This window comes from Triturus cristatus, chromosome 11 (assembly GCF_964204655.1).
Source record: "Triturus cristatus chromosome 11, aTriCri1.1, whole genome shotgun sequence".
NCBI classification, from domain to species: Eukaryota; Metazoa; Chordata; class Amphibia; order Caudata; family Salamandridae; genus Triturus; species Triturus cristatus.
The window spans coordinates 147,960,381-148,094,342 of record NC_140594.1 but is presented as its reverse complement, the minus strand read 5'-3'; the positions used below and the strand labels follow the sequence as shown (position 1 = coordinate 148,094,342).

General features: G+C 44.4%; 1 protein-coding gene across 2 annotated transcripts; it reads right to left on the bottom strand.

Annotated features, from left to right (window-relative positions):
* Nucleotides 1-19,957: 19,957 nt before the first annotated feature.
* On the bottom strand, nucleotides 19,958-103,415 carry RILPL1 (Rab interacting lysosomal protein like 1). Of its 2 annotated transcripts, XM_085636187.1 has the most exons (8): nucleotides 102,849-103,392; nucleotides 68,581-68,731; nucleotides 53,199-53,317; nucleotides 50,837-51,058; nucleotides 42,873-43,042; nucleotides 34,350-34,442; nucleotides 27,992-28,079; nucleotides 19,958-23,880 (listed from the first exon to the last, which is right to left on the bottom strand). In XM_085636187.1, the coding sequence occupies exons 1-8, from the start codon at nucleotides 103,362-103,364 to the stop codon at nucleotides 23,875-23,877; spliced, it is 1,365 nt and encodes a 454-aa protein (XP_085492313.1). In that variant the 5' UTR covers nucleotides 103,365-103,392; the 3' UTR covers nucleotides 19,958-23,874. The 2 variants fall into 2 exon arrangements, with proteins under 2 accessions (XP_085492313.1, XP_085492314.1); XM_085636188.1 differs by lacking the exon at nucleotides 27,992-28,079 and having other exon boundaries at nucleotides 102,849-103,415.
* Between the last annotated feature and the right edge of the window lie 30,547 nt (nucleotides 103,416-133,962).

The window sequence follows — 133,962 nt, the reverse complement described above, 5'->3', positions numbered from 1 at the left end:
AAGCCAATCAGAAACACAACTGTGTCCTTGATCTTTGGAGAACATTGAAGTAAAAAAAAAAGGTGTCTCTTCAATTGAGTGAAAATGCGAACCTCTACGCTTCTTGGACCTACTACTATAATTTGCATTGATTTACCCATTTTCAAAAAATTAACAGGCACTCAATGATTACACCCTTAAAATCTATGTATACTGTAAAATTTCTACATCAGCAAATCTGATCTGCAAATGGAACTGTCTCCTAGTAAAGCTTCAGTTAATTGAGACAAAAGAATTTCCAATGAGGGGTAAGATACAACACACGTTGTGCATAGAGCCGTTGGTGAAGGCTTGACAATAATTAAAGCCCTGTTCCAACCATTCCAATATAGTCTGTTAAGTCTGCTTAAGGTAAGGTAATTACTTTGTGGCCTCTCTCTTCAGATGTGCAGTTTGGAGTTAGATATTTCCAGTAGGTCATTTCTAAAATAGCACTCCTTACTTTTTACTTCATGCCTTTCCTTCTATTTAGTTGGTCATACAGTGGTCTTCTATTTTAGCAGCAGATCACACTGGCCTAGAATTTCAATCTAAGAACGGTGCACGTTGCGGTCACCATAAACACCCATACCTTCTGTTAATTAGAGAGCTTTTCCCTACACACATAGTCTGGAAAATGCTTAAAGTAGTGCACCTTACTTTATAGATTGGCGTTTTTTCCAGATACCAAGCACTCTTGAGACAAGTCTCACAACATACAATATGTGACGGACAGCCAAACAACTGTTATCGAACCTCCTAGTATATCATAGTTTTCAAAAGATAACTGATCAGGACACCCACATTTTTGTGGCACGCTTCATCATTTGTGTCCTTTTTCTGTCTTTTTAGGTAGATACCATCAGAATAGACTCAACGTTTTGAGGAAGTTCAGCATAACAATGGACATGATAGTTAGAGGGTTCCAGATATACCAAAAGTACCTGGCAGGCAAAGATCTTCAAAACGAAAAAGGAGAGTTCTCTAGGGCTGATAGTAATGAGTTCTTGAACTTTACAGTCACTATCATTAAGCCGGTTGGTGAACTTGTGGGATAGCTGTTTATTGTCTTTCCAGACAAAAATGTTGCCAATACAACATTTCCACACTTTCAGTATATGGGTTTGTGGTGTTTAGAACATTCCTCATTTTTAAGTCGAGGACATAAACACCCTTGGGATGAATGTAATGCTCATGAAGTACTGTGTCTGGAGGAAAAATTCATTTTGAAACAGGAAATATTTTTTGTGAGAGCCACATATGCACGGTCAAGCACAAAATCCTTTGAAGTGAGTGTCTCACTCTAAGTTAGACAGTAATTAGTTGATAGCCGGTCTTGTGGGATACTAGCATGTAAGACTTTGACATCCATACTAATTGATACTTCTTTTGATGAATCAAACTCTATTCCTTCTAGGAAGTTAGTATGTCATTTGTATCTTTCAAGTAGGATGGCAATTACTTGAAAAGGGGGTGAAAGAACCAATCGCAAAATTTCCTAAGAGGTTCCAACTCTTATCCGATACCTGAGGCTGTGGGCTGTTCTCATGGTGGATAAGGGCACAGAGAACGGAAGAAACATGTTCACATTAGACCATGAATGTATGAAACATTTATTTCAGTGAGATCCTGCACGATTCCAGTTTTAACTGTACCTGGGGTTCCCACCTATAAAGCAATATCTTTTGGGTTTTCTCAGAGGCGTTTTTAGTATATTTTGATCCCAGCAATTATCCAATTCATTCCCATTCTGAACTCCCTCCAATGGTTATAACCATCCTGGTGGAGGAACACCAATGATGAAGCATGTCACAAAAATGTGGATGAGGTGTCCTGTTACATTATCTTTTGAAACCTACAGTATACTAGGAGTTTGGTAATAATTATTTGTTTGACTATCTGTCACCTTTCCCATGAATGTACACTTTGACCGCATCAATAACCTATTTTGATTTTCTATATATCTCATGGTAACTGCTTTTATTGACCTAAATGTCATTATGCTCCACAAAAAAAAAAAAGACTTTGATTGGAAGGCCGTGTGACAGATCACATCTCATCTCGCTCTCCTTTTGGTGTTAACACTCACGTTAATTGAAGAAAAACCAGTGATGAATTTGATATTAAGTAGGGTCTCTGTGTGCTACAGTAGGTAGTGAAATTCTCAGACTCGCTGGGACTAGTAGTCTTTTTATGCTGTTGCCATAGATGCATTCTTGTACAACTTCAGCTCACCCAGACTGTACTTTTCAATCGCTGGATGCAGTTAATCAGCTTTATATTGCGGTACAGGCATTGTTGGGGAGTATAGGTCCTGCATGCATTTCTCAAAGCTATGTTGGAATTCTAGCCAACCACTTTTCAAAGCTGCACAGTTATGAATAATTCCACCCTTATACGATTCCACTGTTATTCAAATTTTGTTTTTATTCCTTTTATGAGTGGCGTTAATTCAACTCATGAAAGTATTAAATACCTAGTTTGAATATAAGTGGAAACGTCTAAGTGCAGAATTATTCAGAGCTGAGTGATTGGCTATAATTTGAACATCGTTTGGAGACTGGCATTTTTGTGTCCTAGTACCCTGACTGTATCCATCAGTTGCACAGCACAAAGAAAGTGGTGGTAAAACATCAACATCACCTTCCTTCAAGGGCACAAGGGGAAAAGGAAGAACTTGTTCCTTATAACATTCTGGCCCAATATTGGTCCAACTGTACTTCCTCTAGTAAGAGGTACAATATATGTTAGGTGGAATAAATGTATGAAAACATCAGCTAAATGTTTATGTTTTCTCTCAGCTAGTGTTGTCCTGTTGTTCTTGCTTTTCCTCCTTAAAAGATGCTCTACTGCTAATATGAATAGAGAGAGGTACAGCAGGTACCCCTAGTTGGTGACCTTCCAACTCTTTCAAGTGTTTAAGGTAAACCTACTTTAAATAGATGCATTGGGTTTGGTGATAAATTTGCACTTGGTGTTGTTGAAAAAAATGTATTGTAACTTTTTGTATTCAGGTTGCTATTGATTTTTATAACAGACATTGATCATGGAAAGAGATCTGCAAGAGGTGTATTTATTGGTGTCTGGTTTAGGCAGTATTGTTTTAAGTCTCCTAGGACCGAGATTGTACCCTTATCCTTCACATCTGAATAAAGACAGAGATCTGTAGCTAGTAATATTTTATGCATGGGGTGAAAACATGCACCAGGGATATCCTGCTAGCTTAAATGTATCCATATTATGAATTGTTTCATTAAACAGGGCTTCTACCTTTTCTCTGTTAGGTGGTGCATATTTGCCTCATTCGATCTCCTCCATGTTCTGGGACCAGTGTTGGGCATACATTTTGTGGTATTTTTCAATGAAAAAAGTGGTTTCTTTCTGCATTCCCAACCAATTTCCCATGATTTCTCTCCAAGGTTGCCACACTTCCTTGGAGATTCACTACAGAGTACCCAAGATAATAGGTAGCCGTGCTCGTCTCCCTGTCCTTGAAGTCATGAAATGCACTTCCTGAAACTTAATTACCCCATTATTCTCAGCAGGGAAACAGCCATTGCATCCAACTATCACAACGCAAGTGCCATTACAACGCACATGCCTTTACCACATATACCTTTACAACGAATTTTGATGTAAAGGCATGAATGGTAAAGTCATATGTGTTTTACATGCAAGTGTATGTGTTTGGGTTTTTGGGTGGGAAGGGTAATTTTAGGGCTTAGGGGATTTGGGATTTTGGGTGGGAATGGTAATAGTAATTTTAGGGTTCAGGGTGGGTTTGGGATTTTGAGTGGGTAGGGTAATTTTAGGGTTCAGGATTTTGGGTGGGTAGGGTAATTGTAGGGTGGGTTTGGGATTTTGTGTGGGAAGATTAATTTTAGGGTTTAGGTTTCTGGGTGGAAAGGCTAATGTTAGGGTTCAGGGTGGGTTTGATTTTTGGATGGGAGAGCTAATTTAAGGGGGTAAAAAAATATATATACAAATGTGTGTATATAAACATATATATACCCACTCACATATATATACATTTTTTTTATTGAATTACCTACCATAAACATTTACCAAGGGTATGCCTTTACCAGGCATGCCTTTACGTTGTAAGGGCATGCCTGGTAAAGGCATATGCATGGTAAAAGTTTGCGTTTTAATGGTAGTTCGTTGGAATGGCATTTGTGTAGTAATACCAGTGCTGTAGTGTCATGCGTGGTATCAGTACGCGTTGTAAAGTCATACATTCTTCTCAGCTGCTTTATCATGTTTCACTGGAGAAGCAGTGGGTACATGCATTAGCTGTAAATTTCTTTCCTAACCTCCAGATGTTTGCCTTCTATTTCTTTCTGTTGTTGAGTGCCTTGTGTACAGGGGCAATGCATCCACCAATAACCACCATCTTCCAGGCCTTACACTCCACTCTTGCATTGCCTACAGTGTTCTGTTAACGACAAAGGTGTGAACTTGTAGTGTGGAGAGCCTGAGAAACCATTCCTGGGTTTGTAGGATGCTTCTGCCTCATTGTTAGAGTGCTAAAAACAGGCGAGTGGTCAAATTGCAATCTGTCCAAGCACTCGTCATTAATATTTCTTTACTAGGGTGCATTTTGCATGGAGGGGGTGGAAGAAATATTACCTCAGAGTGGCATTATCTGTTAACTATAAATCTTCCAGGTAATGAATAACCTTCGATTGCTTCGCCCAGGCATTTCGAAGACAAGGGTGTACGCAGTTAAGTTCTATTTATGAGGGTCTCTACCACAAATTGAAGGTCTTCAACACAAGTTTCAGTTTTGTAATGCGTAAGTAGGGTTTAAGAACTGAAAGAACTGGACTGGTCTTCCCTTTGGCAATTTATCATATGAACAGAACATTCCGGATGAGCTTCTCTACTGAGCTGGCCTTCTTCTGCATTTCCACATCCATTGGGTCGCAGACCCTGTTCTGCTTTGGGTTTGATGGACGGAGCTAGGAGGGCCTGAATTGACGAGGTGGCAAAAGGAAGTGATAACCCGAGAAGATTGCTCCCTTTGTGTGGGGCTGCTCAGTGCAGCCACTATTGCTAGAGATATCTTGGCTTCAAGGGCGCTATGGTCTGGAGTGAGTTTTTGTTTCGGTTTGTAGGACGCCGCAGTTGCAGGTTAAGTATACCATTTTCTACATGTTGTGTTATATTTCAATTCTACATTGTTTAAATTTGTTTATGGGACAATAGCATCAAAAATTCATGGAGGTGTTCTCTTAGGCATCAATTATGGCTGCAAGTCAATATTACCAGTTTGAAATACTGTCCCAGGAGATTCATTTCGTTCGACTTCCCTATTATTTAACAGAGTAGTAAAATTCCTGTGCCAGAAAATATAATACAGTCAGAATGGATTGGATTATATATACGGCCACCAGGATGACATGTCACTTTTACAAACTTATAGACTGAAAACCATATTCATCGTGAGACAATATCTTTCAGTTACAATGGTTCCTGACATAAAAAAAAATAATTAAAGATAGTTACCAGTTTATCAGTGGAGCTTTAACCAGAGTCTTTGCACAGCGTTGATGCTAGGCACTGTGACATAATTATATAATTACAAAAACAAGACACGCCAACAACCGGTTGCGGTCTACATTAAAAGGACGCTGCTAATAATCTCATGCTGGGTGTGCCAGCTGATCTCAAATATTCAAGAGCTCTGCTCCGGGTGGTGACCTGTCAATTAAAGAGCTCAAATAAGCCAGTGGTGATGCTCAAATATGCTTTGGACTGTAACGTGCCAGCAGTGCTTGCTGTTATACCAGTATGATGCTTTACTTGATAAGGGCTGCTCACTGTGCCAGGGAGCACTTCACCATAACAGGAACAGATTACTTACCTTATTGGCAGATGCCTCAATGCAGGACAACTTTCCACCAAGTTTGACACTGCCTTAATGCCAGTTTGAAGCATGCTTTCCATGTCAGTTTCCCAATTGCTCCAGTTTGTAAAGTAAACATTAATCCAGTAAAGCAGTGACCTGCCATGCCATGCAGGCAGCATCATTGTTAGAAATGGGGTTTCTGCCGGATAAGGGAGTTACACTCCTAAAACAACCCCTGCCTCACCCCCTTGGTAGCTTGGCACGAGCAGTCAGGCTTATCTTAGAGGCAGTATGTAAACCATTTGCACATAACCAAGCATAATACAGTGTAAGCACTACAAACGGACACCACACCAGTTGGTAGGCCAAGGCTGCGGTGTGGGATGAGGGCGGAGCTTCGTTTGACTTATGAGCGGCGCCCTCGAACCACAATGCAAGCAGGGGCGTCTATTTCGGCGTGGAGCGGTGATGTCAGGGAGGCCAAGGCATCCTCGTGAAGCAAGGTGGTGCGGAATTGCGGTGCCCACAGGTTGCGGTGCAAGCAGCGGCTCGGTGGCGGCGTAAACAGGCGTCAATGGTGAGACCAAGGTAGCGGTGCTCTCTGCAGTGCCAAGCGGTACAAAAGGGGTGGTGATGGACGGAGCATCAGAACCAATCAAACACTCACACCCAGTCAACAGATCTGAGTTTGATCCATCACCGTTCCGTCCATCACCACCCTTTTTGTACCGCTTTGTTCGCCACAAGTTGGCAGGGTATGCTCAGACGTGAGTCCCTTGCTCACTTTGCCACTGGATTCAAGCAAGCCTGGCTGAAGACGGCTGAAATGCCAGAAACCGGTCCTACGGAGCTTGTTTCCAGTCCAGGGAAGGCATGGCTTGGCAGTTCGGGCTGGACTGTTCCCATGAGGCACAGGGTCAGACTGATTTGCATATGGCCATGTCTGAACTGGGGTGGCAGAGTGGGCTAAAGAACGGTGATGGATCAAACCCAGATTTGTTGACTGGGTGTGAGTGTTTGATTGGTTCTGATGCTCCGTCCATCACCACCCCCTTTTGTACCGCTTTGTTCGCCACAAGTTGGCAGGGTATGCTCAGACGTGAGTCCCTTGCTCACTTTGCCACTGGATTCAAGCAAGCCTGGCTGAAGACGGCTGAAATGCCAGAAACCGGTCCTAGGAAGCTTGTTTCCAGTCCAGGGAAGGCATAGCTTGGCAGTTCGGGCTGGACTGTTCCCATGAGGCACAGTGTCAGACTGATTTGCATATGGCCATATCTGAACTGGGGTGGCAGAGTGGGCTAAAGAACGGTGATGGATCAAACGCAGATCTGTTGACTGGGTGTGAGTGTTTGATTGGTTCTGATGCTCCGTCCATCACCACCCCCTTTTGTACCGCTCTGCAGTGCCAAAGCATCGGCGTGAAGAGAGGCGGTGCCCACAGGTCACGGATCAAGTATCGGCTCAGTGGCGACATCAACAGGAGTTGTCGGTGAGGCCAAGGTTGCGCTGCAGCAGTGCTCTCTGCAGTGTCAAAGCTTTGGCGTGAAGAGAGGCAGTGCGGTGCCCACAGGTTGCGTTGCAAGCAGCGGCTCAGTGGCGGCGTCAACAGGCGTCGTTAGTGAGCCAAGGTGGCGGTGCCCTCTGCGGTGCCTTCAGGACATAGAGTCGGCAGTGTCATCGTAGACGTCGTCGAGTTGCTTTTCCTCTGTTTTGCAGCACAAAACACACAGTTCCCAGTGCTGTGGGCAGAAGATCTTAAAGTCTTTATTGTTCCTGAGACTTCGTGAACAGGGGGCAAGCTCTACCTCAAGCCCTTGGAGAGACTCACAAATTAGGTTGCAGAAAGTCCAGTCCAGGCCTTTTCCTTGCAATAGTGAAAAACTAAATTGGCTGTAATTCACTATCAGGACATGCCACACACACCAGGGCATGTCCAACCTTTCACATACCCTGCCCACAGGGGTACCTTGGGCCTACCTTAGGGGTGTCTGACATGTAAGAAAAGGGAAGGTCAGGGACTGGCCAGTGTGTGCATGGGCCTAGTCGACATGGCAGTTACAAACTGCGCGCAGACTCTGCAATGGCAGGTCAGAGGTAGCTTTTCCGGGGTACTCACATGGGTGGCACAATCCGTGCTGCAGGCCCACGAGTAGCATCTGATTCACAGGCCCTGGCACACTCAGTGCACTTTACTAGGGACTGACAAGTAAATCAAACATCCAATCATGGAAACACCAAACCAGAACACAATTTACCCAGAGAGTATATGCACTTTAGCACTGATTAGCAGTGGTAAAGTGGCCTGAGTCCTAAAACCAACACAAACAGGTCAGGAAAAAATAGGAGGAAAAAGCAAAAAGTCTGGGGATAACCCTGCAAAAAAGGCCATTTCCAACAATCACCGATACAGAAATCTGGCATTTGCAGATTGAACAGTTCCTTAGGAGAAGCATGCGCTTCCATGTAAACCCGGTCTCCCAAATGCAGAACACCTTTCCAGGAGCTCACAGAAAAAGCTCAAACATCAACAGTACGCATCCAGGCACCACAAAGGAAGCACACGTAACCAGATTAACAATGAGAATGTACACACCCACAGATACAGTGACAGGCCTACATAGATTAACCACATCTAGAGCACTACCCATCCCTCCCTGCAGAAACTTATTACAAATAGTTGCACACACAGGCAGGTATTCTCTTCCACCCTCATTCACTGGCATAGCAGTACTATGACTTGTCTTTGTAAGCAGCTGCCAAGTTCATTGAAACACCCAGCACAGTGCCCAGGGGACAGCTGGGGTTCAGTGTGGGCTCTTTAGGCTGCTGCATGACATCCCATGAGCTGTGCTGCCTGTCTGAGCACTGGACTCCCCTTGGGTTTTGGCACCCATGGTTACTGAACAGGAAGATGACACGACTAACACAAAAAGGATTTCCTGCATTGAAAAACCAGTTGGTCTCGCCTTGGCAAGTTAGTGCAGTGTTTAATTTTTAGTGCAAAATTGCAATAAAGAAAAAACCTGTCACAGCGAAAACGCAGCCGCCGTGCTTGCAATGTAAATATTTTTTTAAACAACTGCATATCGTTTTAATACAACTGGACAAGTGCTCCCCATTAGGCAGGTGTATTTAAAACAGTTATTAAAACCTTTTTTTTATTTGTAATACACAACAGGAAAACATGATTCTTGTCAGAAAGGAAACAGACTATTGGTTTTGAATTACAGTTACCCGAAGTCTGTTCAAACACACAAGGATGAATAATAAAGAAAGACGTTAAAGAATGCAAACAAAAAAAATTGTATAGAACATTAAGAGAGAAAGAGGCTGAGAAGGTATCACACACCTGCCTCTTAAGTAACTAAACAACACAATGTGGCATGGTGTCCTTATATTGGAAGCATCTGGAAGGTAATGCCATAAGCAAATCGGATGATTCAGTTGTTTTTTTTATGTAAAAAAAAATATTATGTTTGTGTGTCTCCTACTGAAGATGGCAATTCCAAGAACTGGACGAGGTGATCTCACTCCTGCAATACGACATGCTTCATCATAGGCCTGCTCGTCCCACCCTAGTTAAATGATACCACCAGGGCGGACTCAACCTCATGTTGGCCTATCCCGAGGGAGTTCTTAGACATTCATATTTTTTTCTGGAAAGCAAGCGTCCAGTTGCTAACTAAACATACCACGGGGTATACCACAAGAGTATTCTTGTGGTTCCCTGGGTATAGATACAAAGATTACCGTAAGGTAATAGCAGGGTATGCATATCTTTAGTTTCAACCGACCTGTTTCTGCCCTTTCCTAAAAGCCTAACAGGTCTTGGGCATTCATTAGGGTTAATAACTGCCTTCCTAACCCTAACAGAAAGTGAAGGTAAGAGGGGTGTTAGTAAAACCAGAGAGGAACTACATCTCTGAGGTTATACATCTGATTTAGATACTTTATTCTGGTGGCTTTTTGCCTCTTGGTCTGTTGAGGGGGGGGGGGACCTCCTGTAGTCACACATTTGTCAAGGAGTGGTGCTCTCTTGGATCCTACCCTTCCCCTTACAAACAGCCGACATTGGCCCATCAGCTCTGGCAGGGAGTGGGCACGTTGTCCCATCCTGTAGTGGGTAGAAGAAATTTTTAAGGGGAAACAGACCAATGGATGAAGAGGGCGGACCCAAATCCACTCGATGAATAAATATATGTATTCATCTATTCGATAAATATATGTATTCATCTATTCGATTAAATAAGACTGCCGTGAAAGATAAGGATGTCTTTAGGCCCAACATAAAAGGAAAAAAATGGTCCAGGGAAGTTGATTTAATGACTGATATGCACACATAGGGCTTCAACACCTCATCAGGGGTAGTAGGCACTATATAAGGAATATGCTACTTACCAGTATGCATCTGTTCTTGGCATGTAGAGCTGCAGAGCTACACACTTTTGCATAGATCGCCATCTGGTGTTGGGTCCGGATGTTTGCAGTTTGTTTTTCCTCTTGGAAAGTCTTTGGAAGTCACGAGGTCAGTGACTCCTCCTTTGGTTCGTATTGCGCATGGGCTTCGGCTCCATCCTCAGATTGTTTTTCGCCAGCAGGGAAAGATGGAGCGTAGTAATAATAGTAAAGAAACCCAAGTGTGTTGTATCTAAATAAGATAGACTGGAACGGATACAGGTAGCCGGGTGGGCGTGTGTAGATCTGCAGCTCTACATGCCAAGAACAGATGCATACTGGTAAGTAGCATATTCCGTTCGAGGCATATGAGCTGCAGATTACACACTTTTGCATAGACTATATAACAGTACCCAACCCTAGCGGCGACCACCAGTATCCGTTGCAGTGGTTTGGAACAGTGTTTTTAGTACAGCCTGGCCCACACTAGCTTGTTGCTTGGTTTGCACATCTACACAGTAATGTTTTGTGAGAGTGTGCGGTGTTGACCATGTTGCTGCTTTGCAGATGTCATCTAATGGTATGTTCCCTAGAAAAGCCATAGAAGCCCCTATCTTCCTTGTAGAGTGGGCTTTAGGGGGAACAGATAGCGTTCGTTTTGCTTTGTGGTAGCAAATCTGTATGCATTTTACAATCCACCTAGCTATCCCGGATTTAGAAATAGGGTTGCCTTTATGTGGTGGAGAGAAAGAGACAAATAGCTGTTTGGTTTTTCTAAAATGTTGTGTTTTTGGATGTAGTAAAGTAAGGCCCTTTGAACATCCAGTGTGTGTAGAGCCCTTTCCGCAACAGTTTGAGGTTGTGAGAAAAAAAACGGTAATTCTACCAATTGGTTCAGATGGAAGGGAGAAATGACTTTGGGTAGGAATTCTGGGTTGGTGCGGAGTACAACCTTGTTCTGATGCATTTGGAGAAAAGGTTTATGTATAGTTAGTGCTTGTATTTCACTAACCCTTCTAAGGGAAGTGATGGCCACTAGAAAAGCTGTTTTCCATGTGAAATTGCAGCTCACATGTATGCAATTGTTCGAAAGGCGGTCCCATTAGCCTTGTGAGAACTATATTTAAGTTCCAGACAGGTTAGGGTGGTTCTCTGGGTGGAATTACTCTTTTGAGTCCTTCCATAAAGGCTTTGATGGCAGGCACTCTGAAAAGCGATAGGTGCTGTCTGTTCTGTTAGTAAGCAGCAATTGCTGCGAGGTGTAACCGAATGGATGTATATGCTAGGTTACACCTTTGTAGATGGAGCAAGTAACATATGATGTGCTGTATGGATACATTTAGAGGGTTGATTGTGTTGTTATGGCAGTAAACAACAAATCTTTTACACTTTGCAGCGTAGCATGCCCTAGTAGTAGGGCGTTTAGCTTCTCTGATAATATTCATGCAATCAGGGGGAAGGTTAAGGTATCCGAATTCTAGGACCTCAGGAGCCAGATAGCAAGGTTGAGCTGAGCTGGGTCCGGGTGCCTGATCTCTCCATGGTTCTGGGTTAGGAGGCATGGTGAGAGGTGTAACTTTTGGTGTGGCACTACCGAGAGTTCCAGCAGTGTGGTGTACCACGGTTGTCTGGCCCATGTTGGGGCTACCAGGATGAGCGTGAGGGAATGCTCTTGTAGCTTTCGCACCACTAATGGAATTAGTGGGAGAGGTGGAAAAGCGTACGCAAATTTCTCTGACCAGTTCATCCATATCGCATTGCCTTTGGACAATGGGTGTGGATATCTGGCGGCGAAGCTTGGGCATTTTTTGTTTTCGTGGGTGGCGAAGAGGTCTATCTGAGGATGCTCCCACTTCTGAAAGAACGGGTGAAGAACCTGTGGGTGAAGTTCCCATTCATGGATCTGTTGCGTTTGTCTGCTGAGCAGATCTGCCATGGTGTTTTGGACTCCTGGGACGTGTTGGGCCAGGAGAAAGATTTTTTGCGGGATTGCCCATCTCCATATGCTCTGTGCTAGTTGAGAGAGCTGTGGAGAGTGTGTGCCCCCCTGTTTTTGAATGTAGTACATGGCAGTCATGTTGTCTGTGCGAATGAGGACTGCCTTGCCTGAAATCTGCGTCTGGAAGGATTTTAGGGCTAGAAAGATTGCCAGTAACTCCAAATGGTTGATGTGGAGTAACTTCTGTTGCGGCGTCCATGTGCCCTGCACTGTGAGATGTAACAGATGAGCTCCCCAGCCGGAGAGCGATGCGTCTGTTAGGATTATTTGTGCAACCGGGTCCAGGAACGGTCGACCTTTGGAAAGGTTTGTGGTGTTCCACCACTGCAGAGAGCGATGGGTGCGACCGTCCACCAACACCAGATCTGTCAGTTGCCCTTGGGCCTGGTTCCACTGGCGCGCTAAGCACTCTTGGAGTGGACGCATCTGGAGTCTTGCATGAGGCACTATGAAAATGCAAGAGGCCATCATCCCTATCAGTTGCATAAACACTCTTGCTGGGAGAGAGTGTTGAAGTATGAATTTTTGACGCAGAGCCTGTATGTTTGCAATCCTGGCAGGATTGGGATAGGCTATGGCTTTTGAGGTGTCTATGGTGGCACCGAGGTATTGCTTTGTGTGTGATGGTATCAGGTGGGACTTTTGGTGGTTCACCGTGAAACCTAGCTGGTGAAGTAGTTGGATTGTAGCGGCGGTGTGGTGCACACATTGGTTGTAGGACGTGGCTTTTATTAGCCAGTCGTCCAAATATGGGAAGACGTGAATGTGCCGTCTTCTGAGGTGTGCCGCCACTACTGCTAGGCACTTGGTGAATACCCTTGGTGCTGTTGTGACCCCGAACGGGAGCACCTTGAACTGGTAGTGTTGCCCGTCCACTACAAATCTGAGGTACTTTCTGTGAGCATGATGTACTGGAATGTGAAAGTATGCGTCTTTCAAGTCCAGTGTGGTGAGAAAGTCGTTCTGGGAGAGGAGCGGAAGAACCTGTTGAAGGGTTACCATGTGAAGATGGTCTGAATGTATGTATGTGTTTAGAGGTCTGAGATCTAGAATAGGTCGTAGAGTCTCGTCTCTTTTTGGAATCAGAAAGTACAGGGAGTAGACCCCTAAATTTTGCTGATTGATGGGGACTTGCTCTATGGCTTGTTTTTGCAGGAGGGAGATTACTTCCTGTTTTAATAACGTGGCATGTTCTTGTGACATTGGGCGTTGCCTGGGTGGAATGTTTGGGGGGGTAGATGTTAATTCTAGGCAGTACCCTGAATGAATAATTTGGGTCACCCATCTGTCTGAGGTGATGGTCTCCCAGACGTGAAGGAAATTTTGTAGTCTGCCCCCGATCGGAGTGGGAAGGTCTGGAGGGAGCGGGGGAAAGTCATTGGGTAGGCGGTGTGGCAGAGCGGGCGGTATTTGTTTTGCCTCTGCCTTTACTATTATTGCCTCTGTAGCCGCCTCTTTGATAACCCCTTGTGAAGGTGGACTGAGGAGGGGATTTGTCGGACGTGGATACGCTATCTGAGGAGTAGTCTCTACCCGTGCCCCGAAAGGAAGAACGGCGAAAGGAGCGCCTAGGAGTGTGTGACTGTAGGGCTTCCATGGATTTCGCCGTATCAGTGTCTTTCTTCATGTTCTCGAGGGCCTCCTCAACCTTTGGACCAAATAAATGTTGTTGATCAAATGGGTGGTTTAATATGGAGGCTTGTACCTCAGGTTTAAAACCTGAAACTCTTAGCCAGGTGTGGCGATGGAGGACGACACTGGTGTTTATGGCCCTGGAGGCTGTGTCTGCCGAATCTAGGGCACAGCGTATAGAGGTATTAGTTATGGTTTTTCACTCTTGAATCAATTCATTAGCCCCATTTTTGTATTTTTCAGGGAGATGGTGCATGATGGTTTCTAGCTCATCATAATGCGCTCTGTCGTATCTGGCCAATAGCGCTTGAGTGTTGGCGATACGCCATATATTGGCAGCTTGTGACGCCGTGCGCTTCCCTGACGCGTCTAGGAGCTTGGACTCTTTGTCAGGTGGGGGTGCTTCGCCTGACGCCTGAGAATTTGATCTCTTCCTAGCTGTAGATACCACTAAGGAATCCAGTGGTGCAGGGCCTTTAATGTAGGCAGGATCTGTGGGGGCGGCTTTATATTTTTTCTCTATACGTGGGTTTAGGACCCTAGCCGTGACTGGGTCTTTAAAAACCTCTGGTGCATGTTTGATTACCCCTTTTAGCATAGGTAGTATAGCAGTAGACCTATGTGCAGTATCAAAGGTGTCTAGGAGGAAATCTTCCTCTACTGGGTCAGTATGTAGCTCCACCCCGTGATAATGTGCCGCCCTCTGTAGTAGGTGGTGAAAACCTAACGAGTCTTCTGGTGGGGATGGCCTGGACGGATAAAGGTCATCCTGTGGGACATCTGGGATGTCTGGATTGTTATAATTATCCCATGGGTCTGGGGATCCAGTAGGGGTGAGGTCTTGTGGCACATCTGCTGGATCGTAGTAAGGGTCCTCTTGATCATCATGGTCTGGAGACGGGGTCGGAGAGCGATGAGGCAGGGGTGGAGAAGGTGGAGGTGGGGAGGGTGGAGGAGGTGGGCAAGGCACTCTGAAAGGGGAGGTAGCAGTGTCCTTCCTCTTTGGAGGTGGAGGTGGTTTGTCCAAGTGTCTCTTTTTTGAAGACAGTGTCAAATGTCCAGTTTTTGGATCCTTGGTAAGTGTCTTTTGCAGAGGATCCAGTGTGAATAGTTCTTGCGACACTGGTTGTTCGGTCGGCGCCGAGGTTTTCAGGGCCGACGGCTTTTTAGGCTTGTCTGTGCCGTGCTTTTTTGGAACCTCCGATTTTTTGTTCGGTGCCGAGAGGCTTCGGCACAGGAGTGTCGGCGCCGAAGGCCTTATGATGTTTGTCCGGCACAGAGAGGCCAGGTTTCGACACCGAGGGCTTTGGTGCTGAGCTCGGTGTGGAGGTGGAGGTGGAGGCCGATTTTTTCTTCGGTGCCGAAGGGTGTTTTTCGGCACCGCTGGTAGGCTGGCTCGAGCCCGAGCTGCCAGAAGGCTTATTAGGCTTCTTTACCGGGCCCAAAGGTGGGGTGTTAGAAGCAGTGTCCTTGGTCTTGCCTAGGCTCGAAGGCGAAGGCATGACCGAAGCTTTTTTGGGTGTCGGCGAGGGTGTGGGAGGGGGTATAGTACTCACGACCCTCTGCGCCGGGGTGATGTCCTCCACATCTGAGTCGTCGGCTTCGGAAGCACTGACGAGGTCGTCGTCATCTTCTTCGGTGTGCTGCCGTCCCAGAGCTTCGACGTCGTCCCTGAAGATGTCGACTGGAACGGAGGTCGAGGAGTGCGCCATGTTGCGTCTGGCCCTTCGATCTCGAATAGTCTTTTTCGATCTAAAAGACTTGCAGGCGGGACAGTCTCGAGCCTCGTGTTCAGGGGAGAGGCAGAGGTTGCACATCTCATGAAGATCGGTGTGGGGGAATTTAGACCCACATCGAGGGCACTTCTTGAAGGGAGTTCTTTCCATCAGCCGAGACCGGAGCCGGGATAGGCCCGAAGGCCGCCGTCGACGACTGGAATCGAAGAAGTGTCGAAGAGAAGGTGATTAAGATGATTTGTTATCTGAAGAATCTCGATGAACGAGGATTTTGCGTCGATCGTTGAACTGGAAAAGTTCGGAACCGGAGCGCGAAGTATTACATCCGAGCCCGATGGCGGAAAAAAACAATCTGAGGATGGAGCCGAAGCCCATGCGCAATACGAACCAAAGGAGGAGTCACCGACCTCGTGACTTCCAAAGACTTTCCAAGAGGAAAAACAAACTGCAAACATCCGGGCCCAACACCAGATGGCGATCTATGCAAAAGTGTGTAATCTGCAGCTCATATGCCTCGAACATACCATTACAATTACATACATTTAAGGCAGACGCACAGCAGGTTATTCTATCCTTCTCCCGTGCTGCACATAATCAAGATGTGGGCAAGCGGTAATGGCATGAGACAGGCAAGCCGGGGCTCGCTCTGCTGATCTAGCCTCATAAGAGCCCACCTACCCCTCGTCCTGCTGGTTTTTCTTTGGTATCTTGTTCGGTGATGTGGCCCAGAGCACATTCTCTGTTCCATCTCCCAGGTGCTGAGCTATTACGTGGACTGCGGTGCCAGACTTCTATGGTACTCCAGTTGCAAAGCATGTCCAGATGAGTGGTGCACCTGATGGGGGTATAGCCCCTGTGCTCTCTTAATAAGTCAGCAATTGCTAAGGTGATAGCAAGAGGTTCAAGAGTTAGATGGGCACTATAACCACTGGAAGAGATGGTTGGAGTGGAGCTAGCTGTCTTGTTAGTGTTGATGGAGCAAGGTTTCGTATAAAAGAAACTTGCTTCCTCTCAAATAACATGTAACAACGTAACCAACAAGTTTTGTAAATACTAATATCGCATTACACACAATATACTGTATCTAGGGGAAGCTTTTCTATATGAATTACTAACAAGTAACTCGAGTGTCTTAAAATGGCCGCCAAAAAGGCGGGAATTTCACTGCGCAAGCATCCACAGCATGTACGTAGTACGACATCTTCAATACTTGGGGAGAAAACTTTGCAGCTGCGCAATAGCTCTTAAAATGGCCGCTTGTAAATCACATGTTAATGCGCATGCTACAGCTTAAACTAAAACTTATAAGTTTTACTAAACGCTAATGCGAAAGATTACAATAAGTAAATGGGTATAGATTAGAGATAAGTGTTATACAGTGAAATGATTTATTTTCGCATTCTAACGTGTCTTTTTCTGACTTCATTATTAGTTCATATTTGGGCCCCGGAGGGTGACTGAAATCCCTACCCCACCTGACCAGCGCGCAGGCGCACAGAAACCTGCCGGAAACTATGATGGCACAGTTGAAACACAGCCAAGGCCACACTGGACAGAGACGCCTGAGAACTTAAGCCATTAACCCAGACAAGAGCAACAATTTTAACAAAGTGTATAAATTGTATTGATCATAATATGAAATGCGGGTGGGAATAAAGCTTTGGGAAAATAAATTAAGGGGCGGAAACATAGAACAATGGTCTTAAGAGAAATATTTCTTTTAGTATGGTGTGATGAACACCTCCTTGCCCTGTCCAATCAGAATAGGGGAAAACATAATATTGAAACATTGGGAGATGGTACACGAACACAGAATAGTATATTTGATGTAGGTTAGTTAGTTAGAAGTCTCAGACATAGCAAAGACCCTACGCAGACTGCAGACCCGACACATGCTGCCACAGACGCTGTCTCAGATCTTTTAGACTCCAGAGACCCTGCTTGAGAGAACGAGATACTGATCGAAAGCCTATCATCTAGAAGGGGAGTTGCAGAAGAACTATTCGAGGGGAGTGCGATGCAGGCGTTGCACTTAGAAGAGGTCACCTTCCTGGTCCTGAACCTGTCTTGATCTTCATCTCTCGTCCGGTTTGGGAGATCTTCACCCGACTCCTAGGCCAGGGGGTCAGTCATCGCATTATCCTAGGTAATTATAAATCTGTGTAGTATTTCCTTGTATTGCTCTCTATTTTTCTCCCTCTCCAGGTACCGTCATCGTTGATCTTTTATTTGTGACTTTGCTTTACTTGACTTTTAAATTCTTCTTGAAGGAAGGTGTTGACTGTATTTGATTTTTGACTCACAAAATGATTGATTAGATAAAGATTTTAAACTTTTCGAGTTTGTGTTTATTTCAAGGTAAAGTTAATGTCATTTCTACTTTAAACTAACTCATCTACGAGTAGAGGAAAATTATTGACAAGGAGATCGAGTTGGTAAGATTTGGTAAAGGTGAGTATCAGATTACAGGTAAATCACAAGATTGATGCCAGCGGGTTTTTACTACCTTACTTGTATGAATGTTGTGGGCCCAGGTGAGTATATGGTATGTGTGAGTAACCCGCTCCAACAGTGTGGCGTGTTTCTTTCCTTAGAACTCCTGCTCTTTATGATACGGTTTCCCACCTGGACCACCCACTCACCTGACTACTGGTCTGGTCATATTCATGAGCCCAAAGCCCCTGTTGTGACAGAAACAGGCTTTGTCAGTGCAGTTGTAGTGTGGCCTCAGGCCTGCTTGAAAAGAGAAGCTGGCTATTGCAGCTGCTGAACCACTGAATGGCTGCAGGCCATATATCCACGCGCTTCCTCTATTCAGATGCTACCATGCACTTGCAATTCCAAAAGCAATGACGCAGTACACCTCACCTATCACCATTATTAGGATCAGAAGCAAGTAAATGGAACCCTGGTGGGATGCAACATTTCTATTAGACTGGCTAAGAACTAAACCAGTACAAACAATAGGTGGTTGTCAAGGAAACGCTGAGGAATCCGATTCATGATGATACAAACCACAGGACATGCTGTTTTCAGGGTGTTGTAAATGCATAAACAGATTACTTTAAGTTTTACTTGTATTTTGTCAAGTATTCACGAGTAAACACTATATTAGAGATAGACTGCAATGTACTGTAGTGTTTTGGATTTGATGTAAGTGTGCGTACCACGTGTTGAAGGTGATACCATGGGGAATGAAAAACAGAGTACATAGAGAATGTATTGGCTGTTGTAATCTAACCACCAGAATGTAATCAGATTGTATTATTTGTTGCAATGAATTACCAGCAATCTCGCTGCAGTTTCAGATTTGTAAAGTCGTGAAGGAGAAACTGGAAACCTCTGCAAAATCTATGTGGCTTACCTGTGCTAAACAGTAATATATTTTTTTCAGTTGAGTACAAGGCAGTTTATAATATTCAAAACATGGGGCTAGAATTTGCTATACCAGAGGGTTAGAGTACATAATGTCCAAGAAGACAATAAAGGTCTGACACGGAGGCCTGACATGGACATCCAGCACACACAGTACCAGGGAAGTGAGTGAGAACATACAAGATGGAGATGCCTGGCAAGATGGCGTCGAATGGACAGCCACAAACCATCCAGGTTATATACAAAGGTGGAGAAGGTAGTTTAGTGGCATGGGGGCTCCTACTCCCTTCAGGCATTAGTAATGCGATGAGGGCTCTACATTTGCTAGCAGTGCAGTTACAAGGTATATTTCTAAGTGTATTACAGAATAAGTTCAGACGTTGACTCTCTGGTAAATCCTTCACATCGCTGTTGTGTTTGGTTAGTTGAAAGCAGTCTTAATGGAACCTTGTTTTTTGCTTTTTTTACATCTGGAAAGTCTACTGTTTGAAGAAGTTGGGTTTTTGTAATCATGGGTGGGTACTGCATGTATGTAGACAGAGGAGCTTATAACAATGGGCCAAGTCATAGACACTGTGGTCATTAGAAACATCCTCCAAGTGAGGTATGGGGGCAGATTGACTATAAGGTGGAAGTGGAAAGTACCAAGTCATCATCATACAGGTTCCTTGACATCTTGTCACCTGGAGCCAATGATACACCATTATGCTTTACAAAAGTGTTCCGTCTTTTCTGCAACACACATTTAAATGATAAAAACTCCCAGTGGTATAAAACAGAGCTGCAAATCTTTTATCAGTGTTTATGAGCACGAACAAACAGCACATTTATTTCTTAATGGACCGAAACTACACATAATTGTAACTCATTAACTAATGAAGCTAGCAGTGAAATGTATTTACCAAAAACAGCTGTAAATCTAGTAAAAAGAAGATAAATCCAAACAAAAAATTGAAATGTTCTCATTTTATTAACCAAGATGGCAGATTTCCTAATGTCAAAATTCCAAGGCACTCTCACCTTGTGCATCGGTATCTACAATATCTACATGATTTAGGCACTATAAATAACAAAGTGAGAAAAACATTCATAATCCCCTTTGGAAGATGCACTTTGTACAAGAGCTTTCGGTACACATGATGCTAATATATGGGTGAGATCAAGGAGGTCCTCACATGATGCTTTCCCTTCAGGGACATCCTACAATCTTAGATGTTCATGTACAATAGTAGGGATCTGAAACTTGTTTCTGGAGTGAAAAGTAATCCACTCTATTGGGTCTGAAGATTATAACTGTGTGTCCTCAAATGACTTGCATGGTCCAAAAATATTGCCTTCTTCTGAAAGTCTTTTCTTTGAAACAGTCCACATTTCAGAGACCATAATGCACACTGCGATCCGGAAGCCTGAATACTGATTTTCTACACCGTTTCAGAAGGTGGTGCAACTTTAGGCCCCTTGGCAAAACAATGTCGTCAAAGCGGAGTTCAAAGTTTAAGCTTGAAATCATTTATCTCCCTACCCTTTATCCCCAACCAAAAAAATAAAAGTAAACAAACCCCCAGCCAGAAGGGTTCTGATAAAAACGGACCCAAATTAGAATCTTTGGATATACGTTATTTCTGAAGCAGGCAAACTAATTGATATTGCACTAATGCGGACTTGTAGAACAAGTACTTCAACTTTTTGAACCAACTTTCAGGACACATAGGAAAAAAAAGCTCTACTGTGAACAGCAGCAAAAAAACAAAACAAAAAAAAACCAGACAATGATTCCGAGGGTGGTTGTCAAGGGACACTATATTCATTCACCTCTACTATAAAATTATGACTTTCCGCAAAGTAACTATTCGAAAAAACAACATTTTAATTTTACTTAATTCCACGAAGAACGCTCACATTTAGAGAACAGTCACCACAATGCTGAAGGGAAGAAACTTGGAAATATTTATTGCACTAAATATTGAACTTCCGGACCCATTTGCCCTGTAAATTATTTCTTCCTGTCCAGCATCTCGTAGCTCTACATATGGTCATGCTCTTTTTCTTTCCCAAACTCAGCAAATCCACTTAGCCAAAGAATAAGGAGTTCCTAAAATTTTCTTTATATGTTAAGCCATGTGAAAATCTTACGTTGTATGCAGGTTTTCTTGAGGTCTAAATCACACAGAATTTGCCTGACACACACAAATCTATAACTCTTAAAATTTCTACTACAATTTGCATATTCCGGTATTGCAAAAATTCCCAGGTTAATATAGGGAAATCCACTCGCATTGCACATTTCCTCATCAATGCCTAAAATAACCTAGTAGATTTTCTGCTGTTGGAAAATCAATATCTTTATGTTTAATTTTTAGGTACCAATGCTTCTTTTTTTTCCTCCATAGGGAAAGTATTGTGTGGATGCTTTTCACTCAACACCCAAGAAACATAAGTGCATTCTGGTATCATTCACACCCAATTTATACGTTTATGCCGTTTTTTTCTTACACTAACTTTAAGTGAGTAAATGGAGGGTGTAAACCAGTAGAAAGAGGTGAGTACATAAAGTTGTGACTTTGGGGGTGTTGACTGCCTTCGCAATGGTCAGCATCTATACCTACCCCAGGAACAACTGTGTTACAACACTACACCTAAACTTTCTGCAGAAATCTGATGTACCGGTTTATTTTACATCGTACAATTTTCCTATTGGCAGGAGTAAAAGGCCAGATTATGTGATTTAGGTTCTTTAATTCTACATAGGTTCTCGGCTTCTACACCCACATAAAATTAAAGCAGGGGTACAAAACAGGCTTGTGAATGAGTTTTACCCCACCGCCAAACTCTTACTTTAGAGAAGATGGATCAATCCACTGGAATATCTCATTTTACACTTCAATCCACCCTTCCTTAGAATGATCAGCCTAAAAGTTTTCAAATTCCAATAATTTTAGTTCTACCCCATTACAAGGGGACTTGTTTGCATTCTACAGCTGAAACAAGGTACACACCTGCTCATAGTATGGTTTATCCACATACCGATTAATTCATTCAAGTAAAGTGTAATGTCTATGAAAGTGGCAACAGAGGAGGATTCATTTAAAAAAGGTTTTCAGTGACTATCACAGCCAAACTGGAAATCAGCCTGGGTGTCAGAAGTGCACAATTGTTCTGACAAAGTTTCTTGTTCACCTAATGTTAAAAAAAACCTCAAAAGAAACACAGGAGGTCACCAAACAATTATGAATAAAACATGAAGTCATAGATTTGCAGCGGTTTACAGTAGTCTTACTCTGGCTGAAGAGGGAAGTACAGATTTCATGATGCGATACTTAACTATAAGTAAATGTTTAAGCTTGTTCATGTGCATAGTGCTTCTCCAGATTTAACACCAATCAAACAAAGCTCACACATAGAAGTAAATAAAGTTGCAATCAGTCATCTTGCGTTGAAGAAAAAAATCTGAATTACCTATGGAATTCACACCCTATTGTCAAAATATTTAAGTTTGCATGTTGCAAAATTCAAAAAGCAAAACCACTGCAATCTTACGTGTCATAAATTCAGCCCCTCACAAGTACTTGTATAGATGCAGTTGCATTTGTCAGGGAAAGAAACTGGTTGCTGTAAATATACCTGCCTAAGAAATTTGTCTTTTAACAGCTAAAAGAACCTTCTCCTTGCAGAACACTTTTATACAAAGTATCTTTTAAAAAATCCATTATGTATTACAATAGCAAAAACATTTAAGTTACTTTTAAAGTGCTTTATGCAGCTCCAAAAAGCCAAGAAAACAAAAGTCTGTTTAACCAGGAAAGAGTTTGTACTGCTTCCACGTTATATGAATGGCAGAAATTGAATCCAGGATTTCCTGGAGTCCAAACACAATTAACACGTTTTAAGAAAAGCACTATAAAAGTAGATTTTTTTTGTTGTATCATTCACTTCAAGAAAGGCATGCTTTTTCATAAAAACATGCAGGCAAATGGTTATAAAAATTCTATACTGATCTCGAAAATAGTTAATTTCCCTCATAAGACAATGTTGATGTCACACAGTACTTTTTTCCAGGTACATTCGCTCCACGCCATCTTTTGAGCACTTTCTGGGATTATGATTTTGCTTGTATGAACAAATGAACAGATTTAAAATTTGCTTCCGGGTCCTTTGCGATTCTTCCTTTCCGCTGTATCCAGACGCACAGAATTCTATTAGGCGCCATGGCTTCATTCATAGCATCGATGTCGGTTTCAAGCGCAACACTGGGAAATGGGTAAAATCATTCATTGTGCAACTTCTGGCTTGGGGCACTGGAAGATTTAAAAAGTCTCACATAAAGTACTAATCACAAACTTGCAGTTGAAAAATTAAAAGAAAATAATACACGTGCTTTTCAAGCAAAACTGCACAAGAGCTAACCTTGAGCTGGAATAGCTCATGGTTACTCTTTTCTCATTAGCACACTTTTTTTTAGTATTTTAAATAAGCCTGAATAACATAAAATTATTGCTAGGATGCCAAAGACTAATGTTAATATAAGTATATATATAAAACCGGGACTCATCCCAGTGCATCCAGGTATAAAAAAAATTATCCAGGACCTTGTTCTGTTCCTCCCATGAACATATAAGCAGCTCGTATATAAATGTCTTTTCTCTTGAAATATATAACCATTCCGCAGTGGGTTGCAAATAAAGCTATTTTCTAGTCCAAAAGCAATGAGAGTTCCAGGCAGCAACTCAAGTTACAGGTCTTGCAACGCCTCTTGCCCTTGCTCTGTGTAGTAATTTTCTCTGTTATATTCATCCCAGGCGCCAAAGGATTCTTCAAAGTGGACGTTTTTCTGAGTTGTCGATGTGCGCTTTTTATCTCGAGAGAAGAAACTAAATCTTCAAAAAAGAAATATTAGATAATTAATACACTGCACCTTGCAAGTTGTATTACAGGGTAGTATTCAAGGTGTTTGCATGTTAATACTTAAGCTGTTAATACTGACCTACAATAATATAGCATCCTCTATATCGGACTACATTATAAGGCAAGTAGATAAATACTATTCTTAACACCACCCATTCTTCCTTTCGGGGTTAAGTACAATTAATAAAGAGCGATTATAAACTTACATTACTATATAGTGGTTAAGTCGATTTTCTGGATGCAAAACGTTTGTCGTGCGGTGTATCACAAGATAATATAGTGACCCACCACCCTTTAAAGGCACAAGTCCACAACAACTACACAATACAAATTAAAATACAATGTAGGCAATGTACATGTCTTGTTAAATCTTCCACTACATCTACTGGCCCATATCAATTTCCAAAGTTGGAAAAGCTTCTCCTTTTATTTAACAATGAGCGACTGCTAGAAATGCCAGCTAATTGTTACAGGAGGGGTGCTTACTGAACGGGACTAGGAAAATATGTTTGAAACCTGCAATATTTCCTCCTTTTAGCCTCAACACTATATTAAGACACCCTAAACATTTCACTTGAAAATGCTTAGGACTTTGGAAGGCTGATGAAGAGATGGCAGGGCTATTAATCACAGTGCAGCTAACACTTAAACCATGTTATAATAAGCTCTAGATTACAACTATTCAGAATATAGTGAGCGTTTATTTTGTGAGGCAGCATTTTTTAATGATGGCTAGTGTTTTCTTCACCAGCGCCCTAAATTTGCTTCAAATTTAGGCATGAACGTCAATTCACCGAAAAGGCAGGGGTAGCGGGAGTGACATCGCACCTCATTTGACCTACACATTCACTGACACACAGATGCTTACACATTAACACACAATTACACACACTCTCCCGCAGGGTTATATTCAAGCTAAATGTACTCCACTTTTGATTACACTAACAAACAGTGAATAATATACTGTTATTCACTATTAGTGTAATTTAAAATATGGCAAAAACCAAGGAGATTGGATCCCTAACAGATGAGTCCATAAGGACGAGGTGTCCCTGTGTTTCTGGCATGGATTTTAACACCTCTGAGTCCAGGGGTTGCAATGCAGAACCAGGGGTCGCAAGGGGCAAGCTAGGGGTCACAAATGCAACCCCTAGTGACCCCCGAATGACGTCCATGAATTTAGCCAACTGGAGTTTAAGTTCAGGGGAGAGGACCCCACACTTCGGCCTTCTTCTCTCACCAACTTGCAAGGAAAGTGCAACATAGTGTGGTGGAGCCCCACCCACATTCATGAACCCAGATCCTCTAGTCTAAACAACATTGGTTTCTATATGCTGCTGGAGGATGGGTCACCATAAATTTTCTATCTCCTACACAATTCCAAATGCATTTTTCTTTTTTTTTTTTTTTTATTAACAGCATTCATATTTTCAAAACCAACAACTGTGTGACAATTAATAAAAATGCTTCTACAGGCTAGAAACTTCACCATTGGGAACCCTGCCACAGAGTTTTGGAAAATGGGCCGACGTGTAGCTCCAGTGACTGAAATGACGATGTTCTTTAGTGTGAGAGGCTTTCTGTTGAGAAGCCCCAAAACAGTCACAATCCCTGGTGCATAGTTTTGCTCTTGTGGGGCATCCTAGCTCAGAGAGATTATCTGAAGGCACGACAGGACCCAGAAGTATCCTAACTTAAACCTCCGGAGGCCAGATTCCTCTGGATTAACCTGGTCCACTCACCATCTTTGTAGTCGATCAGTAAGATTGAAGATAGCGTGCAGTCAAAAGAAACCTGGTCTTCAAGCAACAGAGAATGTGGGTGACACCTGGTGAATCAGTACAGTACTGTCCCCAATCCAGATGGGTAATAAAGGTGACAATATTCACCCTTGCATTCATCTAAGGCATGTGAGCTGCTTAAAGCCTTGAAAACAACTCTTTATTGACCCAGATTTCTTTGTATTTGTAAGGGCTGAGGTGGCAGGTCTACCACGAAGACTCATCAGACACTGCATGCCTCATATAGTTATTAGTATATCCCACGGAATGAGACTAGAACCCACAAAGACCACAGGTAGAGTGACTGTGCTATACCTCAGTGAGAGTCATGGAACGTCTTGAACAATGCCCAATCTTCAAAGCATCAGATGGCTATAAGGGCCTACGCAAATGAGAGGATAAGCTTTGTTACACTGCAGGAGGACAATTTTATGTTGGTCTAACCTACCTATTCGAAACCCATGGTCATGTAAATATGTATATTGAACCCTCTAGCCAACAATATGATTATTTCTCACCCTTTGAATGATGAATTATAGTTGGGTATAGACAAGAGCAAACATCCAACAGCCAGCTGTGACCATCTTTTATTTGCTGCCTAAATTATCTTTGCGCTCCAGAAAACCTGGTGGAGCCTTTCAAGTAAAATATTAGTGAATGGAACTGCTTTGAAGACATTGTCCAACCAACATGTGAGGTACTCCGTCACCTCAATCACCGAACATGGACAAGCCACTGCATGGCTAGAATAGGTCGGCAACAATATATTTATTACCCAACTCAGTGCCTCTTGTGAAAGTGGATGACATTCAGATGGGGGTAAAATGGTCTACACCATTTTTTTCTAATCTGCTCATTAGAGATTTATTTATTGAAAAACAAAAGCTGGATATTACATCCTAAATATTGAAATGTTGCATCAAAAGTCAATAATTTTGAGAGATTAGAATGTATGAGATGGAAAACATATCAGGGCGTTTTTCAGCATAAAACAATTTTGCACAAGTCTTTTGAATTTGGCGTATTAATGTCAAACACATGCAACGTTTTTCCTATACCATAAAAATAATACACCACATAAATAATTCTCATCGAGCTGGCACAAGTCTTATGTGTATATGCCTAAATATGATGTTCATTAATTATTCAGAGTGACCATATATATACCTTTTTACAAATCATTCCGATGTACAGCATTATAATTTATATAATGATGATCAAAGGATCTGGAGCTCTAGTTTCCTGAAATGTACATTACGTGGTTGATTTTAGACAAAAGAAAGCAATATAAGTCTTGAAGATTTTAACATGCCTCCTTCGATTGAAGCCTCTAAATTTTCCCTCCACAACCAAGGATTTGTGGAGGATCTTTTATTAAATATGAAACAAATGTTCTATAGCACAGGTGTGCCCGCTTAATTTCTGCAAAACAAATACATCTAGAACTTTAAAATAGATCTCATAATGGAAAGTACAAATAAATTACACAAATGAAAGCTAAAGGGCACCAAATTAAAAAAGGGAAGATATTTTGTTATTGTAAGGATTTGATTTTGGCCTTTTGTGTATTATATCTTTATTATCAACAACTCCTATTGGAGACGATCCATAGAATCCTACACACCACATGCGGATGCAAAGTGCGAAATAGCAAACAGTAAATGTGCACAATAACACACAATCATAGCTGGTTATGTAACTGGTTTTTGTTTTCTTGTTAGAAAATACTTAGCAAAGGCAGTAGTATTAGCTTGATTACAGATAAAAAAGTGCTTGTAAATAAAGCCGTAAAAACTCAGGGAAGAACTAACTGTCAAGGTTAATATGCCCATTGGTCATTCCGATTGACAGATGTGACCCATACTGTGATTAAAGATCCCACAGGCAGCCAATTGGAATGCAACCAACTGCAAATATTAAAGCAACAGTACTACTAGATACATTAAGAGAAACAAACTTAATATTTTCAAAATCTTACATTTTTTTTAATACATTTGTAGAATGTTTTCTCATAAAAAGGTATGCAATTTGTATTGTGCCTAGTACTCAATTTTAGCTGATGGGACACTGATGGATAGCAAGCACACAAGAAATGTCGCCCATTTGGTGAAGTTGAGTTCTGACTGAATAAAAAATCAACAGATTGTATGGAAATTTATATAGTAATCATATGGAAAATAGAAGGAAATGTTACGTGTCAAAATATTGCTTGTACTGTAGTACTGATGCTTTAATGCACAATAGAGTCATGCAAGGAACGCCAAACCTCAAAAGGCAAACTCAAAAGAAAGAAAGTGCCTACAAGGGAAACAAGTCTTCTGATTGGCTGCAGTGTGGGATCGTCTGGAATCAAACCAGCTGCTACCATGGGCATAATGGCTGTGAACATCCTGGTCAGAAAAGTACAGACACAGAAAGATAAAAGACTATAGTAAGACACAAATACATTCCACAAAAGAAACAAACAATAGGAGTAGTGGAACACACACTGTATTTCGAGTTTATTTAACAAAGAAAGGTGTGTGTACAATTGCAACACCCAAGACCACTGAAGTCTGGAGTTTACTCCCGGAGTTCTGTTACAGTCCATGGCATGTTATGTTGAATGGGGGCACTTAACACAAGGAGACCTTGACTATCAAAGGCCACTATGGGAATGGAGCCAAGTGGGCCCATCTCTATGTGGAAAGGTTGTAGGAGGCATTTAAAGCATGGATCAAATTGACGGACCTCCCCAATGGAGGAGGGAACAGCAGGCATTTAAAGTGTACATTCTCAGCTATTAATTGGATGGATAAGTCACTGTGAACTTTGCTTACGACCTACGATTTATCTTGCATCCAAGCCCCAAGTGGAAGGTGCAGAAGATCATCACATATTAAAGCGGTTCTGTAGGTAGCAACCACTAAACCACTTTGCACTTCAGAAATACTCTTTTGCATCTGTTTCAAAAAGGAATGCAACTCTATTAAAGCAGAAATTGCTGGTGGTTTAATTGAGCAGAAACACCAGCATTTGAAACAACTAGTTTGTTCAAGAAAACCAAGGGCGATCAGGGTTTGGGCAGTTGGGATGCTGGGTCCTGAAAAGAACAATACAAGAATTACCAGGAGTACAAGCCTTTAAAGTTACCCCGATCTACTTCAATGCTTCTAGCTTCCTGCAGCACCGAAACTAAAATCTATGGCTCAGTTTGTGCGGAAATATAAATTTCCGTCGGCCTTACAAGCTCTCAGCAGCAAAAGCAGTATATGTAGTTCTGATCTTCCACTTCTAATCCTTCCCTAATATCTAAAATATTGTGACTGCAAATGTCTTTTTTATCACAAACATATGATTTGACAGGAGATCTAGGCAGGCATTTTCATGCAGTAGTGCACATTCCCTCTCTGTTTATGAGACAGATTATTAAAGTATGAATTGTTATACTCACTTAACTACTGTTCTCTTGTCTTGGTCCATGAATTCTTTCACTGGGTGAAAATATTCAAGTCAAATTTCACATTTTTCCTGTCTTACTTGATTATGGCTATCATAAAGTACTTGTATTACACCAGGTGAAGGAGTCTCTGAGTGGTTATTGTGTTACTTGTACTGCAAGAACACTGACCACGGTCTTCGCAGACTCATACATTATCATCCACTCATACAGCACCAAAGGGAGGTGACCCACAGGGTCAGAATACGCCCACTGGCTTAAAAATCAAAGGTCCCCGTTAACAGTAAAATCACTGTGGTTTTTCATATAGAACGTAAACACTCGATAGCTGAACCAGTGTGCAATATCTCTCATATTGTTTGTTTAATTAATGATTTCAATACTGTTTCACTCTGCCATTAACCTTTATTCCCCTCCAACAACCCTTTGAGTTTTGAAACAATAACTAAAGATATTTTATGAACCTGATGCAAGAGACAACTCACCATCAAACGTTTATCGGAGGTACACACACAGGATGCAGCCGCAGTGAAGGATATGAAAAGCAGATGCATCACACTAATTAAATGCAGCAATAGGAATCATTGGCATAAACCAAAACAGAATATGATTTCATACCCGAAGACCGGAAAATTTTGTTTGCAATTTAGAAAGCATTTTGTCAGAGTTTCATCATCATTTTTCTCATACCTACGCACTGCATTTAATGGGCTTGTGTTGATGCTGCTTCTAACAAAACCATTTTGTTATTTTTGCTTGCTTTATTAAACTAAAAACAAGTTTTCTGCAGCTTTCAATAAATGGTTTTAAGTAGTGATTTCTTGGGGGGTATCCTAAAGCATTTAAAGTATTAAAGAAATCATGCCTATCAGCCCATCATTACAAGTAAAGGGAGCTCAGACCCCCCACCTCGAAGAAACCAAAAGGTAATACTACTGTAGTGAAATACAAGAGCTCTCCGTATAACAACCTACTCCAGCCACACTCAAAGCCAGCCCACACCCAAAACAAACTAAAGCAATATACGACCCGTACGAGCCAACTAAATCCAACACAACCCATTTCCACTCCAAACTTAGCCCCACCCAGTTGGACCTTACCCCCACAGTATGACCCAATGTGGCACAATCCAACTCAATCTGTGAGGAGTAGAGTCCTGCATACACACATTCAACTCAACCAGCCCAGAATCCAACCCAATCTGTAAACTGTGTAGAACAATCTGCCCCTGCAAGTCCAGCCCAAAAGGCTCACCAGTCCAGCCCAATTTACCCTCCAATCGTCTTTGCCCTGATCCTCTAATATCTGCCCTATTAAAACATTAAGTGTCAAACTCCAATAATACACAATCATAACTTTAGAGAATGTGTGTAGCATTGTTAGATTGGTTGTAGTGAGTACCACAGAAACCGAAGAGTCTCAAGTTCCTATCTGCAGTGTTTAAAAGTAAGTGAGCCTTAAAGCCAGCTGGGATGAATTTTTAGAGACCGCCAGAACCCTGTTACCTTAAATAAATAACTGAAATATTTCAACACTGATTACCAAATACATATCTTGACTTTGTAAGACTATATAGAATTTTACAGAAAAGTAAACTGAGTGCAAGGAGCCCTGCTTAACCCTCCCTATTAAAAAGAAAATGTAAACTGCCGTTAACATGGCTAAATAAGCAACAGCCTTGCTCAGGAGGAATTTGTCCAAGGCAGGGTACTCCAAAATCACAGAATACAGGTCAGAGGAATGGCAGAAGCAACCACAGGCAAGACTTCTCATCAAGAAGCTAGACAAGCAGTATGGGGCTGAGGAGCTGCATGCTTGCTCCATAGTAAACGTTTTTGCCAGACATGTAACACTGGATTCCCTTTCTGCCCGTTGTAGCAGAAACAGTCTGCTGGCAGTCATCTTCAACTAGTGGTTACCTGGGACTCTGTGCTTCTGCATACTCAATCAGTGGTTGCATCCTGGGAGTAGAGTTTGAGCTGTCTGGCTGTTATCCAAAACTGCAAATGCATTTTAGCAGGACTACTTGCATCATCTGTAGAGCAGCTTAATAGAAAACTGTTTTACATTAAAGGTTATGACTTGTCAGTTAGTAAAGTGCTAAATTTGGCTGAGGAGCTGAATAGGAGGTCACGGATTTTCAAGCCAAAAGACAACTTATTACAAGCCATTGAGCAGATCAGGGTCTCAGAAAATTAAAGCACAAACAAGATAATTTCTGGGGCTCTGTGAGTATTACTTTATGTTTACTCTATGTTTATAAAGGGTTTTGTTGTGATTTTTATTATTCACAGGAAAATAAACAAAATAAGCAGGCAGGGTCAGTGGGGAAAGCTAGGAATCAAAGGAACGGTAGCCAAAGCAAATATATAGAAACATGACAAACATAAACTGAACAATAAAGTGAACACAAAACCTGGTTGCCAACAGCTGAAGCACTGCCAGGGATGCTAATATCTGCATTATCGTAGAGGGCTTTGCTGTGATGATAGGACCACTTAGGACACTACTTAAAAAATACATTCTAAATTTGCATGGTTAAAGCGGAAAGCAAGGGGGGCTTCTAATCTATTAATCAAGCTATGATTGAAGTTCCTGCCTTGACACGTGTTTTGATCATGCTATATATGTACCTTAACAGTTGATGCCAGCAGAGAGGAAATGTTGTTCTTTACCGAAAATTGTTCAAGGTAAAAAATGTCCCATATTCATATTGAACTCTAGAGAAAGTAAATACTCAGCACCTGAACGAGAGATGCTCTAGCCTGCATCTGGGCTATGGAACATTTCAATAATTTTTACAGGGGGAGGGCATTAAAATAAGCTTCATCATGACCGATTCGAATTTGATCCAAATTAATCAAAAGCAATTTTGAATGTGGGGTTTAAAATGTCAGTGCTGATTGCTTTCCATCACGATCAGCTAATGTCAGAAACCGTAAAAATAAAAACAAGAAGAATGCGTGGTGGGGTGGGTGGTTTATGTGGCTAGTGTTGGCTGATTATGGGATTAAGGAAGAACCTTGGTTGGAAGGAAGGAGAAGTGATCATCCGATGGGGGAGGTGGCGAGATTTCACGAGTTTTGGCTCAAGGAAAGGTCATTGAGGTCGGAGTTACAAGCGTTTTGGAAGTTAAGGGGTGAGTTCTGAATTCAGCTTTTGTTTGTTTTGAGGGGTGACTGTTTGGTGCCTCTGGCTGTTCTGCGAAAGGCCACTGGGAGGACTGCTCCTAAGGGGCATTTAGGAGAGAGAGACTGCTAACAAGAAAAGGGGGAGTGAAAGGTTTGAGTGGCTATTTATGGATAGTGAAATTTCTATGTTTGTTACGGCTTGTAATTTGTATCAGGAGGCGAATAGGAGTTTTAACATTAAATGTTTTCATGTTAGTGTAATACAGTTCTAGAAGGACCCTGGTAGGATCTTGCTTTGGATTTTGTTAGGCCGTATGAAACTTCTGGAGGTGGTTTGAAAAAGAACATTATTGTTTTAAAGCATTTTTTTTCTAAATGTTTGGAGATGAAATGAGTGTGCCATTCGATCACAGAAAGTGTAAATAGATTTTTTGTGATTTGTTCATGAAAGGCGTTGCACCAAAGTCCATTACAATGGATAAAATAATTCAGTTTGTTTCGACTAACATGAGAGGGCTTTTGGAAGGTTTAGGAATCTGTCATAAAAGGATGGCTTTATATTCACCTTCGATGACTAGGTTAGTTGATAATTTTAATAGGGTGATTGTGGACTGCATGCAACTGGCATGGGTATTCAGGTATAATGTTGAAGCTCATTTGAAGGAGATGTGATCACATCTACGGATGTAACTGGCACACAACCCTGAAGCCGGTACCCAACCGGCATATAACTCTATGAAATAATAAACCTATTGATCTGGGAAAAGGATTTAATGTACATCACGGTTGATTCATAGGTCATCAGATAAGAAAATGTATTCCAATTTTCAACCAAATTATTATGCCTTCTGTATCTATGGACACATATAATCAAAGATTTCAAGTGTGGCATTTAATAAGATGTACGATTACAGCCAACACACATTTTGCGACACAGTCACTCCCTACAGGTCACTGAAATACTGAAGCAAACAATCCCTATCATAAGTCTAACACAGCTAGGAGATGCATCAAATGATTTCGAACTATGGTACCCTTCAATCATCAGCGAAAACGGACCAGCGAATTCAGCAACCTAAAAAACAATAATATGATTGTGTTTAAAATCATGCAGTATGCATATCCTCCAGTATGGATAAAGGACCCCAGGATAAAGGAATCAAAAGTCATTCGGAACACCAACAAAAACCTGCTCTTACAGCATACCTTCACAAAACTATCTATGGAAATACAGATAATACACCATTTGAGTTATTGTCAGAGTCCAGGTCAGAGTTTAACCCATATTGTTATCAACTACTGAAACAAACTAATTTTTACTCAGATTCGTTTGGTCAGGTGAAAAGAAAATTAAGGTGAAGTTAATGAAAAAAATGTAAAGTGAAAATTCCACAGTTTGGAAGGAGTGGTGTTTCAAAACCATTGATTATTGTTGTGGGCTCAGGCGGAGAGGTCACACTTCTGTAAAAATGAGTAACAATTCCTGGTCTTCTAAAAATAGAGTGGCAAACTATTATGGGTCTGGTCGAGTAGAGTAGAGTATTTGGGATGTGATGGGTTTGTTTCTTATGTTCCTGTTTAAAGGTGTAGTGAACACGTATTTAGAGCACCTAGTAATGAGGTTTCCGAGAAGGCAAGAAGAACTTGACATTAATGAAGTGGTGTAGGTGAGGGGAGTTAGCTGCAGAATAATCAATTTGCAAAATTTGAAGTACATGACACTATTCGGACTCCTAAGAGTGGAAATGGAAAACTTTGTGAAGGAAAAGGAGGTGCTGTTGTATCATTGCTGAGAAAGAGTTAAAGCATTTCCAAGTAAATTTACCGATTATGGCACTGTTTTTGTGTGTTTTTTTTCTAATAAGGATTTATTGTTCAAGAAAGTCACACAAGTTCATATTTGCTATCCTGATGCTCTTGGCTGGTGTTTTCCTTCTGCAAAAAAGGACATTTGTTTTAGTGTATCTTACTTACTGTATTTTGTCGTCTATATCTTATTCAGAAGTGTGTGCCTAACTCACTGAACTACCTGATTAAGTAAATAAAGGACACCACCATGAAAACAGCACATCAAGGAAATCACTACTTACAGTCGTTTAATACCGGATTCCTGTTGTGTTGGTGTTTTTGAATGAATTATGGGTGTTGGATGTATCACTTTATTTTCTTCTTCTGCTTCCTCGCTGTATTAAAGGAAAGCAAATTGTTAACATTTCCTGTTACTGCAGATCCACATATAATACAAAACATCATCAAGAAAAAACACACTTTTATTGCTTTGTTGTTCGGAGCTTCCAACTTCCTTCTTTCTCCTGCCACAACAAGACGTGTCCTCATCACAACCTGACACTGATACATTAGAGGATATTTCTGTCTTTAGTATTTTGAACCATTATCACATGACATTACTGTAGGGAAGTATTTTCTTGATGCACATGATGTGAAGTGTGAGTTGGCTGTTGATGCTTCTGCAATCTTAAGTTAGAAGTCAAGAAACTTACTTCCCCCAAAATGCCTGTGACTCAAAAGTTCACTATTTTTCAATCAAGGTATGTATGTTCTTGGTAACCGGAAATGCTGTTGAAAAAACAGTATTCTCATCAAGATAAAGTTTCTAATTCCATTCAACTGTTTAAAATGTTGTACAAAAAAGATTGAAAAAGAAAAGGGCTAGATTTCAAGGAGATTGGAGATACACATGAAGAAAGTGTGATTGGACCCGGATTCATCTAACATTCTATTTTAATGGTTAAGAGAGCATGAACTAACCAGCTGAACAACAATTATAACATTTTCAGTGCATTCAGTGAATGTTTTATAGACAATTAATTAGAGATAACTTGCTAGTGCTTCCATATCTCAATGGAAGTTTAACTGATCTATTTTGGGATTACATATAAAAGGAAAGTAAATGTTTAAAATGAACAGGTTTAAGTATTTAGGAGTTTTCTATATCACATTGTGAGTAGCTGAACAGTTCCCCTCTATTTTCCTTATACCGCGAAGTTTGTAAACAGTCTAACACAAATTTGATAAACTGAAAGTGAAACATCTGTGTGAGTATTCTATGTAAACGACTATTGCAGAAATCTCTCTAAATTCTTGGTTAGAAGATCTGGTCTTGTTTTCATCTTGATTTTCATTTTTTGCATTCTGCTTCAGCAAATCACTTATTTTTTCACATGACCCATTTCATTCTTCCTTTCTTGATTTTTAATTTTCCTTTCCCTGCTCACTACTGATCCCTCACATGTTCTCCATGTTTCTTGGTCTCTGTGTAGATAGCTCTCTCTTTTATTCTCACAATTGTTAAGACATCTATTTCTTTTCAAACTCCGTTTCTTACACATTGTCTCTTTTTTTCCTCTTCATTGAGGTTTAAAAAGTATTATGATGTTAACAAACAGCTCTTCAAAGCAGAGATAGAAGTTAAAATAGATTAGGGACCAGGGAGTTTGACTTCTGCAAATGGATACATGTTTTCAGCAGCATCATCTTACAGCCAGCTGAGGGAGCATTTCTAGCCATAAGCAAACAAGAATAAATAATATTTAATTAATTTTAATCTTGAACAGGCTCACTAACCTTAGGGATCAACAACATATTGTATACTTCTACAATAGATTTTTTTTTGTGTGCAAACTATTACAAGTAAAGATTTGCTGTTGATTAACAAATGTCATGGGCAGGATGTGGGCTTAAGTAGAATTGGATATATATAGAGGAGGAGGCTATGACTGGCAATAAGATTAGTGATCTCACTTCCCATTTCAACACTTGCTTATAACGAGATCATATGTAAACTAAACCAGTTGTTCAAAGTAGATTATGGAGTGCCAAATCTAGGTCATATTTTCTGGAGAACCACTATTTCTCTTCAGATTAATTATACAAATCTATTTTACAAGGATATTCTAAAAAATAATTAGGAACATATTCTACTACCCTTGACCAATATTGGACACATCGATATTTTAATGTTAGTACAAGCACAAAAAATTGCTAACATAACATGGCTTTTCTCATCACTGCCACTGGAAGGCATTTCCATACATTTTACACCCTCTGATGATTTATGACCTTTCTTAAGTTACTCTACGGTGGTTTGGGATACTAACCCGGGCAAGTGCCAGTGGTTAGACTATTTCCAAGCACCGTTTGTTGTGCATTATTCAAGTGTAAAGTCTCATCACATTGTTTCTTGTTCCACTAACTGCAAATAAAATAGGCTCATCCAGTCCTCCAGATACCCATACACTGATATATGTACATGTATAACTTTTATCCAGTCTTTTTAGCTCCTTCTATAAGATTTCTGGTGGACGACACACACTCACTAGGCTTACTACAGTCAGGTGCAAATCAAAAACTACACTGGTGCTTCCTACTGTCCTGCCATATTGTTTTAAAACACTTAAGTCAACAGACACAATACCAAGATCAGTCTAACGTTGCTAAATGCCCAAATTATATTTACAGAGGAATTAAATTAATCTTTTTCTCTTGACTAACGATACTTAATATTTTCTGACATTTTACACTCTTCCTGATAAACCAACTCCAACGCTGTTCTTAACCTTTCCATTTGAGTACTCCATGTTGAAAAAGCTGTACTCATTCAATTGCACCAATTTATACACCAAGACCTATTCACGTAGACTTCATTAATCAAGTACTTGTGCTCTTTCTGCTGAGCCACTCACAGTGTGATTGTTTGGCATGAACTTATGTCCCAGGGGTTGATTGTCATTACTATTGTCTGTACACTACCAATGTACACTGATCACTGTAAACTGATCCTACCTAACCAACTGTTAATAAAAAATACATTTAAAAAAAACAAAACTAAAACTTGTGTTCGATAGGTCACATCATGAGGCCATTGACTGTGTAAGTTAATTGGTGTGGGATAGTCTGGTAGTAAAACTTTCATGTTTTTCCATTAATTACACTCGCATGGCTCAGGCTTATGAGCCTACAGCTGCCAGGGTTGACCCACCTTCACAGGTTTTAAAATGCAGCTACATCTGCTAGCATCACATCTGCCAAATAGCAGTGCAGCTGGTCAGTTTTCACAATTACCTCCAGAGCAGGTTCTAGATATACATGATGCAGGAAACATGGAATGAGTGGGACCAGGATCTTGCCTAGCCCTCTTGAGCTTAGACTTCAAAGGCCCCAACTCATCACCTTTCACACTCACTAAAACCTAAGTACCTACATCCGATACTGCCCACACTGTGAGCTCTAAACTGTGTATATTTTACAAATGAATCCTTTATGCTAGAGAGCATAAAGATTACACATGAGCAATTGTAAGCATGAAAAATGACATTCATAAGTATGGAATCTTTGCTAATAATAGTCGCTCATCCAAGACTCTGAGAAGCTTCTAGTTTGACGGTGTTCCAACATTGGAAAATATTAATCACAGGTGACAACTATGATAATTTGCAACTGTGGAAAGTACATTCTAATCTGTAGATATGTATAGCTAGAGACTGCCTACTGCCAGAACACTGCTGTGACAACTTGAGTATCAGTTCCTGAGTGTCGATAACTACTAGTAAGGTGATTTAAAGGGCATCTCTGCTCATATTGCTTTTTCAGCCAGCCACGCTATCATCCACCATTTTCAATGCACATAATAATACATAGTTGTTATAATTCCCTGTGCATTTAAAAAACAGGTGTTCGAAAAGAATTTATAAATCACTGCCAACCCTTTGTTTAACATACTACTGTTGAAGAATCATGTATACAATGTAGAGTGGGTTTTAGTTCAGCCTCTTACCAATGACGGATGGCTATCTACCATATCTCTGTTCTGCTCCTTATTCGATGAGCTTCCACCCTATTCTTGCGCTTGTCCCACCCTGGTGCGTTTCTTCTCTACATCCTTTCAGGACAGATGACCTCCACTGCTAATATGAGAGGACACATTTTTGATTGCCATTCAACCTTCAATGGGACTGCACTGCTTTACTCTATCTCCTGTCCTCTCAAAGTTTTTCCCAAAAACTAAACTTTTTTTGCCATTGTTAGTGTGTCTGCCAGCTGTGCGCTACTGCAGAGTCACTTGCTTCTCTGACTGTTGCTCTCTGCCTGACACCTGTTAAAAAAAAAATGTTATTAATAATTCTATGAGTGCAACACCCATGTACAGTGCTACTAGGACACTCACTTGTTTTTTAGCGTTCATGTGCACACTTTATTTTAATTTACAGTATGAAAATGGCGGTCTGCAGTTTTGAAACAATAAATGAAATTGCAAGAATGGCAGCTGATGCGTAACCACTCATGTTCACACAGGAGGCAATCTTGAAATTCTTTTTCTTTAAGGAAACAGATGCCAGTTTGGCTGCCCATGCGTGCACATGACTAACGACTTCCATGTGGCCATCTTGAAATGATTTTTCTACATGATAAAAATCATTCCGAGATAGCCACTGATGCCTCGTGTTGCATGTGTTTGAATGCATCAAATGGCACCAGCGTCCATTTTCTATTTTTTTCTCTTAAACAATGGGAATGGAAACTAGAATTGGCAACATCAATAGCTGAGGAATCTACTTTTAAAGGCAAGGCCTTTTTATTTTGTCAGTGCTTGCTTAAACTGTACAATGAATCCCAGCCACTGCAGTCCCTGTTTACACATACATGAAAAAAGTTGGAAAATCACTAATAAGTGAGAAGGGGAGGAGAGTACATAAGCACAGAGTTCACACTATTCAGTGCAAATAAATGCAAAAAGCATTAGGGAGGAAATGTTCCTTAAAGACAACACTAGTTACGTAACATACACCCTCTACTGTTGTGTAGTTCCTAGGTGTACCCCAGGACCTGCGCGTTTTGGACGCCCTAAACTAAGGGCTTGGTGTCCAAACCTACTCCGGACACCCCCACAGGTTATGTCAGCCGATAGACCAGCTAGCTCTACAGTGCCACTACCACACCCTGCATTCTACAGCGGTGTAGGTAGTCTCTGGCAACCACTGAACATGACAACCCTGATTCTACAGGGATCGTGGAAAACAGTACAGTATGTTTCGCTCAAACACTCGTGCTCTCTTGTTCTCAGAAAATACTAAAGATCATGATTAGGACGTTTTCAATAAGTATTTATTGCTCAAGCATCAATCTTGTGTAAAACATATGTGCTGCGACAATCAGGAGACAGAAGCATATAAACAATATGGCACGTACCCATATAGTAAATAGCAGATACATTCCTACCATAGTGCTAATAAAATGAACACGAGCAGCTCAGGTAAAAACAGTACCACTTCCATATTCCTTAAATTTACGACCTAAAATAATTTGCCTAAATGTACCTATCCTAGACCTGCGAGTGTAGCATGTATGTGCATATGTGTAGGTATCTACAGCCAAGAAATCCACAGGGATGAACCAGGCCCCTCACCTGATGGTTGAGAACAAAGAACCCCGTCTCGGTCTGGAGGATGACACCCCGCAAGGGATGTCAGACTGCTGCGTGTCGAAAATTCAGCATGCAGGAACCTGTCTAAAGCAGCCTATCACCACTATGGAAATCAAAGCAGCGATTAAAGCCCTACCTCGTAATAAGTCGCCGGGTAATGATGGACTGCCCATCGACTTTTATGCAGCTTACTCCAAGATACTGGCTCCCCGATTACACGACTTGTATCGGGCAGCATTGGAGGATGGCTCCCTTCCACTCGCCACATTACAAGCGACGGTGGCTTCCCTTCCGAAACCGGGTAGGGATGGTCAAGATATGGTAAGTTACCGACTCCTCTCACTCCTTAACACGGATTATAAGATCTTGAGAAAATTGCTGGCCACCAGACTGTTGCAATATTCCCCCGACTGATACACATGGATCAGTGTGGATTTGTACCGGGCAGAAGTACAGCACTCAATATCAGAAACCTTTACCAAGTGATGTCTAACGTGCCTGCGGATGCTTCTCCACGGGGCTGCATATCCTTGGATTTACGTCAAGGATTTGACTCCCTACAATGGGATTATATGCTGAACACGTTGCCTAGATTCGGGATACCACCAGAATTCACGAACTGGGTGCGACTGTTATATGCGAATCCGACGGCACGGGCTCGCACGGGGGCCCACATTTCACAACAATACAAGGTAGCACGGGGTACTAGACAGGGCTGTCCGCTTTCGCCCTTATTATTTATTTTAGCGCTGGAGCCTCTCCTACATAAGCTTCGGGTCACAAGGGTATACACATAAACGATGAGGTGCATGTTGTATCGGCGTATGCAGACGACCTCATATCATTTTTTATAACCTGGATGGTGACTATGATCCTATTCCTGCGTTTTTTTCGAGGTTCCAAAGAATTTCGGGTCTCTCGATCAATGAGAATAAATCATATGTATATTTCTTTAATGACGTGACCAGGGCTGACCCAATTCGCTTTGGTTGCTGGACGTTCCAGACTGTGACTTTTAAATATTTGGGTGTCCAGATATACCGGGATGTGGGGAATATATTAGATGGTAACCTGACGAGCACCATTACATCGCGCCGAAAGCAAATACGGTTTTGGACTTCACTACCTCTATCGGTAGCTGGGCGTGTTGCCATCACTAAAATGGTGATGCTACAGAGACTGTTATATGATTTCGTCATCCTGCCTATTATAATTCCGCTTCAGACGTTTAAATTGTTGGACACCCTTCTTATTGAATTAATATGGGGGTCGGGACGTAGATGTATAGGACTTTCTAAACTACAGCTAGCCACAAAGCAAGGGGGAGTGGGAGTCCCGGATACGAGAGCTTATTGTTAGGCAGGTCAGCTGCAATGGTTGGCGTACTGGATCGCAGGCCACAACTTGAGAGAAATATCTATGACCCCCAGGTGTGGCAACGTGAGGCATTACACGCACTGCTGCTACCGGGCAGCAACCTGTCGTTGACGACGCCTACACTTTGGCGGACGGCTATGTTGTATTGGAAGAAGGCTACGCGCTATACTAAAAACACAACACCCTACGCACCAAACATACCCCTACTGGGATTTCCGATACCATCGGGGAGAGTGACTCTCAGACACATAGAGACATGGATAGATTCGGGAGTGTCCACACTAGGAGCGTTTTTTTACCAACGGCACGATGATGAATCATGATGCATTTGTGAGGGAGATGGGGGTGCGAACTGTTTGTTTCTGCTACACGCACACATATCTCGTTATATCCGGACGGTGTGGACCCCAGGGGGGGAGGAGCCGTCGATACATGCTTTGACACACATGCAATATTTGATGGGTAATGGTAGACACCGGATAAAATGGTTGTACCAGGGTATTCGTACACACACCTTGGCATCGCTTCAGTCAACCAGAGACAGGTGGGGCACCGATATTGGCCGTGCGCTTACAGATAAGGATTGGGAGATAATACTGGAACACCCACGTAAGGTCTCTAGGAACCCAAAGTTCAAATTTATACAGCTCATGATTGTACACCGTGCGTACTTGACCCCATACAAACTAAGCCGGATGTTCCCAGAAGTATCGGGGATTGCCCTCGCCGTTGCTCCCCGAGCGCCGGCTTATTGCATATGTTGTGGGACTGCCCGAGGTTGAATCATTATTGGTCATCAGTGCAAGAAATTGTGAATAGTATAGCGCCGATGGGGAACATTAGGTTTCTGGAATATTGTTGGGTTTAGGCCCCAAAGGGAAGAAGGGAAGCCCTGCCCGCAAATTTGCGAACCTTGCGATGATCTTAGCAAAAAGAAATATAACCATGAGGTGGAAAGCCGCTAGATCACCTCTATTATTAGATTGGTATAACAAAGTGGTCCGATGGGGCAGGGCGGAGGGTGCTGAGCTTCAACGGGAGGAGCGATTGGGGATGCAAAAGATACCTATTTCGCTTGACTGGAATGCAATGCTCGAAGAGTTCGTGGCCAAGGACTTACAAAACATAGGCTTGGAACGCATATTTTTTGGGGTAAAGGTTTAGTCATACAGCGAAGGCAGAATACAGTGTGGGACGGTCTAATTCTCTGTGTACTGCTCACGTTACGGACATAATATGTGTCGCTGTGTATTGATGTTTCATATTGTGCGGATGACCACTAGCTATATCTAATAACACAAAAATAAAAATGTTAGTTTGAGTCCGGGGAGGGGTGGGGGAGGGTTGGAGGTAGTTACGTCTTTTTTTAAAACTTTTCTGCCATGTACAACTGCAATGTTTATGCAAAGAACCTACTGACTATAAAATCTGTATCGGTATGAAAATCAATAAAAATATGTTATACACAAAAAAAAAAAAAAATGCAGGACACCTGCCTTCAGCTTGGAAGGAATTTTCCTCTAATTTGTCAGGGGAGTTAGGGTCTTTTATACTAAAGTGGTCACCCTTCTACAGTACACATCTGCCATGCCTGGGGACAATTTTATGTATGTCACGTACAGGGATTTTGATAGACTACAAGAGCATGGTGTTGAAGAGACAGGAGCAAGCTACAAGGTAAAAGGTCACCTGATTAGAATCGCAATTGTCGTGTGGATGGGACAAGGTATGTAAAAATGGGGTGTACATGATGAAACGATCCTAAAACACACAACACTACAAATGCATGCAGTACCTTTTATAATATGCTATTTCCTCCTGTAGTAAAAATACTTTGGCTTTCAGTTCATTTCTTTCGTGTAGGACATCACGAAGCTCTTGTAATGTAAATCTTGGGCGATTCGGATCCTTCAAATCCAAACTCGTATCAGATTCAATAATATATTCCTCATTGTTTGATTCTGTCTGCAAAATAAAATTAACACCACCAATAAATAGCGATTTCACATACAGTTTCCATACAGTCACATATGGTACATTTCCAAATGCCATAACCATGTTTCATGTCCCACCTTCAGCTGTAGTTCAGCATTTTTATTTGATGTATTCATTTATGGTTGTTTGTACGCTGCCGCAAGCCAGTATCATGGGGCAGCTTTAGACACAATGTGAACTTTTTTTTACACTGGCAATACATACAGCTATACATTACCCACAGATCAGGTAATTCAATGGAGTGATGGAAGGAAATGTTATCTACCCAACTTATTTCTGTGCAGAGCTCCTATAAATTACTTGAAGTTATGTTAAAATTATTTCTAAAGCTACAGACAAGAGTTTTCCAAAGGCTATCCAGGATAGCTGGATCCTTGTCATATTTTCACGGTACCCATACAAGATAGATTTAGATATACTAAAACCAAATGAAACCCATTTACGTAGTCAGTGGTTATCCTACAAACCTGGCATGGATCCAGCTCCTCAGAACAAACACTTGGCATCCATGACATGGACATTAGTTTCATGATGCTGAAGAATGAAGATGCAAGACATGAGTGAGCACTGAACAAACCTGAATAAAGCCACATTTTCAGTTGTTTTCTAAAATGAAGATTGATTTCTTTATATAGGATGAGTGGAAGCTCATTCCCTCCCTTAGCTGCCATAATAGGGACCGCTCCCTACAGGTTTTGGTACCATGAATTTGAAAGAGTAACTGAGGCTGGTACCAGTGAAATTTAATACCCCAAAAAATGTGTGGAGCCATTCAAGAATCCCTTTGAATACTGCATGTTTGACTTATATGGCCACAGCAGCTAGTGTAGCCAAAAACTAGTTAGGTCAACAATAACAAAACTGTTATTGTGGCTAGAATTTAAATACCGACTACCTCACAATTTATTGTTACTTTGGATGAGGTTTTAAATTGGAAATAGCATTATAAGTTATGACATTTTGGTGCATCCTCCTATTTTGCTTAGTAGATATTACAAATGAAAATATAACATATGTAAGCATATGTATGTCAGGACATTCTTCGTTAAAATACTACATGTATTAGGCATTTCGTCTTATCCTCACAATATGAGCACCATAATCTTTAGTTGCCTTCCTTAATACTTCAATTTAAATTCACACAATAAGACCATGTCACAGGATAGTGGGATATAAATATTAAAAATTGGTAGAAAAATCATATAACAAAGTAGAGTGTATACAACTAATCCAACAATGATCTGTTCAATAACCTTGCTCTGTTATGCATTTCTATACATTTATGAAAGTTTGGGAGGATGCAGAACACATTTAGCCATCTGCAAGGATCAAGAACTTCCAGATCACACAAATGTACGTTAAGCAAAGATGATCAAAAAGACTAATTCAATAAACCCACAACAAAAAGTAATAAAAGTAAAATTCAAAGCCTTCATTCTGAAGCCAACAATGCAACGAAGTACAAGTAAAATGTGCTAATGTTTAAATTTGTTGATGTTTTATGTTTAAATCTACAATTCAGTGACTACTTTTCACTATACCGGTTTCCATAACCTAAAGGGCCATTCAAGGCACCCTGAGTAAAACAAACTGGTGCAGTAGTACTGGGGACAAATCCGCCAGGCCACAGTAAATAAAATGGGATTATGAATTTACATGAGAAACTGCAAAGTCGCAGATTGCCATAGGTCATTTCCAGCAGCACATGGGCTGATTGGACCAAAATGTGATCCCCTAGTACCAGGATCTTGTATTGGTAAAACTTGTTACCATGTCCTTTTACCAAGTCACTCATGATTACGGCACATATTTCTTAAGTTCTACATCTCTTAAATACACTCACAGTGTCTTAAAGTTGGACATGTCCTTCCTTGTAAAAGTTGCAGTTGGCTATTCAACCTGCTATCTCATGTTTCAGTAGTACTGCCTCCCTGGCTACCATTGCTTGCACCGTATTGAGATCCAAGTTCCACTAGTGCAATGTTTTATAAATACCAGCATCATAAAGTTGTTTCTGCACCGCATGCAGATGAAAATCTCGCTAGTACTCTGAGGAGGATATACGACTTCAGCCTTGCAGCATCTTTATTGACAGAGAGTACACTTTGGTGGCCCATAAGGCCTCGTACAGGAATGCCCCAATTAGTAATATGATAACTGGCTAACCACTGGCACTCGTTGAATACATAATTAGGGAGGCAGAGACCATTCATCCCTAATACACAAGCTGCCAGTGGTCCACACGACATCTAGATTGAGATGAAATCTACAAGCATGCTTGAGAGTTGTGGTCTGTTCCAGTAACGTTGACACTTTGTTTCCATTCACCACAGCCTGCATACAGCATGGGGAAATGCAGCTGTCCACTTCAGCTCTTGGCTCACTTCACTGTGAGTGACGCAAATTTGCTCTTGCACATCTGCAAAAAAGTTCACTTCAATGTAAGGGTGGCAGGCTGCTCTCCGATTTCATTTCTTAGGTTTTTTAATTTTTGCAAAGGGACACTTTTTACTCTTTTTTTAAAAAATACATGAAAGGACACTTCAGACAATGGCATATTTCCTGTTTATTAAGTTTACACTGCCACTTGTACAGGTTTGCAGATAGCAGGTGAAAACATACCTATTTTAACTTTATGTTCCCTTTCTTTGCTAGTTTAAATGCTGGGAGAGATCAAGGGTAGAGGATGTGGCCTAACGACTAGGGTGGTCGACCTCAAGACTGGGAAACCAGGTTCGAGTCTCTGCAATGACGCTCAACATTCTGGGATTCTGGGCAAATCACGTAATCTCTCCGTGCCTAACAAAAATGAATGTGTCCTTATGTAATGCAACTGGTGCTCATGTAAAGTGCTCTGATACCCGATACTTTCGGGTCAAGTTTGCGCTATATAAAACTCCGGGGGAAAAAAGTGTTCTCCAATGTACACGTCTTTCGGATGATCTTGAAAAGTAGTCTTTGCGGTAACGAAAGTTAGCATGAATAAGTTAGCCTGAGTTTAAATCCAGAAACCAAATACTGAGATCTAATTTTAGCTCAAAATGTGCAAGTGGATAGATCAGCAGTCATTGGGGCACATGCATCAAAGTTAGGAATTGCCAGTCCTTAATTGCGATTATTAAGGAACGCTATTAAGGAGTTGCAATTACCTATGCATGTAGGTTTTGCAATGAAAATTGTGATTCCTACATATTCCTTATTAGCGAATCGTAAATTGCCATTTACTATTAAGGAATGGCTTACCATTCATTATAATGGGCCTAGCGGCCCATAGGAATGAATGGGATTGCATTTGCGAGTACACAATAGGTAGTCACAAATTGCGCATGCTATTTCAATTGTGTAAGGGGGCCAAAAGGCCACCCTGATGCATCCCCAAAATTAGGTAAGTATGCACATGTGCTCAACACACATGCCCCAAGGGCATGTGTATGCATCAAAATGCAATTAGAAAAATCCATTTTGTTGCATTTTTCAAAGGAATTGCAAATTAAAATCAACTTGAAGTTGATGGTAATTTGCGATTCCAAATTGCGACAACGCAATTTGTGAATGCATGATGCATCGCATTTAGGGAATCGCAATTTGTGATTCCCCCAACTGCATTTGCAATTAAGGGAATCTCAAAAAATTGCCATTTCCTTAATTGTGAATTGCTAAAAAAAGGTACATGCATCTGAAAATGCCATTTTGGGATCACAAACGGACGATTTTTGTGATTCGCACGGTTTGCAATCACAAAATGGTTTGATGCATATGCCCCATTGTCTCAAACATGCAAAGCTCATTCTCTTCACAAATGGCATTTTCTTTCTTAATATAATGTGTGTGCTTCTGTATTTACAGCCACAACCTACTCTTGTGCTCCGGTATACACATTTGTATCAGTCCACCAGGCAACTAATTCAGCTCAGGTTCCCCCATGTCTCCTCACCAATTCATGGCTTATCTAAAAAGCATTGGCAAATTCAATAAATGTGTGGTATTGGACGTTTCAGCCTTTTGGCTTGGTCAATGCTTGTTTTGTCTTTTTGAATTTTTAAAAAAAACATTATTGCTGGAGCAGCTGTCGGGCTCTTGTCAATCTTTAAAACAAATACACCCACCCCCTAAAAAAAAAAAGTGGGCAAAAGCAAAAATACTTGTGATCTCAAGAAGCTCACACTACCGTAGTAGTCCCTGGTACTGAAGGGAACTACTTTGTGTGTGGATGTGCTCCTGGTGAAAGGGTGTAAAAGTGTCAAGTACACTGAAGTTAGCCAATGACTGAATCGTAGAAGAAAAAAGTGACTGACACGAATACGAGTGGATGAAGAAGTCTGGCTGAAAACACCTAGGAGTATACATTTTACATGTAGAATTTTAACAAAATCAAAAGATTTTAGCTAACGCCAGACCAAAAAAGTATACAAGATGTAGAAAGGGACAAGCTACCTTATGGAAAAAGTGTGTTGGGTGGGGATTACACCATGTGAAGGACACATGTGTGATCATTTTTCATTAGACTTTTCACTCTGAAAAGACCTATAACTTAAATGTGGTCACTGACAGGAAATGACTTTCAAATAAATCCAATTAGCAGTTTCCTATAGAAACCAGGCAATAAATGAAACAGTTTATTAATAAACCAGAAACTTGACTGATGGATATTCAATAAGGAGGCTGTATGGGTCTGGTAGAAGTCCGCTAGCTACCGGAACTGCGCAACACTCCACATAGCAGAACTCTTGATAATAATACCTCAAAGTGTGGGAAAGGAATATAAGTGGAACCTTAGAAAAACTGAATTGGGTCAGTTGAATGTCTACCGGACTGATCGTCCGTAAACGCAAATGAACGTGTGCATGCAAAACAAAGGCTCCCATTAGTCAAGTTCCTCTAGATGAGAAGATAATCCTGAAAAAATAGATGCTACGGATTGTTGCAACACAGCTAGCAGACCTGTCCTTCTGTTCACCGTGGGCCTTAAACCTACAAGAAGAAACAATCTGCAACCCCCCTAACTCTTCATTACTGCCAGGGAGTGGGAGTTCGTCTTGGGCTGTTAAGCCTCTGAAACTTCAGCAGACATCTAGTAAAATCTACTTGTGCGGCCCTCCTCACCCTCAACACCAGCCAACTATGCCTTCAAGTTTGTTCACTCTTTTTTCTACACTTGTGCCAAACCTTAACATAACCACTTAAACTCAAAAATACTCATCCTACACTTTACAGAACAGCCAATCTCACAATCTATTTCAACTGTTCATTCATAATTATCTAATTTTAGCAATAGCCAATGTTTGACTTACAATGGTAAGCTGTCCAAAAACCACAATTGAAAGGTGCATATTATTATGCAAATCAACTAAGATTATTTCTTGAGGTATTACGATGATTCCACGGGGCAAAAACAACAGGGAGAAGGACTCAAGCAGGTCTACATCGGGAGAGTGCCTGTGATTGGTCGTAATACCAACACAACAGGGAAGAGAAGTAACAAGGACAGAGAATGCACCCCATTACCAGTCACTTGGTGGTAATATCTATATTCAAGACCAGAGGTTGAAAAGCGCAGATACCTTTTAGAGAAGTGGATTCAGTAAGAAGATTCTGCATCTATAACTGATGCATACACTATTGACAACATATCTAACTCTCCTGTTAGGGACCATGTGATAGGTTATTTAGACTTATTGATACCAAAACGTTGGCAAAAGGCCTAGCCAGTACTTGAAAGCCTGACAGTTAGGATGCCAGGCAGTCGGAATTGGGGCTGAGCATGGGGCACCGATATAGGGTCGGAAATAGGCTCCTCATTCGCCAATTTAAAGAAAGCACACGTGTTTTTAATGACCTTCTGCCGATCTGGGTTTTTGGGTCTGGTGGCACGGCTCGGATGGGAGTGGCATGATAAAGAAGGATAACAGGTTACACAAGAGAGCCAGTTGAGGTGACTCAAATATCCAGAATTCCATTTTAATAGCCGAAGTGCAAATAGCGATCAACATGGACTCCCTGGGATTCTTACATTCCACTGGCTATTTCCAACAGAGGTAGAATGCACACTTGATCTACAACCAATGCTGCAACAGCAAAAAAATTAAAATTGGTGTGGAACTCTCATACCACAGCTGAACCACCAATGTATATCGGCCTGTGTGATAAATATTCATCAGACAAGCTTTGAAATGTAATTGCTATGCTTTCAAGCTCAGGGGAAGTGGGGGCATGGAGGGGGTTTTAAATGTAGGAAAACAAGGATTGGCAATGCCAATAGGTCTGGCTTTAAAGGTATGCTATAGGGTACTATGATGCATTACTATTAAATATCATGGGAATAGATATGCATTTGTGTGGAAGCAAAGAACCGTAGAGTAATACGGTTATAGGTTAAAAGGTCAAGTGACAGTTCCACTGTTAAACCAGACTTAAAATTCCATGTAGGCTAATGGCTGCCCTCCTATCTGTGCTGCTGCCAGAGAAAAACAACAAACTAATCTAAACATCCAGGACACTTTCAATGTGATGTGTGTGGCCCTGGAAGTTCAAGTTTAGGGAGCTGGATAAATAAACAAAATTATCAAAGCTGAGTGGAGGGCAAGCACTTTTTTGTAGAAGCACACAACTTCTGCCCAATCAAAACATGTACTCCGCGTTACCTCATGTCTGAAACTAAATAAATTGGTTTATCAAAACATGTACTCCTGCCTCCCAACATGTGGGCACCACCAAAACCCCTCTCTATTAAAGCTCACATAACGAACTGCTTTGAAAAGACTAATATCAGAGGTGCTGTGTGGATTCTGTCACTCTGCACTAGCATTTATGAATGCAAGATGAAATTAAATTAAACAATGATCTGAACATACATTTAGGATGAAAATCAAACAAATAAGGACACACATTTCAGTAATACTTTATATAAAGAAATTTTTTTTCTTTCCTAGGGCATGATATTAAATATCCTCATAGAGTTTAGACATTTCCTGCAAAATGTATAATCAAATACAGAGGCTCTGGCACTTATTTCATCACCACAGAGACCAGGAAAAGGCAGACATTAAAAATGTAGACATCACACATGAACAAAACACAAGAATTATTAAAAGAAATTGCAATAGGCTCCCCAACTATGGCACACAATACAGAACGAAATAGTGACATTAAGAATCTCGGAGGTTGAAGAGGATTCGGAGATTAAACATATTGAAAGCATTGGATGATGCCACAAAAGTAGCTGGGGACTACTTCATGGATAAAAAGGATTAACATACACTTTTATAATTGCAGTCTTGTTCCTGAATTCATTGTTGGAGCTGATCTATAGGACATGCACTATTCACCCATCTTCCTTAATTCCTCCCATCCCTAAACCACTCTTTATTTTTCTCGGACTTTTCCTCCCTCTATCTTCTCTACTCGTCCGTTCAATTGCACCTTCCTCTCTACCCTTTCTTTCTTCCCATAACCTTCCTCTCCCTATTACAACTCCTTCTATTTCTTCGATCATCCCTCTTTCCCGGTTATACCTCCTTGTCCACTACCCAAATTATAACACATCCCTTCACACCTCCTCTTAGACTTCCTCCTTCTTGTTCACAAACTCGTTTTATGTAAGACATTGTGAAGCATTTATCGGTACCATGTAAAGTGCATCTACCTCTTTGGTGATCATGTGCTATACAAATATATGAAATAAATAAACGAATATATAAGTGAAATCAAGTAAAAACAATATTTTGCAAATGTGCTACATTTTGTCACATTGGAATCTTTTCTTACCTTCACCACCTCCCCATTTTGATTGTTCTGCTGCCCTTGTAGTTTCTCTCTTAATTTTCCAATTTCCATCCTCATTTTCCCCGACTCTTGTTCCTTAGTTTGCAGATCTGCTTCCAGTTCCACTTTCTGCTCAATCAGGGACTTCCCCTGAGCCTCTACTACATTGATTCTGTGCCGAAGGTCATGGTTGATCTTCATTAATCTGTTTTGCTGTTGTTGCAACTACTCAAAACAATAAAACATGTTTTGTCGTTTGCTGTACATTGTTGGGACAGTTTAACAAAACTAGGTAGCTGTAAGTGTACCCCATGTAATGGTTTGGAGTTCGGACTTGAATTTTAAACTATTATCTTTCTTTGACTATTTTGCAACTACTTGACTTTCACGATGATTGTAATAAATAAAATAAAATAAATTTGATACTTGTATAGCGCACTACTCACCCGCAAGGGTCTCAAGGCGCTTGTACTAATACCGCTGTGGAACCCATCCTGGCTTTCCCTGTGAGGCGTCCACTCCTGGGCACCCCCAAGGTGGAGGCCAGGCATCCTTAGCGTTGTGGGGGCCGTTGTGGAGATTAAGCAAGCTATTGCCCAGAGTTGCAGAGTGGGACTCTATGATTAGAATAGGCACCGAGGCGAGAATTATCAGGTCCGTGGAATTTTTGAGCCCAAGACCCGCCAAGGCGGGGAATTGAACCCTGGTCCCGGGCTAGACCGCTGCATCAGGGTCTGCCGCTCTAATCATTGAGCCACACTTCTCCACTGTAATACGCAATAACTATCTATTAGCTAGTAGTATTGACATCAATATGGAAATGTGTCAAAAGCAGCATGAAAGGGGACATTAGAGTGAAAACAAAGTTAGAAGATGCAAGATAATATTTAAGGCTCATCACTCATGTGCAGCAAGTTCTGATTTGCACAAAGTGGCACAAAGTAAATCTTCACCCTAAACTTTTACCTTTTGGAGTGGTGATAAATAATATTTTGCATGAACAACAATATTTACGCACAATAACATAACTTGAGCATTGTCTGCCACGCTGATCAAAGACGACAGACTGCACCCGGGCCAATTTCTACTACATCGCTCGATCCTAGCAGCCCTGAGTAACCAATGGGGTGACATGACACATAAAACTCCAACACACCTAACAATTCAATACCAGCAAGTCATAGGGCGGGGCAGGCACCTTAGAAAATGGTTTGCTGCCTCTCTCAGAAAACACACCTTAATAAAATTATCGCCCCTGAGTTGACATTGGGAAGAGGACTTACACCGTTCTTTCACAGATAAAGAGTGGACCACCACGCTGGAAAACCCTATCTATATTCCCAAGAACATGTATTTCCGCCTGATACAATAATACATCACACAGAGAGCGGATCTTACCCTGGCCAAAATTAACAAATATTTTAACCACAGAGACGCCACATGTTCACGCGGCCAACTTGCAGACGTGGACCTGCTACATATACTGTGGAACAGCCCGCTCCTCCACGGGTATTGGAGGTCTGTAACATGGAGTGCTCAGTTCGCATCGAGCGGGAGACATGTATTTTGCATCTCCATCGCAGGAGCAAAAATCAAACGGCGTCCTCCCACTTTATTGACCTGGGAATGGCAGTAGCGAAATGGCCGATCACTAAAAGGTGGAAATACCCTGAACCCCACCAGGTATTGGCCTGGAAGCACGCCCTGCAATTATGGGCTATGGCTGAGGGCATTGCACTGCACCGGGAAGATACACTAGGCCATCGCAATATTCCAATCACTGCAAGTTGGGACACGATCATGCACGATCTACAGAATGAGCACAATACTGCTGCAGACACGCTAACCCTCAATAACACTATCAGGGGAGGATCGGAGGAAGCGCACTAACTTAGACACCGCCATGGCAAAGGGACCGCTGACTGTGAAATTGACTGTGCACTACCCATCACAGTCTTAGCATCACACACTCACATGATCAAGGTAACAAGAATCACGCAAAACGGTCAAGTTCGGGATCTGGGGCCGCTCCAGTTAGACATACCACCACATGTTTATTTTGCTTTGCCCCATCCGTTACTATCCGCCCCTCTTGTTAGTAGACTAGTTCGCAGCTACCACACAGCAGAAACCTAGATGGGATGTTCCTAGAGATCACAGCCGCCGGTGACCAACATGTCTAATGCTACAAATGTGCTCAGACCGTCTATGCGCAACTACAGTTGTGCACTGTACATTTAAACAAGATGACCCAAGAAATGTGTGAATTGAAATGCGATTGTCTACTTTGTTTATGGAAATAAAAACAGATTTAAACAAAAAAAGAATATAACTTGAGATGACAAAGAGATAAAGAAATACCTACGGCCTCAATGTCCTCGTTTTTTAAGCCAAGCTCTCGATCCTTAGCTCTGATTTCGTCCCTTTGTTTGTCCACCACTTCCTTCAATTTCTTCATCACTTGCCGTTCACGCTCCGACATCCCTAGCAAAAGAGGAAATGCATCATTATGTCCTTATTCATGTTGCAGCACTGTACCGTTCCTCTTGGTGATGGATCCAGAGAAGTGCAAGACTCTGCAACACAAAGGAGGCCACAGATTGTGACCACATGGAGATAATGAACCACCAGTCTATGACCTACATTATTGAGTCAGTCTGTTAGAAAGGATGCAATAAGCACATACATTTAGAATGAGTGTACTAAACCACCGGAAACAATTGCGGAAGAGTAACATTTGGAATTCTGAAGAGGGTGCGATTCGTGAGTGCCATCCAAAACCATCTGATCCACTACACAAATGATGTAAAATTGATCCCTCTCAGGTTACACATGTTAACGAATCCAAATGAAGAAATCACTGACACAGAGGGCACTCGCCCATCACTGAATCCGAACCATAACACGATTACTTCGCTTGAAATAAAGAGTCAGACTAAAATGGAGTATTTAAAAACTTCAATATTGAACAGCCCTTTTTAAAGAAACAAATAATTCATTAGCACAAAGTAAAGGGGAAACATGTATTTTTTTTTTTAATACACTAAATACACTTTGATTCAGAACATTTTGGACTGCTGCTGACTTTCTTGCTGCAACAACTCTAACAAAGGTGCATTGAAATTGCATACACTGGACAGAAACAGTTGGTGAACAAACCACGAATGTCAGACACAATCAGTCAAGTACTAAAAGCTAAGGGGCCGATTTCGATGGCGGATGGACTTAAGTCAGTCTGCCATCTATGCTGGGAATGGGACCGCCCGCCTGTAAGGCGGCGGTCCTGCACATGGGATTACAATGCGACCGCCACTGTGGTGATCGCATTGTGCATGTTTAACATGTTAAAAATGCATGTTGTGAGTTTCCCTGCACTACGCGGTGCCTGCTGCCTGATGCAGGGAAATGTAGGTACCCCCCATAGTGCACACCCACCTCCCCCAGCACATGAAAGGCTTAGGGGGGGAACCAGCATCGTAATTTGGCGGACGGTCCCTGCTAGGCACAACCACCATTCTTACGATGGGAGAGCTCCGACGGCAGCAATCGTTACGATGCTGCAGTCGGACCAGTGGCAGACGGACTTTCCGTCCCCAACGCACATTGCCCGCCATCAGAATCTGGTGGGAGGAATTTAGCAGCATGATTGCGGTGAGTCCGCCACCAACAGGCTGCCTGGGGCGGATTCACCGCAATTGTAATCAGCCCCTAAGTAACGAAAAAAACAGGGAGTGTAAAATTAATTCCGAATGGAGGTTCCAAGTACATAAGAACAACATCTTCAAAGACACAATGCAAAAATGTTAAGAATGAATAGTAACAAAATGAACTTTGATGGGGAAAACTAGGGGAAAAGTGTCTTATGAGAATGCACAGAAATGCCTAAAGATATGTACATCACAGAAGGAGCATTTGCCAAGGTGGAATTAAAAGTCATTCCCAGTTAGACTCCGCTTAATGAAGGGTAAATATATGAAGTTATAAATAATAAAGACAGTTGCAATGTAACTTTGATTCTCCATTTTTCAAGCCATGGATTTTTGTTTAAGCTGAGGCACTCTGGGAGTCGAATTCTTGGTTTACGTACATTGAAACAAATTCTCCCTGTAAGAAACCAGAATTGGCAACACCAGTATGTCTGCCTTTAATGGGCCGACACATGTAAATATAAGCATCCTACATAAGCTCTTTTCATACATTGCATGCAGAAATGCTTTTCATCATATTAAAACCTGCCCTATTTGCTTTGTCAATGCTGGAAAAAAGGCAGCAAACAAGGGTTGCCCTCTGTATAAAACACATATATTAGACAAAGAATTTAATGCAATAAACAGTGTGAATAAACATACATTTCAAAAGTAAAATAGACCCTAATGTATTCCAATGGAAGCACTTCCTTGGAAGGTGGAATGATACACCAAAGAGCCAGTAGAATGGGGTGGTAGAGTACTACTACTCAGGGTAGAGCTTAGCCCCCTGTGTGTATTTTAAAGAACTAGTAACAATATGTCATGCAGACAGCTGTGCTGTCAAGCCAGACCTTAAAAAGGAAAATATGAGACAGGAAATGCTACCCATGGTGACATGGAGTTATACCTATTATAGATAAAGTACACCAAGGAGTGGAATAAAGGGCTAAGTGCAGTTTTGGAATAAACTCAACATGTGGCCCACATGGTATTAATGTTGGAAATGTGGGCAAAATAGCCATCAGGTCACTATAGACCAATATATGTAACATCTTTTATAGCAAACATCCTAGAGTCTGTTATTATGGAGGCTAATGCAGAAAAATAAGGTCAGATATGGAACGATTAGTACGGCACAGCAAGGATTTAATTAGAATAAGTCTTGTCAAACTCACCTGCTGAGTTTGAGGCCGTGAGCAAAAAGGTTTAGGAAACGAATTTGTTGGTGGTACACAAGAGGTTCATTATGAAAGTACACCGATGAAGTTGAGGCTGGCTTGTGCAGGCAAGCGGGCAATGGACTGCATGGCAATAGATGGGACTGACAGCAATGTCACCCTAAAGTCCTGCAATTGTACAGCTGTGCTTTTAAAACCAGTTCTTCCTAAATATAGGACAATGGCTTGCATGCATAGAATACAATTTGTATCTGCTATGCACTTTCTAGAGGTTATATGTGGAGTGGGTAGAGTTTAAAGGGCTGTAAAGAATTTGAAAAGTGTATATTAATGATAATGTGTATTGCATATGTACTTTATGTTCTTGTTTAACAGACTACCATCTTAAATAAACAATATTTTTACTACTACCAAGTTATCCATTGTCCCTTAAGCACTCTTCCAACTCAGAAAAAAGGAATATACTGGATCTAAACTTTCACACCACTAAAACTTCTTAAATTACTGGACTGACCAGGCTACATCACTATGCTGTCCGCTACCTACACTGGTATCCTACTTCAAAAAGAAAGCTAAAGTTTTGATAACGGTATACAGTAAATTGAAGAAGTTTCAACCAGAAGAATTACTTTCTGCTGTTGTTGCCAGGAGAATCATACGGTTGACATATGAAGGAACACTAAACCATTTCATCAACAAAAGCACTCAAATCTGTAGTCTCCCATCTAAAAATGATCAAGCCTAAAAACAGTAAACCCATATATTTGCAGGAAGTCCAAAAGGGGGGAGGGACCACACTGCCTGGCATACTAGCACACAGTTCTCCAAGAAATACTATGGTAAAACCAGTGCATGAAAACACTCACTTTAGTTTAAAGTGTTCACCATTGTTGGTGCAGCAAGTGCTGTGTATCTCTAGATATGTATTTTAGAATATCTGTCCTTCTTCAGCAGAGAGTAACAACTTCAATTTGGGGGTGCTGACACAAGAAGCAATCACAAAACGAGTGAGGGAGCAAACTACCTGGCATACCAGCAATTCGACCAGATACATGGTGTTGAATGCAGTGCATCATAACACTCACTTCGGTCTTTTGTATTCACCATTGTTGGTGCAGCCAGTGCTGTGTATCCCGGGACACACATTTCACAGATAATAAATCAAGGAAATACAGAAATGGCCCAGATTTCCAAGATTTGGACATAAGCTGGTAAGGCAAGACACCCTCCGATCATTTCATGATAACAACGAAAACAAAAATCCATTAATCGCTGAAGTTAATATGCAGTTGTATGTCATTGGGCTAAAGATGGTCTGCTATGTGATAAGTCCAGCAGCACCAATGGACCTGATGTGCCTGCCTAGACTGGTCACGACAAATGTAGTCGTGAATCACTCAATTTTGTGTAACATAGGATACCCATGCACACGTCAAAGATTCAGTTCTATGAGTACAGTAAGTAATGGAGAGAACACAAGTTCAAGAAACACTTCGTACATCCAAAAAAATGAATATTTCTTGATTTAATAACGTTCCGTTGCCCAGCCAACACGTGTTTCGTCTGGGTGTAAACCCACGACTTCTTCAGGGCTATCAGGACCTGGAAGACGAGTACGCCACCAGTTCAATAGGATTCCGTTGCTACTTTCGGAATCCTATTGAACTGCTGGCGTACTCGTCTTCCAGGTCCTTGTCAGAAGGGGTACTTACCCGTGGTACACGTGCATAGTCTGCATCACTCACTTGTATTCCCGCGCAGCCGGGACGGAATTAGAACCGGCGGAGAGACTGTGTACTTTATCCTGTTTCGCCTGATAGCCCTGAAGAAGTCGTGGGTTTACACCCAGACGAAACACGTGTTGGCTGGGCAACGGAACGTTATTAAATCAAGAAATATTCATTTTTTTGGACGTACGAAGTGTTTCTTGAACTTGTGTTCTCTCCATTACTTACTGTACTCACAGAACTGAATCTTTGACGTGTGCATGGGTATCCTATGTTATACTAATTGTGACCTTGGTCGACTTGGGGGGTTTAGGGTTGTTCCCCCTTACCCTCGTTGCATATTTCATTGTAGACTAATTACGTACACACTTGTGGGCCCTACTACTTACCGTATACCTGAAACCCTTCGCATGTATCTCTCACTCAATTTTGTGGTTTGGGCTTAATGCCACCTGAAAATCATTTAGTACTTTAATTTCATCCACAAACTGCAATAATTGAACGCCAACTGCTCTTTCGAAAAGTCTAAACTTTCATGGATCATTACTATGCTAAGTATTTTTTGTCCAATGAAGGTCATATCACTACATGTGTAAAGCCTTACAACCAACTCCACAGAGCTACCTACAGAGGACCCACATTCTCCACACATGTAAACTGAGGCTTATATACTAGGTTCTGCTGCCCCATTATTTTATTAAGTTATCCCTGGATAATACAGTCCGCTCTACATACCACTGAGACTAACTCATTGTTCGGCCTTTGCTTTTGTTCAGCTCTGGCTTCAGAGAGTTTTAGCTGTTGGTTTGAGACCTGTAGTTTCCAATGTTTTAACATATGCTTACAGTGGGCTTTGGGTATGACACAAGCTCATTACTGGAGCGCTCTTTTCAATCTGAGACCCCTAGCGTTGATTAGAAGGCATTTTTCCCTCTTCTTGTGTGTGCCCCACACTGCGGCATGGATGAGTTGTATGTCAAGGAAATAATTTTCTTTTGACAAGCCTGGGTCATTAGATACTTGGGCATTATTATGCCATATGGAAATAACTGTTGTTCCAAATAAGAGAGGTTGCTCATTTCTATTTACTAGAGCCTGGAATTAGCCAAGCAGGCTGAAGAGTTCTCTGGATTCACATGCTGTGCATCTATCCCACATCTAGTGACTGGGTTTGGAATCATGTTTTTTCCCTTCTGGCTTTTTTTTAGTTGCCGGCCACCTTTTATTGGTAAGTCCATCCATTCTGCGACATCAGACGGCGTCCCGGACGTTCTTGTGCATTATTGCCATCTTCAGATTCTATTTTCTTTCAGTTTTATTTTTACGTATGCTGTTCTATTCATTTCCTCGTCTTGACTCTCTGTTCTCACATTGCATTTCTCTCATTTCCGGGGAGGCAGGAGGGTCGCATGTGAATCTAGAAAACTCTTCAGGCTGCAACACTACTCCTATTGGTAAGTAACCATTTCGTTATGTACCTAGATTCTTTTTCGGAATTCACAAGCTGTGCATCTGATTACGTAGCTGTGTTTGGTTCCTTGGGCGGGATGTGTTGAAATGTGCATAAATTGGCAAACAGGGGACATAGCACTTTTTGTCCCACCTATGCTTCTTTTTTCGAATGGATGTCCACACAGTAATGTTTCATGAAGGTGTGTGAGGATGACCAGGTTGCTGCCAGATGTCGGCAAGTGGTAATTTTCCAGTAAAGCTAATGTTTCGCCCTTCTTCCTGGTTGAGTGTGCCTTGGGGTGTGATTGGTCAAGTCTTCCTCGACCTTGCATATCATTTTTTGATAGTTTACTATATCCATCGTGCAAAATTGTTCCTTTGATTATCACTATACCGCTGCTTGTCCTGGCACAGGAGACAAAGAGCTGGTTCCCTTTCAGGATAGCTTTCGTCTCCTGCAGGTATTACAAGAGTGCTCTTTGCACGTCCAAGGTATAAAATGCCCACTTGCCTTGACTCTGTGGGTTCTGAAAGAAGGCTGGCAGTTGGTTGCTCTGCTTGATGTGAAAAGTTGAGCTCACCTTTAGTAGGTACTGTCGGTTCGTTCTCAGAATAAGCTTTTGGGTTTGAAGGTTTGGTTCTAGGATTGTCAGTGATTGCAGCTTGCTGACTCTGCAGAGTGATTTGTTGGCTATTAGGAACACTGTCTTTATGGTTAAAAACCTCAATTCAGTCTAGTGCATTGGTTCAAATGGTTCTGCCAGGAGTTGCGCGAGTACTGTTTTCAGGTTCCACATGGGTGCTGGTGTTGTTCTTGGTTGTGCAACTTTCTTTGATCCTTCCAGGAATGTTTTCATTACAGGTAGTGTGACAAGACTGCTCCATGTTGTTTCTTTGGTGTAAGCAACTATGGTGGCTAGGTGGACTATTGTGTAGGTCAGGCCACTGTCTAGTAGGTGGGTATGGTATGTTAGCAATAACCCATGTTCTGTCCTGGTCTCTAGCCTTTTTTGGTCTATGCACCAGTGGATTTATCGGGTCCACTTGGCAATGCAGCACTTTCTAGTGCTCGTTTTTCTTGACTTCTTCAGAATTTCCATTGCCCTGGAGGGCCATTGGGTGGTGCCCAAACGCTAAGTATTCAAGAGGCACGCTGCTAGGTTGAGTGTGGGTGGTTCTTGGTGACACACTCCCCCGTTTTGCATAGTTAATAGGTCCTTAGTTGTTTTGATTGATATGATTTGTCCTTTGGACCTCTCTCATAGATCCGAATACCATGTCTGTCTGGCCCATTGTGGGGCGATTAGTATGAGTGACGTTCCTGGTTGTCTGGCCTTTTCCATTTCCCTTGGGAAAAGGGGAATCCGTGGAAAGGTGTAGGCAAATTTCCCTGACCAGTATATCAACAGGGTATTCCCCTCGACCGGCGGTTTGGAAACCTGAATGTGAAGTTTTGGCATTTTTAATTTTCCGGAGTTGCAAACAGGGTTAGATGTGCCATTCCCCATGGTCTGAACACGCTGTCCAGTACTTCCTGCTTTATCTCCCATTCGTAGGAGGTGTTCGCTTGCCTGTTCAGCCTGCCTGCTTCCATATTCTGTTTTCCGGGAAGGCGTATTGTTACGAGGGTGATGTTCTGTTGCCTCACCCACTTCCATATTTCCTGTGCCAACTTTGACAGTGGGAATTACTTTGCTCTCCACTGCTTGTTGAGGTAGAACATAATTGTTGTGCTGTCAGTGTAAAAAAACACTGTCTGCCCCTTCACATGCGCCTGAAAGGCCTTCAGCACTAGGAAGGCCATCTTTAATACCAGATAGTTTATGTGTTTCACGGCTTCCATAGACCTTTGATCTTCAGATTCCCCATGTCCACTCCTCAGCCCTTATAGACGCCTTAGTGATTATGGTGACCCTGTGAGTTGGTAGCTTGAAAGGTCTCCTTACACTCGCATTTGTTATGTTCCATAATTCTATCTCCTTTTGAATTCTTGATGTGACAACCATTAGATCTTCCCAGCTCCGCATGGCTTGTGACCATCCATTGCACATCCATTCCTGTATGGGTCACACATGCAGTCTTGCATGTGGTATGAGGGGAATGCATGAAGCAATCATGATCATCAGTTTCATACAGTTCTCACTGTCAGAGACCGTCCCTTCCAGAAGAGGAGAGTTTTCTCTGCTATTGTGGTCCCCCTTGTAGGGAACTGAGTATGCTTGAGCTGTCCTCGAGTCTACTGTTGCCCGCAAAAACACCTTCACCGGGAGTGGTGATGACATTTTGTGATTTATGGTAAATCCAAGTTTCTGAAGCATGTTGATGACTGTTTGCATGTCCCTGTGGCATTTCTGTTTTGAGATTGCCCAACCAACCAGTCGTCAAGGTATGGGTAGATGTGTATACCCTGTCTTCTTAGGTGTGCTGCCACCGCTGCCAGGCATTTTGTGAACACCCTTGGTCTGGATTTTTTCCCTAAAGTGTAGCACTCTGAATTAGTAGTGTACTTCGTTCATGAGGAATCGGAGGTACTTTTTGTGCATCTTTTTCATTGGTATGTGTAGGTAGACATTCTTTTGGTGTACCGTGGCCATATAGATCACTTCTTGTAACGCTGTCGTTTTGTAATGTTACGTTTGCATGAACTTGTTTTGGCACCTGAGGTCTAGAATCAGTCTCAGTGTTAAGTCTTGTTTTGGTACTAGGAAGTATGCTGAGTAGATGCTGCCACCAGTTTCCCTCCGAGGGACTCTATGAGCCGCTTTTTGATGAGTGCCTAGAACTTTTCTTGCAACTATGCACAAGTACCTGCACCCTTAATGTTTTTGTCTTTAGGGGTACATTAGGCGGTGGTTTGGTGAGTTCTATGCTGAACCCATCTTATGATGTTTAAGATTCAATTGTCTGAGGTGATTGATCTCAATCCCTTGAGGAATCATCCTATTCTCCCCTCCCCCCCCACACTGGCTTTATGTGGAGGGGTTGCATGCCATTCAAGTCACTTGCTTATACAGCCCCTTAAGGGTTGCCCACTGCCTCTGGGCTTTTCACAAAAGGGCTGCCTCACTGAGTGTTGCCAGTGCTGTTGAGCGGGTTGGTGTGCAACATATTTGATTGAAGCCCAGCTACTTGTGGTGTTGTTGGGGTAGTGAGAAACCCGTTCAGCCTGCTGGTCTTCTGTTGGAGGCTTCTGCCGTTCTGAAGGACCCTTTGAACTGTAAGCCCCCCATGGCTTTGGTCATTTCATTGTTCTGCTTGATTTGTAGGAGTGCTTCATCCACGGCAGTCCAGAAGAGAGCCTCCCTTCTACATGGCATGTTTAAGGCAGTTGCCTGCACATCAGCCTTGAAGCCGACGATCCTCAGTCATGTGTGCCTCCTCAGTGTGGTGCCCATACACATTTATCTGCTGGCAGTATCGGCTGCGTTCAGAGCAGAATTAAGGTAGGAGCTGGCGATGTTATAGCCCTCCTAGACAACTGCCTTCGATCTTTTTTGGAACTCCTCTCGAAGGTGCTGCATCAGCCTTTCCAGTTCCTCCCATTTTTGGTGGTCGTATCGGTTGAGGAGAGCGTCGAAACTCGCAAATTTCCATTGCATCGCTGCTTACCTTTCCATCTTCCTACCCACCAGGTCCATTGTCTTGCTTTCCGCTTTCCTTCTCTGGAGGTGGGCCAGTCGATGTGGGCGGGGGGGAGGAGTGTGGGGGGGGGGGGGAAAGAGTCGTCGTTCCTCTTTCTGGTCATGGTCACAATGAAGGAGTCTTCTGGTATGTACCCCTTGATGTACTGGGGGTCTTGGGTGGCAGGTTCCTTGAAAGCTTCATTGCCCTGGCCTATGCTGGTGAGCATGGGCAGGTGTAGGTTCACTGTCTCTGATGGCATCAGGGTTTTGAGGAGGAAGCAGGAGTCTGCCCTTTCTTCCTCTAGCTGGACTCCATGCGTGTCTGCCGTCCTCTTAATTTAGTTCATTGCACATGAACAGGTCATATGGGAGTGAGGGCCTTGAGGGGTAGCTGTCGACTTCTTCTCTGGGAATTCGACTTCGAGATCCTGCAACTCTCAGTTGAACCAGCCCCGTCGCTTCATCACGCTGGGATCTTCTTTGCTTTTCCTCATGTGATTCTGGCGTCAATGGTCTCTTGATGTCCGGCATGTCGTCTGTCAAGTCCCTCAGCTCCCAGAGTTTTGTTGGGATATGGAACGACTTGAGTGAGTCGTCACATTGCAGGAGCACTGCCATTTCGTACTTCAGTCTGTGTCTTTTTCTTTTGACCTCGAGAGATCGATCGGCGTTAGTTGTAGAGGAGGGCTTTCTCTTTGGGGCAATTGGCTCTGTGTTCTTTGCCTTCTTGGCCCTTTCCTTTTGCACCTCCTTTGTGCCTGCCAGCGTAGAGTTTTGTTTCGAAGGCTTCTCCTCATCTGTGTCCTTTGGTTGGGACCCGAGCCGCTCCTTGTGTCTGTGCCAACCTTTGGTCAGAGTGTTTCGACGTCAACACCGAGGTGGCCTTTGGGGTTTTTGAGGCTTTTTTATCTTCCTCTTTTAGGTGTCCCTCACAGCTACTTCCCTTTTGACACAGACAATGCTCCCTTAAACATCGGACTCTCCTCCCTATGCCAGCTAGGCTTGTTCGACTTTTCTTTGTCATTGCTGGAGAGACCCAGGTCCTTCAGGAATTTTTGTCGTTTTCGAGCCGGCCATGTACTAATGTGAGATTCTCTGCTTCAATCTGGTCTTGAAAGTCTTCGGTAAAAATTCAGCACTTCACAGTCTTTGTCATTGTGATCAGTCAGAAGCCACAGATTGCAGACCTCCTGTGGATCCCTCTGCGCAAACCTGTGTTGGCAGTTTGGGCAGAATTTAAAGGGGATGTTCTCCATATCTACCACTTTCCTCTGCTTTCTCTGGCCACGTATCCTTCAGCAAGGGGGGGTCCCCCTCCCCGTCGTGATTAAGGGAAGCTCTCCTCTCAATCCTCGATGCTGCCAGTAGCCTCCAGTAATTTTTCTCTTCTCTGCAGATCTGTTAAGAGTCTTCGGAGCTCCTCTGGTGTGCTTCCGGACTCAACGGCGGAAAAAATAATCTGAAGATGGCAGTGACACACAGGAACTTCCGGGGTCCCGCGTGACATCGCCCAAGGGATGGACTTACCACCAAACGGTGATCAAAGACACCCACAGAAAAAACAGAGGGACAAAACATGATTCCAGACAACGATAAGATGGTGAAATAGATTTACAGCATTTGAATGCAGAAAAGGATTCATTCTGCAAAATTACAATTTACCTTTTTTGTCCTTATATCGTCCTCAAGCACTCTATCAGCGAGTGGTGCCTTATGAATACCTTCTTGTAGGGAAATCTCTGCTGTGGCATTTGCCTCCTTTGAGAGCCATTAAAATTGGGATACAAGAATGACCATTTTCATTACAATCCATTATTAGCATATCTATTAGGACACAGAAAATAAGTAAAAATGAAGATCTGTGAAATTGAAGATGCATATTTATGTGGAAACCATCCCCTCTCCGTGATCTGGGCCACCGAAAACAAAGGTACACTCAACTTTTTTCTGTGGTTTCTTTCCAATTTAAAAAAAAAAAAAGACATTCAAGGGCACCTGGTTCAGTTCATTTTTCTTTGGTGTTCTGAGGCAGAAGGGGAAGTAGTGAACACTTAAGGGACCATGCGTAGTTGCAAAAGGGAAAGACATTATGTCCATTTCCAGGGACCTTTAATAATAATCTATGGTGCAGCTGCATGCTTATAGAAAGGGCATATATATGACTGTGGGAATCCCTAACAAAAACCCAAGTTACAGCAACTTGAAACAGAAAAGGATGTGCGCCCGACCCTAAGGTCCAAAAACACATTTAAATCGCTTGTAAATGAACTGTACAAACATTTCAAAAACACACCAGCAGTTAGGAAAGCACATTTGTTTGTAATTCTGAAGTGCGATGGAAAAACAATGTTAATAGGATCAAAACAAATCGGAACGCTTAGCTTAAGGATGTACAAATAATAAATATTTGCTGAAACATGATTTCTACACATTATCTTTGTACACTGTAAACTGCAAGTCAATGAGAAATGTTATGGCCAATTCAATGGAAATTGTGTATTCTGTAGTTGGCAGTGTGCTACTACATCATGCTTTAGTAATATATTTATTACAAGTGAGACACATTCCAGCCCCTCCCTGATGACAATGCTATTAGTAAATGAAGAGGCAAGTTAAGGGTCAGGTGTGGGCTAGATTATTTTTATACATTGACCAAACGTTTAGTCTAAGAAATCAAACAACAGAGTTGTTTGTACAGCATATATGCTGCACTCAGATATTTGAAGGTGCTCTCATTTGTGACAATGAAAAAAAGCCAGCTCAATGAAATTAAATATTTGCTGATTCTCTCACAATTTGAGACCAGTTTATGGTTCAAGAGCATTACTGTTTGGTTTGAGTAACTCATTGAAGTCACTAGACCTGCAGGCCTGGTAAATTTTTTAATAATCTTTCGAAACCTGTTTAGTGATTCTAAAATGTTTAACTATAATACATGATTTCTCAACAGGCGATTGTTTAAACGTGAACTATTTACGTGCACCAAACTGCCTATGATTATTTATTATCAAAGTTCCTGTCCTACTTTTCAAATATTTAATGGTATTCTAGTTTCTTCCCCCCAGTAATTAGTGTCACTCCATTGCAAATCATTTAAGAACGCAGTGGCCCAAATATGGCTACAATCTCAAGGAAGCAATAAACTTTATACGTGATCTTAGTCCTATATTGAAGTGAACAAAGCTATAGATCTAAATGACTAACTTCCTTGTATATGGTACGCACTAGCCCTAGAGTATGGCATCACGCTTACACCTTGAATTTCTTAAAAGCACAGACCCCCTCTGTGGCCAAACCTGGTAGGCATACAAACAAGCATTTACAATGCAATGGTCTCGGCATTGGTAAAGTTAGAGCTATTGGCATTGCTCATGACATTATTTTTGTTTTTAAAACATTTAAAGAAACGGCATTGTCATGAGCAATGCCAATAGCTCTAACCTTAACAATGCCGAGACCGTTGCTGGATTGGGGACTCTGTCCATTTTCACATTTCTTTTTATTATCATCTCTTATGGTAAGTGTTTCTAAACTGCGTTTGGGAGGACACTTTCTGTGCTACCGCTCCTCCTCCTTCAAGTACCCATCTCTATACAAATGCTGACACGTCACAGTCCCCCTGGACAGTGTATGTTCAGTTTTTAAGGTGGCTCACTCGGCATCCAGCCCGGAAAGCTTGAGGGATGGCCACCTTGGCCTTCACAAGGCTTCTCAATCTACTTCTCAATTAAAGGCGGGGGAACTGCTTATGTTGTTGACAGAATGAGTGAAGACGGCAGACTTCCCTGCATGCTGAGATGGTGGCTTCTTGCATCTGATGTCCGGTTTAACGCGCTGCGCCTGGCAGTCTTGTTTTAGCTGTGTTTGCGGCGTTATTTTTACTTTCTGTTTATCAAATGCTGCTGCTGATTTGTTGTGTTTCTTGAAGCTTGGAGTTATGTCCGCCATCATCAGGTCTGTTTTTCTCTCCATGAATGCATGGAGCGCGCGAGCTGAAGCTGGGTCAGTCGAATTCCGAAGCCATTGTCCCTGGTGTGAAACACGTACACCCGTAGTGCCCTGATCGACCTTGTCAGCGCTGAGCCCCAGGGCCTGTGTTGGCGCTGGCAGTGGCAGAGTCCAGATGGCATCGTTGCCACCCCGGAGGAAAGCGGGAGGACGCAGAGCTAGAAGGAGTTACTGCACATTTAGCATATATAGTTGATTGGCAGTTTTATACAGCGCCAACTCAGCCCAAGGATATTGAAGCGCTTTACATGAATGCTAAATTACATTACGCAAGGTCGGGTTATTTTAATTTAGTTTGATCTAAACCACGCGCTGGGAAGTATTGTACTGTAATGTCCTTTGTGCCCCACGCAAACACTGACTGATTTTGAAGGGAGTTTCCGTACTCCCTACCCACTACCCTCACCGGTCTCATGGGCCTTCCTCAGCAGCCACGCATCAGCCTTGTCCAGCTCGGATACAGGTGGCGCACCACCGCCTCCAGCTCCCCGAGGACCCGCCGAAGAGCTGTGCAGCTTCCCCCTGCCGCTCTGTTTAATACCCAGCCGCAGTAAATTCCCGGCCCGCAGTAAAGCCGGTCTCCACCAGCCAGAGCCCGCCATCTTTGTGCGGAAGCGGAAAGCTGCACTGCGAGCACCATAGCAACACACCTCTGAACCGGAGCACACAGAGGGCAATGCGACTGCCAGTCACTATGTACCATGTGATCACCAGGGCTCCAGTTGTCATGAAAAGAGAAGAAAGATAACAAACCTATGAATACAGTAATGCTTGCCATATGTGCAAGCGGTGAGAAAGCCTGGTTCACGATATTTCTCTTATCGTTATGGAAAGTGCCCCGGTAGCTTCTTGTGTATTTTAGAGGCTATATAAGCTGAATTAACCGCAGCGCCGGGTAGAATGTCAGCCTCTGGCACAGCACTGGGACAGGCTTATTTCTCGTGATGGAGGCTGCAGTCATACAGTTTTAGCGGCCGGCTCTCGCGGTAGTTCTGTGTGCATTCTGCGTCGGGGTTGCGTAACTTTTTTGACACGGACTCGACAAAAAATTCATTTTGGCAATTAAAAAGCTACGGAAATGTTACAACAAAAACAAGCACACCACTGCCTTTCTCCGAGGCGAAGCAGAAATGCCTCGGAGAAACGCAGCGGCGGTTTCGGATTCGGGGGAGTGTTCTCCTCTTGCCATTGGCTGGAGGAGATAATTAGAAAAGTTGGAAAAAACACGCCCCCGAATCCGAAAAGGACGGGGCCTGTTCGGAATGACTGACCTCTTCTCCAATGGCTGGCCAGCATTCAAGAGGCCAGCCAATGGAGAACAGGGGAGAAGAGGGGCGGGTTCAAGCCCCTCTTCTCCAAGTCATTATGTCTCGAGAGCGAGACTGCGCAAGCGCAGCCTTCGCTAGCCGAGACCTAAAAACTAGCACAATGGACCACAGTATTGATTAATAATCTGTAGTAGGCCCGTCATGGCTCCTTCTGCTCTAATAAGTACCTGCTTAAGATGTTCAACAAAGCTCAATTTAGTATTATAAACAATACCCAGGTATTTATAACTACTACGTCCTTAGTATCGTATTTTTATGAGCCAACTAAATTAAGGCTTTTTACCAATTCACTTACGTCACACGAGCCTTCTTTATATTGATGACTTCGGTACTGCAGCCTGCTACAGAAAAGCCCTATTTCTGACTATCAGGATTTCTAGTAACACGCATTAGCAAAGCTGATCGATCTGGCTTGCATTTTCAGTTATAGCCAGAAATAGTGGCTATGCCAGTCCTTGGTTAAAAAAACAAAAACAAAATAAGAGACTTTTTGGCTTCACAAAGGCTTGTGTTCAGTAATGCTAAGCAGTTGTCAACTTCAGTCCAAGAGTTAGTCTGTTCCAGGTCTATATTATTCATGTTACAGCACCCAGCCATGTCTAATGGCTCAGTAACTTCAGCTGCATTTACATTTTTCCATTTTCTGAAAATGGGAGCTTTAGTATAAACATGTTATATTTTTAATGTGCCTGCAACATATATTGAAAGAAAACGGTCCTGTGGGTCAAGATTCTGCATTTACCTTCATGCTTCTGAAACTCCTCTTCTGTTAGGTTGACATCCTTCACAGTAAGGTTTGTCATCAGTTGCTGGTTTTCTTGCTGGAGTTGAGAAATTTGGGTGAGAAGGTCCTGTGCCTCCCCTCGCCATACATCTTCTATAAGCTCCAGCTCCTGGAATCAATGAAAAGAGCAAAGTTCTATTAGTACATAATGGTTTACTTTATTCTATGGAGTCACAGTCTGAAACATTCAGGGCAGGCCACACCACAGGATGGAAAAAAAGCACTTTTAAGAGCCGTGCGCCTAATTCTCACCATTCCCCTATTCCGATGCACCTCTTTGAACCCTGCCTCCAAATTCTTTTATTTCATCATAGCATAACCCATATGCCTGGGATAACCTTAGTTCTAACGCAAAACTAGGCCTCTAAAGGTAGGTAGTGGGAGGGATGGAGAAATGGAACAGAGGATCAGGTCGTAAAAGAGGAAAACATGTTGTTGGTTGGAGAGGCTACCCATGTCTGATCTCTCACAGTACAGCAGTTGATACAAATATATTTAACATTCAACAACATTTATTTATTTCAGAGAGGTTGCCAAACAAAAAAGTTGCCACTTAGAAAAATAACCAATACAGCATATGCACAAAAATACAATGTTGTACCAGCACAGTCTAAATGCACAAAAATACAATATTGTACCAGCACAGTCTAAATGCATACGATACATGTCTGTAGCATAGGTCTGAACATGTTCCACTGCTTTCTGATTCAAGTGGTAAGATTACAAGTTCCTGCACGTCTTTTTCCAAGCTTCTGGATCAACTGAAACTCATCCAGCTTTGCGGCTTGGGATAATTTTTAAGGGAGAATAATTATATGTTAAACATGCCACGTATTTGGCGTTTGAAACAGTTTCCCAGCAACAGTAGTTTTACAAAACAGAAGAGGCTGGCAGCCATGAGACACTGGTGAAATTAAGTTAACTGGCATCTCCGCATGCAGTCATCAGATGAGAATACCAGTCGAAAAGCAATGCGGTGAAGCCCCAGCATGGAAGAAGGGTGTGGTGGGTAAAGTGATCATTCAACAACAAGGAGTTACAAATCTTATTTAGAAAGTGACTTTGGTGTGACGTAACAAGCATCAGGGTTGAGGTTTGCACTGCAATGTTATCCTGATCCACCTAGTATAACACTGCTAGGCCTCAGGCACGTCAAGAGGCTTACCTTTGCCGAATATCCTTTCTGAACCAAAAATTTAACTAAAATTGTTTTGAAACGGGTAGAGTCGAGCAGCCTTTAAGCTGGCATATTCTCTCTGAAGTTTCACTAAAGAACCAGGGTCTGGCCAACTAGCAGGATGCTCTGAAGGAATTTGTCTCCAGAATGTGCAAAACTGCAATAGTTTGTTCTTCAGTACCTAACAGCAGAATCTGTGCCCAGACCAGAATTCCTTAATAAAGGTGATCTTGCACCAAAGTCCTTAACCTGAGTTGGTGGACACTCCGGTGTAGGCATCTGGAAAAAACAGACAAAAGACCTACACAGAGGTATCCAGGCCCACAGAACAGGAGTGAGTGATATGCCTAAAGAAGAACACTGAATGTGTTCTTCCATCAGCATAAGTAAAATAGGAGGGTCAGATGCTGCTTAGAACAAAAGAGATGTTTAGGAACTGAAGGGTATTGAGGGCCAGACAGGACGTGATAAATTTTAGAAAAATGAGAGTCTGGCCACCTGGTTTTGTTTCCTGCTATTTATTTAGGCAGAAAGAGGACCACTAGGTTTCTATTTCGCTGGTGCTGGCTACTTTTCGCCAAATTCGCAACGTTCAACAACACTTATAAATCATAAATTGTCTGAAAGAACAATACACATAATGGTTCTCATTCAATAAGTTGAATTAGTATTAATTGATTTCTATTGTGAGTAGCCTCATGGGCATTGCTATTTCAGACAATTTATGATTTATAACAAGTGTTGTTGAACATTAATAATTTGGCGAAAAATAGCCAGGACCAGCGAAATAGAAACATAGCGGTCCTTTTTCTGCCTAAATAAATAGACAAAACCAGGTGGCCAGACTCTCATTTTTCTAAAATAGAACAAAAGAGATGGCAGGAAAAAAAAAAAAACAGGTGGACCTGGCAAGAGGTACTAGCTTTACCATCATGCATAGCCCGAGACCTAAAGAGACATCGTCCGGCAACAGAGGCAGGACAAATTGACTGAATTCCAAATTGGTGCAACTGTGTCTAAGGTTCAATGCAAACAGAGGACAGGTTGTAGAAATCAGAAAACTCCAGACCGCAGCAAATCCCAATCCCTCCATCGCATAAGGGAGACCCCCTGAAGATTCCCAACTGTCCCATTCACTTTAACGAACCAGGAATAACTACAAAAGGAAAGGACCTTGTGACTCTAGTAGAAAACTGTCAGATTGACACAAAAGAATCATGGTCACAAAAAGCAATGGCAGCAAATGCTGATGTTAGCCCCTTCAGATGAAAAGACTGAAGTCCTGGTTACAAAAGGAGATCTAGCCCTGAATGCCAACCTTTCTTCTTATAAGTCCACACTCTCTGAAAAGATAAAGGCTTCCGATAAATATTTCTCCAAGTGGAATGAACTGACAAGTTCAAAACCACAACGTCTTATAATGCAATGAAGGTACAGAAATTTAGATTTGTGTCCAAGCCCTAGAAGATAAAACACATCCAAGCAGTGAAATAGGACAATGCTGAAAATCAATTTTGAAGTACTAATACTAGGATCAGAGAAATTCTGACTGCAGTTAAAGACATGGTCATCTCATCCTATGGTCCCAATCTTTTCACCTAGATTATGGAAGATACTGATGGGTTAGAACATTTATTTGACTGTAGCTCATTTTTGGTCTCTGCTGAAACGGAGAGTATACTTTATCATTGCATATCATCACCAAGGTGCATTATTTTGTGGTCAAAGAGCATTACATGCTGAGGCTCAGTACTGCTTAGCAAACCATCTTCAAGTATTCAAAGGTCTAGCGGCCAGAGAAGCAGGCTTCTGGGTGGGTAGGGTAGCAACAAAGTAAGTAGGCTCCGGGGTGGGTGGCAGCCAGGGAAGCAGGATCCTGGGCAGGAGGCAGTCAGTACAGCAGACTTCCGGGCGGGAGACACCCAGGGAAGTAGGCACCTGGGCGGGAGGCACCCCAGGAAGCAGGCACCCGGGCGGGAAGCAGACAGGGCAGCAGGCTCCCTGGCAGCAGGCGGTCAGTGCAGCAGGCTTCGGGGCAGGAGGCAGGCAGAAAAGGCAGCTTCCCAGGCAACAAAGGAAGCCGGCTTAGGCAGGAGGCGGTCAGGAAGGCTGGGTGGGAGGTAGCAAACGAAGCGGACTTTGGGGAGATGTTACAAATGAATGTAGGTCAGTAGGGTGTCAAAAAGGAAGGGAAGGTGAGTGGCGACTGAACAGGCAGCTAAGGAAATAGTCTGGGGAGAGACCGATCCCAACCCAGGGCCTCAGGGTCATGCTGAAAGTCAACAATGTCTGGGGCCATGTGGCTCTCCCTCACGCTCCTGCATTAACTCGCAACTTCAGCCTTCCTTTTCCTCAATTCCAGACAAGGTGTATCAGGCAGTGTGGGGTCAAAATCTGTGCAAAACAGTCCCCTAAAAGGCCAGTTGCATCTTCACTGTGTGACAAACACTTTCAAGGATGAGTGGGCATAAGAATCAATGTTTCCTTCGGGTATTCTCTTCTGGGGGAGACCGTGTGGTTGATTAGCCTGCGGGAAACCCTCAACACACCCCAACCCACCCATCCACCTCAGATGTGAGCAACAAAACAGCAAGGCTCGCCTTATGCTATGACTTCAGCACACAGACAATATTGGTCATGCATGCTGCCTTGTCGCTGAAGTCCCTTGGTAAGTGGCTGAACTGATCAACATATCCTGGCTGTGACAGACAACCGTCATCTGGGGAAAGGGGGCCCATGAAGTCCATGGGGCCAGTGGGTGCTCTCCATAGGAGGGGGCAGCTGGGTCAGTGACTGCGGAAAAACTATCTTGGTGAGATGGCCCGACGCCTCTAGGTGGAGTTCAACATATAGCAGCCTAGCAACCACCTCGCGGCTTCGCCGGAAGAGGGAGGGGCCCTAGTGATGTCCTGCAAGGCCTCCTCCTCCTTCACATGGCCCTGAAAGACCCTCCCAATGAAGTTGCTCTGACTCAGTAGTTGCAGCAGTATCCCTGGTGAATCCAGACACATCAGAGCCCAAGGGTAATGCTTAGAGGTGGTCACTGTCTTGGGACTCACTGGACAGGTGGGCACCAGCTAGAGTATGCACCAATCAGAACATTGGTGAAGGGATTTTTTTCTTCTCTTCACTTTTCTTCCCTAACTGCATACAAATGCCAAAACTGGGCCCTTTTTTCCCCAGGCAATGCAGGTGTTTTTTTCCTTCTCCTGCATAGCAGGGAACTTCATTTACAAAGGCAATGTGCCTTTTAGTCATTGCAGTGCTGTTGAGTAGAGTGGTGCAGAGAGTAGAGTGGGGTGGTGTAGAGTGCAGAGTAGAGTAGCTTAGAGTGCAGTGGCATGGAGTGGTGCAGAACAGAATGCCGTGACGTGGAGTGCAGCGGCAGAGAGTAGAGTGGTGCAGAGTACAGTGCAGTGGCATAAAATCCAGGGTAGGGGGTGGGAGGGAAAACAAGCAAAATGGAAGGGTACAGGTGGGAGGGAATAGAAGCTACATGGACGGGATATGAGAGATGCACTGAAAAAACAATCACTCATATGACGTGCTTGAAAACAAAGAAAAAGTATCTGCAAAAACGGGAGCAGTGGATGGACACAAGTGCTTTGGTCCATGCTCCGGGGGAGGGCCAAACACAAGAAGAGGGCATGGCGCCCGCACGCCATGAGAAACGGGGATGAATGAAAAGAGAGCAAGGCTGAAGCCATGAAATGATAAGCTATGGGTGAGCTGTAATCCCACTGCATATAAACAAAAGTCTCACAGAGAAACTGCAAGTGCTGTTTAGGCGAAGCCTAAAAAGGGAGGCAGGAGTATAGTAGACAATCCTTGAGGTAACTTCAGATAGTCATAAGAAACTCTGCAAAAAGGTTGGTAAAAGGCATACAGGGGTAAAATTCAGGAAGAGGACTGCACGTTAATTTCCATTTATATTCCTAACAATGATTTTTAGGTCTCGCCTACGCAGCGCGCATGCGCTGCATAGGAGGACCTTTAGCCGTTGCTCTGTTCTTTTTGGAAGCACATACTTGTGCTTTGTGGCGGCATACACCTTGCGGGAGTGCGCAGCGGCACGCCACAAGCGCGAGTATGCGTTTCCAAAAAGAGCAGACTGCGTACACGCGTACGTACACACACACACACCTCCCTTCCTCCCTCCCTCCCTCCCGGGCCAGCAAACACATGATTGCAGTGCCAGCAGTGTGTCTCTCTCTCCCTCTCTCTCTCTCTCTCGCATAAATAAAATACTCTCTCTCTGGCATTATCAGTGCCACACGTCACTTTCGGTTGGGTTCTAATCATGCCGGTGGTTTCTTATTAACAACGGCACTGTAGCTTTTTTTGGGGACTAATATAAAAAATAAATTAAATTGGTGACCGCAGTCTCGCAAATTCTCAAGCGAGACTACGTCACTTGCAGACACTAATCTTCAGTTTACTTTCATTTTTACGTTACACGATGGGAGAAAGGCAGCCTAGACTCAGCTACTCTAAGTCACAGGAAAGGAGTTCGCATCCCGCAACTCATTTCACGTGGCAGTGCGAGGAGCAGGGAGGCTGCATTGTTTATTATGCTGACTGGCAGCCCCGCCATGGAGCTCTGTCTTCGCCCGATACCGGGTGATGCTTGGCTGCACATCGGTGGGAGAGCTGCCCTCGCCATGGTGCTCCACGGTGAGTGTCTGGGGCAGGGAGGCCGCACAGTTTATGCTGACATAAGGTAGACTTCACTTGGCAGCCGTCCATGGAGTTCTCTCTACACACGATACCCGGGGATACGCGGCCAGGGAGCGGGGAGAGCTGAGCTCGCCATGAAGCTCTGCAGGTTCCTGCTGCTGGGCTATTGTGGCTGCTGCCCCAGGTAAAAAAAAAAAATATTAAAAATAAAAAGAAATCGAGGCCCTTGCTATCCTCTTCCTTCTCTTCCGGTTAAAAAAAATCTTTATACTCTTTCCCACTTCCCCCTCGCCCCCCACCTGGGATTACGTACATTATTGGTTCCTGTTTTACGGCAATAGCCCTGTGCCCCTTTCTTCCAAATCGTTATCTCCACTCTTTCGCTTTTATATCTCCTCCTGCCCAAAGTCCCTTACTCCTTATTTTTCTTTGCTACAGTCCTCTCTACCCCTGCTTATAGCTCACGACCGCGCCCCCAGTATACCTTAGTACATCTACCTCAACTTCTTCCCTAGTACAACCACCGCACCCATTACCTTACTACCTCTCCTGCTGCTTAAACCCACCACCTCGAGATCTACTGTATCACTACTGTTCATGCCTGTACCCTAAAACCTTTAACCATGCCAGTACCCTGTGTCTCTGCTACAGCTTATAACCCACTGCCTCTACTCCTGCCTATACCCTTTTACCTGAAGTGCTGCTTTATACCATAGTACCTATACCCCTACTCTACTACCACTACCACTCAATACAGTACCACCTACCCCACTGCTTATATCCTAGTACCTCCGCCCCTATCTATCCACTAGTGAATATACCCTGCTCCTTTGCTGCTACCTCTGTGCTTTTGCCCTAGCGCCTCTGTCCCTACATTTAACCCTAGAACCTCTACTTGTACCCTCATACCTCTACTGTCTACTACGCCATCTATACCTATACCTCACCTTTACCAAGGTACATCTACCCACTCAAATTTCATGGTACCACTCCCCAAGTGTCCCTCTCTATTCCCAAACTCCTCTACAGCTGCTTGTTCAAAGGGCAGCAACTTTCAGATTTTAGCTGCTGGCAGAGAGCTGAAACCCTCAAGGCCTGGGTAATTGCTGAAACGCAAGGCCCAGTGAGCGAGGGCTGAGCACGCGAGAGAGAGGAGATACCAATCTGTTTTGACATCTAATAGCATTTAATATCAGTGTTTCTTGTAGCAGATTAGACCGCTCTAAAAGTACAGCATTACTAAGAAATGTATTTTTATCTATATTGGGCTTTTCCTAAAGTGGGTCACGCTGACAAGTGCTTCTGCATTTGCTCTGGCCCAATTTATCAAATGCTTAGCTACGGTAGACAAAACGTACTGTGAGTTTACAGTCCCGGAAACGCCTCCTTCCTTGCTTTAACGCACCATCAGATAAGGGTATAAGTGACCGCCACGATATGCTACATATGCGATTAAATAAATAACACAAGACTGACAAAAGGAACGTTATAAATTAACGTCAAGGTACAGGAAAAGGGAAATCCCGTATAAACATAAACCAAATCAAAGCTTGTGGAGATTGGTTAATTTCTTAATTTGTGCCACCGGCATCCCAGTGACTGAAGCAGAGCAATGAACCATCCAAAATGCCCTTCATTCTCCACTCCAGTTCTCTCTGTCAAGAGCCACGGACCTGCTTGCCCATACTATGCCCCAACTCACTTCACAGCACTACATATTCAACTGAACGTCTGCTCTCACCTACTGCTCATTTGCTGAAAGCGCTGCCCTACCCACCCCCTCTACAAGTTCTTATCTACAATCTGACCCACTCAGACTCACTCTTTAGCTTGCTCTGCCACTAGAATGCCCAGTCTGTTTACAATAAGCCAACCTTTTTCACCAATCACTTTGACTCCCCCTCAAAACTCAGTGGCCAAAACAATGCAGACACACCTATGGCTCTCTCTCCCTTAACCCCTCCAAAAATCACACCATTACTCAAACAAGCATTTGAAAAGAGAACAGCTCTGTAATGGCGGCCAGCCTTTTATCTTGGTCAGTGCTTGTTTTTTGCTTAATTTTTTCCATGTTTTCGCAAAACATTATTGCTGGGGAGTTACTGGTCCCTCACCATTATTTTTAAAAAGAAATTGCCAAAAGGTAAATAAACACGTTTTTGGACTCAAAAAGCATGCATTGTCATAGTAGTGCCAGGCACTGAAGAGAACCTCTTTGTGGGTGAATGTGCTTCTTGTGAAAGAGCAGTACGCCCCACTCACAGTGAATTTAATAATTGCTGAAGTGGACTGACCATCACCCTATGCTATCTGCTGTAGAGGGTGGAAGAAAAATGCAAATGACAACAGACCAATGGATGAAGAGGGCTGCATGAATGCGCTTGTAAAGAAGTATATATATAACAAGCATTGCCATAGCCAATAGGTCTCGCTTTTGGGACCTTGTAAGTATTTAGTTATGCAGCACAATATCCTTGGTGCAACAACATCAACTGTTGCATGGCTAAACACTTATAAGGTCCCAAAGGTTAGACCTATTGGCTATGCCAATGCTTGTTTGTTTTGTTTATCCCTTTCCAAGGATTACATCCTTCTTTGGGTGTAATCATTTGGGGCAAAGGAGGGCTGTAGTAGATCTCACTTAATAAATCAAATCCCAACCTAACTGGGCACCATAAAACTACTTCGAATGGCAATGTTAAAGACAAAGTGGTTCTTTATGATGTTAGGAGACTCTCCGCCCTGTCAAGAAAGACTTCACGCTCTATGCTCATGCAAGGAAAATTTACTCCAGACTTGGCATTTTCATGGTTTCATGGTAGCTGGCTGAAAATTCTATCTTGGCAGAAATAGGTATACAATCCTTTGCCTAACCACTCTCCAGTGATACTGCAGTATGCTGTACTGGTACTACTGTACTTATTTTTAATTAAAAATGAATTAATTGATACTGTAACAACCCCTTGTAAACCGGACAATAATTGGCCAATGCTTTCAATTAAATGTCATAGCTATGGTTAACTATGTGAGATGCTGTGAAAGCAGTAATTGGAGTGAAATTATGGCGAGGAAAAGAAACATCAAAGGATCACCCGAGACTAGATTTAGAGGCATGGATTACACCTCGGAAACTCCACCATAAGAGGTCAATGAGTGCTAGAATCGATCATTAGCTCCACACTTCGTCAGAACTTGATGTTTTGCTGGTTGAGGACACAAGGGGGCATTTGTTATATTCAAAACAATACTAACCGAGCCATTGTGATAAAGTCCGTATGTTGTTGAATGGCAAAAGGGAAAACCAAACAGAAACTACATTCAATGGCTCCAGAATTACAGAAGATCCTAGTGATTGCTAAATTGGGAAAGTTGTAAGATTTCACAAATGTATTTTCATAAGCAGAACTTCCTCTTAGACACTTTAACTCTGTTTTTCACCTCTTCAGACTCCAGACAGACGCTTGAGGCTAAAATTACTAAACGGGCAAGCTACCTTTATCTCCTCTCTTGCAATACTAAGGTTCCTGAACAGGATAAGTTTACATCCTTATTTATAACCCTTTTTCTACCTGCTCTAATATCCACACTTCATAATCAGTGTCTGGACATGAGGCTGATAGCCTTCCCAAGGCACAATTAAACTATTTCAACATTTGCCTTTCAACTATTTCAACATTTGCAAAAACAGGGAAAGACCGGTCATAATGCCCTTCTTATAGTCCTATAGCTCAGCTGCAATGTGACGCAAGAATGTACTTTTAGATTTTGGGCACTAGGCCAGAACAAGTTGTTTCACCCTTAACCGACCCCTTTCATTTAGTTTGTATTAACACCAGGCAGACTTCAGATAAAGTTAGATTAGTAAAATATATATATTTAAAGGTTACACGTACTAGATTATTGTGAAAGTCATGGTTCATTCATTGCACTTCTTTACTTGGACACAAAGAAAGCATTTGACAAACTTGACTTGGGTTACATTAAAATGATGCTGCAAAAAAAAAAAAAATCATGCTTAAAATGAACACTAAGCGTTTGAAGAAAGTAACATTACACAAGACACAGGTTACACAAGAGTGAGTGCCTGATTTGGATTGCAACAATGACATCTATCCAGTCCGACGAAATATAAATCCAATGGGACATAATGGGATTTATATTTTCATATTTAAGCAGGCCCATAATCTCCTTTGATTATATGTATAACTTTTTTTAATTCGTTTTGCAAATTAAAAAATATGATACACAGCATCAAATTGAACACCCCATTCTTTGCAGATGCCGCCATTGCTGTTGATAAGTTGTGTATTTTTGCACCAGTGCACCAGGGCTCCCATCAGTTGGATCCTAGTGAGATAATCCCCAGTTTCCTGTGATTTTTGCTCTCTTGGTCAAACAATTGGCACCAGGTCTAAGAAAAGGTTTGTCTTGACAAGGACCCCAGCATGATCGTTTGCTTGCCCTTAACAAGCATTGCCTGCCACCACAAATGACCAGCCACAGTTTTATTGGGCATCCACCAACCAAATCCATCCTATAGGAAAAAATATGCATCTTTTAAAATCAAATATATTCGATTATATATTCTGTGCTCTTTCTGCACTTTAGATTGGCTTAATATTTCAGTATTTTTTTTCCAATATACTTTTAATACACTTACAAACTAGAAAATAAACTTTATCAAGTGTAAGTACAGTGGAACGTTTTTAGAAGTGTCTAACCACTGCGTAGACTAGTGGTTTTCAGTTAAACATGCACAAACTGTTTTTTTCTTTAAATGATGTGCTCTCTTTCTGTTTGTAAGGCTCTGCCCAAAGAAATCTTACTTTATTTTACACTTGTACATTTTTGATATTCTAAAAAGTGGCTGTGTAGATTTTTTTTTTTACCAAATAATACCAGTTTCCCAGTTTTAAACACAAGTAACAATGCAATATGAAGAAATCCCCATGTTATACACAATAACTGGTTAACACAAAACCAAACGTATTGCTACCTTATCCCGCCCCCTTTGATTTTTCACCTTTATTTCAATGTCACCCATAGGTCGCCCATGATAAACCTCCTTATGGGAGATCTCCTTCCGCGGGGTATCTATGGTATGTTCTTTGATATAGCACTGAGATCAGGCAAAGAATGAATAACAAGCTGCATTAAGCTAGCTGTTAGGACATTCAAATGTCCCACGTTTTTGTCTCAATTCAAGTACATAGCACCATCCTAATGCACCGCAGCCACAGTACACTGTTGGAAAGAAGGTGTTCAGTGCAGACATTAGATCTTCCGGGTCAGGGCTCTATTATTAAGCATGCCACACTTTCGTGTGAGTGAGAGTCTGTTAAAACAAAGGGATAATGGTACCAAAGTTGGAGATAGATGTGGGAACACAAGCGCTTTCTTCTGGCATAGCCTCACAAACAGATAGCACATCATAAAAAATACATAAATAAAAACAAGCATTAAAAATGCAATAGGTCTCGCCTTTTATTAAGTTAAAGCCATTTGCTTTCCCACACAATACCATTAGCAAAGCAAATGGCTTTAACTTAATCAAAGGCGAGACCTATTGCATTTTCAATGCTTGTTTTTCCAAGCATTGGTCGTGCGCGCACACAACTCCCGCCTTCTCATGGTAAGTATATACATAACACAATTAAGTTACCACATTGAAACATGGAAAAAAAACGCTGCACTATTTCGGACTAATACATTGAAGAAATAATTAAATTTCGTGAAAGATGACCCACACACAGGCCCATATAGAGAGTTAAGGCAGATGCACACTGACACACAGACACACACAATAACAGACAACTATAAAGGCCTCTTTCCGAAGAACCGGAACCAGTCCTCATAAAATACCACACCGCTTTGAACTGTTCCAAATATTTACACACTGCACGGGCACTTATGCAAAACAAACTCAGCATCCTTTTGCAAAACAACATTAAAAGTCTATATAAACCAGGATAACTTATTGAGTAGGAATTGTATATACGTAAGTATATATTTTCCTATTTATTGTCATATAATATGTGTAGGTTTGTGCATTTCTATAATTGAAAGCACACATAGATACATGTTTTCTCGGGTGTGTATATATTTCTGTACATATCTGTCTGCGTATTGTGTCGGAGCATATACATTTGAGTAACATACAAACTGTTTTTAATATATATATATATATATATATATATATATATATATATATATATATATATATATATATATATATATATATATATATATATATATAACCTACTGGCGGTCGCCAGTAGGTAGTTATAGTTAGGACCCTGTTTCCATAGGAAAACCGCAACATTCTATTTGGAATAACTTTGGCGCCGGTCGACGAATCCTCGCGAAATTTTCAAAACTAATGGGGCGCTACGCTCCGCTCCTACCCTGAAAGTCTCGGGGGGATTCGTCGAGCGGGGGCTGAGATAAAAGGGGGGTCCCAAAATGCGTTTTCCCCATGCATTTTTCCATAGGACCTTTAGTCCAAGCTAAAGCCCGAACGGCTGAACAGAATTACTTGAAATTTGGCAGAGAGGTAGTCCTCAGGTCAAGGAAGTGCCTTTTGTAGGTTTGGTGTAAATCTGTTCAGTAGATTCTGAGAAAATAGCCTTTAAATCAATATATATATATCTGAGCCAGCTTACGGTGCGCTTACGGTGCGCTTACCGTACGCGTACGGTGACGTGCGCGAGCGCGATTCTGATTGGCTGTTAGATCTTAGTAAACATTCGAATCGGTCGAAACCAGGAAGTAGCGGCCGCCATTTTCTCTCTCGCACTCAGAGAGGGGGTTAAAAAACAAAGGCCAAAAACATGTAAAGGGGCTGTTTCGACAGCTCCTAAGCACCTAGCCATGTTGAGGGAGTCCTCAAAGATCCCCCAAGGTCAAAAACGGAATTTTAAATTTTTCGATAATTTCGCCGATCACGCTTACCGTACGCGTACGGTAAAAATTAATAAAAAAAAAAACTCCATAATCTCCCCCCCATGTGCAAATGGTGCCCGAACGGCACCATTTGTGCATGGCATATCACAATTGTTAAAAAAATTAAATATTACCTTTCACAACGAAGCGCATCATATGTCCTCCATGTGCGCACGGTGCACGAAGCGCATTGTGCCTACATGGCCCATCTAGCGTAACGTGGGCACGTGGTGCGCGTAGCGCACCGCGTGCCCACCGTGCGTGCACGGCACTAACTGCGTAAAGTGGGCGCGCGGTGCGCGAAGCGCACCGCGTGCTCACTGTGCGCGCACGGTGCGCGAAGCGCACCGTGCGCGCACAGAACGAACTGCGTTAAGTGGGCGCGCACGCCACGAATGGCGTAAAGTAACTTAGCATTTAAAAAACCGTACAAATTCACTGAAAAAACCATAGGTTTCACACACGTTATAGTTAGGAATTAGCATTTAAAAAACCTTGCAAATTCAGTGAAAAAACCATAGGTTTCACACATGTTATAGTTAGCTGGACATTTCACTCGTAAAAAACCAATGAAATTCCCCCGTTATAGTTAGTGCAGGCAACTATAACTCACGTGACCGCAATCTTCTGCTGATGCTAATACTGTATTTAGACACTTATTTGCCCATGTCTTCTTCCATTAAATTTTAGCTATACATATATTACAAATATTTTTTTTTCATAAAGACACATATGTCATCAGCAGAGGATTGCGGTCACGTGAGTTATAGTTGCCTGCACTAACTATAACGGGGGAATTTCATTGGTTTTTTACGAGTGAAATGTCCAGCTAACTATAACATGTGTGAAACCTATGGTTTTTTCACTGAATATATATATATACATACATACACATATACACAATTTATATATATACATATTTTATACATGAGATATACATTATACAACGCGTGAATTTAATCTATATACAGAGAGGGGTGTGCGCGCGCGCACACAACACTGTGTTTGCTGCTCATGACGGTTCACAGGGTCACCCTTCAAGACCCCAGTTTCCGGGTGTGGTGGGTCAGACTTCAGAACTGGTTGGGTAAGTACGGACTGGTCAATGGGACATCAAAAAAAAAAATTACACCGGTAAACCGTTGCCGGTAAAGAGGGGTAAATGTCAGAGTATGCGCCCACAGGGGCCGTGGTGCAGCGGTGGTTGCCCGTCTCCTCGGAGACGGTGGGCAGCCCCAGCTATGCAGAGCCACCGGCTGCCCCGGGCCTGATGAATGGCCCCCAGTGGCCAACGCAGAGCCGCAGTTGTTCGCATTTGTTCCTTACTAGACTCCTGGCCGAGCCCCTTTGTGCCCCGCAGTTGAAGCGCCCACGTCCACGCCCCTCGGCGCACAAAAAGGGCACTAAATTGTAGTGACAGCCGTGAAGTGTGCATTCGGCAGGGACGACGCGGTGCCCACTAGCCTGGGTCACACGGGGCGGCAGATAGCAGAGTTAACCGACTCCACCCAAGAGAGAAACTGGTGCGGCCTGGTGCTCAGAATCCCCTTCTGAATGTCCCCCGACTCCCCAAAACAAAATCCTCCCCCAACTACACTCATAGGTCAAACGTGTACCCAAAGATTGAGCGCGCTTAAAGGATCCTTAATTTATTTTACAAAAAAGACCGAGCTCGCTTTTATACATCCTTAATTTATTTTACAAACAAGCGCTCGCCATGAGGTTTTTCGTTTGTACACTTTTCTCTTTTAGAACCGTCCCAGTTGGACTGGCTCGCCTGACTTCCTTTTGTGCTAAAAGGTTTCTTATCTTGATGGGTCCATGTGTTTGGCCCCATAAAGATAAAAGACCTTTTACGCCAGCAGTAAGTCGGGGCAGCCAGTCCAACTGGGACGGCTCTAAAAGAGAAAAGTGTACGTCACTGGAAGCTCTTTTCCAATGGCTGGCCACCGTTTAGCATAAACGGTGACGTCAGCAAATGGAAAAGAGGGGCGGGGCTTAAACCCCGCTAGTGAAAGCTACCCTAACTCATTAAATCTCGCCAGTGAGACTGCGCATGTCTGCGCAGCCTACGCCAGGCGAGACCTAAAAACGATTTCTGCATGTTTAAACTGAAAACCACCAGTTTTCATGGTGGTTAGAAACTTTTTGAAACGTTTCACTAAACATCAAAGTTTAATATTCTAGTTCTTAAATATATTTATTGGGAAACATGCATGAGGTTTTGTAGAATGCTGTTCTGTTCACTATTTTACGATCGCTCATTGCTTACAACCACTTTGGGCTGTATTCAGAACTAGTTGCAAGATATTAGTCACAGTTTACGACCACTGTTTTTGGGACCGGTCTGGTCCGGCCTACGTACTAACAGGTCACTTTGCAAACTACTGATTCCTAGTGGGATGCAATTCGTCCTCCTCCTAAATATTAATGCAGTAGGTCGTAAATTGTGCCCCGCTAGGAATCAAAGACATTACAGGGGTGAGGGCTGTTGAGGGCAGCAGACCAGCATGTCTGTGATTGCTTTCAAGTAAAGCATCTTTTTTTGTTTTAATGCATCCGGTTTTTCTTAAAGGAGAAAGAAATGAGTTAAAAAAGTGAGAAGTGTAAGTTTCATTGTTTAAGAATAGGCAGTGGCCCATGGGACCACAGCCTGCTCTTAAAAAAATGTTTTTGTCAAAATTCACAAAGGGGAAGGTGCCTCTTGGAGGTGGGTAAAATGTTCATGTTTTGCACCTGGTTTTCGGTCGCAAAACATTAATACATACCAATCCAATTCAGTATTTGGAAGGGATGCCCTAAACACGCCCCTTCCAAATGCTAAATCAGTATTTGGTGGCAAACCTGAATTGCGATGCGGTAACGTGTTACCGAATCAAAATTTAGTTTTGTATATAAGAAAAAGCTTTTCTGCGGTTGCAAACGGCAAGATTCTGTGAATTGGACCCTTTGTGGTCACAAAAAGGCCCTTAATCTTTCAGAAATGTATTACTGTCAATTAAGGTTCTCTATCACAGATCTCTATGGAAGCTAAAAATTTGATTGCTTACACTTCCATGAATTGGGAATTTAAGAGTCAGGAGATATGCCAACCCCGTACGAAGGACATATAAAATGTCATGTTTGAAAGGTATCCTATTTTATTATTAGAAAGCAGATTCTAGATAAAGAGCGCGGGAAGCAGTTATTCAAGTCAGATAAGTAACAGAAATAAATGAACTCCCTTCTCAAAAAGAAATGTAGGCTAAGTGCCAGCAAAAACCCTGGTTTTATGATCCTCAACACATCACATCTAAAATTAACTTTATTCATGAACACGTATTTTGGAAATCATGGCAGGAAGTAACTCTAGACTGGAAGCCAAGGTTTAGTGTTTTTCATTCGTCTTGTCTACATTGTCAGCAGTCACACGTGGCAAGGCATGTGTTATCCAAGTGTTGTTTCGTTGGCAGGCTGGAGTGGATACCCTTTCTAGTGTACTAAAACGTGCAGTATAAAAATAGTCCCCTTAACACAGTGAAATCACGAATTTATTTTTAACATGGAACAGCCTGCTAATGAAAACATTTTATGCAATTCAGTTCTAGGTGTATAAAAAATACGTGTGAAGGGAAAGCATTTAAAGAACACAACTTAGCTTTTATTGAGAACTGTCTGGATCTAATTTATCGTTGTTGTATGTGGCTTTCATATGGAAGCCATTATCATGAAGAACCAGATCGGAATCCGGTAATTCACTGCTGTGACGTCTCAACAGTGGTTACCTACTGGTATGACGTCACACGGAGAACCGCTTGCTTCCCATTTGTTCCGTTACCTCGTCCAGGTCTCGAGCGACCCAAGTGTGGTAGCCGGAAGCAGCTGACATCATAGTATTGTGCTAAAACACTCCATACTACAACATTCCATAACTACTTTAGATATGCACTAACCAATGCAATCCCAGAGTTGTGCTAACATTTACAAACCACTCCCCCCTCAGGCTCCTAGTGTCTTATCCTGTCACCAGAAACACTTGATTCTGTAATAGGACCTTATACACGGCAACCCATTAAATATTGTTTATTGACAAAAAACCATGATTTGACACGGACACAAAATGCACACTTTTCACCAGCAACTAACAGACTCACATTTCCACCGCTCAAATTAATACATATTTCCCTATACTAACCCACCAGTAATCCTTTTTAGGTTCCGGAGTAGCAAGCTACTCGCCGAAAAGTGATTTGACGCCTCGTATGGGGTAGTAAGCGCTATATAAATACAATTTCCCTTGGTATTTTGCTTACAAGGTTTTCTGCATTAGTAGGGGTGATTTCTGTATTAGTACTTATATCTTTTTCTGTCTGGCAATCAGCTGGACCTACAATTACAAAATTATGAAATATATATATCCCAACAAACAATCTCAGTGAACACCGAGAACGCCATGTCCTTGCCGCTTACGACGGCGGTCCGTGGTGAGGGGGCGAGCCTCCAAACCAAAAATCCCATTTCTAACATATATAAAAATATCCACTCGCTGAAAATCTCCTAAGGCATCCGAAGGAAAACAGCAAACACGGACTCTCAAATACATTAGAAGCAGTAGTTGCCAATAATTTGCTAAATAAAAAATACTGCTTTTAAAGCATTTGAGAGTCCATGGTTGCTGTTTTCCTTCAGATGCCTTAGGAGATTTTCAGCGAGTGGATATATATATATATATGTTAGAAATTGGATTTTTGGTTGGCTAGGGCTTGCGCCTAAGCCAGGCAGAAACCACCACTCTAGTCAGGACAAGGGAGTTACACGCTGAAGATAACACCTGCTCACCCCCTTGGTAGCTTGGCATGAGCAGTCAGGCTTATCGTAGAGGCAATGTGTAAAGCGTTTGCGCAACACACACACACACACATCAGCAACTCACTAGGCACACCACAAAAGAAACTCCACACAAGGTTATATAAAAATAGCCTTTGTATTATCCAAATCACAGAATCATAATCACACAATTTACACTGTGCCAACGGGCACTAGGCAATATTCAAAGGGGATTATATACTTGACAGGGCCAATCAGGCCACTGTCAGAACCATCACAAGCACAAATAGTAAAAATATCACAACCAGTAACTACTGGCAAACTACTGTACTCAGCTTTATCACATTAGAATTTGAGCATAATCATTAGCATAAACACATTACACATGAACCTCATAAGCATAAACACATTATGCATAAATACCATAGGCAATCACAGTAGGCATAAACACATTATAATATACCATCATCATAAAAAATGACCCAGGCCAACTGACCTTTCTAGGGGGCCCAATGCCCTTTGTCCCAAATGTCAGGGCGTAAACTGTGGGCCTTTCAAGTAGCCCTAGGGCTGCAAAAGCAAAGTGCGCAATGCACTGGGGCAGAGGAGTGTATCTCACTCCTTCATTATCAGAAAGGAAAAATGCCCCATGTTGCAGCTGCCGCTAACTGGCGGTGCAGCTGAGGAGAAATAACCACTGGCACCAACTGTGCCTGGCAAGCCCCACTCAGGGACTCGATCAACAAAATTGCCCCCACGTTGCAGCTGCCGCTAACTGGCGGTGCAGCTGGGAAAACAGCACGGGCACTCACAGTGCCTGGGGAGCCCCCTTGTCTGGGCTGCTCCTGGTGCCCCCACTTGGCACCAACGATCCTCATGATTCAGCCCCCACTCACCAGGTTTCCTTGGCAGGCTTCAGGCACCGACAATGCGCCTCGACAGTCCCTGCTCCATCGGGACTTCTCCTGACTCCTCGTCGACCAGGAAGGACTCTGACGACAAGCACCTGGAGCCCTCGAGGCTCCAGATGGACTCCTCCCCCGTAGTTGCACTCAGCAGGGCTCTTCTTCTCTGCAATGCTGGTGCGCGGGGCTTCTCCTCCTCCATACGGGGAGGTCCCACTTACCAACCACACAACAGCTCTCTCTGGTCACGGGAGCCCCGCCTTGGACCTGACAGCCTTTTCCTGCCATCCGCCGTGCCTCACGCTGCTTCTCTCGGAGACGGGGTGGGCTCCCGCTCTCCTTAAGGCATGACGAGGCCTCGCCTCCATTCGCGCTGCCATTGGCCGGCCAACAGCGGACTTGACCTCGCTCCGCCTCACAACAGGCAGCCTGCATGGCTTCGGGGTCGGGCTGCGGCAGCGATTCCTGGCAAATGCGGGGCGGGCTCCCGCTACTAAATAAACATCCATGCGGGGTGGGCTCACGCTAAGAGCGCACCAAAATGCGGGGTAGGATTCCACTAGCAGGCATCAATGTGAGGGAATTCCCACGTCAGGATTCCCTCTAAATTTATCGCAGCCCAGCGCTGCAAATCATAACCAAATGCTCCTCTCTCGTGGAATAAAGTTGTAGCGCTCACGAGGCGCTGAGCCCCCGAAAGTCCTCAGGGCAAAGGCTAGGCCCAGGCAGGCCAGTTCACAGGGCCCTCCAGCAGGGAGGCAGTCCCTCGTGGCGGTTCCTCCTGTGGCCCAGCAGCAGCAGGTCGCCAGGAAGCACAACAAGCATTTGCAATGCAATAGATCTCGCATTTTAGAAACTTTGACCTGTAAATAACAATGTCTTTTATTGTTGGAAGTTTTTTAAACACATATATAAAAGGCATTGTCATTTACAATGCCAATGGGTCAAAATCTCGCAATTGCAGACCGATTCCATTGCAAATGCTTGTTTAAATTAGGGAGACTTGCTTGAGCTCTGACATCATATTCCATGCCTTCAAGCTGACTACAGAAAGTATCCACCCTCCTACTCCCACCATTTCAAAGTTTTAAAATTGGGAATGACAAGCGGACACTTTGATGCCGATCTTAATGCCTAAACTGGGTGTAACTAGTAAGCAGATGGGTCATATGGTTCTTTCTCAGACTATAAATCGCATTGTGGCATAAACAGAGAGCCTTACAGAGGCATCTATTGCGAAATAGAAGTCGACGGAGTGTACGTAAATGATCTTAGACTGATATTCTCCTGCTCAGGCCCAGCACTAATGTTGTTGCTATGTTCAGGAGTGCCTGCAGCTTTTCAGTAGTCTGTTTTGGTAGACCCAAGAGTAAGGAATTGTTGTTGTCGTCTCATCATGATAAAATCAGTGCCTTAATAATGTTTAACTTGGAAGAGGACGGAAGCAAAGGTAGAGTTTTCTATGTGATTCTCAGTAGTCGCATACAAGTGGCTGCTAACGTGTACATGTGGAATGAAAAAAAGGTGGAATCAAACACCAATCCTATGCATCTACTTAAATACAATTCACAGATAGTCTGACGCCTATGTATACAGATCCCCAAGATAGTTTATTAATGGCAGACAGAACAACTTGGGGATCCGTAGATACAGCATGTGACTTAGGAGTGGTGTCTGGTGTGTGCAAGGAAGTTGTTAACATTAGCATTGGAAGGAAGCATTCAGCTCTCTCAGCCTTGCAGTTGTGATGAGAATAGGAGGCGCCACAGCTTTACTGTCCCGCCACCCGCAGTTGGAGATCGCTCCAGGAGGTTTGTTGATGCTGTGAATCATGAGATGCGGATGCAGCTTGCACAAACATGTCTCCAACTTTGGAGATCCTGAGTAAAAGAGCACACATGTAGTCAAGTGGAAGTAGCATCACAGCACACCAGAATGCTTGAAGGCCGCACATGCTTTTGCAGGTCAAAGTAGAGGTGGTCGGAGACGAAGGGAACGCACCTTTGGGGACTCTTGCTTCCAAAGCATTAGTCCCTTTAGGCTTCTGGAGCTTTTCCATTGCTTACCACTCACAGGTAGACATTGAGAGAAGTTTGGAAGCCCCCCATCCTTATCAGTGATGGTCCTTGCATTGGGCTGGGCAGCAACACGTCATACCACAGTCTTTGGCAAACTCACCCCACAGCAGTATCTGAAGCAGCTTGGCCTTGAAATCTTGAGCCAAAAAAGGCAGGTTCTCGGCACACAATCTAAACCGGACCCTTCAAGCCAGAGCAACAGCATGCCTTGGACCTCGAGTTGCTCTCTGGGATGGTGCTCAGAACTCCATTGAAGTCACAAGGTAAATGCCTTCCATCTTCACGGGGCCAGTTAATATTACCAAACACCAGGAGTTCGTATGAGACCAACCAGCCACTCCGAATCAGCAGGGCCCGAAACTTAGGAGGAATCCAAACAAGGCCTGTTGCTTCAGGTACCATTCAGTACAATGGTAACAAATCCCTATTGGCCACAAAGAGTCTGCTTCCATGGTAATGGCGAGCATCAATTAATACCAGGGACCAATTGAATATTGTTAGTAACTTGGACATGCAGCGTGAGAAGCCAAGGGCATAAGAGGGACAGTGTAAGGAACCTGATGAACTGTAAGCAACTCAGTGCACAAGGACAGACAGAGAAGCTAAGTGCGTATGAGTGTACAGAATGAGAAGCTTGGTTTACACAGTGCGAAGGGATCGGGTACACGTTCATATCCATATTATGTTAGGAACTAGGGGTGCACGGAGATTGGAGTGCATGGGCATGCATAGTTAGATTAGATACGGGGACAGATAGTGTGAGGCGCCTTTGGGGGTCATGTCCATATTGGGTAGGAAGAAGCACAGGATACAAGGAGTGTGCAAGAAGCTTGGGGTGCATGGGCAGGGTTCTTGGAGATATTGTTCTTCCTACATGGGGGACTTGAGCCACTAGGGCAACTGAGGATCGTAGACAACACATAGTCTGTTAGGAGAGTGTTTACATTTTTTTTTGCCGTTTTATATGGCGGGGTATTGGAGCGCTTTACATGAGCCCCAGTTGCATTCCAGACGGGCGCATTCATTTTGGGTAGGCATGGGGAGATTAAGTGATTTGCCCAGAATCGCAGGTTGTTGAGCCGACGCGGATACTGGAGCCTCAAAGACTTCAGCAGCTCTTGCCGTTACACCACATCCTCGCGTGCAGACAGAGAGAGAATGATAGCACCTGTGCTTACTGTGTGAGTAGTTTCAGTACATTAACAGTGGGAGGAGTTTGGGTACCTATTCATAAAAGGGAGAGAAGTTCAGAGTGCCTGTGCACTCTTCCGAGTTTGGGGCACATGAACAGCAAGGATTGTTACGTGCAGCACAGCGTGCACAACATTACGCATGTACTCTTAGGTTTGCATTTGCACACTGAAGTGCAGTACAGCATGTGGCCCAACATGTTGGTCATAGCATGCTAAATATGCCCAAATCAATATCCGTCTCAAGTTATTAGAGTTCTCGGGTGCCTGTGTTCTTTATCGATCACCAGATTTTGCTCGGGGGATCCCTTCTATCTCTGTAATGAACGAGCCCAGGCTGCTGCAGTTATAGGCTGATTGTACAGGCTTTGGTGCCGTTAGCTACAAGTCTCTAATCCTGTAGTAGTTAGGATTTCCCGAGCAGGCCCGTTTCCAGAAAAGGCTGCACTCCTAGCGGCTTCACACTCTAATTACAAACCAGGGAACGTGGATTGCGCCGCGAGGTCATTGTGGTAGAAATGTGCACGTCAAAAATTGCAGCAATATTCAATGATCCCCAAGTGTCTTACGCCCTAACTAGCAGACATATGCTGGGGACCCCACCGAGTCAATACGCAGCTGCAATGCCCTTCGCAAGGGTCCCCCACAACAGCCTCCGGGCCCCCCCCAACCCCTTGCTGATCCATGAGATTGTGGCCTAAGTCGTCGGCAGCGTCACATCTAGAGAGGAGGGATGACAGCCTCCCGGTGCTTGCACACCAGCCGGAGCACTCTGAGCCTCTGGTCACACTGCTGGCAACTGGTCCGATATGGATCAGAGTATGGGGATGACAGTGCTAGTGGGTTGGGGAAGAGAGTTACTTCTCTCGTTCCGCTGATAGCCACTAGAGGGCCTTCAATAAATAACAAGCGGTCTGCACTTTTCAAGTACTGCACTCGTGCTTGTGGCGTCATCCACCTTGCGGGAGCGAGCAGCTGGGCGCGCTGCTGCTCGCTCCCGCAAGGTGGATACCGCCACAAGCCCGAGTGCAGTGCTTGAAAAGTGAAGACCGATGGCTAAAGGCCCTCCTAGAGCAGCGCATGCACGATGCCTAGGCGAGACCTAAAAAGCACAACACTTTCATGGGGTCACAGCCCCAATATTTATACACCCTTTTCCTTTGTCTGCCCTTGGCACAGGGCTTGGGGGAACCAGCCTGAGCTGGTTCTGGAGCACTCCATTTACAGGTCTCCTCTTCCCTATTGTCAGGTGGGGGCTCATCATCAGACACACCACAGGGGGGCGGAGCCAGCATTCACCTAAGCAGACACAGACCTATTCAGGGTCAGGGGACTACTCCTCCCACTACACCAAATGCAGATCCCCCATTCAGCCTAACGCTACCTCACCCTGCCCTCCCTGACCTTACCAGCCCCCGTCACTCCAACGCCAGACATGCAATCCACATCAGTCAGGCAGACACATAGCACACAGAAATGCCAACATCTAAAAGTGTCATTTCTAAAATAGGTATAAAAAAATCTGTGCACACCATTACGCAGTATTTATTATTACTATTCCAACCATACCAAACTTGACCACGCTGCTCCTCTCATACCAGGAATTACCACTGCAACACTTATCAGGGAATCCCCAATGTATTCCTATGAGAGGGCAGCCTCACAGCAGTGAGAAACCAAAATGGCTGTTTGTCACTACTAGGACATGTCAAGCACTTAAGGTACATTTCCTACTTTTTACCTACAATACACCCTGCCCATAGGGCTAGCTAGGGCCTACCTTAGGGGTGACTGACATGCAGTAAAACGGGGGTCACAGACACACTTTAGGTGCCATGTCAAAGCGGCAGTAACACTGCGCGCACAGGCCCTGCAATGGCAGAGGCCTGAGACAGGTTTGAAAGGTTACTTTGGTGGGTGGCGCAATCAGTGCTGCAAGCCTACCAGTAGCATTTAATTTACCTGTCCCGGGTATCTGAGATACCACTTTACAAGGGACTGACAGGTAAATTAAATATGCCAAACAGGTGTAGTCCAATCTTTACCATATTTACCACAGAGAGCACACGTACTTTACACTGGACAGCAGTGCTAAAGTGCCCAGAGTCCTAAAACCACCAACACCATGTCAGAAAAAAGGCTAGGGGGAAGGCAAAAAGTTCAGGGATGACCCTGCAAAAAGGGCCAAGTCCAACAATGTATATATACATATATCTATAGTGGGCATGATGGTATAGTGCAAGGTCCAGCTCTCCCTTCCTGTTGAGCAATACCTTTTTTATTGTGGGTGGATTGCTACTCGAGGTTTGGACCTTCCATGCCTCTTAGTCAAGATTTATAATAGGGATAAGTGTGTCCTTAATATAAGGCTTTTTATTCTATTATTTTTGGAGTATTCCACAATGTAATAAATGAAGAAGCAACTTCTTGTATGTTCTTTCAGTTGTTTGTTTTATTCACAGTAGAAATGTTTCATCAGTCCATCATTGTTCCAGTATTCCACAAGGTAGCAGATACCAAAGCAGCCGACACGTGTTTCTCCCCTTGGTGGCCCCCTGGCCTGGGGCTTTCTCAAGGCTGCGGGGAACACGATGAAATATAATGAGTGGTGAGATTGCAGCTGTGATCAAGTGTATATCTAGGTGTTAAAATAGATACAAGAGGCAAATTTGTACCCCAAAGAGAGGCGATCAAGGGGAAAGCGCAGGAACTTAATTATGAATTTTCATCGTTGGCAAGAACCATCAGAGTCCACGATTTAAAACCTCTGGTAGCAGTAATGAAGGCCAAATTGTTACCAACCCTTGTGTATGGATCATAGATAATGTTTCGGTGCGGAGGCCAGTCTGCTTGATAAACTGCTGATAAGATTGTGTAAACAAACCTTCCTGTTACTCAGATGGGCCTCGCCTGCCCAAGTAAGGTTGGAGTTCTCAATAATGAAACAGACGCTCGCTAGACCAGCAGAATTTATCAAGCTCTGCCACAAATTGCGCTCAGCTGCAGATGATACGCTGGCCAGTCGAGTTTGGACTGAAATCAAACTCCGAAGTGGGAATGGAAACTATAAGAAATATCTTGAGAGCAGCATTGGGAGGCTTGAATTGGGAAATCTATGGAATGCCAATATATCGGGGCAAGCTTTCAAGAAAGCGGCAAATAAATCGGTTAAACTGCAAAGCTGGGTGACAGATAAAGAAACGCTGTCCAAGCGATACTGACAGTTTAGGCTTTTCGGCCCGTCACCCTAACTTTTGCACACTGGCACTTTATTTGCAAACTATTACCAGGATGAGTAGTAAATTTTGTATTTGTTTTCCCCGAAAAAAACGATATGGTTTGATGACGGAAAACACATTTTAAAACTTTTAGAAATATATTCTGTTATGTATGTCCTTTGCAAGGCTTATGGTTTTAATTGACAAACTATTTCAACACAAGTAAATCCATCACCATGTGCAAAGTGGAAAAATAAAACACCTATGTGTTGCTGAGCAGGGTTGTGACCTGAATGGCTCATGATGATTGGTACACCGGTTTACAAAGATGTGACAAGTTCATTAAGATCTTAAAAGTCCGAGCGTTTAACTCCATTAGTCAAAAACACGGCTGAGAAGTGGTGCTGACAAACTGAGCATTGCAATAATCTTGATGCTAACAAGAAGATTGATCAAGGTCTTATAGGGTCAAAATATGAGGCTCCGTCATTCAGAGATTGACTGACCGGTAAGGAAAAGAGCCACAGAGTGGGCGTTGGCTCCACCCAGAGGAGTATTACTTTCACCTCATGCTATTGGCTACTTGGTGTATTCCAGGAAGTGCTCCATTGAAAGGCAGCAAGGACTATTTTTTATATGAAAAGTACAGTCAATAACCATGCTGTTTGTCGCATTCATATATATCACCTAGATATATTGTACACAGAAAGCAATATATATATTTTTTTTTGCTTTCACCCCAGGTGTGGCAAAGCCAGGAGTGCAGATTGTAATATGACAAAGCATTAGCATGCCCCGCATGTAAACAGCATTTGTAATTGCCGTGTTTAACCCGTTCCCCGCTCATGACGGAACCACTCCGTCATGAGCCACGGGTGCGCTGTGCTCATGACGGAGTGGTTCCGTCATGCTGCGGCCGTTGGCGGCCGCTCCGCCCACGCGGCGCTAATTCCCCGCCTGTGCGGGCGATTAGCGCAGTGGGTGGAGTCATGACGGAACCACGCCGTCATGAGCACAGCTCACCCGTGACTCATGACGGCGTGGTTCCGTCATGAGCACAGCGGCGCTGTCAACCCCCCCCAGCGCTGCGGCGGAATTCGCGCCGCAGCGAAGGGGTTAAATGCAATGGTGTAGTAGCTTCTGCATGTTTCCCCATGTAGCTGCTATCTATCTTCACTGTGCTGTCTATGATGTCATTGCCTTGGTGATGGAATGCTATGGTTTGAATTCCTGGAGAGTCAGTTCCTTGAAACTGTGGAGATGAACAGTCAATAAACTACGTACTCTTATACTTACCTAGCCTGGCATAGTTACTACAAATGGTTACATTAAAACCAAACCTATTGGCTTTGACAATGCAAGGGGCTATTGTTTAGGGACAAATTATCAAGACCGTTGTTCTAAAATATGGCACAATTTGCTCCAAAGCACCAGCTTCCAGTATTTTCAAACCCACCTGAAGGGCTGTACTGTGGAAGCATGTGCTGCAGAGCTGCGGAAACATGCTCTGCAGGGCTGAACACGCAAACTCCAGATGAATCGTCAACAAGATCCGAGACGGACTGGCAGCCCGCCATGGTGTGGGCGGAAGGGGGCGCTGTAAGAGTATGCCAATGTAGTCTAAAGCTGAAGAGATGAAGCAAATGAGGTAAAGATATGTTTGTGGCACAGACTGCAGACAAAATGGCTTCTGCTGTAGGTGTCGTGAGTAGGAGGCAAGAACAGCAAGCCTCTGTGTGGCAGAATAGGAGTATGCAAACTGTCAGGAAGGAGGCAGGCAAACACCAGCTCAGTAAGTGGAGAAACTTTTACTCGCGGTCGGGCAGTGCAGCTTTGAGGGCACACAGGGCCATCTCAGCTCAGAAACTGGCATGTCTTGAAACCCCCCAGGGATTGCCCCAAATCGGTGACTAGCGGCTATGGGACCAGCTCTCTCCATATTCGATACAGCGTGAAGGACCAATAGGCCCACTCCTGGCTCAGTGGACCCAGTGTAGCAACCAAACGCTCTGCAGTGTTCCAAACCCACCGGGGTCTGTAAACACAGCATGCGACACCTAGAAGGCCCACTTCCAGCCCAGTCAATACAACGTATGACACTTAGTATAAGCCTTGAACACCAATACAAATTGCCTCATTCCTACTTCTTTGTTCACCAGTATTGAATTCAGGAGAGCAACAAATGGCAATTACGATCCCTGATCCCTTTCTCAGCCAATCGCAATCTGTGGACATTTCCATCCACAGGTGGGAACAATCTGCTACTCTGTGCACAGCACGACCTGTAGTAAATACCACTCAAAAGATATTAGGAGGACTCTGATAACACAACAGCGCACACTCATTGCCTCATTTCTTCTTCTACAATAACTGTATCCATCCTTTTCAAAACACGAGTTGCGCTAATAACCCTCTAACATTCTGGTTTCTTCTCCAGGAATTAACTAATATTATTGTAGTCTCAAACACAATGAGGTATTTAAGTTTGAGGTCTAAAGGAATAATGTAACATGAAACATGTATAAGCATTGTAACCACCAAACAGCACTACATTATAAGTGAAATTATGCATGCCACCGTCCTACTATTATGAAAAGTGGATTCATGCACTGTGTTGATATAACAAAACAGAGTAATACTACCACAACCTAGGCTATGATAAGTCCAGATCAAGCTATTGTATTACACGTAAAATTAAGACGTGTTTTAAAGTCTCCAAGCGCTATACCAAAAATACTTGATATCGGACGGTCTGCAGATGAAACGCGACATGGGTGACTGTATATTCGATTAACGGTATCAAACATAAAATCTGTTGTGAGCATATATATTTATAACTAAACCAATTTACCCGCCGATTACTATTAGAATGTAGCATTGTCAGATATAGCATGGCCCTCACCCAAGCACCTCATGGATGCTCAATGGGTCTCTAAGCTTTCGATTTCGATTACCGCCCTTGTTCCTCTCCATCAATAGCTTTGTGCATGAAAATAAACCTATTAAAATAACTCTGCAGCTTCTAAAAATATCAGCAGGTTTGTAGGCTCCAACAGTGCAATGACGCCGCTGCCAATGGGTGGGACTGCTGCTCACTGCGAGGGCTACAGAATGAGGATTTCCTTTTTGCTTTCAGGGCAAATTCTTATCGTGCGACTAATCCTGGCGCATTGCATCATACAAAAGATGCACAAAGAAAAAACACAACACTGGGACTGGGCTCGAGGTGCCAAACATTTTCAATACAAAAAATGTGTGTCCTGCTAGCGTGTACGTTACTGTGGCAAACACAAAAGCCAGGAACTCGTCTGAAGCAAAAAAACAGAGTGTACTTTTAAATATAGCATTATCGCTAGGGTAGCAAAGCTTGGTAACATATTATGCGATTATATAGCAATTATGCTGCTGTGATACGCACACGTGATACGTTACTCAAGTTTTTCACAAATTAAAGTTTAACAATAAAACCCCTTAACTCTTCCAAAAAGAGATATATTAAGATGTATTTTGTTATGTTTCACTGTACAAAACAGTTCATAAATTCATAAAGACATTCACAGAATGCAACAGCAGCCGCAAATCGAATGCATGCCACAAAATGGAATTTTCCATCGACACTTAGTATCAGATATTATTATTATTGCCCAGCTCAACTCAGAATCCAGGGGGGGGGGGGGGGTCCATGGAGCATACCCATGGGGTTGTGAATGTTTAGAACATTGCATATTATTAGCAGTGCAATAAAGTGTTTATAAATAAAAAGGCTAAATTGAATTTGGTGGCTAAATATTAAGTTGGTATTCTTAGATTGATTTGCGGGAGCGGTGCAAGGACAGCAAACACACTCTAGTGCGGACGACTGGTGGCCTCCATTGAAGCAGTGACAAGAAGAGAGCATGCATGAGGAGCAAGAACCAGACAATGCGATATGCTTGAGTCTAGCATATTGCTTTATCCTTTAGAAATGCAAAAATCTGAAAAGTTCCCATTTAAAAGTAGATTTTTGTATATTTTGTCTGCGAGTTAAATAAAATATTTCATATTTGTGCATTTGTTTGATGTGTAAGTGTTTGCATACTGTTTTGAGGCTTAAGAATTAGACATTGCTTAGGCAGGGGTCCCAGGCATCCAGTAGTGATTCAGTTGGATGCACTGAAGTCAAAAGTTTAAGAACTGCATTGTTAACATACAAATAACACACATCCTTGCACCAGGGAAATTCAACAAATGAGTTACCCTAGGATGAAAGAACTCTATGCTTTTATGTCCATTAAAATAATTCCACATTAGGCAGCATATGATACATTTTGATAAAAACCAAAACAAAATATAAAGATGTTATTATAATGACTTTTAGGAGCACCCAGGCCTCTTTAGCTTTCGTTGTCGTTCATCAATGAGCGAGTCTGGTAGCATGGATTCCAAGCGTCTTGTGAAGTTGAGGGACGATGCAGGGTTTGCCTAGATCAAATTATTCGGTCTTTCTTATGCGAACTGGGCACAGGGTTGAAAATCCCAGACATCACTATCCAGTACACCTTTGTAGATTATCTCCTGAGGAACCATAGATTTTATCGACTAATTGAACAGTATTAGATCAAGCTTTTGAAAATCTATGCAATTGCCACTTTGAAAAGTGTGATATTTTCAAATTTTAAGTTTGAAAAGATTGTTTGAAAGCAAAAACTTTGAAAATAAATTCCCTCAATACGAAAAAATTAAAAAAAACATTTAATAGTATTACATTATGTTTAAGCGTGTTAGTTAAAAGTATAGTACTTATATCAGGAGGAAATGCCTGGAAATGGCAAAAGTCAAGAAGTAGTTGGGAATGGGGCTGCTTTGCGTTTCAAAACCGCAAGCTTTACTATCAAATGTAGGTGCTGAAGGGGATCCAGGTGGGGTTCCCTCTTCCATCCAAGTAATGCTGGGAAAACAAAGATTTAGACGATGGGTAGAGGAGGTTACCCCCATTTGCAGCAGGAATAACTGGCAACAAAGATCGTGGATGCGGAGAAGCAGAGAAGCGGAGCCGGTGCGCAATTCCATGAGACGGGCTGCAGTGAACAGTCAGTAAGAGAGAAAAGTATGGGAACTGTGATGCTGCCTGCAATGGGGGCTGGGACAGCGAGCGCGGGGCGGAGTCGAATGTGTGGCTAAAAAACTAAATATTCTGTACTGTTTTTTGGTCTTTCGCCTTTAGGTAGATGCATATAAAATAACCACGCAGCTTATAATAATCATAAAAAAGTTGGGTTAATCTGTGGGAGATGCAAAATAGTACATTATGAAACATCTATTTGTTAATGCCCTGCAGAGGTCTGTGTGCACCAAGAGAGTTACCGATTTGAATCTTGGTTGGTGCAGTGGGGAATAGTGACTTCTGTACCTTTAGTGCTACAAGGTCCCAGTCTGTGACAGCCACTGTGAATATGGAAGTCATTATTTTAAACTTACATTACACACAGTATGAGATAGAGTGCTACAAAATGTGCAAAAAGGTTTAAGATAAAATGCTGCTTTCAAAATGTATATATTAATGTACAGAATGCATTTTTTAAATATAATTGTTTGATAAAAATTGGAACCTTTTAGAAATTAATGTTTTAAATTTAAATGACAGCTACCTAGATTCTATGATGACTCCATCATTGGCCATGGGCACTCGAACTATGCAACTGAGAAAGCCGCCAGCCCAGCTGTCCCCAGCGGCTGGGACGCGTGCCAGGTGCCATTACGCCTGGCCAACAACTGCATAGATTAATTTACTTTTGGAACTAAAGGTTTCTCACTTTTAATTTCTAACTTAATGTTTTTCAAACTTGATATTCAGAATGTTCCAAGTAGATTTAAGCTGTCCCCTCCAACTGCGACTACACACCTGTGGCGCTCCCTAACCTATGCAATCTGTTAATGAAGAAATATCCACACATTTACGAATAAAGCTGCCACTACCCTACAACCTCCCATACCCAATTTAACGCCGGCTAACACATTTGCCCTAACGGGGATGGGTCATGTGCAGTTACTTTTAGGCTTTAGTGCCAAGAAGCCACCATGTGTTTTAAGGAGGTGAATATTAAAATTAATTTCTAACATAACCGATAGTGTTTTGATGAAAAGCCACACATGCCCTCTTAACAATCAGATAATAGCTGAGCAGGCAGGCCTGAGGCAGCAGTCTATTTACTGCTCAGTGAAGCTCCTCCATTACGTCATGTCTATTTTCTTTGTTGTGATCTGGCACAGGGACTGCTGAAGCAGCTAAAAGTCTCCTGGTGTCTGCACTATGGTGCACAACTAATCCACAAAAGACAGATATGTCCTCCCTCACCACTAATTATGCATTCTAAAAGTTACAGGGGATCCAAAAAGTTATCCAAGACCTGCCCCTTGCAACAACAAAAAAAAACCAAAACACAGCAGGCCCAGAAAAGCAACCGTAGGCTGCTGATGAGCTTTTTAAACCTTGACTCAACGAAGGACATATTCACTAGGCATATAGAGACAGTGTAAATGCAGACTCCACTCACACAGATGCAAACCCTCCGATATGAGTAATCAGACAGACAGAAGCACACTGGCTGCCCAGTCAGATGACTGCTGCCCTGCCGCAGCATTCCTTCCTCATTGCAAATCACGAGCGATGACCCACACATCCGCGTTTATCTACGGCCCATTCAGAATAGTAAAGTTCCAGTGAGGTCACAGTAAGCAGCACGTGGGACCTCAGAGGCGATGGAAGGTCCAATCAATCGAATAAGCTTCACTGAACGTCATAAGTTAGAACTCAGAATTGCAATGATGCACACGTGCACGGGGGGGACGGTGGAGGGCGCGCGATTAAGGCTGGTTCACAACATTAACGGGGACTCTAAACGTGCTTAATGAGATGTATTTCACGGAGCGCTCGGAGAATCACGATCAACATACTTACACAGTATTGTATTTCACATTTGTATAGCACCCAGCTTCCACTAGGGTGCCTCATAGCGCTATAAGCAGGATCAAAGCGTAAGGTAAAGAGTAACACATGAATAAGTACGATGAGCATAATTCATTAGATATAGCAAGGTGGGCTGGTAAAGCAAGTAACTAACGTAACAGATGGACTGTGAACACTGACGCCAAGCCTTTGGAAGAGTCTAGGGGGTATTCAGACTCAACAGCCTGCTGTAACTCAGGACCCACCCATTCTCGTCCTATCTGAAAGAACAAATGTGCCTACCGGTCCCTCGCAGTCACAAGCCTTCCCGCCACACGTAATAAACTAATACATCTACCGCAGCCACGTCTGCAATAGAAAAGCGGGAGGAGACGGGGGGTGTGAATGCCAAGGGTGGCAATTGACTGGTTTGCAGGCACAACGCGGGCTTCTGAGGGGTCCTTTGCGATTCCCTGGTGAGGGCGAACAGGCTGCTTGGACAGTTACGAAAGCAGCATGTTGTATCACTACTGAACTACTTAGAGAGATTCAACCAGGTCACAAAAGTTAAAGCAATACAGATAAACTGCAGGATGTGCAATGCTGCCTCTGGGGGCGGACACGCCGAGAGAGAGCGCACTGCACAAAGCTTTGCAAATGTGTGCATTTCAAATCACCCGGTTAACTGCACTGCTAATAACGTTCTTGACTGTGTCTCTGTTTATAGCTGCAGACACACAAATGATGGACGGAATGCAGAACAAATAAAACATTCTGCCCCAGGCAAGAGATCCGGGTTAAAACCCAGCCATATGCAAATCCGTCTTCACCCTGTGCCTCATGAGAACAGTCCAGCCTTAACTGCCAGGCCAGGTCCTCCCTGGACCAGCAACAAGCATCCTGGGGCCGGTTTCGGGGCATCACCCTTCATCAGCCAGGCTAGCTTGAATCCAGTGGCGCAGCGAGCACGGGACCCACTTCTGGGCATACCTGGGAGCAGGGTCAAGACTGATTTGCATATGGCTGGATCTAAACTGAAATGGCATGGTGAGCAGAAAAACGATGGATTTAGGCCCAGATCTCAGTACTGGGGGTGAATGTTTGACATTGTTCAGCATTCCGTTCATCAATTGTTTTTTTGCATCTGTTTACGGCTACTTATATCCCTGATACTCAAAGCCATGCCCCTTCTCCCTAGACGAACGGAATAGGTAGAGTTTCTGTTTCCCTCGTGCAAATCTTTCTACCGCCCCCCCCCCCCCCAAGCGTGTCCTGACAGCAGCATCTGTGTTTCTCTCACCCACATCCTTCTCGGCCTTAATGTGTCGCATGACCACACTGACTGCTCCTTCCCACACCTGACACCTCGCATAACACTCCCTGGCTTTCCCTCGTAACTAAGAGCGCCCAGTGGCTTGCCACGTACAAGGACACAAATGTGTCCGCACTGTGCAACTGAGTAATTCAGAGGGGAAGCCTTCTTACAGACACTCAGGGTGCCCAATCAGCCACTCAACTGAGCTCCCTTTACAATTAGTGCCCAGGGAGTGCCAACTCATGCCCAATGTTTATATCTGCCACGATGGCCCCGTTCTCCTCTGCCTCGGTCCTTTGCAGAAATCTGCTTTGACGTTAAATTATGCCACACAGAGCGCATTTGAGGGAAATAAAACAAGCAATATAAAACAACCGGTAAATTGAAACAACTATGACTAAATGGGAAAAAGTGCTTTATGCAGACAATTCTGCATCACGGATTTGGGCCGCTATTGAGAAGAGTAGAGTGTATGATGTGCAGATGTTTCTACATTAAGACACCTGCGCCACCACTGCCCAGTCAGTTCTACCCATATCAATCACAGCCCTGCTCAAATCTCTACTTGTCATAGCCATGTCAAACTCACCTACTGCCAGCCTGCACTTTTCCAGCCCACCGGTCTTGACCTCAGTCTTTCTACCCACTCCCATTATTAGCCACAGTCCCATTCCACAATCAAAACACCAAACTCCCAGTCCAACTCTTTGGTGCGCCCCACTGCACTTACGATCCGTGCCCTTCTTGCCACCTCCTGGCCCACGTACAGATGCTTTCAGTACTTCCCTTGCCTCTCTACTCCCGTTCCAAGTAGGGCAGTACCAGCCTCTGGTGCCCCTGCTCTCTTCTTGCTACCAGTGCAGCTCAAAGCACCCATGGCCTCACCTTCTAAGCGCTAGCTCAATCAAAACCCAGCCCACATCACTTTCAGATGCTTCCGGGCCCTCCTTTGCCTCTCGTAGTCCACCCTCAGCCACAGCCACCCCAGCCCACCTTCTGGTGCTTCTTGTCCTTCTCCTGCCGCTCCACCCTCTCCAGGTGGAGGCGCTCGAGCTCCAGGCGCAGGTCGTGCTGCTCGGGCTCCATGGCGTTGCGGCTCACCAGCACCTCCAGGATCTCCAGCACCCGCACCACCCGGGGCATGAGCCGGCCGATGGCCTCGCAGCCGTGCAGGTCAATCAGCCGCTCAAACTCCTGGCCCACGGACGAGGCCATGTCGTACACGTCCATCACCGTCAGCTCGGCCACCGGCTTCTCCAGGGCGGGGACGTCCTCCATGGTTGCGGTACTCGGTGCGCTGGCCTGCGGGGTGCCGTTTCTGCCAGCGCCCGCCAGCAGTGCGCATGCGCGCTCAGAGAGTTGGGAAGCCTGCCATGGACGGATCCTGCAGGAGAGGGCCAGCTCTGCGCATGCGCCCACAGCAACCCGGGGCGCCAAGGAGCAATTCCTGCATGAAAGCGGTCCTGGTAGCATTGCAGTCAGTCTAGGAGCAAAGCCCCCACCACCCATGCAATAGACAACAACTTCCCGCTACTGTACTGAATGCAGCAGTCAAAGTGCATTGGAAAAAATATGGGAACTATGATGCTGCCTGCAATGGGGGCTGGGACAGCGAGCGCGGGGCGGAGTCGAATGTGTGGCTAAAAAACTAAATAATCTGTACTGTTTTTTGGTCTTTCGCCTTTAGGTAGATGCATATAAAATAACCACGCAGCTTATAATAATCATAAAACAGTTGGGTTAATCTGTAGGAGATGCAAAATAGTACATTATGAAACCTCTATTTGTTAATGCCCTGCAGAGGTCTGTGTGCACCAAGAGAGTTACCGATCTGAATCTTGGTTGGTGCAGTGGGGAATAGTGACTTCTGTACCTTTAGTGCTACAAGGTCCCAGTCTGTGACAGCCACTGTGAATATGGAAGTCATAATTATAAACTTACATTACACACAGTATGAGATAGAGTGCTACAAAATGTGCAAAAAGGTTTAAGATAAAATGCTGCTTTCAAAATGTATATAGTAATGTCCAGAATGTACAGAATGCATTTTTTAAATATAATTGTCCCTTAAATGCACACACTTAACATCTCAGCTGATACCTCTCTTGCACTTCCACTCGAAAATAATAAATCTTTGTGATCACAAAGCGCCATCTGATTCCATCAATGAAAGCCAGTACAGCTCCCAATCACACTTCACAATTGCGGATTAACCAGTTGCGCACATTTGCATTTCTTTCAGGCAGCAGGAACCCTGGTGAGAAGGCTTGTTTAGCTGTCTGCATCTCTCTTTGTTTCACAGCACCTGGAGTGGATGACACTTCAGTTGAACTATTTAAACTTTGGGAATGTATCAGAATTAACAGTCCGGGATGGTTGTATTTTCAAAAGAAACAAGCATTGACATAGCTAATAGGTCTCGCCTTTGGGACCTTATAAGTGTTTAGCCATGCAACAGTTGCATAACTAAATACTTATAAGGTCCCAAAAGCGAGACCTATTGGCTATGCCAAGCGGCTATGCGGCCGCGAAAGTGATCGCGATCAAACATCAAAGCGGCCGTGCGGCCGCGAAAGTGAAACTAATCATGGTCAAGCGCGCGCGCCCGCGCACATGCACTGTAGCTCTAGGGTGGCCTGGTAGCTCTTTTTGGAGCCCTCTCAAAAAGTCTCGCCAGACGAGCGCATGCGCTGGGTCAGGCGAGACCTAAAAAGGGGAACAGTTTTTCAGAAATTAAAAACTATGGGCACATTTTGACCCTCCAAACATGCTCACTTCGAACTCTGACTAAATGACAGATATAACTAACAAAATGATGATATTTGAGCGCAGGAAAGCGCGAGAAAGCGGAAAGAAAATAATCTTTTGTGTTAAAAAAAGTTGGAAGTTATTTATTTTAGTTTAAGTGGCGTAGTAAGGGTGCCATTGGTGTGAGTACAAGCATGGTAATTGGGCACACTCACTGCTGGACAGCTAATAAATACAATAAGAAACAAGGTTCTGTGGACCACTAAGGCCTCTGGGCTGCTGTGGTACTGCACCTGCTGCACCATTGGCAGCTACGCCCCGGTTTAGTTTATGGAAGCAGGGTAACTAAGTTTAGGTGCATGGTGCAATAAACAACCTCCTACACCATTATCATTCTCAGTGTGATTTGCGAATTGTCAAGAACTCCTGAAGTGGAGGTAGTGAGACATTAGGGTGCCGATCACGATCCGGTAAAAAAATTCCCCGTACGACTCGTATCCGGTCTTTTTACCGTACGAATCGTACAAGTGCCGTACAAACTGCCAATTACGATTCGCATGGGAAAAAGACCATACGAATCGCATTGGGAAGAATTCCCCACACGTCCTCGGGTCGGAAAATGTGTCCGACACGTCCACGGACGATTTACCGTACAAACGTGAAAAGTGAAGTCCGACCGAGGAATCACGATCCATCCCGTGCGTCCGATGTTACAACCAAATGGAAAAAACACTGTCCGCACCGAACACCCATAGCAAACATGGAGACATGTGCCTGCATACGCGCCGAACACCCCCCCAGCCCCCGTACGTTCGAGTCGTACCCCCACCCTTGTATGTACACCCCTGTACGTGTCGTACTCCCCCGTGTATGTACACCCCTGTACGTTCGAGTCGTACCCCCACCCGTGTATGTACACCCCTGTACGTGTCGTACTCCCCCGTGTATGTACACCCCTGTACGTTCGAGTCGTACCCCCACCCGTGTATGTACACCCCTGTACGTGTCGTACTCCCCCGTGTATGTACACCCCTGTACGTTCGAGTCGTACCCCCACCCGTGTATATACACCCCTGTACGTGTCGTACTCCCCCGTGTATGTACACCCCTGTACATTCGAGTCGTACCCCCACCCGTGTATGTACGGTGCGTACCCCCAGCGCTACGCGCTGGGGGTACGCACCGTACATACACGGGTGGGGGTACGACTCGAACGTACAGGGGTGTACATACACGGGGGAGTACGACACGTACAGGGGTGTACATACACGGGTGGGGGTACGACTCGAACGTACGGGGGCTGGGGGGGATCGGCGCGTACATACGGGGGCTGGGGGGGATTGGCGCGTACATACGGGGGCTGGGGGGGGTCGGCGAGTACATACGGGGGCTGGGGGGGATCGGCGCGTACATACGGGGCTGGGGGGGGTCGGCGCGTACATACGGGGGCTGGGGGGGATCGGCGCGTACATACGGGGGCTGGGGGGGGTCGGCGCGTACATACGGGGGCTGGGGGGGGTCGGCGCATACATACGGGGGCTGGGGGGGTCGGCGCATACATACGGGGGCTGGGGGGGGGGTACGGCGCGTACCGGGCCACCTACTCTGGTCGTTTCGCGCCGTACTTCGCTTTTCCGGCACTTTTTGGGTGCCGTGAAAATATTGCCGTCCGGACTGCTGTCAGTTCGAATCGTACTTCCTGGGTCGTGAAACGCTGCCTGAAAGCGTCCCGACGTCACGTCGCAGCATTCCCGGATCACATTCGTATGTATATTTTCGTCGGTCGGTGTTTTTTACGATTCGTACGGAAATGGTGTTTCCGTGCGAATCGTAATTCCATGTTTGTAAAGTTTTACGACCGGGTACGAGTCGGACGGAGAAAACGCTCCGACCGACGGTTCGTACCCGGTTTTTACCGGATCGTAATCGGCACCATGGTCTCGAGAAAATCAAAGTTCATTATATCACTATTGTTTCCTGATCTGTTATTATCCTGTAGAAAGTACAGTAGCAAATCTGAAAGTCTTCTGTACATGTTTTGTTGGTAATTCCAAGTTAGAAAGCTTCAGATTCCATCATAATTTCATAAATTCGAAAGTTGGTTCAAATTCCACCCTGAATTCAGTCAACACATGTTTCGTGAAAGAATCCTATTTTTTACCTTGGAATTACAAATAAATCTACTACAGATGCCAGAGTGTCCTTTCTGCAAGGTAACAACAGATCAAGAAATAATATTGTTTGAATTAACTTTTATTTACTATGGGTCTACTTTTTTATGTTTTCTTTTTAGGGCCAACATGATTTTCTTGTGAACATTCACAATATGAATTCTAAAATTCAGCAAAATTAATTCACTGGTAGCGAAAGTTAACCATCCTTCATTACCATACTTCCCACCTATAAAAATGGCACCCAATAATTTTGGGTGGGTATATAGGATAGGACAGGACCTGGTCAAAATCCCGACTGTGTCATGTGACCTTTTGAGCGGGTTGAACAGGTCTTAACCCAAGCTGGAGATCATTGGATGGGCCAGACTGCATTAAAGACTTTGGAGAGGCTCCCACTGGTTTAGAGTTGCCTATCTGTATTGTATGTATTTTAATATAGCATTTATGTAGTGCTTACTGCCTCTATTTGGTGCGCTAGGGCGCTTAGTCACATGAATAACAAGCTACACCGTTTAGGGTGTGTGGCTGGGAGGGGGCTGTATTTTGTTTTGAGCCTCTGTGGGAAATGTTTTCATGTCATTCATGATGACCACTGAGGTTTTGCAGGTGTTCACGTCACTTTTACCATCTCTAAAGGTTACACGTTTTTTTAAGCTGCATTGAGCAGGACATAATCTATGCTGCAGGTACTGCATCTCGTTTACCTTCTGAATGCACGCTGGAGCCGGCAGGCGCGTCTGTATACGTTCATAGTGTGCACAGCCACTCATGGGCCTCCAGCTCAGGCCACTCAGGGTATATCCATCCAGCGTTGCTCAGATTTCTCAGTCCAGTCCTGCTTTCTAAGGAGCAAACATTGTCCCAATTTGCCATGGGCATGGCTGGTTTATTGGAGCCTGAGATTATCGGAACCCAGGGAAGCCTACCATGGCTGGTTTATTGGAGCCTGAGATTATCGGAACCCAGGGAAGCCTACCATGGCTGGTTTATTGGAGCCTGAGATTATCGGAACCCAGGGAAGCCTACCATGGCTGGTTTATTGGAGCCTGAGATTATCGGAACCCAGGGAAGCCTACCAACCCCAGACATCTCTGCAAAAGAGACCTAGTGCAATCTAGGCTGGTGTGGCGGGTGTGTATCCCTCCAGTTTTGTGTTCCCAGAATGCTACACAGTTGTCAACCTTTGGCTAAAAACACGATTTCCTCACATTTATGTACCAGAAAACACCAGAATATGCTGGCAGCTGTTGGGGAATTAGGAAATGCAGAATGGAAGAACATTTGATGTTGGCGGCGAATTCATGTACTTGACACTACATAAATGTGAAAAAATAGAGCTCGGACTTAATATTTGACATTTATATGGTATTATGTATGAGGAAACTTTGCACAATCCGTACAAGTGACACCTCCTTATGTTCTCCTTTGTCTCTAGGTTTAAAAAATGTGTAATGTTGGGAGATAACCTTGGATGCTGAACCAACCCAGTGCCAAAACCCATAGCCATCCCACTGGCCAAATTTATGTTAAAAAACAACCTCCAAAAGCTACAGACATACTCAAGCTATCGGCCCGTTACCCTGTTCTGGGGTCTGCTTATAGGTATCCCAGCTGTGGTATTTTTTTTATCAAGGGTATGTGTGATTTAAAAATGAGAGGGCATTTATCTTTAGCATTAAATTGCAGTATTTTGGGGCGTGGCCAAGAGCATCAAGATGGCGGTCGCACCGTAGGAGTGCTCTGGACCTCTCCGTCATCCGCTCTGCAATCGCTCACCATCGAGACCCCGTTGGCCCTCCTAACGCCTGCCTGCTTACCTGGGAGCCCCGGGGGTTCCTTTGGAGCGCTGTCTGGCAATTTTCGGTGAGGCTGGCGGCCTCGAACTTCTGGGCCTGCCGCGCGGCCTTTCCAAGATGGTGGCCGCCGATGAACTCTCCAGATCCCCGCCCGCCCTCTGGACCTGAGCTCTCTGGCCGAAGGGTGTCAGCATGGTGAACATCCGGCGGACCCGTGTACCAGCCTTCTTGATATTGGCCTGCTTTGCTCGGCTTCGGTGCTCCGGCGGCCTGCGGGAGCCAACTGCCCTGCTCCGGTGCGGTGCTCTTGTGGTCTGGGCATTTCTGGGCCTGTTCGACCACCGATCGGGCGGAGAGGAGCTGCTGTCCACGTCTCCTGCCAGGTATCTTGCGGCGCTGCCCCGATGACGACTGCTGCTGCCCTGCTGTGGGACTGGCCCCACCCGCCGGCTTCACCGCGATGATCCTGCGGAGGCCTTTGCTCTACTGAGGTACGGTGGCAGTGGGATGTCGTTGCCTCTCGGCCTCTCCCGGCCTGTTGGACAGGCGCCGAGACCCCTGTGAGGCCGTGTCCCCTGAAGGACTACTTCGGCAGCCTGGAGGCCCGAGGCCCTGCAACGCCCACTGTGACGGTGAGGTGAGGGGGTGCTTGCCTGTCGTGGCTCGCCCTGCGAAAGTGCCTGCCTGGAGCGGGATGAGTCGGCTGTCGATCGGGCGGCGGGGGTAGCCTTCCCACTGATGTAAACTCCCCACTGAGTGCACCTGCGGCCCTATGCTGGGGCTATCCCATGCCCTGCCTGGCCCTGGACTGTGAGGGCGTGCTAACGTTGTCTAGCCTGAGGCAGTGCCCCCCCGGTGCTGCAGTGAGGCGCAGGGGGTAACTCAACTGCCATCTCGGGCAGTGGTGCTTCCGTTTTGGTGGCGCCCCCCTCCTGGGTGGCTCTGCGCTTGACACTTGCTGATCCCTGCTACGAACCCTCACCCTATTTGGGGGCTGCATACAGGACCTGGTTTTTGGGGCCTGAAGCGACTCCGTTGTGGGGCTGAGGAGCGGAGGTACTCACAATTACCACCCAGCTCGCTGTGGTGCTGGCCGTCAATCGGGCGGTGGGGGGCGGCCTCTTCGCTGGTGTGGCCTCCCCCCCTCTCCTGCTGCAAAGTGGTCCTGGGGCCTGTCTTGGGGTGCACCCCGTGCCCTGCTTGACCCTGAGCTGCGGTGCCTGGGTGCGGTGGCACGACCGCTGCAGAGGGGGCCCTCCCCTCCCCCCCTGGTGCTCTGGTGGGGTGTAAGGAGCATTTCGATTGCCAGTTCAGGCAGTGGTGGCCCTACATGTGGGGGTGTCCCTCCTGGATGGTCCTGTGTTGGGCGGTGGTCGCTGAATGCGGCCTCCGCCGGTGGGTTTCGGCCACTACATCGGGTGGCGGTGTCTCCTCGGTCCAGGCCTCGCCCTGGGCCCTCCCAAGACTCTAGCTTCATCCCTCGCCTCGCCAGCGGGTGGCTGACTTCGCTCCCTCTGCTCCAGTGGACCCGGGAGCACTAGCCCAACACCAACCTTGGCCCCTTGCAGATCCGCACGCCTGGAGCTCTCCCTGCTGACCCGCGTGGGTCCACTGCTGAGGGCATCGGCGGTAGTCGTGGGATGGTGTGGAGTGGCCGTGCCTTGCTCCCTTCCCCCCCTTGGCCGCCCTCTCTTCTCCGGCCTGCTTGGCCGCCCAGAGCCTGCGCTGCATCTCCTCGCTGCTGAACAGTAGCCATGGGTAGGGACAGGGTACCCAAGACCCCGGCCACCCAAACCAAGATGGAACGGTTCACCACCACGGACTCCGGAGCATCTGGTGGTCCCGCGGACAAAGAAACTCCTGCCGCGGCGGACCTCTCCACCATCCTCCAGGCTATCCACGCATTGCAATCGTCGGTTGAGAGCAAGATTGCGGAAGTCCGAGTGGACATGAGTCTGATCCGGCAGGACCGCCGCAATCCTACTGCCCGGATTAAAGAAACTGAGTCCTGCATATCCACCGTGTAAGACGACGTCCATCAACTCAAGATCCAGGTTGCCCAACTCCAGTCTCATACCCAGGAGCTGCATCGGCGGGCCGAGGATGCTGAAAACAGGTCCCGTCGTAACAACCTCCGCCTGGTCGGGTTTTCGGAAGGGGTGAAGCAGGGTCAGACGGCGGATTTCGTGGAGCGCTGACTACACTTGTGGATGCCCAAGGGCTCTCTCTCCCCCTGGTTCACGGTCGAGAGGACGCATCGTTAACTTGCTCCCCGCCCGCAGCCGGGAGCACTCCCTAGACCGATCATCTTGCGGATCCTCAACTTTAAAGATCGGGACGCTATTCTGACCGAGTCCCGTAAAGCGCAACCTCTTAAATACGAAAATCTGACGATTATGATCTTTCCTGACCACACCCAGGAGGTCCAGAACCAGCGCAGTTCCTTTGGAGAGGTCAAGCAAAAACTACGCTCGCTTCACATACAGTATAGACTCCTTTTCCCGGCCCGTCTGCACGTGGTGTGTCAAGATAAAACTCTCTTCTTTGATTCTCCTGATGAAGCATGGAAATGGGCAACAGAGGACCGCCCGTCGAGATTCGGTGCCCCGAATCCGGCCCCGTCCAGTGGCACTGGAGGTGCCTCGCGAGACATGCCGGTTCTCCGACCGAGACGTAGGCGCTCTGGTAGGCGCAGGGGCCAGAGGCGCACACGCTCGGACTCTCCGATGAGTCCTTCTTGGCGGCCCACGCCCGAGCCGCCTTGTGAGACTCTCCCTGTTGGACGGCGCTCAAGCTCCTTGGGCCACTCCGACCAAGGACTGCTTCACCTTGTCCATCCTTGCTGGACCTGCCAGACACTGACCTCTCCCGCAGCCCGACACTCCTTCCAGGGCCCGCTTGAACCTTTTTGTCTCTTCATATGCTGGCCGGTTTCGTCCAGAGCTCACACTCTGCCTAATCACTGACTTTATTTCCAGATGGCTACAGATATGAAAATCCTACTACGAGGAGGGGTCCTCCATGTTTCCCTGTTTCCAAGCGTTTTAGTTTGGTCCTTTTTCGCTTCATTGTTTATTGTTCGGGTGACAGATGCTTTCGTTCCTGAAGTATAGGGTGGGGGGAGGTTGGGGGGGTTGGGGCTGCGGTCCCTGTTTGTTCTGTGTTTTGTTCTTTTTGTTTTTTGCAACAACTTCTACATTTAGGTGAGCGCGTACTACCCAACACTATGGCTACATATTCCCTAGCTTTAGACATGATCCCACTCCGACGGCCTCTGCCATACTTGCCAGCTGTCTGGCCCCTTACACGACTTCCCCCTGGCAGGCGATAATAATGGGGCATTGTCGCTCCATATAATGTCCTGGAATGTTAACGGCCTGCTGGATAAGGGCAAGCGCACAGCAGGCCTACGATATGCTCAGCGTCAAGCCGCAGACATAATCCTGCTTCAGGAGACCACCTGATGGGCAACCACTGCCCCTTCCTGGCGCGACATGGCTATGGCGGAGTCTGGCACTTAGGCTTCAGTAGAGTGTCAAGAGGAGTGGCTATTCTGGTGCATCACACTCTTCCTCTGGCGGCAAGCAGAGTGACGCACAACCCTCAGGGATGCTTTATCCTCCTGGAGGGGACCCTTGGGGATCGCCCTCTTAATCTATTGACTGTCTATTCTCCTCCCACCCTGTTGGCCTCCATGCTCCAAAGACTCACCTCAGAGGACGCTGCCTTGCCCTTGGGAATGACCGTTATTGGGGGAGACACCGCCTCACCCCCCTCCACCTCTAGGATTGCCCAATCCGGCCTCCTCTCGGCATGGGCTGCCAGCCTGGGTCTCGGGGATGCCTGGAGACTTTGGCATCCGACAGCACAACAATACACTCATACCTCAGCCTGTCACCACACACACACACGCATAGACTATGTTTCTCTGCCGGCCCAGGATTGCTGAACAATTCAAGCTATTACTATCCTCCCCAGGAGCTTGTTAGACCATTCTCCGATGATGCTGCACATAGGCTCTCTCCCTCGGTCCTCACACCCAATCTGTCGACTCAACGCCTGGTTTCTCCAGGATGAAGAGTTCAAAGGCCAAGTCTGTGCCGAGCTTCGCCTCTACTTCACCACTGACCAAGATTCAGTGTCCTCCTCTCGCACCCTTTGGGAGGCCGGGAAGGCCACCATTCGGGGATTTGCCAAAGGCCAACTCAAACTTACCCGTACGGTGCGTGATTCCCAGCTCACACTTCTAGAGGCGCAGGCCGCCCACCTCGAGACCCTGCCCCCTGAGGACAGAACTGAGACTCAGGACAGGAGGCTCATGTTCTTGAGGGATGAAATCAGACAGACATCCTTGGAGGCTGCCAAATTGCTCTGGCGATGTTACGTAACCCGAGTATATGGTTGGGGAGATAAAAACGGGAAGCTCCTCCATCGCCTCGCCACTTACCCTATGGCCAACCGTATAATACCAGAGGTGATTGACACGGGTGGTGAGATCCACCGCGTCCCGACAGTAGTGGCCCAATGCTTCGCCGCTTACTACGCCACACTCTATTCGGCACGGACACCTAGCCTTTCGCTCCCTGAGCTCCTCCGGCAAGAACGGTTCCCCCTTCCGTGCTTTATTGAATCTGAGGCAGAGGCATTGGACCTCCTGATCAACCCGAGGAGGTTTTGGATGCCATATTACGTATGGCGGTCGGTAAGACGCCGGGACCAGATGGGCTCCCCAAGAATTTTACGCATCCTACCGAGACACCCTGGTCTCAACTCTAGTGGCGATGTACCATGAAGCGGTGGATTGCAGTTCTTTCCGTCCAGAGATGGACCTAGCCACCATTGTAGTGATCCCTAAGTCTCAGCCCCCCTCGAGCTGCTGTTGGGACTACCGTCCCATCTCCCTTATTAATACTGAGCTTAAGATCTCCGCCTCTGTCCTGGCCAACCGCATAAGACCGCACCTGGCCAGTCTGGTTCATCCGGATCAATGTGGCTTTATGCCTCTCCGAGGGATCAGGCACTGCCTTAGACACCTTCACCTTGCCCTCGTGAACCGGCACTTGCTGTCCCCCTATTTATCTCTCCTTCTCGTAGATTTTGAGAAGGCTTTCGATTCAGTTGATTGGGATTATTTGGAGGCGGTGTTGGAGGAGATGGGCTTTGGAATCCCTTTTCCGCAACCTGGTGAGGACGCTGTATTGTCGGTCCCGGGCGCAGGTCCTCGTCAATGGTGCTCTGTCCCGTCCCATCCCTATTAGCAGAGGTACGTGGCAAGGGTGCCCCCTCTCACTGCTTCTGTTTGCTTTGGCAATGGAGCCCCTTGCTTGCCTTATTCGATCAGACCGTTCTGTCACTGGGTGGAAGTCGCCCAGCTTAGCAGAAAATAAGATGGCGCTTAATGCGGATGATGTGCTGCTGTTTCTGGTGGACCCTGCTCAATCGGGACCCCGATGCCTCTGGGCCCTGGACCTCTTTGAGCGCACCTTGGGCCTCCGGTTAAACCCGGCTAAGTCCTTTCTGGTTCCTGTAGGAAGGTGGAATCTGACTATATGGTTGCCCCACTTTTTTCCTGGTGTTTGAGTGGTTTTTGACTAGTCTGGCTGGGATCCTGCTATTCAGGACCCCAGCCTATCTGCTTACTCCCTAAAATGATTGGTGTGCATATTAGATGCACTAGTGATTGGATACTGTGGTACCTTGTGAGCCCCTAGTATATGGTACCTTAGGTACCTAGGGCATTGGTACTTCACAGGCCTACCAGGGGCTGCAGCATGTATTATGCCACCCCTGGGAAGCATTCTCAATCTGACACCACAGGCCTGCTACTGCAGCCTGTGTGAGGTAGTGTTAACACTCCTCACTGAGGTATAGGTTTCTATATCTCGCCATACACACACATATGAACCTATCAGTCACCCCTATGGTAGGCCCTATCAATCCCAAGGGCAGGGTGCGTGGTTTACTATGTGAGGGGGTGCTTCTGCCTGAGCAGGACCCCTCTGCAGCTGGCAGAGTCTATTCTCTGCTGCTGTTTGTGGATGCGGTTAAACCATATACTCTTAAGTGCATTATAACCTCCCGGTTAATGCTAACTTTGGAATGACTGCATCAAAACATGTCGTGTTTGGTGTCAAACGTTTTGGAATCATACCCCCACACCAGTAACTGGTGTGGGAGTATGATCCCACCCTACTAGAGGGGACGACATCTACCCACTGTACCAAACGGTAGAAATCTTCTAGAGCCCTGGCATCACAAAATGGATGCCACCAGCACAGACACCGGGCTGCCCTCCTGCTGCTGACCGAAACTCGCAGTGGAGGGAGCTCAACAAAGGGTTTCCTGTCACAGGGAGGTGTCACAACCTTCCAGACAGGATTTAGTGTATTGGAGCTGGGTGGGTGCACTCTTAGAGTGCCTTTGAAGTCCTGCACTGGGGGAGCAGTAGGCTCCTCTGTGCATATGCCAGCTCAAACCGGTTCAGGGGCCTCTGCCCCTGTCATGGCGCGAAACTGGACAAAGGGAAGTGGGTGTAACCACCCCTACCCTGGCCCTCCTAGAGGAGTGGCCATAGAGCTAGTCCCTCCCATCTTTACAGTATAAGATACCAAATATTGCCAATGCAATTCAGATTACACCTGGACGACGCTCTACGAAGAAGAATCCGGTCCCTTCAACGTTCTACTACCTTTAGAAGACCGAAGGATCTCCCTTGGAGCCAAGGAGTGGCTCCCCTGCTTTGCAGGTACCTTAAGGACTGAACAACGGTTGCAAACTTTGCCGCTCCCGCCGGAGCCCGAAGTCCCTGCGTCCCCTGAAGTCGATTTCCTGACGGCCATTTTGAGTCCCCAGCGAAGCTGTGGCGTCTGGACCCCACGAGTGACGAGGAACGACAATACCAGGGAACCGTGCACTGATTTCGAGTGCAAGCCCTGAACGACGAACTACAAACCTGTGCTTTGGACCACTTAATGTCCAAGTCCCGCGAGCAGGTATTGAACCAAAGATCAGCGGCCTACCCCATCCCGAGTGACCGTGGGCTGTTGCTGAAGTTTTCCTGCAAAGGCGTCTTCGCGGTTGCTTGCCCGTTGGCTAGTAGCCCTCCTGAAGACATCCTCAACTATTCCAAGGGCTGGTCTGGTTGCTCTGGGCCTACCCTCACTTACCCTCGCTGGGTAAGTCCCTCGGACCTTGCTGGTCTGAACCATCCACAATCTTCACTCTACCCGAGACTTGCAGTTGCCAAGGTTTGTTGGCTCCAATCCGAGTGCCGACACCGCCAACAGCTGCAGACGTCGTGGGACCCTCCAACTCCAGCTGCTGATTGTCATCGATCCCTCCTGGACGACGTGGGCGAAGAGACAAAACACCATCAGCGACGAAAGCGACGCGACAGTTGTGGTCATCTATCCTGAAGGCCACCGGTCACTGGCCAGTGACTCTGAACTCTGTCCCCTCAATTTCTAGGTTGCCTGCAACTCCAATCCATCGTTGGAACCGAACGGACACCTCTCTCGACGACACAAGCAGCACGAACACCTCGATTCCCATTGAAATCAGCATCGCGACCCGACACCAAAGGACACCTGTGCACCCGGACTCCCTGGGTGAGGTAACTCTGGCATCACGGTGCCCAAGTGTGCATTGGCTATCGAAATACTTACCCTGTAAGTTGTGTGCTTGTTGTCCACTCAGAAGTGCCCTAGAACTTTAAAATACCAATCGCAACATTTTTGCATTGAAGTCTATGAGAAACTCGCATGCGTGTTTAGACACTGCACGCGCCTCCTGTGGGCTGGTTACTTACCTGAAAACACTACAGCAGTGAAGCCCCAGCGATTCCCAAGGCCCTAGGCCTCTTCATTTTGCTTGTCGAATTTGTTATACCATTTACTTAGTATATGGTCTGGTACGCCCCTAGGGCTACAGTGATTTATGTGCTTAATTTATTGAGAACTGTTGATCTTTTGAATGTTTACCTGGGACTAATCTCATAAAGAGATTAGTAGAGTATATTTAGTAATAAATACATATATATTTCATATATATACCTGTGTGGTGTCCTTTCATTTGGTAATTCAAGAGATTATAAGGTAAAACAAGCTGCTTTACATTCCTCAGAGACTTAGCCTGAAGGCTGCTCTCCACAGCTACCACTAGGATAGCTTTCTTTTAAAAGGTTGTCTTTAAACCTATCTACCAAGAGTCGAATTGGACTGGTGCAAGGTGGCCACTAGAACTAGTGACCAGCATATGCCAGGCCAACTTCTCACAGTTCCCCTTCACCTGTAACATGAGTGCTTTGATTGTCAGTCGACGATCCCTCTTCGGCGGCTGTCCTTCAAGTACTTGGGGATCTGGGTGGCCCTTCTTCCCGACCTTGCCTGGTCACTTAACGTCACCCCGCTGGTTAAGAGGGTCTGCACTGATCTCCTTAAATGGTGAACACTACCCCTGAACCCTCTGTGCAGGATAGCCCTATTTAAGATGATGATTTTACCTCGCTTTCTATACATGCTTCAGAATACACAACTCTCTTTCGCTAGGTCCTAGTTTCGTGAGATGGACAGTTTGGCCACTAAGTTTCTGTGGGGTGGACAGAGGCCCAGGCTGGCCATGACCCAATGCTGGATCCCGCCCTTCGACGGAGGTCTTGGGATGATGAGCCTATATCTTCATTATCTAGTGACTCGGCTCCTTACTGTGCACGATTGGTTTAATGGCGGCTGGTCCGACCCGGCATACCGTCTGGAACTGCCCACCCTGGGCTTTTCTACTATCCAGGGGATGCTGTTCAGGGACGCTGTTCCCCAAGCTCTCCCTGAGGTCCCACGCGGAGTGCTCCTGACCTGGCGAGCCTCCCTGCGCCATACCCGCTGGTCGGGCAAATTGACCCAGTATACCCCCTTGTGGTGCGGCACCAGACTCCGGGAGGTTGCTACTTTCTCGGGTTTCCGACCCTGGGACCTCATTGGGATTTCCCTGCTGGGTGATGTCTGGAGTGGGATTAATTTACGCTCCTTCCAGGATTTACAGGCCTGACACTTCCTCCTCTCTTCTCAGTTCTTCAGATATCTGCAGCTATGCCATGCCCTCCGCTCCTATATATCGAATGGCACTTCCTTGCCCGAATATAGCCCACCGAAGCTCAGGTCATGACCGGCGACCTGGGGAGAGGAGGGATCTCCCGTATCTATCGCTCCCTTACAAACAACACCCCCAACTCCCTATCTCAACTCCGGGACAAGTGGTAGAGTTGGCTCGGGAACCTGGAGGACGCTGATTGGGGAGATGCCTTGATGGCTCCTAAAATTATTGCAGTCTCAGCAAGGCTTCGACTAGTCCAAATATATTTCCTACACACTGCCTATCTTACACCCTTGCGTCTCCACCGCGCAAGGCTTCGACCTGACGCTTCCTGCCCCCGCTGTCCCCACCCCCAGGCAGATTTTTACCACATGGTATGGTCATGTCCTGTGATTCAGGGGTACTGGGAATCCGTAACTCACAGAGGTCTTGGGCTGGGAGGTTCCCCTTGATCCTATACACGTTATCCTGGGCATCACCGAGGGATTGGATGGCACCGGGGCTGAGAAACTCTTTCTTAACACAGCACTAGTAGTGGCCAAGAGGGACATTGCAGCTCACTGGCTGAACACTGCCGCACCTACATTGGCGAGCTGGCGCAGAGGGGTGGACTGGTGTGCCGTGCAGGAAGGGCCTCTCTATGTGGCCAGAGGTTGTCCCAGGAAATTTAGTCGAATGTGGGGCAAATGGGTTGGAGTGATAGAAGACTAACTTGATACGCCATCTAGAATGGGAGTGGGTATGCCGATATCGGCCCTATGTACGTCTACCCTTTTATGCCGATGTGATATGTTTGTGACGCTATACCGAACCTGAACCTTCGCCTTGCTTCCGCCGTGAGGGGAACGGCTTGCTGGGGCTCGCTGCCAAGGAAGAAACCATCGGGGCTATTGTGGTCCAAACGCCGCCGTAAGGGGAACGGCCTACAAATCCCATCATCCTAGGCGGCCGCGCACGCTAGTGACGCTACGCGGCTGCCGCAGAACCGGCATAAAGCCTGCCAGGTGCCCCCGCAGCGCGGGACGCTATACCGAACCTGAACCTTCGCCTTGCTTCCGCCGTGAGGGGAACGGCTTGCTGGGGCTCGCTGCCAAGGAAGAAACCATCGGGGCTATTGTGGTCCAAACGCCGCCGTGAGGGGAACGGCCTACAAATCCCATCATCCTAGGCGGCCGCGCATGCTAGTGACGCTACGCGGCTGCCGCAGAACCGGCATAAAGCCTGCCAGGTGCCCCCGCAGCGCGGGACGCTATACCGAACCTGAACCTTCGCCTTGCTTCCGCCGTGAGGGGAACGGCTTGCTGGGGCTCGCTGCCAAGGAAGAAACCATCGGGGCTATTGTGGTCCAAACGCCGCCGTGAGGGGAACGGCCTACAAATCCCATCATCCTAGGCGGCCGCGCACGCTAGTGACGCTACGCGGCTGCCGCAGAACCGGCAAAAGCCTGCCAGGTGCCCCCGCAGCGCGGGACGCGCGCGGGCGGCGCCCGGGCGAAGCCCGGGCCAAGGGCGGGCCCGTTGGAGACCGTGTAAGGCCGGGCCGGGCCCTCCCTCGTCGAACCTCATCACAAGGTCTGTCACTGCTAAATACTATTCGATACTTGTAAGGTGTACGCTGACATTTTGTCTGAATTTAGCGGGCTGAGCCCCCCCAATGTACTATACTATTTTATAAATCGGATTTGGTGCTCAGAGTACTTGTTGGTCAATTGTGTCTGTATGCAAGGAGTTAATTAACCCCCCTGAATGATGTCTACTGCTCCAGTAACAGGCCGGAAGTCCCTTGTTGGTACACTTGACCAATTCTTGGTAAGAGCTTCTTCCATTTTGGACAGGGAAATTGACCTCACTGAGAAGCGCCTGTCGCTGGGTTCTCTTAATAACAAACGTTCCTCGCTGGGCTATTTGTCACAAATACGTTCTCCTGTTCGTACTATGGAATCAGGAGCTGACACCGGTGACGTATGCCTTGTGTTGGATGCCCCTGGAACTAACTCCCCCTGCAACGATTCACCAGTGTACTGTATCCCAGTTTCTGAGGGAGCTAATCTTAATACCAGATCCAAGAAGGGCTCCTCAAATCTAACACAAACCATTGGTGTGTCGGAAAGTGTAAAGACCAGGTCTGCCACGAACTCAAAGGCTAAAGTACCCATTTCAACAAGTAAAGAAAGCTCGAAAACTCTGAAACCCAAGAGAAAGCGGAATGAACCGCCAAATGCTAGACACATAGCGAAGTCTAGAAGAATCAGCCTTGGGGCCACACATGCGAACACTCCTGATCCAAAAGGAGTAACTTCAGCAAGTGGGATGGAGAGTGCACAAATGTTGCCTACCTTGACCCCGCCTAAGGATCTGCAAAACCCGGGCGAAGATTTCTGGGGGAAACTGGAGTCAATTTTCTTTAAAACTTGCCAACCGATTTATGATAGGTTGGATAGTATAGAAAATAGACTGACTTGCTTGGAGCTGATGTGTTCTTCATCACAGTCCCGGCAGAAATATGTCACCAACTGCCGGGGGTGCGATAAATCTACTGTGAATCCTCCAACCATTAATGTCCCAACTACTGACACTGCACCCATCCTTAACCCAACCATTGCTAAAATTAACCCGCCCGAAAAGGTAACTGGGAACACAATGCACATCCCCTATGGAGGCAACCCGGAGAGCGGGGGAAATCCACTAGCGATAACTACTAGTAGTCAGGTGACGAAAGAAGTAGATAGGGAAGGTAATAGCCTAGTAGCCACAAGGAAACACCCAAACATACACCTCCCCCCTGAGTCAAGTCCCTACGTGGTAATATTGGCAGGAGTTAAACCCCTGGGCTTACACACTAGGGAAGACTACAGGGATTTGAAGAATAAGTGTGTGTATTGGTTAAACCGCAACCGCCCCTTACCCCAGAATGTATCAACAGAAATTCTCTTTGTACGCCGAGTCAACTGGGTGGGCCCAAAAAAGAAAAATATAGAAGGAGATTGTGTAATTATCAACTTTAGAGAGCGAAGGGCAGTTGAGCATGTTTGTCATTGGCCGAACCCAAACCCCAGTTCTCCTATTCTCTCCCTGCATTTGTCCTTCTTTTATGGTAACCAACATCAGCCCAACATAGTAGATTCCGGCGACAGAGACACTGGTACATGGTCTAGGAATAACAGTTGCCAAAATGCACAGTCTGATGGTATTAGGTCCTCTGGCCTGGAAGATTGTGATTGACGATCAAACTCTTCTAGGCCGAGGAAACACCCACGCATTGTAGATGTAACTCATGTAGAAAAATGGTCAGCCAGTCCTATTCCAACTGAGGACGACAATGCTGGCACAGACATCATTAATAAAAAATTACCGGCCCTGTGCCAGCTGGTGGAAACATACCGGCTACCAATTGGGATTGGACTTAGAGCCCCAATGAGTCCTGCTACAGCGACATCTGGTATGACTGGTAATGTCGAGGTCGATATTTCTACTAATGTGAGTACTAGTAGTACCAACAAATTGATTCCTCCAGCAAAGGATAGCTCTAGCCAAACCCAAAGGATCCCAAGACTCCATATGGAAGGACAGTTTGCAAATGGACAACTGTCAATAATGTCCTGGAATATAGCAGGCCTAGGCCAAAAAATAGTAGACCCTGATTGGCTGGGCTTCATATCAAAATTTGATTTGTGTCTCTTCCAAGAGACCTGGCTGATAGATCCCCTGTTTTGCAGTGGTTTTCTAAATTATAATATCCCAGCCCTAAAAAGAGGCAGAGGTCGTCCATCAGGAGGACTTACTATATGGATTAAACAAAACCTAGGATGTCGAGTCACTCAAAGTTCTGTCATTAGCGAAGACATCCTATCTGTAAAGATTGCTTCAAAGGGCGGGGTAAACCTCGATATTTTTAATGTCTATGCACGAGGCCAGCCAGGGGGGAAAAAGTCTCCGGTAGTACAACTACTGGAAGAATTAATTGAATCTTTGCCCTCAAACCACCTACCTATCATAGCAGGCGACTTTAATGCCTCATTTGAGCCCCTGGACCACGAAATATCCCAGCTTACTGCTGAAGAAGACGCAAGCTGGGGAATTCCATCCCTCGAAATTGCTCCGGTAAAAAGGTGGTCCGAGGCAGCAATCCAGCTAAGCGGATTATGTCTAGGGAGCCATCTGAGAGCAGTCAACGGAAGGAGCCCGTCTGACAAATGTGGCTCAAATACCTTTGATAACGGTCGCAGGGCAAGCAGAATTGATTATTTACTGATCCACGCTAAACTCTGGCCCTATTTTATAGATATGGAGGTAGTTCATAGAATCGAGAGTGACCACCACCCACTAGTCTCATCATTTAACTCATCTTTACTTGGCGCTATTGAAAAGCCTCAAACTACTCATGAGCCAGAGCACCACCTGTCTAACGATATGCGCCATCTAAAATGGGAACGGGTTGCTGATGACCCAGAGGTTGTACTAGCGATAAAAGAAGAAGTCGCTACTGCACTAGAAGAACCGGGATTATTGACTGAGGGTCAGGACTCCCACCAATGTATAGTGGAAATTCACGTTAGGCTTTTTGCGGGCCTACGGCAATATTTCCTCAAATCTGCCCCCAGAAGGAGTTCCAAGCCCCAAAGAAAAGCGGGCTGGTATAACGACAAGTGTAGGAAAGCCCGGGACGAACTAGGTAGTGCACTAAAACAGAAAGACCCAACTTCTGTAAGACTTGCCAGATCCATATATGGGAAAACTCTTAAAGAGGCAAAGGTAACTTGGGAAAACGACTTTTGGAAGGATCTCCTTGAGGCCTCAAAAAGCAAGAATAGTAAAGTTTTCTGGGACACATATAAATGGGATAGGGGTGGTATATCAGAGAAACCACAAAATAGCGTACCACAGAACGCCTGGTTAGAGCACTTTAAACCCCAATACGCCGCGCCCACCCAAAAAATCCCTGCTGACATCTTTCCTTATGTATTTTACAAAAAGGCCATATTTACACTGAAGGATGTGAATAGAGCACTAGATGGAGTTGTCCGGGGTAAGGCCCCCGGAATGGACGGCATCCCTGCTGACGTGTTTACTGACGATAGAAGCCTCTGGTCCATCTATATCTTGCGACTTGCAAATGCTATTGTCCAGGGAGCAGAAATTCCGCCCTCGTGGAAGGGCGCTGAAATTGTCCCTGTATTCAAAAAAGGAGACAAAACAATCCCAAGTAATTACAGACCAATCAGTTTGATTGACTCGGTCCAAAAGATCGTAGGCCGCATGCTTCTTTACTTAATCCAAACCTGGATGGATGACCATGACATCTTAAGTCCAATCCAGGCAGGGTTCCGCTCCCGGACGAGTACAATCGACCAAGTCTTCCGTTTTGTTAACCTATACTGGAAGACGGTGGTCTTGGGGAAGGGCGCCCTCTATGCGGTCTTTGTGGACCTAAAAGCTGCATTTGACTTGGTCCCAAGAAGCAAGCTTTGGCAGGTCCTGAAGGAATTGGGAATTGCACCCGAACTTCTCACCGTGATTATCCGCTTACATGAGGGAAACGTTGCCAGGGTGCGCTGGGGTGGTCCGGGCGAGGTGACTGTCGACTTCCCGGTTGACAGGGGAGTGAGACAGGGGTGCGTTCTGGCGCCAACCCTGTTCTCGCTCTTCGTCAACGGGGTGGCCAGTTGGCTCTCCCGGACCCCCACTGATGCGCCGATTTTGGCAGGAGTGCGTATCCCTATCCTCATGTTCGCGGATGACACGCTGATAATCTCTAAGACCCCTAGCGGTCTGCAGAAGGCTGTTGGGCTTTTTGAAGAATTCTGCATTGAGAGGGGCCTGGAGGTAAACACGGGGAAGACGAAGTTCATGTCCTTTAATGGATCAAAAACCTTTAGAGGGAAAATATACATGAACAAGCTTCCCTTGGAGGAAGTGTCATCATTTACATATCTAGGGATAACTTTGCAAAAAGATATGCGATGGGGTTGTCAATTAAATCGTGCTGGCTTACAACACAAACAAAAAGCAGGGGCACTTCTGGCTAGATTCAAAACTTCACTTACCAAACCAATCTCCCCAACTCTAGAAATTTATGGAACTAAGGTCCTGGGCTCATGCCTATATGGGGCTGAGCTCTGGGGCTTTAACAATCTGAATAATCTGAAAGTTCTAGAAAACACTTTCTTGCGTAAAGTCACAAACCTTCCTTCAAGTATGCCACTACGGCCGCTATTATTGGATTTGGGCAAGAAACCTCTGGAGCACCTGGCGAGGTTACGCCCAATACTATACTGGCGTCGTCTCTGGTGCACTGACGAACTAACCCATTATAGGAGTGGCTTTATGGACACTATAGAATCTGATAGGTCCCAAAAAATACCATGGCTGTTAGGAATAAAAACTACTCTGGGAAGTTTAGGCCTGATGGATCTTTGGAAAAACCCAGCAAACTCTGTTTTCCCATCTAAAGAAAATCTGAAAAATGTGTATTGGGAATGGGTATATAAGTTGGAATTTACCCAAGGCCTTTCTACCCATCTAACAGCCCGTTTTCTTGATTTAAAAGTTCTTCCCCATTTAGAGGATTATTGGGATATGATTGAAAAAACCTCCGATCGTAAGCTATATTTTCAGTTACGGGTGGGCACATTACCCACAGCAGAATTCACCTCTAGATGGGAGAAGCAAGGCAGTAAAAATGATAAGTGCTACAGATGTGCTGATTTATGTGAAAATGTCGGACATGTCTTATTTTTCTGTCCTATGTATGTGGTACCCCGTAAAAGATGGATACAACCAATGTGCAAGCTTCTGGGTACCAGAAGATATGCCATAGCTCTTCGCATTCTGTGCACTGATCCTACTCCCCCAATATGTATAGCAGTGGCCAAATTCCTAGGGTGGGCCTGGAGTATAAGATCAAAAGCTCTGAGGTTATCTGCCAGCTCCTTGCTTTTGAGTTAGCATTGATCTTGCAAATACACCACGGTGAAATATCTTGAAGCTGAGAGCTGGAGAGTTGGGGCGTGAATCTAACGTCTAGCTACCTTCTGTATATAACAATTCGACATGTATATCTTCTTAATTTTTATTTTTAATTCAAGCTCGTCGGCTATTCATAAATTTAATTGCAATTTTAACTTTTTTAGGTAATTTATGTGTATTTATATGTATTGTCTGTAAATGTGCTTTTATGACTTAATTGCCGAATAAAGCTAATTGATTGATATGTTTGTGTCTTTGCTTTGCCTTTTACGATGTGCTCCTGAATGGTGCTGTGTTCTTTGTTGCAACCTAAAATCAATGAAATTGGTTATCGAAAAAAAATTGCAGTATTTACTGCTTCATAAATGTGACTAAATAGCTCTTTCCCTCAGTATTTGACATTTGCACAGCGGTATGATTGTGAAATGCTTGTGCAATCCACTCAAGTCCTACATCTTCAGAGTTAATCCTAAGGCAAAAAACTAGAGATGTTCCACTTGACAAATCTTAGTGGCAGATCATGCATCTAAATTGCACTGCAAATGGATGCAGTTCTGGTCTCTTCCTCTTCACTGCGGCTCAAGTGTCTCAGACACTTGTGGTCTTGTTTTCACAAAGTGAAGTGTAGGATAGTTGGGAGTTGTGTACAGGTGGGTCAAACAGAATGCCATGGTGCACAGCTTCTGCAAAGTTAGTGAATCTCAGGGTACACGATGGGAGGTAAGTCCTACTGATCCTCTTGCCTCAGGGAAGATGGAGTGCAAATGGTTGGCAGGGCACAACTTCTGCAGGATACCTGCTGTCACTATTATGTTTCTATTAGTTCATTTCACAAAAATTATACTTTGTGTCTAAGGTGCATTTTGAGACTCATGCTGAGGGAAGGTTAGGTGGTAAGACCATTGATTTGCTCCCCCGTGGGGCTTTAACTGCAGATGGTAAGGAGAGGCTAGTGAGCGGGACACCATGTGCAATAATGCGCAGCATCTCACTCTGTAGCTATTTTTTTGTTTAAAATAAAACAGGATGATGCCTGATGTCCAGGGGCATTTAATATCTGCCCCATCCCTATAGGGTAGGGTAAAGGCTGTGAGAAGCCGTGTAGCTTAGAGAGTCAGGTCCTGTTCATGGGATCCTCACAAATGTAGCGCACATTCTAAAAAAAGTTCCCTGTGCTTCATGGGTTTCCCACACCACAGAGAACAGATCAATTCCCTGGGGAGGGAAAGGCTTTCTGCACCTGAGGTCTTGCGGGTAGGCCCTCTCTCCAAGGGGGGAAGGATATCCACCACTTTGCCCTTTTGGAGGAGTGTAAAGGCTGTAAGAAGCTGTGGTTTCTGTGGTGAGTCAGGCCTGTTATTTGGGTGCCCCCACACATTTGAGTTGTGTGTGCAAAGGAAAGTTGGGTTGTGAAAATTTGAAGTTTAAGAAGAGGAGTTTAGGGAGCAGGAGCCATGAAGGCAAATGTAGAGAGAGTGGGTTTGTATTTGAGTTAACTGAATATAAGCTGACTTACTGAGCTAGAATCGAAATTTTTACTTTAACACATGCACAAAGGAATGGACCAGAGGCAGGGAACTTGGTTGTCTTGCCTGAAGGTGTACGTACACTCTCCATTACTGAGTGAAAGAACTGCTGTTGGGACCGGATTTAAGAGGAGGTAGTCTCCATGGCTTATTGAGAACCTGCCTTGTTTAGGCGGGTAGTGCTAGCCTGGCTGCCGCCTCCTTATGCTGCCGTGAAGAAATTTATATTGAAAATTGTTGCCAAATTGTAGAGCTGCTTCCCCTGCCCACTTCGACCCAAGACTGCCAATAAAGAGAGCAGAGATCCCCATATTCCCCTTAGAAGAATTACAGCCAAACAGGACACTGTCACCTAGGTTAAGGGGGTTAGGAGTCCAGTATCAGGAAAGGTAGCCACAAACGATGCATATTGCCCAAGGATCTCTTCCTCCCGCCCTGTGCGTGTTGATTTTCTTTGTGTTGCACCCAGGAGTATGGCCCATCTGTGGTGGCTCCCCTGTGGCATCTGACACTGTTGACCCATCAGCCTTGTTCACCTGTGGATGTAGCACCCCAGTGTCTCTTTTACTGTGCTGGCACCCCATCATCCTTGCTGTGGACCGCCAGCGTCACAGACTTGATTTGCCAGCTTCTACCAACGTCTGATGCCCCACTGAGACTATTAAGATTCTTTGGACCTGATTCACAAGAGTAGCTTATACTTTTGAGTAAGTTTACACTTAAATTGCACTTTTGTAGTAACTCCAGCACTACACATGGCCAACCACTGGTACTGCAATACTCCCCTATAGAAAACAATGTTGGTGTACAAAGGTACAGCTTGTGAATATGGGAAAGTAGTTAATGTACTCAAAAGTGTAAGTTACTTCAAAAGTGTAGCTTGTGAATATGGAAAAGCAGTAAACGTACTCAAAAGTGTAAGTTACTTCAAAAGTGTAGTTTGCGAGTAGCACTTTGTAGTAGGATTTTTTAGTGCTACTATAGTACTACAGAGTGCAGTTTGTGAATCAGGGTCTTGGAGTTCCTGCGCTGCAGCTGCTACTCCGCCACACACTCTACTCTTCCAGCATTTTTGTGCCAGATCCAGTCTCCCCATGTGCACACCACGAGAACTGAGTACAACAATTACTGCACACGCTCTCACCCTCCCACCCGAACTACACACAACATTCCAGCCACTCCCTATGGCACAGCGGCTCACAGTGTTGCTGGAACAATTTCCTCAAATAATTATTCTACTGCTACTTAAAAACACTTGGATTTCAATCAGATATATTTGGTTCCAAGTGGGAGCCCTTTATACACTATGTGTATTCTGCTGTTACTGCCAAAATCTATCCCATCTGAAGCATTGAGTCACAGCAGGAATAACAGCCTTAATAAGTATGATACAAGGAGAAGTAATGGCCATCTGAAACACAGTGTTGTAGATAAAAAAATCACATGCTCCACTGTGTGAGGAATAATATCTGGCCCAAACATAATATGCATCCAATAGGGATTATGACATAATGTGATAAAGGCTCTCAAAATATTGGGTCCACAGATAACTGGTCTTCATAAATATGTTTTGTGGAATATTGTGAGCTGAAACTGTGAGCAGAAATAAAGTTTTGGGATAATAATTGTCCTTGTTAGCTGCAAGAGTATCACTGAAGACTGACATACCTATTAGGATGTATAAAAAAGGTGAACTTTAGTTATACTTGTTCTTTTTATGTACGCTGGTGCAATAAAGGGGTCATTCTTAGCAGCATCTAGTGGAGTGGGCGAATTACATACTACTGTTCTTGTCTGTGATGAAACTATAACATTCCTGTACTTCTGATTATATACAGAGTCACTCAGAAGTCGACTTGACAATATGATAGTAACTCCCAGCTATGTTCTGAAAAGTACCTAGAATCCCCCAGATATCTGCTATCGATAATACCCTGAGATTTGTTGTTGATATTATCCAAGTTGGTTTTACTCACAGATTCGATATTGATACCACCCAAAGCCATCTTCGTATGTCAGCAAACACACTCTTAGAGGCCTGCTGTCGGTAGCGGAGACTTATGTAAGATCTCCCCTCTTTATAACACAGAGCCACTCAGACTTCACCTCTGGAAGATGGAAATATTAGTTTATAAAATGACAATAAAACAAGTTTAAAAAAAGGAAATGGAAATCTATTATTACTCAGCAATCTGTTATTAATTATACCTAAAGTATATCAGAGATGTTTTTTGGATAAGACCTCGAGTTGCTCAGAGTACCTAAGTGCAGTTAATTCTCATACTCACCCCGAGGTACTCCCTTGTTATTAACCAAGCCCACTCAGAGTTCTGCCCTTGATGCTATCCAGACTCAATCATGATAATACACAGAGTTACTCAAAATGACCCTCCTAAAAACATACATACTCAATCAGAGTTCTGCAATTGTTTATAACAAACTCACCCAGGGTTCTGCTGTTTGTTACGCCTGGACTCACTCAAAGGTCTGCTCTTGATCATATGTAGACTAGAGTGATTTGCTCTTGATTGTCCCTGACTCACCAAAAGCTCTGTTTCTGATAATATCCAGGCTCACTGAGAGCTCTGTTCAGCTACGCTTAATAACACCCAGGCCCAATTAGATCCACACTTGTGTAGAAATTAGGCAATGTTATTGCACAGACCGACTCCGTGTTCTGCCCATGGAAATATTCTAACTCAGAGCCTCAAGTTTTGTTTTTTCACTGATATCAGGTCTCACTCAGACCTGGGTCTTGGTTACACCTAGACTCATGCAGATATTTGTGTTTGATAACACTGAGTCACTCAGAATTCTGGTTTGATAATACATACTACAGTATAGACCAATTATTAAAGATATCAATGATTACCTTAGAGATCCTATCTGGATAATCCCTAAAGCTGGTTAGAGCTCTAATATACAACAACACTCACAAATCTGTTCTAAAAGAAAACTCTAACCTAGCGTCTATGTCCTCATAATGCCAAAACTCACTGAGAGAATTTCTGATGATACAGATTCACTCAGAATTCTTTCTGCTCTTGATAATATCCATACTCATAGGAGCTCTCTTGATGACAGTAATCTTTAAGAGTTCTTCTTCTGATAATACAGACTCACTCATAGCTCTGCTCCTCATAATAGCCAGACTCACTCAGGCCTCTGTACCTTCTGACACACATTCATTCTCAAAGAGTTATCTTTGCTAATATCCAGATTTACCCAGAGCTGTTCTTTTGATTATACCAAGAATAAGTTGTACCTCTGATAAGGAGGTTGGTGGATCGTGGATCCCCAAACTACTGACATCCTCAGCATCAACATCCTCACTCACACGAATACAGCCAATGACCAACCGCTCACCTCATGGGAACAACTCAGCACACCAGACACTACCGCCTTCATGAACCCCATCAGCTCAGTAGCACCTACAGTCGGTAGGTGCTACTGAGTTGATAGAGTTCATGAACACTGTCTCTTCAACTTCGGAAGTGACAAGATCAGTCAACAGATTAACACCATCCTCAACACCTCCATTACTTTAGCCACCTTTACCGACACATGGAAACACGCAGAGATTAGACCCCTCCTGAAGAAATCCTCTGCAAACCCCACCAATCTCCATAACTGCAACCCCGTCTCACTACTCCAGTTTCCAGCCACAGTCCTGAAGAAGGCCATCAGCCTCCAACCAACCGAACACTTGGAAAGAAACAACCAACTCCAACCCTCTCAATCAGGTTTCAAAGCCAACCACAGCACCCAGGCAGTCCTGACCGCGGCACTGACGACATCCTCATACTACTTGACAGAGGAGAGTCAGTCGCCCTGATCCTTCTCGACCTCTCTGCAGCCTTCAACACTGTCTCCCACCACACACTCATTAGCCGACTACACCAGATCGGAATCAAAGAAGATGCTCTCAGATGGATGGCATCATTCCTCAAGGGGCCCACCCAGAGCATCTGCCTCCCTCCCTTCTCATCACAGCCCAAGTGTACCATCTGCGGCATCCCTCAAGGTTCATCCTCAGTCCTACCCTCTTCAACATCTACATGACACCGTTAGCAGACATCGTCAGAACCCACAACATCAACATCATCTCCTATGCCGACAACACCCAGCTCGTCCTCTCGCTCTCAGCGGACCTCACCACAACGAAAGTCAACTTCCACAACTGAATAAATAGCGTCTCAATCTGGATGAAGGACAGCTGCCTGAAGGTCAGCACGAACAAGACTGAAGTACTGATCTTCGGCAGACACATCGCTCTCTGGACCGACTCCTGCTCATCGGAACTTGGCCCTGCACCCACTCCGAAAGACCATGCCCGCAACAGGGGCGGCCTTAGGCATGTGCAAGCTGTGCACCTGCACAGGGCCGCCAAACCCCAGGGGCCGCCACGAGGAATCGGAATCCGACTCTTTCTTCCTGTCGTTCATTTGTTCCCCTGTGAAATGGATGCAAAAAAGAAAAACACTTTTGCTGGAAATGCCGTTTTGACATTTTTCTATTCCAAAGTGCAGCCACGGAAATAAAAGGTTCAAAATATGAAAAATCACTAAATAAAGCAAGACGGAATGTTCTTAAAGTGCCCAGATCGGTTTTATTCAAACCCCAAAAACATTAGCGTCACTTTACTCAGTTTGCCAGTAAAGCGCTGTTTTCCCCCGGTGGTTTTCCCCTGGTTGATGGGTGGATTGGAAAACAAAATGTGTACGGCGGCTTTGTGTTCACGAATGTGGTCTTTTTAAACCATACTGCTTACGTTTTGTAAGCATATAAGCAGTAGACATTGAAATAGGTCCTTTCAGGGCCCTGTAGTTTTCAGGCAGAAGCACTCACTTATTTCTGAATAGTGAGTGTAAAAGCGTTAATTTCACCATGTTGTTCCTGCTTACATTTCACAAGCTTTATTTAATCTTTTATTCCCAATGAGTGATTGCTTTTTCCAGGATGTTGTTACTTTTTCCTTTAGGGAGCATATTGCTCTTGCCAGTGCTTAATTTGAATTGAGTCGCATCCAGTTGTTTATAGCAGGTCAAATTGGATTGTAGTTGAAGGCAATGTGAATTTCTCTCAGTGGGGCAGTATGGTGTTCAGTGAGGGAGCGGATGTAGCACTGGGGGCAGAGCTTCCGAATTTAGAACTGAGGAACCAGGTTCAGCCTTCATGAGCAGTCCCCCAGACCACTCTCCTGAGGGAGCACATTCCCACGCTAGACCTTAGAAGACCCTGCAAATCCGGAAAAGCCCTGGTGTCTTAAAACCAGCAGGTGGACCCTAGCAGTGACATGTGGGTTCACCTTGAAGGCTTGCTCACCACAATCCATACTGAAGTTCACCTCCAGTCTTGCTGGCAGGCCTAAGAAGTAGCAGACCCTAGAGCAACAGTGAGGTCACAGGACCCCTGAGAAGAGCTGGCACTAGGGTGATGCGACTGGTGTGACCGCAACAGGTGCTGACTTTGAGTGGGGGCATTGTATATTATGGTTTTAAAAGCACTTGCTGCCTCCTTCCTGGCCTACAGCAATTTTCGGCAATAATAAAAATGTCATGATAACTCCAGTGAATAAACGTCTTACTAGAGCGAGATCAGAGTTTTGTCTAGTGGAAGTTTTGACTCATGGAAAGATAGCACAGAGGGTTAATGTGCCTGCTGCTAAGAACTTGTACCATGCCCATCACAAAGTGCACATATTGTAAATAGGTCAGTGGGTTACTGCTTTTGTCAGTAAGATCCTTTTGCTACTTGCAGTTTATAAGTTAAAATCCTAACAAAGAACAGTGAGCTATTAGCTTTCATCTTAAAGCTGCATACAAACTGCAAGGTATAAACTAGAGCTTTATGTTTTTTTTCCCTAAGCCTTTGATTATCCTAATGTTGCAAAAAGTGTTCATTTGGATAGAAATCAATAATGATTATTAAAGGGAACCTCCAATCATGGTATTAAGTTTTAAATTCTGAGTTTGTGTTTCTCCAGATCAATCACTATTAAACTATACTGCCTACTAATATGGTTGTCATGTGACTCCTACACCTTGTAGTCCTTTGTCTGATGTAACATTTCCCATACAGTGATTTACACACGTAAAATTGATTGTCTCTGTGTATATTGCTGACAACAGAAAATCCATGGCTCAGAAACAAATGGCTTGTTCTTCCACTTTTAAGCATATTTGGGACATTCTGTGATTAGAAACCTATCCCACTTTGGGAATTTATTTTAATGTCAATAACTCATATTAATCGTTAAATAATCATGTGTATCCATTGGTTGAATTACATAACATAATAAGCTGTAAATGGTCAGTGAAATGCCAAACAAATACTAAAGATTGGGATGTTTTGCCAATCCTGGCCACACCTCTAACTCCGCCCACTGATCCAATCCTCAGGTTATTCCCGCCCTCTGACACTTCGACCACTGGATACAATACATATTAGTGGCGGCCCCTGGCAGGGGGGGACCAACCTTTACAACGCAACTTTTACAACGCACTACACTTACAACGCATTTTTTACAACGCACAATCCATTACAACGCATGACATTACAACGCATGACACTACAACGCATTTTTAAAAACTACCTTCACAACGCATTCCATTACAACGCATACTACCATTACAACGCATACCATTACAACGCATAATATTACACTACACTATCCAACACTTACCCTACTGTTGCACCTCCTGGAGTTAGAATAGTAATTTTAACCCCTATACTATCCAACACTTACCCTACTGTTGCACCCCCTGGAGTTAGAATAGTAATTTTTACCCCTATACTATCCAACACTTACCCTACTGTTGCACCCCCTGGAGTTAGAATAGTAATTTTTACCCCTATACTATCCAACACTTACCCTACTGTTGCACCCCCTGGAGTTAGAATAGTAATTTTAACCCCTATACTATCCAACACTTACCCTACTGTTGCACCCCCTGGAGTTAGAATAGTAATTTTTACCCCTATACTATCCAACACTTACCCTACTGTTGCACCCCCTGGAGTTAGAATAGTAATTTTTACCCCTATACTATCCAACACTTACCCTACTGTTGCACCCCCTGGAGTTAGAATAGTAATTTTTACCCCTATACTATCCAACCCTTACCCTACTGTTGCACCCCCTGAAGTTAGAATAGTAATTTTTACCCCTATACTATCCAACACTTTCCCTACTGTTGCACCCCCTGGAGTTAAAATAGTAATTTTTACCCCTATACTATCCAACACTTACCCTACTGTTGCACCCCCTGGAGTTAGAATAGTAATTTTTACCTATATACTATCCAACACTTACCCTACTGTTGCACCCCCTGGAGTTAGAATAGTAATTTTTACCCCTATACTATCCAACACTTACCCTACTGTTGCACCCCCTGGAGTTAGAATAGTAATTTTTACCCCTATACTATCCAACACTTACCCTACTGTTGCACCCCCTGGAGTTAGAATAGTAATTTTAACCCCTATACTATCCAACACTTTCCCTACTGTTGCACCCCCTGGAGTTAGAATAGTAATTTTTACCCCTATACTATCTAATACTTACCTTAAATGCAATTTAATATTATGCGTTGTAATGGTATGCGTTGTAATGGTAGTATGCGTTGTAATGGAATGCGTTGTAAAGGTAGTTTTTAAAAATGCGTTGTAGTGTCATGCGTTGTAATGTCATGCGTTGTAATGGATTGTGCGTTGTAAAAAATGTGTTGTAAGTGCATGCGTTGTAAAAGTGTGCGTTGTAACGACATACATCCCTGGCAGGGATTTGGCCGCCTCTGGCTTCCACTAAC

Bases quoted from the DNA above. Each gene is read 5' to 3' on its own strand.
- RILPL1 (XM_085636188.1), bottom strand. From the start codon at position 103,364: ATGGGTGGTGGGGGCTTTGCTCCTAGACTGACTGCAATGCTACCAGGA. The intron at 68,732-102,848 runs GTGGGCTGGGGT...CATTGATTCCAG, and splicing joins AGGACAAGAAGCACCAGAAG to GAGCTGGAGCTTATAGAAGA. The intron at 23,881-34,349 runs GTAAGTAGTGAT...TCTTTTTTGAAG, and splicing joins GAATCCGGTATTAAACGACT to ATTTAGTTTCTTCTCTCGAG.